Source organism: Anopheles gambiae, chromosome 2 (genome assembly GCF_943734735.2).
Source record: "Anopheles gambiae chromosome 2, idAnoGambNW_F1_1, whole genome shotgun sequence".
NCBI lineage: Eukaryota > Metazoa > Arthropoda > Insecta > Diptera > Culicidae > Anopheles > Anopheles gambiae.
The window spans coordinates 108,132,130-108,270,104 of NC_064601.1; the positions used below are offsets into that span (position 1 = coordinate 108,132,130).

Here is a 137,975-nt window from a genome sequence, read left to right on the forward strand (position 1 = left end):
GATCGTGCGGCTTTCCACGATGCATATGGCGTTGATGAGGTTGGCTCGCGCTGCTAACAAACATTTCGGCGTGCTGATGCTGATCATCGTGCTGTCCACGTTCATCCAAATCAATATGCTGCTGCTGGAGCTGTACCACAACATCAGCCATCCCGTGATGCCAGAGTACTGCTTGTGGGTGCTATTCCTGCACGCGATCGTACACTTTACGTTCTTCTTTGTCATTGCCACCTCAAACCATTCCATCCAGCAGGAGGTTGTTTGAAACTGGTGCATCAATTAATGGGTTGCGACTTCATTATCATTTGTTTGCTACTTGGCTTTTCGTTGCAGAATGAGCGTACCATGCTGCTGCTGCATGAATTCAAATGTTCCTGGAGCAGCGAACAAAACATGACGGTAAGTAATACTACACTCTCATCAATGCTGCATTCAATTCAAAACGCAAATACGACGAAGCTACCGGGACAGGAACTTCCTGCGTTTAAACTCCCTTAAGCTCGGCTTGTTTGAAAAATTGCGTGATGGTACTTCTATATGTCACACATGCACAAATCCCAGGGTTGTAACATGTTGTATTAATTTTTAATTTTAAACAAGCCCCACGTAACCAAATGCGTGGCTTCCGCTAGACGATTCTAGCCCACAAACCTTTAGTAGCTTTAGTATCGTTTAGAACAATGGCCTGGAACGACACGGAAATAGACCGATTGCGGCATCAGCTTCGGCAAAACATCAGCCCTACGATGCGCCTCTCGCAGTGTCTATCACTTGCCCCGTATCCGCTTTCGGCGTTCCAGCGCAACTGCTCCACGCGCAGTGTTCGCATTAGAGTAATCATATGTTTCCGTTACGCATTTGCCACGTGCGTAACGGTCGCAGTGGTTGCCTCTCAGTTTACAATGTTTTACTACTTTCCCCACATTATGTACCAACCGAAGGTGCCAATCTTTATCGTGATTCTCTACTACATCGTGAGCATACTGCAGACGCTGACTACGGGCAACATGATGATCGGTTGCGAGCAGCGTCGTGCCGAGTACGAGGGCTACTTCGAGGAAGTGCTGCACTTGATGAAGGAAACGGCTCACCAACGCGATTGCAAGACGACGATCTGGTACCGAAACGTGACCAAAGTTCTGCTGGCCCTATACTGCATTGCCTCCCTGACCGTGCCGATTGTAATGACCACGATCCTGTGGGACATTGCTACGATCCCGTACGTAATGGCGCAAACCGTTCCATTCGTCGTTAGCTCGCTCATACTGAACCAGTACTTCTGCGTCTTTGTTCATCTAACGTCGATTCTGAGAAAGATGAATGAACGATTGGCACGGTTCCTGAACATGCTGCCAGGATCGGCGATGGAACCACCGGTTCAGCTGCGCGGTAAACCACTCATATACAATGTACTGGGCGAATCCTTGAAGATGGAAAGCAGTCGCCTGGACCAGCTGGAACAGCTTCGCCTGCTGCACGTCCGTACGGTGCAGACGGCCGGTAGTTTGAGTGAAAAGTTTGGCATCGTTATCATCCTGATTGTGATTGCCGCCTTTGCTAGCGTTAATATTGAGCTGCTCGAGTTCTACCAGAGCATCAAGCTCGGCACGCTCACTCCCACAACGATATTTATGAAATTTCTGTACGCGGCATCCAAGTTTTCCTTCTACATCTTGATAGCCTATCCGAATCGATTAATACAACAGGAGGTGATGATTGATTTTAAGAAATAACGATCGTGTCGGAGTATGTGCACAAGTCTTAGCTTTCCCTTTTCCGATTGATTTTTTTTTTAGAATCAAAAGGCGCTTTTTATGTTGTACAGAATTAAAAGAATATCATGTAGCGTAGAACTGAACGAGGCGGTAAGGTTCAAACGCTTGCCCCTCCAAAATCAGCGAGCGATTTCATGGTTGTTTATTCCCTTTCATTACAGATTGAACATTTCATCTCGCAGATCTCCAACCTGCATGATGTCCATCAGGCGTGTGGAATGTTAAATTTGGACATGAAGCTCATCTCAAACGTAAGTGACGTTGTTGGCGACTAGTGGTGGGAAATCGGAATCGGACCTGCCCGATTCCGATTCCGTGTTTGCAATCAATTCCCATGCTGGAATTGATTCCGGAGCCGATTCCGCAGCTGATTCCTGAGCCGAATCTGGATCAAAATCGTGTCTGGAATCGGAATCGGCTTCAGAATCAGAATCAGCTCCGGAATCGGAATCGACTAGGGAATCGCAATTTACTCCAGAAACGGAATCAGAATTGACTCCAGAATTGGAATTAGCTCCGCAATTAGAATCAGTTATTGAATTTAAATAGGTAATAAGTCCGGGAATCGCCATGAGGATGGATCGTGTACAAGTAAATTTGGAGCAGCTATCAATACGTAACATCATAGGACCCAAACGCCTATTCTTATTGATATACCGAAATCGACTCCGATTTCGAAGCCGATTCGGATTTCGGCGCCAATTCCAATTCCGGACCCGATTCTGATTCCGGTCCTGATTCCGATTCCAGACCTGGTTATGGTTCCGGACCTGATTCCAATTCTGATTCTGGTTCCGTTAAAGATTCTAGAACCGATTTCGATTCCGGAACCGTTTCTGATTTCGAAGCCGATTCCGGACCTACTATCCGGAATCGATTCCAGAAAATTTCTGAGCTAGCCGGAATCGATTCCAACAAAATCTTCATTTTTCCTATCACTATTGGCGATAAGATTCCTTTGAAAATCAAATTGTACCTCCTTTTCCGCAGGCCGTTGCAGCGATCACGTCCATTATGGTGGTTCTAATACAATTTTCCGACACAGGATTGTAAAACTCAAAAGCTTCTCAGTAATTCTCAAAAAAAAAAAACACAATACGCAGATAGTTGTTATCAGCAGTTTGTTGCTTGCAAGGGCAATCTAAACATTAACATCAAAATTTTATTTTGAATATGTCTATTGCTTAAAATTTACGGGATGAGGTGATGAGGTGCCTAACAAGCAAACAAAACCAGGCCTTTTAACAATGTAAATCACTAATACCTTTCCGTTCAAGCGTCGCGCACTTTCGTCGGTCCCGCTGTCGCTTTCAATAAACTCAAATTAGCTTCAAATTTCTACCAACACTCGGTTAAGATAATGTTAAGATATGGAACCATAATTGCATCTACCATATTCTCCCGTGTGGAAGGATGTTAACGCTAAATTGAGAGGACAACAAAGAGGGAGAGCAATTTAGAAACAACCACTTGACCGTATCAGGCTCGAATTTAGGTAAGTAATCATCGTTGGGATTAAGAATTGCCGTCTACTGGGAAATGCCATGAGCTAAGAACCTCTTGATACCAGGTAACAATTTCGCTAACATACACACACGCAAACAAGGGGCACCGTCGCTTACACCGAAAAATGGTGCGCCGACCGATTGCCCGCTGCCCCGTGTCGGTCGTGGAAGACATACATTTTACGATTTTTTATCACTACACTTTTTGCTCCGAGGGGGAGGTAGCTCTGCGTCCGGATCGAACATTACATTGTCCATCTTTCTCGTGTCGGGCGTGATGCGAGCCTCTGTAAATGATGCAAACGCAATAAAACTCATCGTAAGTACAGCGGGCCGGATGTTTGGCCATCGGCCACCAACGGTCACACACGACTTACCGAACAGGGTCGGCTGCTTCCTCACCGCCTGCACTACCGATCGGCGCAGTTCGACATCGACATCCTTGGCGATTTGAATCTTCTATTGGATCGGGACACACAAACACACCCACTCGGACCTTCGTTAGTACACCTGTCCCGGTGGGATAATTATAGACAGCCGTTCTTACTTACCTCCTTAATTTGCTTCTCATCTTTAATATCTTTGTTCTTGACGAACTCTTCCCGGATGCGTTGCCGTGCGGCGGAAATGGTACGAAAGTCACCGGAGAACACCTCATTCTTGGTACGCTGCAATATTTTGTACCAACGAAGGGCCTACAATAGAGGAAAACGTGCTTGCGTTAGGTGGGCACAAACTACGGGAGGAGGAAAACTATTGCCATTTTCACTTACCTCACGCCTGAGAGAGCTCATAATTTGTGTTGCCGGCGGCGGGAAAACGATCGTGTGCAGAGTATGGGCCAGATATGTTTTAATTTTACGCAACAGCGGCAAAACCAATGTTTACGTTGCCGCTGTCAAGCAATCGATGGAAGCAATCAGCTGTCCTTCAATGAAAATCGATGAAAGCAAACAATCAAACGAAATTAATAAAATGTGTAGAAAAAAATAGCATTTTAGATAATTACTATTGCGCCTTTTATGAAATAAACAAAGCATTTTTATACGATTCCCAAGAAAATACCATAATTACGACCAACTATTTTTTCGTCGATAAATCCAAATCCATCCGTCCCACGAACCCTGCATCGATTTTTCAACATGCCTGTCAGCTGTCAAATTTTCACATTCTGCCATTTCGGACCGATTGCAATTGTACTGCGCCAGAAAATCGTCTATTTTTCTGTATCGCCGCAAACTCGTTTCCCGCAGAATCCGAAATGGCTGATCTTGGTGCTCCAGTCCGCGTATCCCCACTGATCCGGGTAAGGCATAAGTGCGTGGTCTGGCGTGGTTGGGCCACCGCAGGTCCGTTCGCCACCCGCCGTGTTACCAAAACATTATGTAATGTTTTGCCGGAGCTGCTCCCGGTTCCGGGAGGATTTCCGCCTACCCAGCTGGCCAGTGTTCCGGAGCAAGAGCAGCGGAGAAGATTGAGCTCCCTACAAGGAAGAGTGACGTAATTTGGATTTTGTGTATCTTTACAGTTTGGCCGTTGGTCGTTCCTGGTCGTCGGAGTTGCCTACGGTGCGTACCATCAGCAGCGCCTGGCTAAGCGTGAGGTTGGCATTCGCGAAATCGAAGCACAACAGAAGGTTATCCGTGACGCTAAGCTGGCCGAGGAGAAGAAGCGAAACCAGGAAGGTAAGTGACCGGCCGTTTGCCTCCCGTGAGCGAATCAAGCACGACATGCTAACGCGCTTTTCTTGTCGCATTTTTAGCCGAAGCTAAGGCCATCGCTGAGCTGTCCATGCCGACCAAGAAGTAAACAGCGAAAGGATGAATCTGCTTCCATTCTAAGGCACGTACCATCTTGTGTCCTGTGTTAATGCTGCAGTACTGGGATGATGAATAAATTCTTTCATAGGAAGTAAAACAAACAACCACCATCCCGCGTCGTAACTTTTCGTGACAGCCCACGCCGGGTCGGATACTGTTCGGGTGTACCGTGTGTGTTCAGCTCACCGGAATCGATTGAATTTCGTTTAATGAAAGAATCAACGGCAATGCAGTACAGAAGGGTCTGTGGGGGATAAAAGTATCATCCTGTTCATTTAGAGAAGTAGAATATAAATCGAATGTAATCTGATTTGTTGACTATTATTTTTATCATTGCCCTTCCTTCGTTAAGAATGTGTTTTTTGATATAAACTTTCGTTGAAATGTTCCGCCATTTTTGACGTTATTTTCGTCAAATCGCAAACGCCATCTTGGTGAGCTGACGTAGGAGAAAGCGTTTTATTTTCAAAACGATACAGACAGCGTAAAAGAATGAAAAGACTTATATGAACTCAAAACTATACAAATATGTGTAAAAAATCCAAGAAAGTTCTGCACTTAACTAGGACAAACATAATTAATTAAAACTCAATGTCTTTTGTAACGGTTTTTCAAAGCGTACCGAATGAGCTAACCTGCCATTTTGTACCGAGCCATTTGCTGGCTCGTTTCGAACGCGTCCGCTGCCTGACGTTTGACTCGTAAACACAACAAGCTTGCAATCAACAACGTTCGCATCGCGCAGTGGCCCGAGTGAAAAGAGCGAAAATTTCCATCCTAATTGCGACACAATTCGGGCCCGTACTCTCCAACACGGGGCAACGTTCTACCAGAATCCGAAAGCAGAAAAAGTGTAAAAAACGTGGTGAAAGGGGCTAGCTACCCTGCGGTTGTCGGTTCAGTGCAGCAGAGCAGGATTGGTTTCGGCGTCACCCCTCCCCTGCCTCAAAGTGAAAGTAGTTAAAACAAATTCCACCTTCCACCCAGCGAGGGCAGCGAGCTATCTGGGAGGATGATCCCTGCCCGGGAAGGTGTGTCCGGTCGCAAGGGAATCTGTACGAAAATATAAGTTTTTGTTTGTGTGTGTCGCGTTTGTGTGAGTGTGTGTTGCCACGGTGAGGCGCACTGGTTCGGAAGAAGCAAGAGCCCCCATGTTGATGCGTTGTGATATTTTGAGGCCTCCCGGATCTGCGGATCGTGGTGCCTGAAGGGTGCGCTCTGATAGAAAGTGAATTCCGTGTCCAAATTCCTGCGCGATTGTAACAAATTGTGGTCACCATCAAATCAAACTCATCGCCAGTCCGTTCGGCGGTGCTGAGTGGCCAGCACTTCTTCACCGGAAGGATTTGCTTCCGACAGCAGTAAATCCAGTGAAAAATAAGGAGAAAAAACACCCGTTACACTACTATCGTGTGAGGCCGTGGCAGGCCACCAACGGCACCAAAATTACGCTCAACGCAACGCAACTCTACGCCGTCCTGGACGCCATGGAGCAGGACGAGGAGCAAGTACCCGACATACGGGAGCAAATGTTTCACAACACGGTCCGCGAGCATATCGTAAGTACCACCGGGAGGGGGTAGGGGGACATAAAAGTGGCTTCTATTTGTTTTAGCGTGAACGGGGGTTGCATATTCACGACCACCCCATCGGGAGCATGCAGTTTGGGGTGGGTTTGAAGCTCAAAATTAGGTCACGGTGTCAACGGTGCGGCACAACCGGTGCGGCGAATGGGTGTTGCTGCTCCAGTACGCGGGCAAAGCACATGGTGGGCGCCAAGGAAAAGCCTTAATCCAAGAAGCCACAGCGATTCCATTGCGTAACAACAAAACATCATTGCTCTGGCATGGGAGAACCATTTAATCATAGTCGACTTTGACCTTCGAGCCCGAGGTTCGGTCATCCCGGGATGGAGCGTAATTATAGGCACAAAATACACATGCCAAATCGAAACATAATGTCCCTGTTGCTGTGAATAATCCTCTGCTCGGTGCGGAAAGGTGTAGTATAGCACGATAAGACAAAATCTACAAACAATTGGTGTGGCTAATGCTGATAACGATGGCCGTCGGTGGATGCAATTGTGAACACAGATGTTTGCTCGATTCGGATCGGGTTCAGTACTTTCCACCGAAGCAAAACAAGCAGCAAAGCGGGGCACGGAACGTGGACGAACAGACGGTTACATACTACTTGGCCTGGCACACGAATTAGAAATCAGTTCAGCATATATCGTGTGCTGTGTGCGTCGATCGTGTACCAGCTGCTGGAGAGCGATAGTCCAGTTTCTTCGCTATGCTCCACACCAAACGCAAACTTGTCGGTGTACTTAAGGAGTGGGAGCAGCAGGGGAGGAACTGGCCCCCATGTACCACGTATCCGCGTGTTATTCGTTATCGCGCCGGCGGTGTGGGTGTGTGTGTATGTGTGTATTACAGAAATTACATGACCAGCTGGATGAGGCACGGTAAGGGGTTTCCTTTTTCTGTTCTGCTCATTTATACCATCCTACCATCCATTTTTTCGCCCCATCATCTACTCGGCATTGTTTTTGGAGGGTGTAGTAGCATCACCAAGGAAACACGTTCCGACCGGCGCTGGGAAAGCTTTTCGATAAAGTGCAGAACAATTTTTTGTTTTGGCTCTTGCTTCTTTCTTGTGGCCGTCATTCCGTACCCCGTCCGAACCCTTGTGGTGGTGTGGCTTTCTCGGCAGACGGAAGCGCAACGCGTAATTGCAAATATGTGTACCTTTGAACGCACACAAAAGAAGGGTACCGGGTGCCGCCGTCTGGTGCTTTCAACGTCTCGACCTTCATTCGTGTGCTCTCTCCCTTGCACCTATTTCATATACACCGAGAGAGAGAAAGAGAGAGAGAGAGAGAAAAGCACAACAAAGCGAGTGTTGTTGTACCCCTCCCCTCCCCACGCTGTGAAAATTGGACTGCAAAGCAAATCGGTTAGCTGCTTGGTTTGAATTTTAAGGTCGCCTCTAAACACACATTAGGTGTTGTTTTGGGTATGTTTTTGCTAGGCAGGAGGTGGGTGGGAATTCCGATCACGAATGTGGGCAATGCTTTTCGAATGCATCGAAGCATTTTTATCAGTAGGTTAAATTTCCAAAACAAAAACAAAAAACGCCTTACATTTGGGTTATGGCGTGTAGCAATCAATCTCGAACGCGCCGCAGCAACGGTGTGTCTGGCTTACAGTCAAGAATGCCACTTGTAAAATTGATTTAAAGATCGATCGAGATCTCAAGTAGGCGATGACGGCATCGGAAGATCGTAAACATCTCTTTGGGAATTGGATATGATTTTAGCGGGGGAATAGTTTATTGTCTGCATTTATAATTACATTATTAGTTTTGTTTTAAATTGGGCTTCATTTAATTAGTCCAAATGGAGTTTATTTTTTCGTGAAAAGCTTACAAAGCTCCATTATATCAAATACAAATTAATTCTCTTGCTACAATTGCAGCTTGCCCATCTGCCAGGATTAACGCGAAGAAAAAAAAAGAAAAACGCATGCCTATTGTGCGTGGGCCAACGGAATTGCAACCGTTTGAAGTAGTAGCAGGTAGAGCGAGCGAGAGATATTGCACCGGCAACATCTGCTGCGCAGACCAGTTTTCTCTATTTATGCTTTGAAATACCAGCCAGCTGCAATTTTCTAACACGATCGTGTTAATTGTTAAAAGTATGATTGCTATCTTGCTATAGCTTCTGCCAATACTTTAAACGTGCAACATTTTTCATGTCAAAATATGAAAAAAAAAACCGTTTGCATTTGAACATTTAAAAAAATAATTAACCTTAATGATAAATGTTTGGTAGTGACGTCATTTTTCAATGATTAACGATGGCGTCGACAGGCACGCTTTTGATGATAGATTTCTTGATTGGGTGGAATTGCACGCTTCCTTTTCCCGTACAACTACATTCCCGAGATACAGCCTCGACCCTCGGAGCGAGAGCCCCGTCACCTATTGCCCCATGTTACATCATGGTTTATCAATCGACTCATCGTAATCTCGACGTCGCGGCGCCGCAGACTCATCTCACGAAGCGCGTTCCCAGTGTCTTTGAACGATAGACGCTAGGCGCAAACCCTTTTTTTACAAAGCCGTACACAGCACGTGGCCTATATTTAGCACCTTTGTGTACTTTCCTTTCCGCAAGTGCTTGTGTGTGTGTAGCGCGGGCATCGTAGACACAAAGCTGCACTGGCAAAAGATCACGAAGAAAAGAGCGAGAGTGAGTTGCGACCATGATCAACTGTCATTGATCTGTTCGCTTTCGGTCTGCAAGTAGTAATTGTTTTATTTTTGCCGTTTTCGCGTGTCGCACCCTAAGCCCTGCCGCCAGCGGACGATAATGGCGCCCTGCGGTGGGTGTTGTAAAAGCGTCGACAAAATTAGCAACCGCCACACGGCAGTGGCGTCTCGGCAAAACGGAAGAGGGGAAGCAGGGAATGGGGGATTTCTCCTTTCACCAACGCCGGTGTGCACTATCCGGTTGTTTTTGTGGCTGGTCTGGCGGATGAGGTTTTGCACGTTGCATATGATCATGACGGTCTCTAGCGGAGGGATCACATTTCTTCTTTTAGTACGATGCTTTGGCACGGGTGCCAGAGAAGGAAGTGGAAGGAAACAAATTTCCATCGGTTTTATTTTTAATTAATTTTATTGATCCTCTTAAAAAAACACACACCTCTCTCATATATCATCAATTTGAAAAGTCCACCGCTGTCGATTGGATTGTGTAAAGATCTCTCGATCAGGCGACTCACACCGTTCCACCGTCACGCGAAAATTATTATCCGCTGGCACTAGACACAGTCCGCTGGCAACATTCACTAGCTGGCCTGTCTGTCGACGATAGAGCCATCTATAGGCGCCGGAGCTACCCTCGGAGCTACAGAGTGCGATCGTCACCTCCGCTTCTTGCGGTTTATTACCACTGTCCACACCCAGACAGTGTCCCTCTCGGGTGATCTCTCCCGTTTTGCGGTGAAACCAAATCTGTTGCCCCCCTAACCCATGGCAGTGCAGCAAAGCCAACGAACGATCACGCATCGGCCAGGTGAGACAGAGTTGGCCGGCTTCGTTTTCATGCCGGATCCAACCCGCCGCCTGCGCCTCGGATGGATCGTCCTGCTCGGGAAACACGTGCTGCAGATACCAGCGAAAAGACTTACAGCCCAACTCACTGCGAAGCTGTCGACGAGCGTCGAGATTTACGCTTGATGGCTTGTGGGAAGTTCGCGATGCTAGAAGAGCTCGATAATCGGGATGCAGGCGATAGAGAAATTCGGCATACTCATCCATCCACACTTCAGCAACTCGTAGACTGTTCCTCATCGTTAGGTCCCGTTCCTTGGTGTAGCTCTGTTTTGGGAGAAGAAGCCGATACGATCACTTGCAAACACACAGATACGAAGATGATCATTCAGTAGCATTTACCCCAATGTAAGGATGATTACGCTTCTGGATGTGGGCGACATGGGAACAGGGCACCGTTCGGATCGCTCCACCACACATCCACACCTTGAAGGATAGTTCCATGTTTTCGCCACCGTAAACCTGCAGCCCGGGATCGTACCAGCCGAGTTGGGCGAAAAATGCCTTCTCAATGCAGAACAGTCCACCCGCCATTACTGGTGTGTCGAATGGTTCAAGCAAGTGCTGTAAACTAAGCACTGTTAATAATAATACCCCCTTGGCTCCAATGCGTCACCAAATTCACCTCTTGTGGGGCCTGAAGTCGATCGTACCGTGGTCGCCACTGGAAGCTAAGATTCCAATCGAACGCTCCGTACAGTCCACTGGAAGCGCCTACCTGAAGCGCCAATGTGGTCTCGTTCAGCCAATCGATGGTGGGTACTGCGACCACTTTCCGGCGGTCCTGATTGCTGGCCACTAGTTCCAGCAAAGGCTCTAGCCACCCCTCGAGACACTCACAGTGCGCATCGAGGAAGAGCACGTAGTCGGCCGATGCACGTTTTGCGCCGAAAATTCGTCCCGTAATCAGTCCAAGCCTTTTTGGAGTTCGTAGAATGCGTACCTTGTCACTGTACGGCAGAAAGTAGTCGTCCAGGAATGTTTTCAGTTGTACTAGAGATGAAGAAGCGGTCATTAGTTGGATATGGGCAATGTTTGTAGTACACGAATCTCACCCAAACTGGACCAATCGTCTATCAGCAAGATCTCCTGTACCAGTTCCGGTGGTGTACGGTTCAAAACGGAATGGACAGTGCGCAACAGCACCGACAGAGCTTCATCGTGAAACACAATCACAACAGAGACCGGTGGCAATGCTGATCGCTTTCGTTCGCGACACCAGGGATCGCGTACATCGGGCAGTTCCCGCCGCACGGAGATCAAATCTGAAACGAACTGATTGTAACCTTGCCGCTGCCAGCCGAGTGCAATCTGTTCCTGCACGCTGTCCGGTATGTTTCCCTGCTCTTGTGGTAGCGTTACCGGTTCTCCCATGTGTCCTGGTGGGGCATGATGAGCCGTGGCGACATGTTGGGGTGCTTGTTGACGGTTGTAGTGGGGCTGGGAAGATACCACCGAAACCTGCTGCAACACTGCCCGAGAATATTGATGTACGATAAGCACAAGCGCGATGGCAAGTAAGAAAAGTAGAATCAACTCAGACCGGCACAAGGTGAAGCGGTACGAAGGACCGAACTGGAAAAATGGAATGAAATGGTAGTTAGAGAGTTCTGACAGGAATCAATATAAGATCTCGCAACACTTACTCTCATATTGAAGCTAAACTTGGGACATGTTTGGAGAAGTGTAACGAAACAGAAGACAAGCTCCCACCAACGCACCGTACCAGACTGGGACTGTAGCATGTGGTCCATTTACTGGCAGGTCCAACACAACCCAAAATAGCACTGTGATGCGTTGATGCTACATCAATGTAATTTACTTCTTCCATGTCGTTGTCTTTTATCTTGAACATTTCGGAAAGGTTGAATCAGTGAAAACAGTACATTTGGTACTGTGCGATAAAACTGCTTCTTGATGTTGGTGGGTCTCTCAAACTGTAGTTGAATGTTGAAGTGTAACAGTTTATGTAGGGAAATTAACCTCGCATATCGCTAGCCAACAAAGCTGGTCATTCACTAGACACCTAAATCACCGTGTGCCGGTGCTATCGTTAGCTTATATCGCTTATCACTGCCATACGTGGCCGGTTGTGCGCTTTGTCCTCGTGCCATATTACAACCAGTGTGTCGCTTAGCTGTCCATTTGCTTTGCAGCAGTCCCTTCTTGCCACCTCTTCACGGCGTATCAATGCCGTCAGAGTTATAAAGTGCGATCTAAAGCTGCAAAATATAGTTCAATCGGTATGTGTTTTTGTAATGGTTTTGCGCCTAGAAAGAGGTAAACAATGTTCTGTGCATTTACCGATGAGAAGCAGCATCATATTCAAAACATACACACACATACACAGTCCGTGACGTTGCAGTACAGTTCGATACACGTGGCATCTCTGCTTGAAAAAGGGTTGGGCTGTAAACAAATTTAGAAAATGTAAACACATATCACTTCATTTACATGCTCCTCACAGCTGTGATGGAACGACGGGAGTTGTGAGCCCGAAACATAAAGGTTTTGTTTACTACAAATGTTTTGGACGGGCCTTTACTCGTTGATATGACGTGGTGTTCTCTTTGTTTGGTAAACAGAGCCGACACTTGGCCATTGCGCGGCTGGAAAACGGAGCGTCATGTGCTTTGTGCCGTGCTTCCTCGAGCACGTGTAGCAAGCTGATCGTAATCTTGATGCAAAAACTGTAACTGATATAAGAAAACTGATAAGTGTAACGATGTGCTTAGTGATTTTATTTTACAAATCTGCTTTGTTTTCTTTATGATTGATAAAAACAAATGGTTAGTTGGGTTATTGAGCTTACAATTAATCTTATAGATCTGTTGTAACAAACTTCCCCATTTATTCCCATTCCGTTCTTGGCCGTTTTTCTTTCATTTCAAGAATGGAATCTGAAGCGCACAAAATCACCCCTATACATCCGTGTAACAAACCTCTTTGTGTTACATTTCTTTTTTTCACTTACTTGTGGAATCTGATTCTCTTCCCTTCTTGCTGAGAGTTCTCTCCCTGCGTTTTGTGCGCCACAACCATTGTCCAGCGCATTAGAATGTCGCAGCAGCTTCCGGCGGCTTGACACGCACAGCCTTTTCTCGCTGTTGCGTACTGAACACACGTGTGCGTTACACGTACAATCACGGCGCAGTAGCTTCAAACAAAGTATGTCATGAATTTTCCCAGTTGTAACATTTCGTTCCTTGTTCTAATATTGCTTTTCATTCTGTGATAAGAAAACATTGCAGGGACATTTATCTTAGAATGATAATATTTTTATTATTATTTAAAACTATTTTCGAACTTATCCTAAAACTCCAAACCAGTAAAAAAAAGAGGAAAAGGGTTGTCAAGTGCAGCAGCAGCTAATGCCCGTCGCCACTTATTGCAGCAATGGCACAATGCAGCAATTGTGTCCTACGGTTAGAGTGCGGTTCCGCTTCTTGGTACGCTTGGTACACCTCACAATGAGCGGGTTTGTTTATTTTTAAACTCAGTCTCCCCGCTATTTGGCAACCCGAAGCATCTATGCTTTAGATAATCTTACCCCACCACTGGACCCGGGGTCAATGTTTCAGTACCGTTCGTGCACTACTTTTGGTCAATCAGCGTGACACATGCGACGGCCAAACGAAAGCGAAACGTGTTTAATGTTTGCTGCACTACTCCCTCCGCCCCGGCTGGTGCTTTTATCATCATCTAATACCCATGCGTGCGCTGATCGTAGCTCGCAGTGGCTAGTGCAAGTGTGCCTTGCACACACACGATACAGCTACTACCACACTCTTGTACGTATTTCATCAATCCGCTCTCCGCAATGGCTTTCCGAAACTACACCGACCGAAGCATCTGTAGATGTGAAGCGAACACAAAAATGGAAACAAATGCATTCCAGTGCATTCCGCGTTACACTGTATGTGTGTTTACAGCGACGCATGCAACCACTCGCAGCGTGATCCATTCCTTCCATGTCCATGTCCGCAAACGGATTCCGCGCAGATTGCGTATGACGACGTTGCGACGGATCGAAACCATTTTCGTATGTTTTATTTTGATGTTGGAGAAAAAAAGAAGAAGCAACAAATGGCAACAGCGCTATCGGCGGTTTGCGTGTGCAGCATTTTATGGTGGTTGCATCGTTTACGGTAGGACAAAGTTTTACATGCAAACACGAAAAGGTGCAAGATTTATGAATGGTGGTGGGTTCGTTCGGTTTGTGTGGCATGCAACTGCAAGAAACGCAGCCGATGTTTGATCGTGTTGTTTTTTATTCATCTATTTTTAGCGCACTGCTGGAATGAGCTTTGATTTGAATGCAATCGCGTTTTGGGACGACGTTTTGTAGCGTTTTGTAGAGTTCCCTATGTCACTCACTGCCGCAAAAAGGTGAATGCACTTTGGAAGAGTTTGGTGCAGTGAGAGTAGTACCTTAAAGATACTTTTGACCAGATGGTGGTAATGTTTTCGAGTTCAAGACTACCAAATTCTAAGTCTGACAAGGTTCAATAGACAGTATTTTTTAATGCAAAAACCCCGAGCATTTCACTGGCTACGTCGCAGTTTAGGGTCCTATTCCTTATCACTCTCTCGGGACAGAAGAACTGATAGTGCACGATTAATGGAAGTGAGACTGTGAATGAAAGGAAAAATACGCTTATTCAGCAGTGTCCTATTTTTAGATTGCAAATCAGAGTGAAATTTGAACCTTTTTCAACTCATTTCATCTTGTATATACACTCTGTTATCTGTAGTCATAAAAGACTGTAATTCAATATTACCATTCGATCGTCAAATATTAAAGAAATGAATGAAAATTACCCTCAAATAAGTGTGAGAAACATCCGCTTATCCAATGAAATCAATGTTCAATCGAACGGTACTACAATTCCTGCCCGCTGCTATGTGTGGCATCCCAAAACCACGATCCAAAACGGGATTTACTTTAAATTCATCATCACCCAACCGTTACGAGCTTTTTAATCTTCAACCGCTCCCAAAACCGCTATTACATACACTTGTAAAACATGCTCAAAAATGTAATTGGCAAAAAAACGTGTACTTCCTCCCCTACACTCAGCTCATTCCATCAGCAATTCCTGCACAACAAACAAATTCCCCAAAACTACGCAGAACGCCAAAAAACGGGGAAACACTCATCAAAAAAATCATAAACCTCCTTACATAAATAAAACCTTCCTTCAATACAAAAAAAAGCAACGCTTCTCCGCCCAGTTGATCGTTCTGTAAACAAATCATGCTTGGTGGCCCAATGGCACGTGACCACGAGGGGGCACGCATTCTTCATTTTTCGGGTTGGTGATGGTCCACAAACGGAGTGTCTCGCATCAACGAATCGAATGGAGTGTGTGCTGTACCTCCAAAACAACGTTGCGTGACGATTTGTGGGGTTCTTTTTTCGAGCGTTGTTAGTTACTGTGTTTGCTCAAATATTTGTTAAGCAATTTGGGTATTTGGGTGGGCTATCATTTTATAGGAGAATCGTCGGCGTCTGGCGACATTGATCAGACGGTGTTGATAAATCTAGACGCGTCGCAGACATGCTGGTTGATGTTATACTTATACTTGGGGCAAATTCTTCACTGAACTATCTGGATCTTATTATCTTTTTTCCATGCTTAATCGAAATCATGAACCAAATTCGAAGCAGAGCTTTCGCGGTTCTCCACAACAATTGCTCGCAAAAGTGCAATTCAAAACCGTTTAGCAAAATCCACTCCGATTGCTGCACCAGCTTCACCAGCCCCAAACGTTTCCAGCCTGTTGGGCAGCATAATAGCAATAGTTTGATTTGCGTGGTTTTTTTTTACTTCTCCCGTGGATTGTACGCTGCATAACGGTCGGGAATCGGGACAAGATCGTGCAAGATCGCGAGCTGAAAACGTTCGTTGTTGTTGCCCGGTAACCGTTCAAGCGGCACAACAACGGCAGTAACGAAATAAAAAGAAAAAAGAAAATAAGAGTCAGAAAATAAACGGCCACTTCCTCCGTTAGCATTGATTGTGCAGAGGCTGCAACGTCGTGCGACGTCCGCGAAGATGCGAGTGGACAAGCTGCAGTGGTTTTTCCAGTTACACCCGGTGCGGTTTGGTGCAGTAATGGAAAAAAAACCTGATTTACTTAAGCACCAAACGTCAGCATAATTACCACGCTTGATTGTATTTCCATATTCTAACCCACCAAATTATGAGGTTTCGTAAAATCCCGAAAAGAGAAATCTCGGCTCCCAACTGCTGCTGCGGTAGATGGAATGTAGGTAATCAATGCTACTGCTGCTCCAACCAACAAAACACTGGAAACGAGAGTCAGTCGTCAGCCAAAAATAGCAACTTGCCGGGCCGTTCTTCGCCCCCCCCAATGGAGCGGAACTATCGCGACAAGCCCCAGTTTCGCCTACTGCGATGTTGGGTGATGCAGGCAAGCCTGTTTTTAGTGCAGCTCTACATGGGTGAAAAATGCATGTGGTTTCATGTTGGAATGGGACGGGCTTGGAAGATCGTTAGCGAGAGGTGGCGGCGGATGGAAAGTTGATGCACGATCGATTGTGGATGAGGATCATTGCACTCGCAAACGATTGTGCAATTGTGATGTACGATCATGGAGCGGGGGAAGTGCTTTAAATGCGTTAAATGGGGCGTGACTCCATGGCGTTTGTATTGAATCGATTAAAAAATGGATTAAATTCATTGATAAATATATCTACCGAAGGCTCAAGTATAATGGCAATTTAACTTACTTTTTTTCTCTTTTCTTTGCAGATCTTTATGTTGCTGTTTCTGTTGCTTTACCTTGGAAGCTATGCACTGATCATTCGCTTCCGGAGGCGCGATCGTGACGATCTGTTTGCTCCCGATGAGGACGAAATCACTGTGTATCGCATTAGGTAACTTATATAATCGTTTAATTTTGCCTCTCAGAGCCGGTCTCGTGGTCTCGACGGTAACGCGTATGATTTAGCAACGATGGACGATCTGCGATCAAGTCTCGTTGGGACTAGATAATTGTATTTAATCACGATCTTGATTTATTTAATTATTAGGATGACTACAAAATGAAAAACTGATTAAATTACTGTAAAATCTCTAAACATATTTAGTACAAAATACTCAGTATATTTACTGAAAAGTATAGCTTAGTATCCTTCGTTCATAAAATTAGTAGTAGCTCGACTAAATACTTCGTACTTTTCGTTTGTTAACGCTATAGAACATTGATTTTAGCTTTTTCCTGTGTTGTCTAAATATTTACAAAAAAATAGCCTTAAGGCTCAGAACACTGTAGGTTGCGCGTCATTCGTGTTGCACATTTGCATTCCTTCCGGCCAGCCCACTGCCGTCTATTGTTGTTGTTCTGCTTCACTAACGTATTGTACGCTTATTCTTTTGTCTGTTCTATGCTGCAACCCCGCCAGCTTATGGTTGTGCACGTTCTCCCTGGCTGTGGCCGTGGGTGCCGCTCTGCTGCTGCCGATCTCCATCGCAAGCAACGAGGTGCTCATCCTCTACCCGAACAGCTACTACGTGAAATGGTTAAACAGCTCGCTAATACAAGGTATGTGCGCCCGCCCTACTCCACCAAAAAACTCCACAACATGACAACATAATGTGATTCTTTTTTGTTTTTGGTTTCCTCACAACAGGGCTCTGGAACTACGTATTTCTGTTCTCGAATCTGGCGCTGTTTGTGCTGCTCCCGTTCTCCTACCTGTTTACCGAGTCGTCCGGTTTTAGCGGCCACAAGAAGGGCATCATGGCGCGGGTGTACGAAACGTTTACCGTATTTTCGCTGCTCGCGTTCATCGTGTTTGCGACGACGTACGTCATATCGGCGCTGCGCGACCCGGACCGCAACACCTTTCAGGCACTGTTCAGTAAGTGTTCAGTGTGTAGTCAGCCTCACTGACTGACTTGTTTGCATTGCTTGATTTAATTCATTTGTTCTTTCTGTGTCTTATCCCCAACCGCTCCTTCAACAGATTTAGCCAAATGTCATCTGCCATTCTTGTACTCGTGTGTGTCCTTTTTAGGTGTACTGTTACTATTAGGTAAGTGAATGTGTCTTCCTCTTGCTTCTTGTTTATCTTTTTTCTCAATACGCTTTTTTTACGTACCTTCGTCATCAAAAGCTGTGATTATATGTAATGCGTTTCGTACGCAAACCATTGTTACGCCACGAAGCCATTGTTACAGCATGTAATCGACACAGCCGAGGGACAATGACAATGCCAGAACCACATCCGAATAATGTGGCGTACAACAGCGAAAAAAAGCAGCGAATTACTTGCGCAAGAGTGTAATAGAATATTTCAAGCCTGGTGTAAGGTGTCCGTTTTGTGGTTTGGTGCTTTGGAATTCTAAAAGCATCCAGATTTCATTCTTATGCAGGTCTTGCTGGGATAATAAGGCGTCAGAGATTATGAAACAGATTTTTTCATGCATCTTGTAATGAATTTCCTCTATTTTAAAGTAGTTTTGAAATTCCCTTTTATAAACAGCGTACTTGAAATATGCTGTCTAACCCCGCAGACAATTTTGTCACAAGTCAATCAACATTGCGGCGTCAAAATTGGCAAAATTGAACCTCCTTTTGCCAGTGGTTCAACCCCGCACTAGACCTTGTCTGGTGGTGGGTTCCTTCTCCTCCCTCTAAAACCCAATGATGGATGTCTACAGCAATAGGGCTGCGACGCCCGGTTAGGCTACGTCTCTTGCTAGCGCTCTGTCTGCGGCGCTATACGGCGCGGCACGGTAGCGCAACAAAAGTTTAATCAATAAACATGTAAACAAAACGCGCATCAACCGCAAAAACCACTCCCAGACATGGTCGGACAATTCATCACCAAGCTCCAAACGGTGCGGGGATCCTTTAGTTGCAATGTAATGGAAGTGGCGTGTGGAAAAATCAAATTATACGCTACCATTTCTTTTTAGTCAGCCAGTGGAGGCGTTCTGTGGTTTAAAACATTGCAGAGAGATATGTGGGGTGGGATACATTGTGAACATTGCATATTCAATACCAGGGAATTGCTTTATTTTACTGTACAAAGAGCGTGCTTGATAGAATTGTAAATGGACCCAACTGCTGCGGCCGTGCCTCTAGCCTTCCGACAGCTCTCCGGAAGACGTCGATTGTACATCGTCCATGGGCAAAGTCTTCGTAGCTAACCGATGATCTACCGCTGCCGCTGCTCCAGCAGTCAGATCCGCCTCTTCAGCCCTTTCTCCGGACTGCTCACCAGTTACCATCGGCTCGTCTCCCGCCGCCACAACAACCTCCCCGGTGGCCGCTTTACCCTCAATTTCGCGCACTATCCGATCGATGTACGGCAGCTCCCGTGGATTGTGCTTCCGCGCTTCGGCCACACTTTTCTCGTACGCTTTCATCTCCCCCAGCCGGTAGTATCCTTGGGCGCGGAAAATCCACGACCGCAAGTTTTTCTCGTCCAGCTTGCTGAGCACAAAGTCACAGTCGATGATCGCCCGCTTGTACAGCTCGATGCGTATGTACGCCAGCGCCCGGTTGTTGTACAGTATCGGGCTGTCGCGTATTTGATCGATCGCTTTCGAGTACATGTTGATCGCCTGCTCGTATTCGGCGCGCCGAAACGCCCGGTTGCCGGCCCGCCTTAACCCCTGGGCGACCTGCTCCCGTTCGCGCCGCTCGGTCGCACGTCTTGCCGCGTCGCGTTCGATTTCCGCCATAAAGGCGTACTTGTCCTGCATCGGCTGCTCGAGCGACGGATCGTCCGCGGCGTCTTTGCGGTTGATAACGGTGCGTTCTTGGTTTACGCGCACGATAAAGTTTTCCACATTTGTTTCGTCCTTTTTCTTCGTCGCACTGTCGGTGCCAAGAAATCTGTCGATATACATCGAAACACGAAGGAAGAGCGTTGAGCAGTAGACAGACAAATACTAATGACGTTTTGCACTTACTGGTCGGCGAATGCGACACCCATCTGCTCCTTGGCCTTGTCGCCGCTGGTCATTAGGTTGAGGATTCGCATCACCTCATCCACCTTGCTTAGTCCTGCCTCGAACGCTTCTTCGTCCTCTTTGGACATCATTTTGATGGACGCACGTTTTGCACACTACTGTGAGCCACGAACTGAAAATGATCCACCCAGGCGCCTCGTTGGCTCCTTGTCGACTGACTAGGGTGCAAGGGCAAGCAGGTTGCTCTTGCCTGCCTGCGCGTTGTTAACTACACAACGGTTCGCTTGTTGATTGGTGGAAGCCACCGCCCAAGGGCTGCTAAATGCGAAGTTCGTCACCGTAGCAACGTAGTGCGACTGTTGTTCCCCTGTGATGGAGTTGGTAACCACTGCTACTGTCTGGTTGGAAGACAGGGGATCCCCTACACAAGAACTTGTCCGTTGGATTCCTTTGTTAATGTATTTCATTATCAAAATTGATTGATTTTTTATAAAATCATAACCACAATTCTAACGCATGTTTCCCTTTCCCTTTCTTTCAGTTTGCACCCCGATGGGTTTCGTAAGACTGTTCGGTGTGGTTGGCAAAGTGCTGGTAAAGCCAAACCTGTTACGCGACGTGAACGAAGAATTCCACGCCTTTAACATAGAGGAGGCCACTGTCAAGCGCAAGCTGGCGAATGCCAATCTTAATATAGGTAAACTTGCTAGCACTTAAATCGTTGCATGTAAAGAAACTAACACAATTTACCCACTATTTTCCATCTTCCAGAGCTAAGGAGCGTAACAACGATAGACCTAACGCCTGCCAAACTTTGCTCCGGGTTGGATGATTTGTATCAAATCAAACCAGCCACCAATGGCAGCCCGACGAGCGAATCGGTCAAGCTGTTTGAAAGACTGAGAGAGCTAGAGTCTGAACGTAAAGTGCTCGGTAAGCGTTTCCGGACACTCCATTGCTGGCGATCCGTTTCTAATTAACCGTGCTCTCCATTCTTCTGTCCCATCAGATAAGCAACGCAGCTCTTCGGCGCTTCAGAGGAATCTGGTCTATCCGATAGCGATGCTGCTATTGCTGATACTAACCGGCATTACGGTGCTGCTGGTCGTGCAGAACACGCTCGAGCTGCTGATCGGCATCAAGGCAGTGCCGTTGAGCACCAGGGTAAGGTTACTATTACACAATTCCTCAAACTGTTTATGCTCATCCGAGGGTTTCTTTCGTCTTACGTTGTGCTTTTAGCAATTTACACTCGGCATCACTTCCCTATCGAAGCTGGGACCGCTGGGTGCCACGCTGGAGGTGTGCATCATCACCTACCTAGGCGTCACGTCCACCGTTGGGCTCTACACGATGCCGTTCATGCGTAACGTGCGGCCCCAGCGGCGCAACACATCACTGGCGCAGCTGATAGCAAACTGTGGCCTCGTGCTTATTCTTAGCTCTGCGCTACCACTGCTTGCGCGTATTCTAGGTAAGTATTACTAAAGAAAGCCGCCATGAGTTACACGTTTACTAATGGAATGCATTTTTTCCTTTTTTCCAGGTATTACAAATTTCGATCTGCTGGGCGATTTCGGCCAGATCGAGTGGCTCGGCAACTTTCTGATCGTGCTGCTGTACAACGTGGTGTTCGGCACGGCGGCCACGCTCTGCCTGTTCAACAAGTTCACCGCAACCGTGCGGCGAGAGCTGTGCGCTCGGTTAGTGGAGAATTATTTCATCTTTCTTAGCTACCTTACGTTCATCATCAACTGAATGGTGAAGCTCGCTGCCTTCCCCCCCACGTACGCTCGATGCAACGCGTATACGCAAATGCTTTCATTTCGGGGCGGGTGGATTTGGGTTCATTGGTTTTGACGCCCCATGGCGTACGAACAACCAGCACCGCCACAAAGACGAAAGACGAAACTACTACTGCCATTAAAAGAAGGGAGCTGATATATAAGCAAGCTTCTGCCCGCTATCCCATACATTCGTCCTAGCACACATTCGGTGTAGATTGTAGTGGAAAGAAGACGCACATCACTAACTATTAGTACGCAGCGGCCGTATAGGCGCTTTTGTGGGATCGCTTTCTGACTGTACTTATTTTAGTTCGTGAATCATTCACCTTCTCGCCCATCGCTTCGCTTGCGCCGGTGGGAGCGAATTATTTAATCTTTAACCTTATCCCTTTCCGGACAGGGGTTCGAATAATTATTTATTAACTTGTTCATTTGTCCATCGAATATTTATCGTATCTTCATCGTAAAACGTTGTCACTGTCATTGTTTGTTTCCTCTGTGTGAGTGTACTGTAGCTCACTGACAGCATTCATATTAATTCCATTAATTCCATGATATTATGCTTCATATTGCTCGGTGCGTGCTACCATGCAGTCGCATTTTAAGATTGAAAAAAAAAACGTATAATTCCTCCTGCTTCTGGTAGAAAGTAGTAGAAAAGGATAATCGCATAATAAAAAAACCATATCGTGTTTGTGTGTCGCGTGCGCACACACACACTTGAACCAAGCAAACTTGATACTCACGTGATAAATTACACGTATCAGAACACAATGCCAGAATGGATGAAAAGACCGACAAATCTAGTCTATAAAATGTGCGGAGAAAGAGTTTATAGTAGGAAGAACGAAAGCCCATGTGTGATCTGACACTGTTTGCCACTTGTCGACTGCTTTTTGTTTGCCAGAACTGAGATTATTAGGGCATAAGGCTGAGGGAAGCGGTTAGGAAATAGAAACAACGCACACAAACGTAAATCGACCAGTTAAAACATTTCCCAGAATATTATAGCTATTACAAAGAAGATACTGCCCTGCCCTCGCCGGTACACTTGGCAATGTTTTCAGTGTTTGCCCAAAAGCAAAAAGAAAGGACAATAAGTTTTGTTGTGTAGGTGAAATTAATTTAACAAAAACAAAAGAAACAAACAAGAATTAGTCAAATAAATAGTAATCGCAGAATTGTTGCACACTATAATTCTCGCTTAGATTGCTTGTGATTTGTAGCTTGTGATATGATTGTAGTACATATTTTCTTTAAAACTAACCCTTTATCCTAACATTTCACTTCATATCGCACAAACATGTAATTTTAACAAATCCCTTCCTCTAACTGTTTTTTTGTGTTCACTCATCTTTTCTTTCTCTCTCTCTCTTTCTCTTCTTTGCAAATATTTTACCTGTTTCATCTTTACGTTCGATCATGGCGGCATTCACTAAAACCTTTGTGTAATTGGAACCTCAAAACAATGATCGCAGATTAAAAGCATTGTTTGACTACAGCAGCCACATTGAGCTGAGCATTGCTCAAAATGCTGGCCAGCTAAATCATCTGCATCCAGCGGCGTTACCGCAGCATCATCAACACCACCACCACCATACCGTTCAGCATCCCGCATCATCATCCGTTCCGACTGAACCGAATAATGGTGCGGGCAGCACAACACCACCGGAACACTTTATTGCGGTGGAACATGCAAACAGCACTGTGCATCATCGTGGCCATGCACACGTGGCTACCGGCAGTAGCACGATTGACACCAAAGAGCAAGCAGCAGCAGCAGCAGCACGGTTGACGCTTACCAACGGGGGCGCAGATCATGCGGATGTAAAAAAGACACGTTGAAGACGGATGTGTGGTAGCAGCCAGTTCCAAAGCAAACAAATGACCCGCAAAAACCTGCTCTCGATAGTTGGATTCGCACCGCGTGGAACCCAGTGAAACCAACCCATTCAGTAAGATATTTGTAAGAAGTCGCTGTTGGTGCCGTTCCGTGCCGTACGAGCCATCCTGATCCGCCGACCTGATTGCACGAATGCAGCTAAATCTAATACATTATTACCATCTGCCATTTAAGTGATATTATGCCTCCCCTTTCAATCGGGATATTATTTCTCATGGCTGTATAATGATGAGTTTTTCCTTCACACTTTTCCTTCGCCCCCTTTTACGCATTAAGGCCGAGGTACATTGTCCGTACTTGATTATTAGTATAATTTCGATCACCACTAGCGCATCTGGCGGCGGCTGACCGAAGCTTTTTTTAGTCGAAGATCAAAGTCGTGCCGGATCTCAAATGAAAGTAGTTTTTTCATCGTTTTTTCGATGCGAAAATGGCTGAAATACTTGCACAACATATTTATCTATAAATTACAAAGATTTTCCAGTCTAGTTTAAGCGAAAAATAACATATTTTCTGAAGCGGCTCCAAATTGTTTGGCAAAAAGCTTCGGCCAGTCGGCGCCAGATGCGCTAGTGGCGAAATAGAAATTACACTAGCGAGTACGGACAATGTACCCCGGCCTTTATGTTTAGATTTTATCAAACGACAAAGCTACTCAACATACGCACACACACACAAACTAAAAAGTACGATCCCTGTATCTCTCATGCGTATAATGCAGTCCGTGTGTGTGCACGCGCAACATATTAAACATAAATATCTATATGAAGTAAGCAAAAAAAACAGTGAACAAATAAGGTCTATTTCCCGCTAGCTAATATCACACGTTCTTTTTCGAAGCAAGCAACCGGGTGAGTCCTTCGACATTTCTGCCATTCCCTTCCAGCTGTGTAAACACGGGTACGCGTAAGTGATCACTCAGTCAAAACGGTACCAAAACGGTTTAAAAATGTTTCGTTTCCGTCCCCTATTTTTGAGTCGGAATTTCGCAGTAGGTAGCAAAGCGTATGATGATGACCTTGCTCTTGAAATCCTTCAGTCTTTTACCTGCAGCATTGATGCAGCCGTCCCTTCGAACAGGTAGAAACCCCGGATCCGAAGGGATGGTATACGAACACGACGAAAAAGAAAGGGGTGCGAAAAACCAACCAAAAATAGATAACAACAAAAAAACACGTTAAAAGGGAATGATTTAAAGGGTACGAAAATTGAAGCCCAACAGAAGCGCTGAGAAGGTAATTTTGGTTTAAATTTCTTCCATATGTTTAAATGAGTAAAATCTTCATACATTCTCTTTTCGCTCCAGGCTCCCCTAAACGAACTCGCATACGATGATGACGATGAACATTGCCGCCGACGACATTTAAACATCGTTTCACCCCTTCAACTCCCGGGCGACCCAGGGGGGGACTTGGCACTGTGTATTGGTTAGCTGGTAGTGCGTCACGAGCGCTACGCACCTTCCCCCCTTCTCAGCGTCATCATCCCCTGCAGCGCGCTACCCACCCTCCCCCGGTGTCGGTCCATCGTATATTTCGCAACGATCTCTGGCGCATTCTCACTCTTTTCGTTTGACTCTCTGTCGCTCTCTCGCTCTCCTATTGAGTCGGCTGTAACGGCTGATGGTAGTGGATCACGTTTTCGTTATGTTTTAATGCGCAAAGTTATACGCAAAAGCAACCCCCCGCACAGCAGCGCACTCCGAACTAACCCCGTCACACGAACACACACACTCATCCGCTAGCTGTCTCGGTTCAAATTGCGTTGGCATATTGTACTCCCGCCGGCTATATGCTCCACAACGACTTAAGCCCTTTATGGGGGGATGATGATGATGACGATGATGACGATGTTGTGCCCCCACAAATACAACGACACAAAACGCTCCTATACCATTGTAAGTGGCTGGGTTTTGAGCGGCCAGCGTTCCGGGGACCAGAGCTAGTTCGGTTTACGTTTCGCTCCCTTCTTTGTCGTTTTAGGTTCTCGCAGGTGTTCGACGCTCTCAGGCTCTCGACGTTCCTATCGTGGTGGTAATGCAAGGCGCAAAGGGACTTACTTACCTTCGAGAAGTTCAGCATCAGCAGAGGTGAGAAAACATACAACGGCCACGGCAGGCAGGCAGACAGGCAGACAGGCGACCAGGTAGCAAAGCCTCGCTATAGAAGAGAGTACGAGAGAGAGAGTGAGAGCGCGCGCGCGGCCATACGCACACACGGGATTTAGGCTCACGCGGGTAAAGGGAGACAAACGCGCATTCGGCCAGAAGTTGTTGTGCTGGAGAGTTTAAACTGATTAGTCGCGTTAGTTGCTGTTCCTCCATCGCGGGTGACGGTAAGACTAAAGTGTGTATGTGTGTGCGTGTGTGTATAGAAACCACAATAATAGCTACGCGTAGAACAACCTGATCGGAAAGGTGTTTTTCCCCGTGCTGCTGCTACAAACAAAGCGGTTCCAAAGTGATTTGATACACAAACACCGTACGTGAGCACAAAGGTCGTGTGCTTAGTGCAGCATAAAATCGCATTTAAAATACCTCTAATAAGTGTGTGTGTGTGTGCGTGATCAAGCAATCGTTTTTGTGCGTGCGTATCTCCCATACTGCTGCGCTGCTGTTGTGTGTAGCGCTTGTTCGCGTATTTTTCGCACGTGTTGCCGGTACTTCCGGTGGTGGCAGCAACAGCAGCAACAGCAGCTGCGCGTATAAGAAAAGTGTTGATCGCACTCTCTGTCATCCACTCTCGGCGGAGCATGGAGCAAAAGGGAACCAACAATGAACGGCGGGTGGACGACAGTCATCATCAAACCGGCGGCGATCAACAGCAACAACAACAACAACAGGCAGCAGCCATGATGATGTTCGCCGAACTGCGGCAGGAAATTGGCAAGATCGATGTGTACGCGGAAACGATCGAGCTAACGTACCATCTGCGAAAGTTCGGTGAACTGTTCCGGCGACGCATTACCACCGAGCAGCAGCTGAAGTAAGTTTCGTACATGGGTGGAAGAATGGCGAGCTGCTCTGCTGGCCGTAGCTATATTTTCGATCGATGCTCTAATGCAGCTCTTCCAAAGCTGAGCGAGTGTGTGCAGCTCTCGAGTGGTGAATGTGATGTGGTGTTGCAGTTGTTGCACCGGGCTCCAAACCGGGCTCCCCGTCCAGAAACCAGTTTGCTGACAAACGTCAGATATTCTCCCTTCCCTTTTAAAAGGCTCTCTCTTTCCTTCGGAGGTCTTTGTGGCAGGAAGAAACGGCGCCTTTTGGAGAACTTTTTTGTTGTACCGCCAGTCGGCTGCTCCGTTGAGGAAATAGTTTCCAATCAATTTTTGAAAATTGCCAATTAAGTTGGCCATTTTGGTGGTTCCCTTTTGCGCCCTCTTTCCGTCGAAGCCAACATCGAAACAAAGATGGAGAGATGAAGTCTGTCTCGGAAGAGAGATCACCTGTCCTTCACAAAGGTTAATGCGATTGATACGGGGCACCAGACGCACAGCGTTACACATTTGTGCTGTGTATATGCTTCTCTTTACAACGCACCAACACACAAACACACACACACATACAACCAATGTGGCGTGTTTACCGGCTTTTCCCTCCGTTTGATTATGCTCTCACGATGCTCACAGACACCCAAGCGTTGTTTGTTGATCTAAGGGTGGAAGTGTTCTCACGGCACACACACACAAACACACAGAGAAATGTGTTGTTGTTGATTTGAATCGAAAAAAGATATTTTTTTCCACGTTTCTTGGTTTGTGTGACTGATATATAGAAAGAGAGAGCTGGTGTGTAGTGCTGATAACGTACACATACCACCCGCCAAGCGCACAAGTGGGATGGTAAATTACAATACCAACAAACGTAAAATAGCGCATCTATTTTAATACGGCGATAAAGCTGTGTAAGCGCGTTGTTGTGGTTGAAGTTGTTGCTTTTTTTGGGGCTTTTTTGAGCACGTGGCGAGACGATAGATTGGTAAATATTTTGAAAGCAAACGTAAAAACGACCACAGCATATTACCGTTTGTTTTACATTATCCTTTGCTTCAGAATTAACTGTTGGAGTTCTAATTCTTAGTAAACTGAAATTGTTTAACCTCGCCGCAAGCAAAAGCAGAGCAGCACAGTTTTTGAAGCTGAAAAGCTGCACACGGCTGTGTGTCACATTTACATAAACGCAACTCCCTCTCCCTTTGCGAAGCGTATTCAATTGTTATTTACATCTCACTGACGCAGAGCTCTGCATGAATCATTTGCGTAAACGCCACACGCGCAATAAGCACGTGGCCCTGAACGGTGCCGCACGTGTTGCGTATCGTTCCAAAAGTTTTTCACCTTAACGCGCTAAGCCACACGGTGCAGCACAGAGAAACGCTCATTTTGATAAGGCTTCCCGAAAGGTTAGCGGGCTAAATGTGACCGTTTTTTCGAAACATTTCCATCTAACATTATGGAGACGCCTGGTGGTAGGAGCGGTCTAACATGTGCTTGTGTACTTTCACCATCAATTAACACCTTCTTTCTCTCTCTCTCTCTCCATTTTACAGTGATCTTTTCCTGCATCTCAACGAGGCGGCGCTGGCCGACAGTGGGTTCGCGATACAGTTTGCGCTCGTGTTCGCTTCCCGGCAGCTGGGCGACGTTCCGATCGGTGGCACGAACGTGCGCAACGCCATGATCACCACGCTGCAGCACAACTTTCTCGCGATCGAGCGGCTGAAGCAGGAGGGCGGGGAACGGTTCCACAACTCGATCATACTGCTCGGCGAGTACTACAATCGCAAGATGGTGGGCCATGGTTGTCGTATTAAGATTCTCGGCCAATCGTTGCTGCTGCTGCTGACGTCCGAGCTGGAGCAGGAGATTAACCGGATCTGCCAGCAGCCGGCGTCCGCGCATCGGTTGGATCCAAAGTTTGCCAAGGTGCTGCTGCAGCAAATCACACTGAACGGGACGGTTTGGAAGGAGGTGCACCAGAAGGAGGCGAACGATCTGCTGTACACGATGCGGAAAGCGTTGATTGTGATACCGAACCTGTGTGCGCCGGCGAAAGCCTTCCTGCTGATGGCGCTCGATCTGTACAGTGGGAGCTTGGGCAACGAATTGCTCGACAAGCTGTACGGGAAGTATCTTACCGAGCCGAACAAGGAGGCTGAGCAAGCCGCTGTGAATGGTGGCACATCAAATGGTCCTACTGATCCGCCCAGTAGTGCGCACAATCAATCGGTTATCAATGGTGAAAAGAGTGTGGAAAAGCAGGCGAAAAAAGATTCCCAAAAGGACACAGCGGTGCAGCAGAAGCCAAAGGGAAGCAAATCCAACGCACCGTCGGGCCGTTCCACGGGCGGTGGAAAAGCCGCGAACCAGAACCTCACCACAAACGATAAGGAAAACAAACGCCGTACCACGCAAACCGCGAAGGCAGCTCCGGCAGCGCAGAAAACATCCCCGAAAGCATCCACCGGTCGTTCGATTCGGGTGCACGAGGACGGCAACATTGTGGCCACCATTGTGACGCGTGACACTCCGGCAACGCCGACCAAGAAACATCACCCCGCCGCACCAACGCAACCTACTCCAGTGCCAAATGCCGCCGGCCCACGCTCTCCAACGAAAAAGGGACTATCGCCGCGCATGGAAAAGCTGGCAGCACTGCCCAAGATCACGATCACCTGTGCGACACCGTCGCCGAAACGGACGCAGGACAAACCACCATCGGCCGTATCGCCCCGGGCCGTGCTGGGACCATCGATAGGCAAACAGAAGCCACACCAGCCGCCGAAAAGTCCTACCCACGGCCGCGAGCAGTACGGGATGAGGAACGTGTCGGAAGCTTCCGGTGGGCGACAGGATCGTGCTCGTGGTGCTGCGGCCACTGGCAAAGAAGCGACGGTGCGAGTTGTTGAAGCCATTTCCCCAGTGGGCGTTAATGAAACACGTTCACAACACGAAACAAGGGTCGAGGAACCGCAACCGATTGTGCTTCCCGAATCGCCAAAGCGTTACGATTGGTCCGATCCGACGCCAGTCGATCCTACAGAAAGTTGGAGCTACGTTCCACCACCACCATCACAACCGGAGCAGCCTAGCAAGACGGTCGAATGTGCGACAACAGAACCGGCGACAAGACACGATCTTACCCCCCGCGACGAACCCGGCACGAAAAAGACGGACGACTCAACCGGTGCGGCAGACGTATCGAAGCCGAAACACAAGGTGAAACCTTCCTACTTGCGGGAGGAAAATGTGGAAAATCTCTCCTGGGACGTGCTGATTCCGCTGGAGGACGAATCGCCCCAGAAGGTGAACCCGCACACCAAATCGTTCCTATCGTTTTTGGCCAGTGAATGAACGCGGCGAGGGTGCCTTAACTAGTATTCCCCTAGCAGCAAACCACGGATTGTATAATAATGGTACCTTAGACATGTTAAGCGCAGAAAGCAGCAAACCGAGCATTTAGTGATGAAATAGGATTAAGAAACGTGTGTAATTGTAGAACGTTGAGGTGCATGATTGCGTTTAAAAGTGTGCCGTCTTTCGGAATGCCGGATGAAGAGAAGAAAGCATCAACAACTAGACAAAAAAAACGGAAAAACGAAATACAAAAGTGTCTTTTGATAACAGAATGACTATTCCTTGCATGTTTTTGTGTTGCTGGCATATATCACGGCGCGCGCTCGCGCTCCTTTCACATTTGTCTAATGTTTTAGCTACAATACATTTCAGCCTTTCTCCTGCTCTTGGCGTTTTAGTCGTGTTAAAACGAACCCGCTTTTTCGTTTACTCTAAAGCATTCTTCCTATTCGGCTATTGGTTAAGCAGCCATTTAGCGGGGCGTTATCGATGGAGAACGACTCTGCAGAGAAACCGTTTGCAATGTTTTTGTCTTGATTCTATCCCTTTTTTGAATGTATGTATGTAGATGTGAGTTTATGTTTTACTTGTTACTGAATAATTATTCCTATATATGTTTCTTACCATACTAATTTACAACGGTAGTCAACAACCGATCGGGGCGTCTGAGAAGCTCATATTCGTATCGATTTACAGCTAAAGAATACTGGGTGTAGGTGAGTGTGTGTGGCGTTGAGTAGTCGAAGTAGTTTATGCTTCCCGATGCGATAATGACACTAAAAACCATCCAACTAAGGGGGGATGATGCGCGCTACAGCAGAACAGCGTTACCCTTTTTGGCGTTTACCCGAGCAAAGCAAAGGAAAGCTGACAAGCTGTGTACGGTCAATAGTCCTCTACTTGTCGCAATCACAAGGATATTGCTTCCGGCTGCAGGAAAACAAAGCTTGTCGTGTTTTGCTGGAGACGGATGCTGTAGCGCAATAACGCAACACTAACTCGTCAACCATTAGTGGTGAGCTTTTGCCTAAGGCCTAAAGCTGTATCCGCTGTCGTTTAAACACGGTCGATCCTTTTCGTTAGAGGAAGTTAGAAAGCAAACGATGGTGGCAAACAAAAGCCTTTCTTTCTTAAACTTGGGAGTTGTTTGGTTGTAATCTACTCATTCAACAACACTTGCTGCGGTGTCTAGAGTTGTCATTTATCATTTTCTTCGTATATCTCATTGTTTACTCTCCGTCCATTCCACTAAAGTATTAATCTATTATTGCAGTGACAAAACCAAAGGAATATCTATCTAAAATAAAACTAAACAAAACACAACCTATTGAACAAGTTTTCTGTAACCAAAAATTGCAACCAAAAATAAAATGCTTCTGCAACTGCCAAACAGTACGCGGGGGACGGACAACGAAGCACAACGAAAGAATGGAAAGAACGTTAGTTAGTGAGGTATTGTAGAAATCTAAAATGCACGGTAGCTAAACTTTTGAAGTTCGAATCAATAGTAATCGCATCCGCTAATCCTAATCTGTCCCATTTCCCATTTGCTACATCGTTAGCTTTTTTCCTAAAACCCTACTTTCCTTCACTCGTCCTGCAAAGCTAATCGAATCGGACGCATGGGGAAAGATTTAACTAGTTTCATAATTATGCTTGGTTTGATGAGGGTAAAGATCTATACACACGCCAGGCTAGGCAAAAGAACGTGCTTTGAATATGGTACTTGGTCATTAAAGGCTACAAGTTCTCCAAGATCAAGTATCAGAGTAATAGTAAATTGGCTGATGCGAGAATTCTCCTGTTTTTTTAAAGTGATCGATCGTTTGCTATACGACGAATGAACACATTTGCTTGCGCCTTGAACTGCAATTCCTTCGGCCAGACACATACATATGCTGCCCTTGTCCTTGCTCGCTATGGAACATTCGGTTTTTGTTGTTGTTGATATAATGGTTTTTGTTTGCTAATCTCCTCAGTAGACTGATAAAACAGTGCAAGTAGTAGTAGTTGGGCGTTTGGGAAGGTTAGGTAAAGTAAAACACCCCAAAACTAACATACAGGGTCTTCATGAGATTCTCATAGTTCTCACTTCCTTGACTCTTTCTTACGAGAAGTGAACTGATGAACTGTCCAATGATGGAAATTGGACTCTACGGCATCCTTATTGGACAGGATCTCATTGGAAATTCTGGGTAGATTTGCACAACAAGGGTGCTATAGAGCCCAATTCCCATTACATTCGGTTCATTTCACTTAAGAAGGAGTCAATCAAGTGTCCCACAGCTATGAGAACTTCTGGAAAACCCTGTAAACAACAGAAACAAGGATGAAAAATTAAAAGGAAAATGCCTTCACTAAAACCCTTCAACAACGGTTCAGCACGCTCAGAAAGGGATCAGTTATTTATACTTCCCCAACGGTATGAATAGTTGTTAATAATTATAATAATAATAATAATAATAATAATATAACATGTATATATAAATACAATCTCGCTTCCCCCGCTCGTCTCTATACAAGTCTAAACTCTGTCTGTCTATCTGATAAAAAAAAAAACAAACAAAAGAAGAACAACCAGGACGAAGTTGAAGCCGTGTATCGCAGCACATTAGAAAAACTGAAAACCATATCCTCCCTTGCGATACTGCTGCGTTTGCTGCATTGCTGCCATCGTCTTTTCCTGCTATAGTAGATTGTTTATCTGTCCCATCTGAAGGGAAAGAGGAGACAAACCATAAATAACCAACCAGTTTTGCGCTCTTCGATTACTTACCAATGATCTTCGATGCGCTTCCTTTTCGATTACAACTTGCGTCTGCTGGGGGGAAAACTTTAGGACGGCCGCTATCACCTTCACAAGGGTGCTGTTGTTGCCGGTAACGCTGCCGCTGAGATACTGTCAAAAAGGAAGAAAAGAAGCCGTTTAAAATTTCCTGTTCCAATTGGGATGTTTACAATAGAGCCATGCCTATTACCTGGAATAGAATGTTGCGTAAGTACTCGAACTCCGTGTTCGCGGCAATTCCTTCATTGTGATGCATGGAAACCTGCGGTGAAAGTAAACGCTCAGTTAATAGCTTTTGTAAGCACGTAAAACCGGGCTCCTTTCCCTTACCAATGTTTCGTCCAACTGCCGGGACAGTTTGTCGTTTGCCAGCTTTAACCGCTCGTTCGACTGCTCCAGGATGAGATAGTTCTCACACTTTTGCTCCAGGAACAGGTTCCGGTTCGACACGTCCTGCACCTCGTGCATGATCTTTTTCAGCTTGTTCTCCAGCTCCTCCTTCTTGTTGCGCAGCTCCTCGTACGACTGTTGCAGCTCAGCGGTCGCCCCGTCCGTACCATCGTGCGGAGCGCTCGCTACCGACGACGAGGCGGTCTTAAGTTGTTCGATTTCCGCCTCGAACCGCCGCACGTTTTGCTCCGTTTCGGCGGTAAATGCAGCCAGCCGCGTGCGCAACTGCTCGTTGTCCGTCTCCAGCCGATCCTTTTGCGCCCTTAGCTCCTGCTGCGCCTGTTCGTGCTCCTTCACCTGGCTTAGCTTTTCTACGATCGCCGCGTTTAGCTCGTTCTTTAGCTCGTCTAGATCGCGGGCAAAGTTTGCGTTCTCTAGTCGTAGCTCCTTTTCGGCGTCCTCTTTGCGGCTAAGCTCTTCCAGCTTCTGTTCTAGCGTTTGCTTTTCCTTGGACATCTCTTCAAGCCGTCCCTCTAAAGCCGTTTGCTCGTCCCGTAGCGTTTGCTTTTCCTTCCTCATCTCTTCTAGCCGTCCCTCTAAAGTCGTTTGCTCGTCCCGTAGCGTTTGCTTTTCCTTGGCAAGCGTTTCATCACACTCACTCCGCACATGCTCCGCGACACCATCCAGCTCCGCCCGAAGCCGTTGCTCCAGCTCTTCCAACCGTTGCTTGTGATCCGCTTCCTGTTTCTTCTCCTTCGCCACAAACTCGTTGATCAGCTTGGTGATTTCCTTGTCGCGCTCTTCCAGCATCGATTCGGTTTGCGACTGCTTGGTGCGCACCGTCGTCAGTTCCGTCTCCTTCGCGGCCACACGACCCTTCGCTTCCTGCAGCTCACCCTGCAGCTGCTTGTTGAACGTGTTCAGATACTCGTTCTCGATCTTCACCTCCTCGTAGCTGGCGAGCCGCTTCTCCAGATCGGTCGCGTTCCGGCCGAGCGATTGCTTCTCCTTCGCCAGCTCCTCCATCTGCCGCTGCAGCGCGTCGTTCTGGTCCATCAGTCGGCGTTTGTCGCTCTCGAGCAGTGCCTTCAGCTCGTGGTGCTTCCCCTTGAGGTAGTCGTTCTCGCTGCGCACCTTCGCGAGCTCCTCCTCGAGACACTTGTTCGTGTCGAGCACGCACAGCTTCTCCTTTTCGCGCGCCTCCATTGCGTCCTGTAGCGATCGGTGCTGATGGTCGAGAAGTTCCTTCTCGTTGAAGAGCCGCGCATGGTCGCCGGTACACTGGCTGAGCTGCTCCTCCAGCTTGCCACACTTTTCCTGGCCCTCGCGGGCGCCCTGTTCCGCTGCGCGCAGCGCCGCCGTCAGCCTTTTCAGCTCCTCCGCCGTTCGGCGACTGCTTTCCTCGAGCAGACAGTTCTTCTCCGCTAGCTGGGAGTTTTCGCACTCCACCTGCTGCAGCTTGGTCTCGTGATCCTTCACCTTCGCCGCCAGCTTGCCGACCGTGTCCTTCTCCAGCTTCACCCGGGCCTCACAGTGCTCCCGCTGCAGTCGCTCAATCTTCTCCTCGAGCGTCTGTTTCTCCTCCTGCAACTTGGAATGTGCCTCCTTGATGTCCTTCAGCTGCTCCTCCAGCCGGCCGATCTCTTGCAGGATGTTTTCCACCTGCGCCTTCAGTTCCGTCTTTTCGCGTATTTCACGCTCGAGCGTTTTCTCCAGATCACGCTTCTCGCCGCGCACCGTTTCGATCTTTGCCCGCAAGCTGGTTCCTTCCGTTTCCAGGTCCGCCTTCTCCTTGTGTGCACCTTCGAGCTTCTCCACCAGCTCGTCGCGCTCTTCGCCGAGCCGTCGGTTTTCGTCCGACTTTAGCTCGAGCACGTGGTTCAAATCGCGCGTCGTTTCGAGCAGCTTCGTTTCGGCCGCCGCCATCGAGGCGCGCATCGACTCCTGCAACGAGCGCAGCGCTTCAGATTCGGAGTTTTCATTGATTATCTTCAAATTGCGCACTTCCTCCGTGAGTGTTTGCTTTTGCGCGGTCAGCTGCTTCATCTCCTGGCGCACCTGTTTCAACTCCCTCGCGAGTTCGTCGTTTGCCGCTCGAAGACCATTCTTTTCCTCCTGAATCTTTTTCTGCTTGCCGCTCGTTTTGTCCAGCTTTTCCTGCAATTGTTCCAGCTGTTCGGTGAGCTGGCTGTTGCGTTCTAGCAGCTCCTTCAGGCTGGCCTCACTGCTCTTACGATCGCGATCGTGCAGTTCGTTGGCCGCATCCAGCGCTTTGGTCAGCTCGAGCAGCTTCTCCTGATCGAGCGACTGCGATTTGCGGAACGCCGCAAGCTCTTCTTCCGCCTGCTGAAGCTTTTTCACACTTTCCTCCCGATCCTTGCTGTGCTGCTCGGTCTGTTGGTTCTGCAGCCGTTCGATTTCCTTTTCCCTCTCAGCCAAACGTGCCTCCGTTTGTTTCACCTGCTTTTCAAGGCTTTCCCGGTTCGTGCGAGCTTCGGACAGTTGTTGTTCCTTCTCGTTTAGCTGCTGCTCAACTGCGGCCACCTTTTGGGCGGATTCTTCCACACTTTTCTTCGCCTCGTCCAGCTCCTGCTGTAGCGTTTCGATCTCCGCCTTCCGATCGAGCGATTGGGCCGTCTTCTGCAGCTCCTGCACCTGCACCTGCAGATCCGCCTTTTCCTTCTCCATGCCCACCAACCTTGCGTCCATCTCGCTGCCCTTCTTCTGCAGCTCGCTCTTCTCGTAGTCGAGCGTGAGGTTCGTTGCCTTCAGCTGCTGTTTGTCCTTCTCCAGCTCCATGATCGTGCGCTCGAAATCGATAAACTTCGACTCGAGCTTGTTCTTCTGCTCGTTGCACGTGCCGAGCGTACTCTCGAGCTCCCGCACCTTCCCCGCCACCTTGCGCACCTCGGACAGCTCCTTGCCCAGCCCGTCCTTCTCGAGCAGCGTTTGCTTCATGTTCTTCTCCAGGCTGGCCAGCTGCTCCTTCAGCTTGCGCACTTCCGCCTCCTTCGCTTCCAGCTCCGAGTGGATGGCCATCTTGTTCTCCGCGATCGTGATCGTGTGCTCCTCTTCCCGCTTCTTCAGCTCGCTCACCTCCAGGCTCAACACGGCCTTCTGGCGCAGCTCGTCGTTCAGCTTCGACTCGAGCGCCTTGATGCGGTCCTCCAGCGGGCCGGTATCACGCAACGGTACGTGCCCATCCGTGTTGCCGTTCGCGCCGTCCTCCCCGGCCAGCGAGATGAGATCCTTCTCACCCCCGCTTACATTCCCGTTCTCGCCCACCATCTCCAGCTTCGAGCGGAGCGTCTTCACCACACACTGCAGCTCGTCTATCTCCATCCGCAGGGCGGAATCGAGATGCGCTTTCGCCTGCTGCTCCAGCACGCACTGCTCGCGCAGCTCGCTCATCCGGCGCAGCGCTTTGTCCTGCGTTTCGACCAGCACCGCCCGCGCCTTGTTGTTATCCTTTTCGAGCTCGCGGTAGCGGCGGGCCAGCTCCGTGTACCGTTCGCGATACTTCTGGTACCGATCGAGTGCCTTCTTGTACGCCTGGAACAGCTTGTCCTTGCTTACCAGGTCCAGCTGGTTGGCGTTGGCGCTGCCGGACACGGATTCCGTCTCGCTCGCGGAGATGTCCACGTCCGTTTCGAGATGATAGATGGCGGGCGAGTCGTACACTGGAAGACGGAACGACACATCGCTTGCCATGGACGAGTTCGATAGCCGGCGGGTGCGGGGCTGCTGCTGCTGGCTGGCGGATCCAGCCGAACCTGGGCTGGTAAGCGGCGTTGACGGGGAGATGCCATTGTTAAGGCTAGTGCTCGACAGTATCGAGCTGCTGGCTGATGACGCGTTCGCCACGTTGCTGCTGTTTGGCTGTACGGGAGTGCTCGTGCTGGTGGCGGCCGTTCCTCGCTGCGGAGAGTTTTGAGGTGTATCTACAAAACGGAGTAGGAGGATTATTTTGCCTGTAAACGAATTATAGCGAATACTTTCATACCATCTTCCGTGATGCTGAAAAAGTTTTCACTGCCAGAAACTTCGGAGGTAGTAGAGGATGCCGAGCTTACTGCGGCCTGCAAAGTAAAGCAAACGGTAAAGTATAATTAAAAGAGCGCAGCAAAAGTATGTGCTTTGCACATTGATTCAGTTCCGAGTGGGCGAGTTACAACATACAGCAGCATTCTTCCACGTCAATCTTTGACATAAGTGCAAAATATGCTAATCATCTCCCTCATCAGTGCAGTGACCCTGCCCTCCGCTAGGGAGTGATGTAAAAAGAGCGAAGACGACACTTCACACCCTCGCCAGCGCCTGCTAAGAACATTAAGCAGACCGATGGCCCCAATGTAAACAATGTAAACACTACCACCGTGAGACACAGCAGGCGTTTGTAAATGTACGGGGCTTTCACCCTTTCCCCCCTTACGACGTGCTTATTGGGCGAGAGAAGATAAACAAAGTCGGTGAAGGGGTCAAGTGAATGATGAGCGACAATGCTCATTACAAATTGTTTCCTTCTGCATAAAATATGACCTAAAGGGTGGCAAATTGAAAAAACGCACCTACACAGTAACTAGCGCACTGGGAGGGGTTTGGGAATGTCTCAAACACAGCACAAAAAGAGAGAAGCAAATGGCGATGACGAGGATGGTGATCTTTCACTTGGAATGCCACTCGATTACGAAAATTTGCTGGATTGCGAAAGCTGCTGCCGCGCTCCTCATACCACCACCCACCGAACGCACCCCTCCGTACCTGCAATCCTTTCGATATCTGCTCGAACCGTTGCGGCGACTGTTTCACTTCTTCCGCGATTTTGTCCTTTAACTTTTTGAACATTTTGGGCCCGAGTTAGTGCTGTGGCGCCTTTGAGCAAAGCTATTCACACTTCTCACGGCGATCCCCGTGGAACTCGTTCTGCCGTGACCTGTGATTTGTTCGTCGCCCTACTACGGGAGATGTGCACTGGGCGATGCACCGATTACATTGCACTGCACACTACTTTTCGCCTCGCACGCCAACCCCGTGAGCACTTGACCCCGTTTTCTGGCGCAGCGCCGTTCGGAAATCGGGGACACACTGCCTACGAGACGGGACAAACACAACAACACAAAAAACGGATCGTATTTCGGTGCTCACGATCCGTTCGATACGGTACGGACTTGGGATGGAAGATTAGAAAACTACGTGTAAGAATTTTTTTTCACTTTCTTCTTCCCACCCTTCTTCTGACGTTTGCATTTGACAACAGACAACAGTTTGACAGTGATTAAGGGTGCTGTCTGATTTGTAGCTATTGGGTCGCAAATACACGACGCGAGGTTTGCTCGGTACCGCACGATCGAACTCGTATAACTCGGTTGTCAATCCAGCCATAGCAAGGTGTGTTTATTAAGGAGGTGAATTGTTAGCCCGTTTTCCGGGCGCCATCATTGAGTATTGTTATGTCAAATCGCATACAATTTTCTATACCCCCCCTCCAGCCCTCCCCGATTTTAATACCGGAGCCCACAGTATTGTTATGTCAAGTCGTGAAATGTCAATTTGCTCTGAAGCACTTCACCTCCTAATATCCATACACCTTGAGCCATAGCAATGAAATGTCATTCGAACCGAGGAGACTCACAAACGCTCAAGGCACCGACAAACCGACGTGACACTTCGAACAAAATGAGATTCAAAAGTTGTCTCCTTATTTCAAATGAAGATACGTTAAACACTAGCGCCATCTCTATAATGATTCGCTTACTACACTGACACAGAGAAGGAACTGCTAAATCCCCTTTTTGTTTTTCTTCGCAAATTCCAACGCGTATTGTTTTATGTACTTCTCACACCTTTTGCATTGATTTGGAAACTTATAAAATGATTTTCCTGGGTGTTTTGTCCAATAATTCTCACAAAATCTTGCCTCACACTTCCTTCGCAATTTGTATTTAGAAAAGTTGTTTACATCGAAGCAGCTGTGAACAGAGCTTACTTTGACAGAAGTGATCGCCTCACTGGTAAATGACAGTAATTTCGTGTGGGACACTTTTGTAACGCCAGTGTCACGTCGGTTTGTCGGTGCTCAAGGTGCATCTACGGAATTGCGAGCGAGAGTGCAGGGGATTAAGCGGATTATTTTTTTGTTTTAGCAAAAGTGCAATTTTTGCACTGATTTGAGCTGTCAAATCTAGAAAACTGAATTGCATATATTTGGTTTATATTAATTATAGCTAGCGACTATTAATTTAAATAGAAACAAACACTTGGAACAGATAACACAGCTATTTTCAAACAAGGTCGTGTTTGTTTGTCTTGTTCGATTTTTGCCAGAGCGCCGTCTTATTTCGACCGCGCTGGCAACGAGATCGTTGAATTCGAAGCCGTCGATCCACCTCTGTAACCCAAAGGGAATTTTGCAGAAGTGTCAACCTTGGACAAGGGAAAGCTCACGGACTGCGTAGTGTGGAACTTTATCTTAATTTTTTACCTTAATTACCTCTTAAAACTGGCAAATAAAACCGAATAAACATAGTTCTAGCAGTAAGAAGCAACGTAAGTATGAATTCTGCCCGCAAGCTGCTCGAAAAGTGGCGTAAAAATGGAGTGAAAATGTGGCTTGTTTGCGCCGGGCGTGCGGAGGAGCGCTAGCGTATCATGGCGGCCAATTTCACAACCTCACCAAACGGGGCTTGTCTCGTGAAAACAGTTTTCGTAAACCAATTGTTGTACATACTGTGTTGTTGTTTGCTGATTGTTTTTTTCCCTCCCCTCATCCGTGTGTGTGCCAATAGGTCCGGTCAAAATGGCGATCCCGCCATACATGATACCACCCAACCAGTGGGCCCAAATGATGGCCGCCCAGCAGCAAGTGTTTGCGGTGCAGCAGGCCCAAGCCCAGGCACAGGCTCAGGCGCAGCAGCAACATCAGCAGCATGCCCAGGCTCACATGCACGCCCAGCAGATGGCCGCGAACCAGATGCAGATGCCGCCGATGGGTCACATACCGCCCGTGCCACCGAAGCCGGATGTGGTGCTGACGGAGGAAAAGCTGCAAGAGAAAGGTTCATTTGCGAAATGATCGAACGTTAAGAGCATGTTTTTAATAGCGTCGTCTCTCTCTCTCTCTCTTCTACATTTGCAGCTCAAAAATGGCAACAGCTGCAGACAAAACGGTTCGCGGAAAAGCGCAAGTTTGGGTTTGTGGATGCGCAAAAGGAGGACATGCCGCCGGAGCACATCCGCAAGATTATACGCGACCACGGTGACATGACGAGTCGCAAGTACCGACACGACAAGCGTGTCTATCTCGGTGCGCTGAAGTACATGCCGCACGCCGTAATGAAGCTGCTGGAGAACATGCCCATGCCGTGGGAACAGATTCGCGACGTTCCCGTGCTGTACCACATTACCGGTGCGATCACGTTCGTGAACGAGATTCCGTGGGTGATCGAACCGCTGTACATTGCCCAGTGGGGCACGATGTGGATCATGATGCGTCGCGAAAAGCGCGATCGACGGCACTTCAAGCGAATGCGCTTCCCACCATTTGACGACGAGGAGCCGCCACTTGATTACGCTGACAACGTGCTGGACGTGGAGCCGCTGGAAGCGATTCAGATCGATCTGGACGGGGAGGAAGACGGCAGTGTGTACGATTGGTTTTACGAGCATCGGCCGCTGATTGGGACACCGCATGTGAATGGGTCGACGTACCGGAAGTGGAACCTTACGCTGCCACAGATGGCCACACTGTACCGGTTGGGCAATCAGCTGCTGACCGATCTGGTGGATGATAATTTCTTCTACCTGTTCGATCCGAAAAGCTTCTTCACGGCTAAAGCGCTCAACATGGCGATCCCCGGTGGGCCAAAGTTTGAGCCGCTCATTAAGGATCATAATGTGGGGTAAGTTGGAGATGAAAAAGGTTATCGTAAAGGCATTTAGTTGATTTTTGTTTGTTTCTACATTCATCTCCCCGCTAGCGATGAGGATTGGAATGAGTTCAACGATATCAACAAAATCATCATTCGCCAGCCGATTCGTACAGAGTATCGTATTGCATTCCCCTATCTGTACAACAATATGCCCCACTTTGTGCATCTTTCATGGTAAGTTTTGTGGTGTTTTTATATTCTTTTTTAAGCTATGACCTGATTTTCAACATCCATCTACTGTTACGTTCGTACGAAAGATTCTTACGAACGCGCCAATCAATGTTCGGTGGTAGAGCAATAAGTCCTTAGAATTTGTCTTACTACTATAAAGCGTTTTCTTTATCCCGTTCGTATTATGGTGCCAATGTTGATCGCTCGATCGAAGCTGTTAAAGCGATCGCTAATGCCCATGAACATATTTTATAGGTTGCCCATTTCATATCAATAAGCGCATTATTACCATTCGGCTAATGTAGCTCTTCTCTGCTCGTTCCATAAAGGTATCACACCCCGAACGTGGTGTTCATCAAGACGGAAGATCCCGATCTGCCCGCCTTCTACTTCGATCCACTGATCAATCCGATCGCCCATCGGCATGCGGTGAAATCGATCGAAATCCTGCCGGACGACGATGAAGAGTTCATCCTACCGGAAGAGGTGCAACCGTTCCTGCAGGACACGCCGCTCTACACCGACAACACGGCCAACGGCATTTCGCTGCTGTGGGCGCCGCGCCCATTCAACATGCGGTCGGGTCGGTGCCGGCGAGCAATCGACATTCCGCTGGTGAAAACGTGGTACAAAGAGCACTGCCCCCCGGGCCATCCGGTGAAGGTTCGCGTCAGCTACCAGAAGCTGCTGAAGTACTACGTACTGAACGCGCTGAAGCACCGGAAACCGAAACCGCAAAAGAAGCGCTACCTGTTCCGTTCCTTCAAGGCGACCAAGTTCTTTCAAACTACGACGCTGGATTGGGTCGAGGCGGGTTTGCAGGTGTGCCGCCAGGGCTACAACATGTTGAACTTGCTGATTCACCGCAAGAACCTGAACTATCTGCATTTGGATTACAACTTCAATCTGAAGCCGGTGAAAACGCTCACCACCAAGGAGCGCAAGAAGTCTCGGTTCGGCAATGCGTTCCATTTGTGTCGTGAAATTTTGCGCCTCACCAAGCTGATCATTGACTCGCACGTCCAGTATCGGCTGAACAACGTCGATGCTTTCCAGCTGGCCGATGGGCTGCAGTACATTTTCGCCCACGTTGGCCAGCTGACGGGCATGTACCGGTACAAGTACAAGCTGATGAGACAGATTCGAATGTGCAAGGATCTGAAGCATCTCATCTACTACCGCTTCAATACGGTAAGGGAGAATATTTGGGAAAATGTATACTCTTTGTGCAATGTGAACTGATTGTTGCTTTGCTTTTCTCTCTCCTCTCGTTGCAGGGTCCCGTCGGAAAGGGTCCGGGATGCGGTTTCTGGGCACCGGGGTGGCGCGTTTGGCTGTTCTTCATGCGTGGCATTACGCCGCTGCTGGAGCGCTGGCTGGGTAACTTGCTTTCGCGTCAGTTCGAGGGTCGCCACTCGAAGGGTGTCGCCAAGACCGTGACAAAGCAGCGCGTCGAGTCCCACTTCGATCTGGAGCTGCGTGCCTCGGTAATGCACGACATCGTCGACATGATGCCGGAAGGCATCAAGCAAAACAAAGCCCGCACGATCCTGCAGCATCTGTCCGAGGCGTGGCGCTGCTGGAAGGCGAACATTCCCTGGAAGGTGCCCGGTTTGCCGATACCGATCGAGAACATGATCCTGCGGTACGTGAAGATGAAGGCCGACTGGTGGACCAACACGGCCCACTACAACCGCGAGCGTATACGGCGCGGTGCGACGGTGGACAAGACGGTGTGCAAGAAGAACTTGGGCCGCCTGACGCGTCTCTACCTGAAGGCGGAACAGGAGCGGCAGCACAACTATCTGAAGGACGGTCCGTACATTTCGCCCGAGGAGGCGGTGGCCATCTACACGACCACGGTGCACTGGTTGGAATCGCGCCGATTTGCTCCGATTCCGTTCCCGCCGCTGTCGTACAAGCACGATACCAAGCTGCTCATTTTGGCACTGGAACGGTTGAAGGAGGCGTATAGTGTGAAGTCACGGTTGAATCAGAGCCAGCGCGAAGAGCTCGGGTTGATTGAACAGGCGTACGACAATCCGCACGAAGCGTTGTCTAGAATTAAGCGTCATCTGCTGACGCAACGTGCATTTAAAGAGGTAATTGTCGGATGGGACGGTTGTTGAAGAGCTGTTGTAGTAGTAATGCATCTGTCTAATGCCTTTCTTTACAGACCGGAATTGAATTTATGGACTTGTACAGTCATCTGATTCCGGTGTATGATGTAGAGCCACTGGAGAAGATAACCGATGCGTACCTCGACCAGTATCTGTGGTACGAGGCCGATAAGCGACGACTGTTCCCGCCATGGATTAAGCCGAGCGATACGGAACCACCGCCACTGCTCGTCTACAAATGGTGTCAAGGTGGGTAGAGCACCTTTTTCGGAAAAATACCACAAACAAAGGATAAAACAGGCTGTGGAGCATTGGACATTGCCGGTGTGTGTTTTGTGACAATGAGATTTAATAGTTTAAGTTCATCCCCTTGTTGCAAACCTCACGCTGGCGGTGTTTCCGACTGACATCGATCAACCTTGGGAAGAAAAACGTGTTAATAATCTTGAACTATTTGCAATTACTTGGTAACTTTTTCTATTACAATCGATTAACTTGATGTTCGCATTACTTCCCCGTCGCCAGGTATCAACAATCTGCAGGATGTGTGGGACGTTTCGGAGGGCGAATGCAACGTGCTGCTCGAATCGCGCTTCGAGAAGCTGTACGAAAAGATCGATCTGACGCTGCTGAATCGACTGCTGCGCCTGATCGTGGATCACAACATTGCCGACTACATGACCGCCAAGAACAATGTCGTGATCAACTACAAGGACATGAACCACACGAACAGCTACGGTATCATACGCGGCCTGCAGTTCGCTTCGTTTGTAGCGCAGTACTACGGGCTGGTGCTGGATCTGCTCGTGCTCGGTTTGCAGCGGGCGAGCGAAATGGCCGGTCCACCGCAGATGCCGAACGATTTCCTGACGTTCCAGGACGTGGCGACGGAGTCGTGCCACCCGATCCGGCTGTACTGCCGGTACGTCGATCGGATTCACATTTTCTTCCGCTTCACGGCGGAGGAGGCGCGCGATCTGATCCAGCGCTACCTCACCGAGCATCCGGATCCGAACAACGAGAACATTGTGGGCTACAACAACAAGAAGTGCTGGCCGCGGGATGCTCGCATGCGGCTGATGAAGCACGACGTCAATCTGGGGCGTGCCGTGTTCTGGGATATTAAGAACCGTTTGCCGCGCTCCGTTACGACGGTGCAGTGGGACAATACGTTCGTGTCGGTGTACTCGAAGGACAATCCGAACCTGCTGTTCAACATGTCCGGGTTTGAGTGTCGCATTCTGCCCAAGTGCCGTACGCAGAACGACGAGTTTACGCACCGCGATGGGGTGTGGAATTTGCAGAACGAGGTGACGAAGGAACGTACGGCCCAGTGCTTCCTGCGCGTGGATGACGAGTCGCTCAGTCGGTTCCACAATCGCGTGCGGCAGATTTTGATGGCATCGGGATCGACGACGTTCACGAAAATTGTCAACAAGTGGAACACGGCGCTGATCGGTCTGATGACGTACTTCCGCGAAGCGGTGGTCAACACGCAGGAGTTGCTGGATTTGCTGGTGAAGTGCGAGAACAAAATCCAGACGCGTATCAAGATTGGATTGAACTCGAAAATGCCCTCCCGTTTCCCGCCCGTCGTGTTCTACACGCCCAAGGAACTGGGTGGTTTGGGCATGTTGAGTATGGGCCATGTGCTTATCCCGCAGTCGGATCTGCGCTGGTCGAAGCAAACCGATGTGGGCATTACGCACTTCCGGTCCGGTATGTCGCACGACGAGGATCAGCTGATTCCGAATCTGTACCGCTACATTCAGCCGTGGGAGAGTGAGTTTATCGATTCGCAGCGTGTGTGGGCCGAGTACGCGCTGAAGCGCCAGGAGGCGAACGCACAGAACCGTCGCCTCACGCTGGAAGATCTGGAGGACAGCTGGGATCGGGGTATTCCGCGTATCAACACGCTGTTCCAGAAGGATCGCCACACGCTCGCGTACGACAAGGGCTGGCGCATCCGGACGGAGTTCAAGCAGTACCAGGTGCTGAAGCAGAATCCGTTCTGGTGGACGCATCAGCGCCACGACGGCAAGCTGTGGAATTTGAACAACTACCGCACGGACATGATACAGGCGCTGGGCGGTGTGGAGGGCATCCTGGAGCACACGCTGTTCAAGGGCACGTACTTCCCCACCTGGGAAGGTTTGTTCTGGGAGAAGGCGTCCGGCTTCGAAGAGTCAATGAAGTACAAGAAGCTCACCAACGCCCAGCGGTCCGGTTTGAACCAGATTCCGAACCGTCGCTTCACGCTCTGGTGGTCGCCGACGATCAATCGTGCCAACGTGTACGTCGGTTTCCAAGTGCAGCTCGATCTGACCGGCATTTTCATGCACGGCAAAATCCCGACGCTGAAGATTTCGCTGATCCAGATCTTCCGCGCTCACTTGTGGCAGAAGATTCACGAGTCGATCGTGATGGATCTGTGCCAGGTGTTCGACCAGGAGCTGGACGCGCTGGAGATTGAAACGGTGCAGAAGGAAACGATCCATCCGCGCAAGTCGTACAAGATGAACTCGTCGTGCGCGGACATTCTGCTCTTCCCGGCGTACAAGTGGAACGTGTCGCGCCCGTCCCTGCTCGCCGATACGAAGGACACGATGGACAACACGACAACGCAAAAGTTCTGGATTGATGTGCAGCTGCGCTGGGGCGATTACGATTCGCACGACATTGAGCGGTATGCGCGAGCCAAGTTCCTCGACTACACGACCGATAACATGTCGATCTATCCGTCACCAACGGGTGTGCTGATTGCGATCGATCTGGCCTACAATCTGCACAGCGCGTACGGTAACTGGTTCCCGGGCTGCAAGCCACTGATCCAGCAGGCGATGGCCAAGATCATGAAGGCTAACCCGGCGCTGTACGTGTTGCGCGAGCGCATCCGAAAGGCGTTGCAGCTGTACAGCTCGGAACCGACCGAACCTTACCTGAGCTCGCAAAACTACGGCGAGCTGTTCTCGAACCAGATCATTTGGTTCGTGGACGACACGAACGTGTACCGAGTGACAATTCACAAGACGTTCGAGGGCAACTTGACCACGAAACCGATCAACGGCGCGATCTTTATCTTCAATCCGCGCACGGGACAGCTGTTCCTGAAGATTATCCACACGTCGGTGTGGGCTGGGCAGAAGCGTCTCGGTCAGCTGGCCAAGTGGAAGACGGCGGAAGAAGTGGCGGCCCTCATCCGTTCGCTGCCGGTCGAGGAGCAGCCGAAGCAGATCATCGTGACGCGCAAGGGCATGTTGGATCCGCTCGAGGTGCATCTGCTCGACTTCCCGAACATTGTGATCAAGGGCTCGGAGCTGCAGCTACCGTTCCAGGCGTGCCTGAAGGTGGAGAAGTTCGGCGACCTGATCCTGAAGGCGACCGAGCCGCAGATGGTACTGTTCAACCTGTACGACGATTGGCTGAAGACGATTTCCTCCTACACGGCGTTCTCGCGTTTGATTTTGATCCTTCGCGCACTGCACGTCAACACGGAGCGCACGAAGGTGATCCAGAAGCCGGACAAAACCACCATCACCGAGGCGCATCACATCTGGCCGACGCTGACCGATGAGGAGTGGATCAAGGTGGAGGTTCAGCTGAAGGACCTTATTCTCGCCGATTACGGCAAGAAGAACAACGTCAACGTGGCATCACTCACGCAGTCGGAAATTCGTGACATCATTCTCGGTATGGAGATCTCGGCCCCGTCCGCCCAGCGTCAGCAGATTGCCGAAATCGAGAAGCAGACGAAGGAGCAGTCCCAGCTAACGGCAACGACGACGCGCACGACGAACAAGCACGGCGACGAGATCATTACCTCCACGACGAGCAACTACGAGACGACCACCTTCAGCTCGAAGACGGAGTGGCGAGTGCGAGCGATCTCGGCCACCAACCTGCACCTGCGCACGAACCACATCTACGTCAGCTCGGACGACATCAAGGAGACGGGCTACACCTACATTCTGCCGAAGAATGTGCTCAAGAAGTTCGTCACCATCTCGGATCTGCGGGCCCAGATTGCCGGCTATCTGTACGGCGTCAGCCCGCCGGACAATCCGCAGGTGAAGGAGATCCGGTGCATTGTGATGCCGCCGCAGTGGGGCACGCATCAGCAGATCAATCTGCCCAGCTCGCTGCCGGCCCACCAGTATCTGAAGGACATGGAGCCGCTGGGCTGGATACACACGCAGCCGAACGAGCTGCCGCAGCTGTCGCCCCAGGACATTACGACGCACGCGCGCATCATGTCGGAGAACCCGACCTGGGACGGGGAGAAGACGATCATCATTACGTGCTCGTTCACGCCCGGCTCCTGTTCGCTCACGGCGTACAAGCTGACACCGTCCGGCTACGAGTGGGGCCACAAGAACACGGACAAGGGCAACAATCCGAAGGGCTACCTGCCGTCGCACTACGAGCGCGTGCAGATGCTGCTGTCGAACAAGTTCCTCGGGTTCTTTATGGTGCCGGCGCAGGGCAGCTGGAACTACAACTTTATGGGCGTGCGGCACGATCCGAACATGAAGTACGAGCTGCAGCTGGCCAACCCGAAGGAGTTCTACCACGAGATCCACCGTCCGTCGCACTTTTTGCTGTTTTCGAGCCTGGAGGAGGGCGGCGATGGTAACGGGGCCGACCGGGAGGACATGTTTGGCTAAGGCGATGGGGCCTAGAACGTCGGGATTAGATTGTGTGTGCGTGTGTGTGTATGACATTGATACGATAAGGCAAATATGATTAAAGTACGTCAATAAATAATATGTTTTACTTACGCTCTTTACAAATACGCATTTAAAAACGGGCTTGTGTTTAAATCAGTACAGTCATACAGTATGAAGTAGAGAGATTTGTTTGTGTTTGCAAGGGAATTTTGCAAAAATATAAATCATTTGTATTAGAGAAAACTAAATCATGATCGATAACTAAATTCAATTGTAACTGAAATCAATTGGTTAAAACATACAGACTGTAATAAATGCCCGAGTACAACAATATATGAATGCGTTGCTTTACTGCTTTCTATTTTCCGAAACTATGCTTAGAACAACTTTCAAATTATAAAAATCTGCTGAATTATTAATAGTTAGAAGAATATTAACGTTCAGTGCCTTGTGTACATCAATCTGGGATCTGATCGCAACCTAACGCTAGGCAGGTACAAGTCCCATATTGTCTAGTGGTTAGGATATCCGGCTCTCACCCGGAAGGCCCTGGTTCGATTCCCGGTATGGGAAGGTGCTTTTTTGTGCTTTTACTTCAGTTCAATAAGTTTTTTTCACGATTATCTACGGATGCATTGAAATTCAATGATACAACTCGCAACAAAGGCTAGTTGTAACGACATTCAATAACAAATGCTTATTTGACTTAACCCTTCGATAGCTTCAAATACCCCACAATCACGATAGACTGATAGAAATCAAATACAATCTAGCAATCCCTCCCACATTGTTTCCAGCAACAAATATCCTAAGGGCACATCGGAACACCTCCTTCCCCGTTGACGAAATGGCCAAATTCTCCCCTCGCAATAAAAGAGCGTTCTAATGCTCTAGCACACGTGTTCAGAATAACGAACGCATTCAAGGCTACAACAACCAGCAGTAGGGAGAAAAGATGTTCAAGGATTCGGGATGCAGCTGCCTGCCGGACTGCGCATGAGTGGCACCTTTTGGTGTAAACATTCCCTACCGGCTACCATAACAACGTCGATTCCGGTCAGAATGCCGCCGTACGAATCCTTGCACGGGGATGAGTCACCATAGTAACGCCCGGTAAATAAGCCACACACTATTGGAGCAAAGTTTGCAGTGCAGCAGCATCTAGTACGTGAGGTTTTTTTGGAGTTGAAGGTTAGCAAAGTTTTTGAGAAGGTGAAAAAGGTCCAAAAGTAGTGGATTTGGTGGAAATGAAGCATAATTTTGTTTTGTATTCTCTTTTATCTCGTATAGCGCTGTAGGAAATACGCTTTTTATACAGGAATTGGTGAGGAAGTCAATCCTTCAATTACACACAGTGTGTGCTCAAGTGAGGTTTCCCATTCTCCAATAACAATCATCGTCAGACTTATGTGATGTGTTCCGATGTATCTAACAAAGCTGTTCAGCCATTTCTTCATCCAACAGATCTATCTGCAGCTAAGTAAAAGGGAGCAAATCTTCCAAATCTTACACCCACCATGGAGGACCAACCGAAGGCCGAAGGTGAGGCGGACAAAAAGATTGTCCACGTATACCCACTGGTCAAGGTACGTACGCGGTTTGAGTAGTGTGTTCTTCGGTTTGTATATGTCCGCTTTGCGAATTATTCACCAAGTTTCCTGTACCGTGTGTGCTCGGCTATATCCCTTCTTCTTTAACGTTTGTCCTGTTTCAATCCTGCACCAAAATGCACTCAAAACACACTTTCTCACCACCACCAATCTCACACCACGTTGACGGGGCCAGTATTCCGATATGAATGACGATGTCCGAGCCGAGGCGATAGAATTGAGCATTACAGCGTGTGAGAAATACGCACAAAACTACGAGGTAATGAACACTGGATTGCTCTCACCACCACCAAATTAATTGCTTCCTACCGGATTCTCCTCCTCCCTCCACCACCTAAATCCTGTTCCCACACCCTGACAATCTACATACCGGCCCGGTTGTTGTACACAATCCAAAAATTCGTTTCGATTCCCGGTTCCGCCGCAGGTTGCCGCCAAAACGATCAAAGAGCTGATGGACAAAAAGTTTGGCACCTTCTGGCATGTGGTCGTCGGCGAAGGCTTCGGTTACGAGGTGTCGTACGAGACGAAGAACATACTGTACCTGTTTTTCGGTGGCAACTTAGCGATCGTGCTGTGGAAGTGTTCCTAAGCAACCGCTTGGGATCAATGGTGGCATGGTTGTTTTTCTAATAGTAGTCCAATTGTTTCTAGTATCGTGCAGCAGTAAGCAGCAATGAAGGTTCCCATTTTGCAAATTCAAGATAAATACAGCCGCTGCTCTTTGATGGCGATTTGTTAAGTAAATGTGTGTGTGGCCATATTCCTGTGTAAGTTTCCCGATCCTTGTTTTTCCCCCCGTCCAATTATCCTCCTCAAAACCATGTAAAAATTTCAAAATTCAAACACAAAAGCGCACATGTGTGTAAAGTGTCCCTACCTTGTAAAAAAACATTTAAAAAACTATCCTTCTTATTTGCACTACTATGAAAATTGGAAACTGATGATCCTCTGTACATATGCTATTAAGTGTGTGTGTGTTCTTTTTGTATATGTGTAAAAAGAAAACTGTACAGAAAATGGTAAAACACAAAACTAATGTACCATAATTGGAGATCGGTTCAAAAATCTGTAAAAATTCCTTTTTTAACCCTCCAAAAACGAACCATGTACAGCAAAATAAGCTGGAGAGAAAGGCGTCACGTTTGTAAATGAAGCAGGAGAGCAAGTGTCCCGGGAGATGCAGGGTACAACAACTAGTGGCACCAGCGCTGGCACCCCGGCACCAGCATCCCTGGACAATCGGAAGTTTGGGTGTTTGGTCCCCTCGGGGGCCGTGTCGAGTGTCGCCATGCCATGTGCTCCCGCGATGCTTCTCTACCACCCACCACCACCACCACCCCCGTTTCTCACGTTCTGCAATGCTATTCTACTCTAATCTGCGCCTTACAGCGTCATTGTTGTTATGCGGATCAGTGAATAATGATGAAGATCACACCGAAACTGGAAGTGTGCGTGTGACTTCCCGAGCCTATCTGAACACTGTCTTCGTACCGTACCGTTTCTACTTTCCCTCCGTAGTAGTGCCGTAGATGTGCGTTTTTAAAGGACACACTCACTGTTGTACTAGCCGTAACACACTTACCTACATAGTACACTAATAGTAATTCTTTCTTAAGCACCTAACATTTAATTAATAGTAAAGCACTCAGCGTACACACATTTATGAAATCATTGCTGCGCCAGGTTTTTTCAACATGACCCGCACATTATTAAATCTTTTATTTTAGTAACATCATTATCATCATCTTTACCGTTATATCGATTAGAAGCCATTTTTCGGACTATAAATTGCAATAGCTGATAAATACTCTTCCAGTGTGTAATTGTTGCTCCGATTTGCCGAGTTTTCGAGTCTCGATTGAAACACATTCAAACGTTTTATCTCTTGTATAATTGCTTCCTATACTCTATGTTAGACAAACGAAGAAAGAAACACTTTTATAAAATCTGTAAACGTTTGAGTTGCTCAGTTTAGTATTTAATAAAACAGAGCTCTATAATCCCAATTGCCCAATGTTCTTCTCATTATTGTCAGATATCTCTGTGTTTTAGGTTTATAGCGTAAGGGAAAATAGAAACATAAAAGTTCATATAAAATGTATAAAAAATCTCATTCAATAGTTAGCTTCAACACACACACACACACGAAAACGATCGTGTTCAACTTTAGGCCATACCTTTTCTTGCCGTCTAAATGTGCGTATTCGTTGTAAAATAGATAGATACATTGTGAAATTAATTAATATTACTTTGCAAACGTCTGTCCCGTTTCATCTGCTTGCAACAAGAAAAATATAAGAAAATAATGGTTCACTAGTAACAACTGTATTCACTGGTCCTGTGTTCGTTTGGCACTTTCGGGATGGAGGCTAATCGGCATCTGCTCGGTGCTTACCGGCAATAAAACTAGAAATAACAAATATTGCAAAAAAAAGCAACGCTCAAAGCTGCGCAGCTTTGGCGAAAATACAAAAAGACTTGCGCACACGTCCTTGCTAGAGAAATGGCTACGAATACTGTACGGGTTTTGACTTCGGAACGGGCTGTTGGTTCGGTGGCTGCGCGCTGGGTTTGGCTGGGTTACGTTGAATTACGTTAGCTGCCGTCTGAGCAAGTTAGTGTAAGTTATTTAAACGGAAAATGGTGCTAGCTAGAAATTGTCCCCTTTTTCGACTATAAACTACCAAAAAGGGAATTGAAACCAGGTGCAAAAAATAGACATTTTTGAAAATAACCAAAGCTAATACAGTGCTAAACCACCTCTACGCTTGCTGCAGATGAGTAATGAGCATTTTGGTGGACATTGCCAGATCGTACGCGCAGCCACGCACCTGTTCCATGCTTTGCTGAATACTTTCCGCCAACGGTTTGGCTGCACCGGCCACCCCGGCACCACCACCACCGTTCGGTACAGTGTTGGCCGCCGTCGCCACCATACCTTCCGCTGCCAAACATTGCTGCAGCCGGGCACACTCCGCCTGGATCAGGTTGCCGTGAAAGTTGAGCTGCTGCAGGGCACCGCGGAGCGATTCGCTCGCAATGATCGAGGCGGGAAACAGGGCCATCAAATCAACGACTGCCAGCCGTATCCGTTCCGCCGACGGGACGAACGCTTCCCGCTGGGAAAGATCTTTCATCGCTGCGAACAGGTCCTTGATGCGGCGCGCCACTACATCGGTGCGGCGTTTCACCTCCTCGAAGGAGGGAAGCTGACCGGCACCGGTGCCACCGTTCACATTCGTGCCATTGCCCGGGTCCATGCTGGCGCTGGCACCAGCCGGAGCCATCGAGTAAAGGCTCTGCGTGATCGGTGGTCGGCTTTCGTCACGTGGCGTCTGGCGCGTTTCGTACATGCTGACGGGTCGTTTGGCGTAGGCGGCGGCTGCCGCGGCGGCCGCCTGCCGTGCTTCCTGGTCCCGTTCCGGGGAGCCTTCGCTGGCGCCGCCGGAACCGTTCAGATGCGAATCGATGCGTCTGCAAAGATAAAAAAGGCGTGAATGGACTTTGTTTTTTGGAGGGTCAACCGCACAATACTTACAGCTGCACATCGTGATCCTTTGTGTCGATGGACGACTTTAGCTGATTGTTTTCCGAGGCCAGCTTCTGTATCATGCTGCGCAGCTCGTGTATTGTCAGCTCTTGGTCCTGTATTCGCTGGCGCAACGTTTCCACCTCCACGTTGGAAACGGCTGCCGGGGATGATTTGTTCACAAGGGCCTGGCAGGACAGGATGGGTAGGACAGGAGGAGATGACGATGATACGGGAAAAACGGGGATGAATTGAAGCAATAAGGATAAAGTATTTCGCAGTCCATTTAACTCTCTTTACCACCGTTATGTTTTTAAGAGTGTTAGATAAGCGTTTAGTAATAGAATTAAACTTACGCATAGCCGGACGATACAGATAACTTCTTGCAACATCACAAAACAAAACATGCATAGATGAAACGAATATACACACTGAAGAACGACGGTAGGAGTGGGCAGAATGTTAGTGTTAGGCGCAAATTGCGACCGCAAAACCGTTTATTAGTTCAGTTAGTGTTTGCTGTTTCATGGGAATCGTTTTCCATGGCTTTTGCTACAGTACGGACGGATGATCTGTGTGTCGTTGTTTTTTTTCCTTGGTTAACTGCACAGAAACCACATACAACTTTCGATACATTGGCTTTTAACAACACGTATGTAAATCATAGCACTAAATGAGCTGAGATGGCACAATGAGAACAGTTCTATCATTTAGATGTTTTACAAAACATGAAACATGAGCATTGTTAGTGTGGTAGTGGCAAAGTGGTAGTGTAAATAGAAACAAACACCTATAGTAACGAATGAATGAATAAGTGTACCGATACAATGCAAACAGAGTACAGAGAGCACATGTAACACATCTAAGCACCGCGCGAAACCGATCATCCCACATATACATATGTATGCTACACGTTTCGGAACAACGTTCTCCTGCTCTACAAAAGCTATCCTTATTTCCCAAACCCACCCACTTCGTTGAGTTTGACTTCAGCGTTTGTTTTACGTTAATATCACAATGCGTTAGTAATGGTTAGTGTTAGTGGCGGATGCGTAAAATTTTGGCTAAACTACCGGCTACTGGTTGTAACGATATTTTCCTTGTTCGTTTCGTGGTACCACACACACCACCCCCCCCCCCCCCCCCCAACCCGGAGATCCCTCCCTCCACCCGGAAGCCATTCACCCGAAGCTGTTGTTATGATTGAGTACGGACTTTTTCTGGCGCATTAGGAGCTTTACCTGTTGCGCTACCGGCGCCAGCGCAGCGTAATCATCGTCGGACGCGACCGCATCGTACAGCGGCTCATCGTCGGAGAGATTGGAATCGCGGATGCCACCACCAACACCGGCCGCAACCCCGGGTGCTAGGGCGGCCGCTTTCAGCTGTGCCAAACCGGCCGGCAACGGCCCATCCATGGGACGCAGGTTGGCCATATTCTGACGCCGGTGCGCATCGAGCAGGACGTCCATCAGCAGGCCGGCAAACTCCTGCTGGCTAAAGCGAGCCAACTTTTGGCGACCCTGTGAGCAACAATAAAACGGGGAACGCTCCTCGTGTGTTAGCTGAATGTGAAGGGCGTTCCTCCGACACGTGGACGACATACCTGATTTCGTGTGGCACTGAGGTGAGGATTCGTGGGCAGAAACGGCACCGCGCCAGAGTCGGGATTGAGTGTACTCGTCGCCCAGATGGCTTCCGTTTCGCGACGGTCCACCTCGTCGTACAGATCCATTACCAGCTCCTCGAACATCCGGTTCGGCACGAGCTGCAGCTTGCCGCGTGCAATCTTGAGCTGTTCGCTCATTTCCTTCTTCGACTGGCCCGGAATTAGCAGATGCTGTCCAGACTGTACAGCGGCCAAACATAAAAATGAAATTGTTTACTAAATGCACAAAATACACAACGTTATTGAACCACATGTAACGAACACTCACCGCATGGTTGGGCTTTTTGCCAATCAGAAAGAACGTGAGCCGATCCGTCACCTCGTACATGACCTCCAGCAGCCGTTCCGCGATGACGCTCTGCTTCGCCTGTCGGGCCAGCTCGAGCGGCGTGTTGCCTTGCGCGTCCAGCGCATTCACGTCCGCACCGTACACCAGCAACAGCTCGATCTGCGACAGCTGGCCCGACTTGACGGCCACATGCAGCGGCGTCGAGCCCTTGTCCTCGTGGTAAAAGTTTGGATCCGCTCCCTGCACCAGCAGCCGGAGGGACGTTTCGAGATTGCCGGCCCGCACGCTGGCGTGCAGCTGTTTGCTCAGCTCCAGCTCCAGACTGCTTCCCTCCTCCGCTTGAAACGTCGGCTTCAGCACGTACGCCAGCTGGACGTGCTTGGCGCGGATAAAGTCCGCCTTGGTCGGGTGTACCGCATCCTTGGGCGCGGGTTTGCGCTTCAGGCTCTTCGGTGCGGCCGAATCGAGCAGCAGATGCTCCCACACACTGTTGGCACCGTGCGCATTGAGCTGGTTGACAAAGTTCAGCACGGACGGTTGCCAGCTGCCCTGGCGCAGGGATTTCACCTGCGAGATGTGTCGTCCGAGGCTGCGGTGAACCGAGCAGCAGTCGGCACAGAGAAGAATGCCACGGTTGATCGAGGCCCAGGATGGATCTGGAAAGGGGCAATGGGTATAAAACGAAGCGGTGAGTGTAAGCCTACAAACCGAGGGAATGGTGACCACCTACCGGCACTCCCGCAGTCCCCACAAACATCCGTTTGTATGCGCGATTTAGCACGTGACATGGTGTTTGTGCTTTGCCCGGCCAATTGGCTCCTTTTAGTCACAGATACTTCTAAATACTGTTTACTTATCAAATTGTCGCTTCGAAATGCGCCACACTCTGGCGAACACACTGGTCGTGGGGGCGAACCGTTATTTCACCGTCACTGCCGCGATCAGTAGGCCAGGCAGCAGAGGGTGCACCACACACAAACACGCACACACATAGACAAACTCACGTATGGGTTCCCCGGGGTGATGGTTGGCGCTTCCCTGTGGCACTACGACAAAACCCGTTTACAAGAAAAACTCCCGCACGCAGGGTCACCCTTGGCAGGAAAATGCAGCCTCGCCGTCAGCAGCAAAAACAGGTTGTCGAGGAAAACCAGACCCCACACACACGGTCATCAGATCAGGGCAACTGGGATGCTGGGAGTAGCACGGGAATCACTGTGGGTGTGTGTGTGCGTCGGTGTGGACGAGAGACGATGACCAATCGCTGCTGCTGCTGGGTATATTGCAATATTGCACGGCCAGCACCCACGCAGCGCCAAGCAAGTGCGTGTTCGGGCTGGGGTTTCCTATAAGGCCAGCGCGATCTTCTCCACCACCACCAATACGAAGGTCGCCATTTTTCGAGATGCTGCTGCTGGTGCTGTTGCTGCTTTGCGTTGCTTCCTTTTTCCTTCCACTGTTCTATGTTTAGAAGCAGCGACAAGGGGGAAAGAACATCAAACTACACACCTACTGAATGTTTTGACACAACTGCGGCCGCACCTCGCGCATCCCTGCCCGGTTGCGTCGGATGCACTGCAGGGTTGGATTGAATGGTGTTACGGTTGGCTTGATCGGTATGGAACGATTTTGGTGGCAGACATTAGTGATGGGTTCTTTGGAACGCACCCACGGCTCCGCTCCAGTTCTGGCAAGGTTGCTTCCGATTCCGACTCCAGACAAGTGGAATCGCTAGCTCCACCGGAATCGTCCGGAATCGACGGCTTCGTCGGAATCGTTCGGAATTATTCGGAATCGTCTGGAATCGTCTGGAATCATCCGTAAATGTAGTAGACCGATATTTGTGAACTACTATCGAGTGATCGGAGTTCACTGCCACCTTACCCGATTGCCCCGAAACACTTCAACACGCAAAACGGGCAATTCCTATTGATGCCAGTATACTAAGAGGTTCCATCAACGCTCCAAACATTTTAGGGAGAGCAGAAAAGTGTCTTCCCACATTCATTTATATAGGTCGACTACAATTCCACACGATTTCGACGACGATTCCGGACGGTGCTGTCAATTCCTGACGATTCCGATGATTCCACTCAACTCCGACGATTCTGTCGATTCTGTTGATTCTTGACGATTTCAACGATTCTGGCAGATTCCGGACGGTTCCAGCGTGAGTGATTGAACCTACCCTTCAGAACTGGTTCCGAAATTTGATGGAACCGTTCGGACCCAGTTCCACTTTTTTGTGAATTTAGCCCAACTCTACTTAAAATGCGCTAAATAAAGTGGAATGTTATTTTAATGACACATTACACAAGTTCTTCTTATTTTTACGTTTATATTGCTTTCATTTGAGAGAAAACTACGATAATTTTGAAGAAATAACCACCGTTTGAAGCAGCCCTATTCAAATCAGTTCCATCTGTCAAACTGACAGCTTAACCAAAACACGCCTCGTAAAGTTGTAAACATTGCCCGGTCTCGCCAGCGCACATGCGGATGATTTGCGTGCTTCCTTCGACGAAAGCTTAAAAATGTTCGTAGAAACAATCTACACCTCTGCTGCCTGCAATCGGACACCGGACTCGTTGGATTGGGGCCCGGATGGATTGATTTACTTCGCCGCCAACAACGCCATTGCAGTGTTCGATCCGAAGGTAAACTCTGGCCACCATCAACATGAGCACGAGGACTTGAACGTTTCTTCTTTCCACAGTACCATGGCTCAGTAAAAATCGTTCGTACTCTGATTGGCCACAAAGCGAGAGTAAACACGGTGCGCGTGGTTCGCGACGGGAGCGAGTGTCACGGTGGCATTAATCTCCTCTCCGGTTCGGACGATGGAACGTGCATACTGTGGAACACGAAACAGGACGGCGGTGCGGTACGATTCATTCTAAAGGGCCACACAAAGGGTGTGACTGCGGTGGATGCACTGGTCGATACTGCAACGAACAATCTGATCGTTGCCACTGGATCGGTTGATAGTTCCATTAAGCTGTGGCAAGCGACTGCCGAGTCCACCTTCGAATGCACTCAAACGATTGATCTACGCTCGGGATTGACGTTCGCGATGAAGTTGTTCTGCTTGCCGCGATCGAACGCAGTGATGCTTGCGTACACAACCGACACGGATGTGGTGAAGCTGTGCGTCCGACAGAAGCGAACCGACGCAGACGAGGCAACGTTTGAGCCGGTGGAACAGCTGAAGGGACACTGCGATTGGGTGCGTGGATTGGATTGCATCCAGCTGCCGGACAGTGAGGATTGGCTGTTGGCTAGCTCGTCCCAGGACACGTTCATACGCTTGTGGCGTATTTCGCCGAGAGCGTCCTTGCAGAAGCAAAAGGAGTTTAAGGAAATTCTGCTCGAAGAGGACATAACGCTGGAAGAGCGTACGTTTACGGTGCGAGCCGCGGACGGAGCCGCGTATCATTATGCACTTTCGCTGGAGTCCGTTCTGCAGGGCCATGAAGGGTGGGTGTACGGGGTGCACTTTTGTATGCGTGACGGCAAGCTGCACCTACTGTCCAGCTCCATCGACAAGAGCCTGACCGTGTGGACACCGTCCGAGAGTGGCGTTTGGGTGGAAAGCGTACGGGTGGGCGAGGTGGGAGGATCCTCGCTCGGATTTTATGGGGGAAAATTCTCACCCGACGGCAGCTCCATCATTGGGCACGGTTTTCAGGGCAGCTTTCATCTGTGGCGCGAGGATGCGGAACAGCCGGGCCTTTGGAAACCGGGCACCATCTTGGGTGGCCATTTTGGAGGTGTAAGAGATCTGGCCTGGGACCCGGCCGGTGGAATGTACGTGGTGACACTTTCTGCCGATCAAACGACGCGCATCCATGCGCCGTGGAGCCGACCGGAAGGGGAAGAAACGTGGCACGAGCTGGGACGTCCGCAGGTGCACGGCTATGATATGCAGTGTTTAACGTTGCTGTCGCGCTACCGGTTGGCCAGTGCGGCGGAAGAGAAGATAATACGCATCTTTCAAGCGCCGTCGAACTTTGTGCAAAACTTCCGAGCACTGTGCGGTGTGGTGACCGATCCGGAGGGGGATGCAGTCGTGGAAAGTATGTATTGCCAAGTGGTTGATGATTTAGAACGATAAATGTTTAATTATTCTGTTTTCTTTGTTCAGGTAACCCAATGGGTGCATCCGTTCCCTCGCTGGGACTGTCCAACAAGGCCGTGTTTGAGGTTGAAACACCGGAAACGGACTCCCGGCACATTAAGGACATGTACCCGGAGCATTACTTCAGCCCGATCGCCCTAGAATCCCCGCCGGCGGAAGAAACCCTTATGCAAAACACGCTGTGGCCCGAAATTCAAAAGCTTTACGGACACGGCAACGAGCTGTACGCGATTGTATCCTCACCCGACGGCGCACTCATCGCGTCCGGTTGCCGCGCCACCTCGACCGATCAGGCACAGATCCTTCTCTGGGACACGGCTTCCTGGCGCGTTGTGCAACAGCTTACCGCACACCAGCTAACGGTGACACAGCTGGCATTTGCTCCGGACGGCCAATATCTCCTATCGGTGTCACGTGATCGTACATTTTCCGTGTTCCGGCGCGTGTCGAGCGCGTTCGAACTGGTGATGCGCTCCGACAAGACGAAGGGTGTGCATACGCGCATCATCTGGTGCTGCGATTGGTCTCACGATTCGAAGCGGTTTGCTACGGGATCGCGCGATGGCAAGGTGGTAGCATGGAAGGCATCCAACGAGGAGTCGAATGGCGCGGCAGTTGCTCCCTTTGAACAGGCCGGTGTTTTGGAACTTAAAAACGAGTCAATCACTGCGGTCGCGTTTGGTAGGAGGAAGCTGTCGGATGGCCGGTATTTAGTGGCCGTCGGGCTTGAGAGTGGTGTGATTAAGCTGTACGCATTGGGCCAGTGGGATCTTTTGTTGAACATTTCGGAAGAGTAAGTATCAATTGGTTTTGCGTTTGAAGACACATTTTACATTATAATGTATTTATTTCAGTCACGCACATCATCTCACGGTCAAGCGTCTTTCATTCCGGCCGCACGTAGAACAACATCAGCTGGCCAGTTGCGGGGAGGATGGTTTGGTGCGAGTGTATAGTATAAAGCTATAGAAGAAGACGACTAAAACTTATGAAGCTATATGTTACGATTTAAACAATAAAAACAACTATTGCTACAATAGTATCTGAAATAAGCAAAAGCACGTGTGCAGTCGTTTCCAATTGAACAAAATGAATTCCCCAACCCTTTCACTGTGTTTAGTGTATGAGAATCAATTTTTAAATATTTGAACTTAAACTGTTCAATCGTGTCCAGCTGTGAGCGACTCAAAACAATGTACAATATAGCCTGACTGTCGTGAATAAAATATTTTCTTATTGCAACCGTTCAATTTAAATTTTATACTCCTTATGGTATGCAATCCGCAGCACGCGTCCACTGTCGTTCGGCCCTTTCCTTCGTTTTACACAGTGGGAGTACGTGCACATTTCAATGGACAAAATCCATTCTTTCGTTAAAATTTCACCACCGAATCGGCCAAAAATCACCATTCACCACCGACTGACAGCGCTTGGCTGACAGCGGGCCAGCAAAGTGGAACCCTCATTTGCAGCCAGTGAAGAAGATTCAATCGTCCCGTGAGCGTGCGTTCGTATGTTTTGGGGTTCAGCCAAGCAGAGAGTGAGTTTTTCGGTGCTGGGGGCAACATCAGTGTTCCTGTGAGTGTGTGTGTGTGTTTCTTTTTTCTCAGTGCATTCTCGAGTGCATTGCTTTTCTTCATCCTGGGGTGCATTCCTTGGGGACGGGAGGGCAATCAGTGCGCGCGTCATCATCAATTTCACGGAACGCGCTTGGGCTTTCTTCGTGGCTTTCGTGGGGAGAAGAACGACCAACGTGTGTGTGTGCATGGGTGTGTAAATGTATGTGTGTGTGTATATGCAATATCCAAAGGAAAGAATACGCGTGCGTGGTGCAGTAGTGTGCGGGCACCCTCTTGAATGATTATTCTACGGCAGTTCTTCGGCTGGCCAATGATTGTTGGGTCCGTTTTCCGCTCGGGAACAAACCAACGGTGGGGCAGTCACGGGGTGGCGATCATCATCATCACCAGCAGCAGCAGCGAACGGAACAAAGCGGAAGAGCCGCAGTACGCGGGTAGGGGCGGAACGGGATGCGATCAATTAGGCTGTGTGTTTGATGTGTTTCGGTTTGCTTGTTTTTCGAATCGGTCAAATCGCGGCAGCTGGGAGAGAGAAGCGGCCGCGTATGGGAATGTGCCCGCGCGCGTGTATGTATGTGCTGTGCACTAAAACTGCAATTTAAAACTCGTGACAAAATAATTCTTGCATACACGCATGTCTTCGACGAATTCTTCCCAGCCAAAAGAAACCGGAAAGTGTGTGTGCCCCTGCGATGTACGCCCCTGTCTAGGGCTTAGGTGTGTCTGGCTGTGGTTGTGTGCGGTTGTGGCGGCCCCTCCTAGTGTGCGTGTGGTGGTGGTGGATGTTCTCCCTTTCTTTCTCTCTCTCTCTTTCCCTCTTTGGCAACGTCTCGCATTTGGTTGCATTTGACGGTGCGCTGTGTGTTTTTCTTTGCCCACCGTACATGCACAGGCGGCAGGGCATATAGCCGAGCATAATTTATGCTGCACGGTAGAGAAAAAGAGCAAGCGAGAAAAGAAAAGAAATAATAAGAAGTATCTGTCTGCCGCATCCTGCTGTGACTGTGTGTGTGTTTTGGTTGTGTTAGTGTGTGGTTTGAACCAAGGGTTGTGTGTTATTTTGACATGTTTTTGCACATTTTTTTTGTCTCGGCTAACCTGATTATCGGTGTGGTGTATTGTTTTAAGCCAAGTTTTCCAACTCATTGGCGAACCAAATACGCACACACATACACGCAGCCCTTTAGTTTTAGCGTTATCATTGCATCGATTTCGTGTGCTTACATTTGCTTTCTTTTCTTCTTCACCCTTTTCAACGTTCGTGCCTTCCCTCTTTCTCTTTCTCTCTAATACAGCCGTTTGCCGCTGCGTGCGTGGAGATATGTTTGTTCGAGCGTAATTGTGCCGCAAAGCAAGTGTGTGAGGAGGCCCCCGAGCTGGTAGGCCCGTTCGTTCGCGCGCGCTTGTGTTAGTGTGTGTGTGTGTGCGCGCACTCCTCCCCCGGTGTGAGTGTGTGCAGTGTGGGTTTCCCCCTGATTTTGTTGTTGTTGTTGTTGGAGCAGCGCACTGTTCCGTTGGAAGGTGTGCTGTACTTTAGTGTGAGTGGTTGTGTATGTGTGTGTGTGCGCCTAGAAACGCGTATGTGTCCCACCCCAGTTGTGTTGACGTAGCGGTGATTTTCCCATCGCCAGAGCACACCGCCGCCTCCCACTTCCTGCAACGCGCTGCACTTTTCGGCAACCATTTTGCTGTGTGAAGTGGAGAAACAAGAAAAAAAAAACACGGAAAAACACCCCAAAAAAAGCACCGTTTCAGCACCTTGCGAGAAGGAGAGGGAGAGCGACGATCGGAACGACTACCATCATCGACAGGCGAAGGTAGAGGAGAAAAAAGGTAGGTTTTAAAGAATGAAAATGCTTGATTCACACAAGGGGAGTTTGTTGTTTTGCATACCAAATCACGACCAAACGGCAACAGCAGCAGCAGCATCCGTCCGGGGAAAGAATTTTCGGAATGTGCCACCACCTCCCCAGCACCCATTTAAATCCGGCCAAGTGGTTTGTTGTTGCAGCGGTGGTTGCAGTGGTTGCAGTTTGCAGGCAAACGATACACACAGCACGATGGTTGTGTCCCGGTCTACTTCGATGCCTCGACTGTGCAAATCTGAAGTGTGTGTTTTTCCAAACGACCCGACCGGGGGCTCTCTTCCCATTAATGACAGTTGATTGTTTTGATGTGCGAAAGAAGACGGGCTTTCTCCCCCCCCCCCCCCCTCAACCGTCCCGTTCCAATCTGGGTCGTTTGAAAACACACCCTTCGGCCCCCTTTGGTTCGTAGACTCAAGTTCAAGAGCTTTTAATTCTGCTCAATTGCCAGAATTTCAGATTCACCATTCGAAATTAGTGCCGATTGAATCAGGCCAGCAGCAGCAGCCTTTGCAGGAAATGACCTTTTTGCGCCCTGATTCTTGCTTCTTGCTTTCCTTTCGGGAACCCTTGGCAAACGGTGCAGTTGAACGGCGCGAGTTATCCGAGACCACACTCGTATCGTGTTTCTCTCCAGCCTCGTGGATTAAATGCTGGTTGAGACCTTCTCACTGTCTCTCTCTCTATGTCTCCTTCCGCATGTTTGAGAGTGTTTCCCGTGTTAATAGCTTCATTGGACAATTTGATACGCACCGGGGCAGTAAATCTGGTTTTTGGTTTAATTTTTTTCCTCTGTATTTTGGGTCGTATATCTCCTTCCTTAAGTTACCTGAAGTGGCTCAAACACGCAGGGCAGACAGACTTCTGGCACGAGTAAAAGGTGTGAGAAGAGAGCTTGTACACATGGATTTGATGGTGTTTTTTTTTATTCGTATGTGTCTAACAATCCTTTTGAAAGTCGCAAAAAAGCCCTAATATCAATGCAGAGGATTATGTTTTTGTAGTGAGAGAAGCAAAAAAAAAAAAACAATAGGAAAGGATAACATGAAACAAAATGGATGTGCGATCATAATTCATACGAGAGAGATACCCAAACATAAAAATTCATGAAAAAAGGGTTAGGCTGGGTGGTGTGCAGCTGGCGCAGCCGGAACGATTCCGATTCGTGCGCTACCGTCCGTCACCATTTCCCATGGGGAGGGAATGGAGGAAATCGCAACCGAACATTCGATCGATCGATCGATCGATCAATCTCTGATTGGTGGAATACGCTTCGCTTTTGGTTCTGGTGTGGCGGTGCCAGAAGAGAGGACAGAATATTCGAATCGATTTGAATTAGTGGACAAACCCAGCCATCGTCCGTCCATGCGATTGGTTAGTGCCATCTCGAACGCAGCGCGGGGTTGCAGATACAGAAGATTTTAAGGTTAATTGAGTTGATTCTGATGAAAATGATTCCCCTGGATCGTGTCATTCGCCCCCAACCTGAATCATGCAGTCTGGCGCCAGTAAAGGTAAAGCTGTGACCAAAAGCAACCGAAATTTGGAGAAAAAAGAGCGCTAGGAACAGTTCCTAGGAACGGAACAAATCAGGTCGAAATACGGTTTGGGACACAAATTTGAGGCTCTATTTGATTTAGCATGCATATTTAATGCCATAAGATGGGAAATTGAAAAGAAAGAAAAAAAAGTAATGCTAATAGTCCAACAATTGCGCTGAGAGTGGATGTTTGAACACTGAACATTCAAATAGTTCGGCAATTATGCGCCATCCAGTGGGGAAAAACAAGGGGATGAAGAAAAAGGGGGCAGTATCACGAGGGCTTTCGGTGCTCGATAAAAAGCATAGAAAATTCATTAAACAACTCTCAACTAGGCCCGCTAGCACAGCAGATGCACAGGCGAACAATGTTCTTTTTTGTGTCCTGCTGGCTGCTACACCCCAGAAGAGGGGAGGGTTTGATGTTTTGTGGCTGCTTTTTGCTTGTCGTTTCCTTATCTACCGGTTGCAAGAAAACGATCCCGTGACCTATTCGGTACCCTCCTGGATCGAAACAGTCGATTGTGTGATGCTTGTCGTTGCTGTGTTTGTGAGCCGACAATGTGCCTGAGCTAATGTTGTCAACGAGCGTTTCTAATAATACAACCAAATAATGATCTTTAAACCGTACAGCTCCGATTGAAATCGATCAGCTTAAAGTTCCACCAAGTGGTGTCTTTTAATAAATTTCTTCATATGAATGGCCTTTTTTTCATTAAACTAAAATTGTTACGAAATTTGTGTAAAAAACGCAAAATTCTCTCCCTTGGTGGCCAATGGGTTTTTGTTCACCCAGCGGAAAGAGATAATAGCCCATTTGCTTCCGGTAGCAGGGCGTCGGAAAGGGACCACCAAGCATACATCTCACATCCTGTACATTGCTTTGCCATGTGTGTGTGTGTGTGGTTGTGTGTTTGTCGAGAGGTCCATGTCTGAGCTGGCCCTTATGTTTCTTTTTCGCTGCGCTTTTGTTTCTTTGCCGTTTGTATCGCCGTTCCGGCTCCTTCCGGTGCTGCCGTTTGGCATAATGATAACGTACGCTATTTTGCGCAAGTTTAGTGGAACTCTGAAAGAGAGGAAAAGGGAGAGAAAGAGAGAAAGAATCAGCATACCGACCATAAATAAGCGATACATGATACTTGCGTTTAAGCGAGTGTTTGCGTCACTAAGAATGGTGCCTTTCACGATACTCGGCAGCTTTTCTTGTATGGAGTTTGACAGTTGACGGCTGAAAGCATGTCAACACTCCATACAAAACCACACACAAAACTAGCGTCCGATTTTTAGCCTCAAAGCTAGAATTAGATTCGAGTTCCTGCTCGAAAAACTGTGAAATCAAGGTAGTGTTTTCATGTATCCTAAGGTGCATCAAAGATGGTGGTGGAATCTAGAATCAAAGTGTATGCAGACCAGGTGGTCTCGTCCGATATAGTTTGACAACTATATCCATTTGACAGAACGGATGAAATGAGTTTCGATAGGAACGGATCGTTTTTCATAACAGCACACACGTAGCAGATGTTTGTCTCCTCATCGAAGATGTTGCATAGAAACAAAAATGGATGTCAAATCGTTCTTAATTGATTTAGCTTGCAATTAGCAGTATTTCACGTGTTTGAAGAACTTTGAGTGAATATAATGAAGATTTTAAGAATGTTTTGTGTTTCTCAACAGTTTTCTCCCGTCCTGTCAAAAGGTGACGTTCAAATTTGGTTATAAAAAAAACGGGCTATGAGAACACTGTGCATCAATCAGAAAGATCTCAACCACAACATATAAACATCAACGAAACAGTAATATAAACATCAAAGGAGAATGGATGATTTCCCCTCCCAAAAATGGTAGTCAAACCTCTGATTGTACCTTCAAAAAACGGATGGTATAGGAGGCCTCAACCTACCAACCCTATTAAGAAGAAGAAGAAGAGAACACTTTGGAAGTTTGTATGCAGAGATTGCCAGCTGTCTCCCACAATATGATGTCGCCCAGAAGAAGCGATAAAAATCAACCTTCTAAATACATACACCTTGGGATCAGCCCACCTGTATATTATACCCACTTTGATAGCTGCTCGAAAACTGCTATACAATGCAAACAGCTGACTGGTTGTAATTTCAGCTTACGATCTTAAAACGGAAAGGGGCCCAATATTTTACAAATTGAATCAGCTGGACAAAGATAATTTAAGTTTTGCTCTTCTCTATTTAATCAACGTTAGACAGTATGTTCACAGTCTGCCAGAATCACAAAAGGAAAAGAATGGTTGCAGCTAAACTCGTCAGCATTGCCAATAGCTCCACCGTAAACTGATCCATTTTATCCTCAGCCTTTGAAACGCTGCCGCTGTCAGCAGAAAGCAAGCGACCAAGAAAATGAAAGATTTCATGCTCCCCAATTAAATGCTGTGCTCTTTTATCCCGGAAAGCCCAAGGGGTGAGTTTCCGTTCTGAACGGTCCGGTTCCGCTTTTCCACTGAGAGAAGCGCAGTGCTGAGTTCCAGGGGGGCGAACACACATCGCCATGAAATCGTGTGCGGAAGTCGTAAACGAGGGGACTGAGAGAGACATGACACTTTGGCTTTAATTTTAAGATTTGGAGGGAGGGGTAGGAGGTTGGACCAGTGGCGCCAAAGAGTTTGCTGTGTGTGTGTGTGCTGTATGACGCTTGCGACGCCACTGCGACTGTTCCGCGTTGTCATTGCGTTTGGTTTTTTTGTTGTTGTTGCGAGCAGCAGCCCCAGCACACGCACACGTACATTGGTGTAGATCCGGTGTCGACCGGCGTTAGAATTATGTCATTATTTTTAGGGTTTATTTGATGTGCAAAAAATAACATACTTGAGAGACGTAAAATGAGACATAACTTTCGAGCACGATGTGTGTGTGTGTTATGTTGTAATTTAAAATGTCTCTAAAATTTAAAATTATTGAAAAATGTTTTAACATTAAAAGTAATACTAACAAACAAGTCTTGTGTGACCGTAGCTTCCGGTTACATAAACTTGACAATAAAACTACATCCGTTCAAAACGTTACATTACGTATGCCAAACCTGTGTTATGTTCTTACAACTTTTAACTATGCTTTTTTATTGCTGTTTCAGGTTGTAAAATTAGGTAACGTTTTATAACTTATCTTTCTCACGCCACAAAAAAACAGCCATCCGGTTAATAAAGTAAATGTGCGAAAAGGTGCACGCTTCTCCGCCGTTAATGGCCTGTGTGGGAATATTAAAATGTGCGGCGAAAGTAGTACATATTGTGCAAAAGTTGTTTGGAGAAATGGTGGTTGGCGCGGAGGCTTTTTGTTCTTTTATTCTGCAACCAAAAAGAAGAGAGCGAGAGAGAAAAAAGAAACCTCGTCTTTTGTGCAACAACGAAACAAGCGCGACACTTTTGGCGTCTTTTGGTAAACGGTGGAAAATGGGCACAGGAAAAGGAAAGCGAGCGTTGCCCAAACAAAACAACAGCCAGCCAGCCAGCGAGCGACAAACAACGTTTTATGAATAGAGTGCCGCACACCAACAGGCACAATCGGATTTATGTGGAGACCCCTTCCCGGTCCTTTGTGTGTGTGTGCAGCGTCTGTCCCCGTTTGCTCCCATCCCGATTGCTCGAGGCCGGAATTACGTGGATCTTACGCGAAGGTGCGAAGGTGGATGATTTGGCCGGCAAGAAAAGCATCTCGAGACACGACCGACAGCGCAGGTGGCCGTGAGCTTCTGCCCAAAAAAAGCAGCAGTGTGTTCCAAAACGAGACATACCAAAAAAAAAAGTATCCCCCAACACCTACGGCATTACAGAGAGGAAAACATGCAGCGCACAACAAAACCATCGACACCTTTTACCCTGGCTGGCAGGCAGCATTCCTGACCCTGCTGTTTGTGGGGCTGAGGCTTTATGCCAGTTTTATGACACACTATGAGCTTTCACCATTTTTTTCCGGTACACACTCTCCGGGCACACAACGTGCGCGCTCCGCCGACGATTGAAGGGCTGTTGTGTTGTGAGAAAGCTCGCGGAGGATGTTGCTAAACGTGTAATGAGTAGAAGACAAACAATGCTCATTAAATTACGGATGTCTTCCTCCCCTCCGAAACACGCTCTTTTGCAATATGTTAAAATGCAATGTCAATGGCAAATCAACGCCGTAAACAGCAAAAAGTGTCTGTGAAACGAAAATGTTTTTACAAGCGCACAATAATCTTTGCTTTATAAACTGTGGCGCCTAGTGCCTTTTTCCCATTACACACCGAAAAACGCGCAAACGACTGTAAGATTGATAATTTCAGCAGTGCAAAGTCTTGTTCCGTTGCGCGCAGAGACTCTGAGTAAAAAGGTCATCGGAATGATGGTGAATGGAATGTGTTTTCGCTCTCTACCCTTATCGAACTCCTGCTCCGCGTTGCTCAAGAGTCCGGCAAAAGGGAGAGCGTGATTATTGCAGAGCGGGGGAGGGTAGGATGTTTGTACTGATAATCGAAGTTTGTTTTTGTGGTGGTTGTGAAACAGAGCTATGGATGAAAAGTTTTCTGTACGAATTTCAATGTTTTGGAACATAATATAGAAAACAATGCTTCTACAAATAGCTGCAGAAACTGATTGGTGGTGGAAGAATGGTATAAAAACTCGCTATTAAAATGATAAAACACACTCAAGACACTTTTTTCTTAATTTCACAAGCGTAGCAACTTTAAACGCAACCGCAGCATTTAACAGCACAAGCGCATCAGTTGTTTTCGGAACGTCATCATGCTTAAGTCAACCTTTGCACTTGATATCGCAAGCGCGGTATCAAATTTCACAATTCTAATGTTGCGGATTGAAGAAAGTATCCAACTACAAGTGTATAAACGGATTCGGGGCCTTTAATTGACAGCTCGATTTTCAGGTGTGTGTCTTACTTTGAAAACGTTTACAGGCGTTGGTTGAAAGCTTGTTTGTGATATTGCGTACCGCGCTTGCGATATCAAGTGCTAAGGTTGTCTCAAGCATGATGACGTTCCGAAAACAACTGATGCCACTGTCCTGCCAAACGCTGTGATTGATGGTAAATCGCATAAAAGTTCGCTTAACTTTGCTTCTATGTGTGCTGCTAAGTAACACATTTTTTTTTCCACATTCAATACAGCATCATCATCATCCTTTTCCCTCACCGGTTTTGTCGTGTGCATATTTTGAATGAAATTAGTCGCTCCTTTCCTTTGCGCTTGGGCACGGAAGCTCGTCTGCTACTAATGTGGCCGCCACTTTCGTTTTAGCAAAATTAGCGAAAATGCATTAGGCTCGGTTGGCCAATGCATCTCTTCTTGTGCTTGTGAGACAGGAATTTGCACACACACACACAGACGTACGCAAAGGGTTAATCATGGTTCATTCGATGCTCCGGCACCTAAAGTGGCCAACCACCCGGTCGGTGGTGGTAGCCACTGTGCTAGATTCATAAATTATACCCTAATTAAATCTCGTTGTCATACAAGACACACGCATAAAGAGAGAGAGAGAGTCAGAAAGAGAGAAAGATTGAGAGTAGCATACGGTTTGTTGTGCGGAAATGATTTGCCTGCGTTGTGTTGGAAGCATAAATGAGATGAACAACCCCACGGGCCGCCAGGGCGTGATCCGCCCCGTGGCGGCTCCGTGATTTGCCTTTCTTTGCACACAATCTCTTTCTCTCTCTTTCACTCTCTATTGCTCTCTCTCGTCGTTGGGTCGATTTCGATTAATTGTTTCCGTCGATTCGCACTTTTCAACCATCAGTCTGTGTGTGTGTGTGTGTGTATGCACTCTTTTCTGCACTTGGTCCCGATAATAGGGGCCAAACCAACGGAGAAGCGAGAGTCGGAAGAGGTGATTAATAAGGAGCCAAGCACAAGGAAGGGAAAGCTAGCAGGCCTGGCGTGCTCTGCTGCTCTGTACCGTGTGGCGGCGAAGGAAAAGTTACTTTTAATGTCCGCTCTTTCCCTCTCTCTCTCTCTTCTCTCTGCTAGAAGATGAAAGTGTATTTTAATGGAAGAAAGGATGTGCAAAGGCAAAAAGAAGGGGCAATGGCAGACAGGCAAAGAGAGAAGGTGATCATGATGATGATCGTACAGCTGTGGCGTTGCTGGTGCCCCTCGGATCGTTTGACCTGCGGCAAAACGATCGTCTCTGCTCATCCGCCCCTTTCTTTGCCTGGGCTGGGAAAATGAAAGAGAATTGCCAATATATTTTGCCCCTCTTTCTTAGGGGTTCGATTGCCGCTTGCTGCTGCACTACCGCCGGGGTGGGTTATTTCGGTGTAAATTATTTCGTACCAGTTTCAGGAAAATAATTGCCCGATTCGATTTTCACTTTTCACCCCTCGGGGCGGACGACACAAAACATAGTAGAGGTAGGGTTGGGGAGGAGGAAACCGAGATGTCTTTGCCACACATGGCCCCTCTAGCCCGTGGGGTGAGTTTCAGAATGGTTGGCTGGCGCAGATTCGAACGAAGAGCGAAAGTCTGGAAAACAAAAGTGTCTCGGGCGGCGGCGAATTGATAATCGGGGTCGAGCGGAAAAGAAATTCACCCCAGAAAGAAAGAAGGGAGCTTAATTTCGGTGTGTTTGTGTTGGTCTGCTGCCGTTGATATTTGCTCTCCTTTCTCGTGCTCTGTGTGTGTTTGTGTGCCGAATTCCTCTTTCCGTTTTGGGTTGTTAGGAAGGGCAGAAAAAAAATAAAAATAAAATGAATATCATTATCGTGAGCCGCGCGGGAAATTGCCACGGTGTTGTTACTGTTTGTTTGAATGAAGCGTTTTCCATATCCACTTTACGTTGAGGGTCATGGTCGCTATCGGGGCGGGAAACGCACAAAGCCACAACGAGTCAGAGCGAACCTCCCTCCCCCCCAGTCACAGATGGTTCCGATTGCTTCGGGGCCTGTGGGCTTTTCGGAAGTTTTTTGTTTCTCTCTGGAAGTTGCTAGGCAGTACACCGTTTAGCGCAAAACGGCCGTGTTGGTTTTATTCTTTCTTTCCATTAGTTTCTTTCCCACATTCGCATGCAAGAGCTGGTTTTTGTGTTGCTATTTGTAGTGAAAATTCGTTAGCAAGCGGGATGAACTTTTGCGAATGGTAGATTCGTTTACTGATTGAAGTAACACGGAATGGGAATGTAAGTATAAATATGGAATTATATTACACTCTTGCACAGATGCCAAATGCCATACTTTCTCCCTTCCCAATCACGATCATAATGAAATCAAAAATGAATACCCTTATCCCACTGGAACATTTATTCCGGGACGACGGAATTCATTTGCTTTTGAAGTGTGTCCATAAATGGAGAAAAGGTCAATAAAAATCAGAGGAACATTTTATTAAATTTCAATTTCGGACGACATTGAGTTACATGAATGTTAAAATCATGCTCCACGCTTAGTAATGTTAGGTTACTACCGATGGAATATAATACCGTCGTCACGGTGCAGACACCTTTAGCACCTCATTGTATCATATCCGCTCTAATCTCATCACGTTCCGTTTCTTTCTTTCTAACCACGTCTCCCGTTTTATTGGTACGTGCCGACCGCAAGAACAATCGGCTTGTCTTCGTGCAGGACCAGGTCCGCCAGAGGTTCGGTGTCGTCTCGGCAAGAAGCGTCTTATCTGGGCGGTACGATTGCGCGTACGCTTATCTTTTTCGGGGCCATGCTTTGCGTGCTCTACTTATCTTCCTTCTGACGTCAGAGTTGGTAGGTCGCAGAGGAACAGTGTTGGGTAAAAGGTTGACACCAATTGGCCCAAATCATGAAAGACAGAAAGGTTGCCGAAAAAGTTGTTGAATTAAAGTATGTGAATTAATAAATGTGTCCTTAAAATATGCTTCAGTTTTCTTGTCTGCACATTCTAGCATTCACACCGTAATGTGTGTTGTTGGGTGTTGTTTGGGAATGTTACCATGATGCAACCCCGCGTCCGTGTCACGTTAGTATGCTAGTCTCGATAGTTCGTAACCATATTCCATTTTATGCTTTTTTGCTCTCTACTGAGCATTATACACCGCCCTATGTAGTGTCTCTGTGGGGAATTAAACCGAATGTCAGCCACCGTAACCAGCTGAACGGCGGGGAGCAGCAGCATGCTCGTTATCAGTCCAGTGCGATCGCAATACACTGAAAACGGGACTGAACTAGTCGAGATCTAGCCTTGCGTTGCGAGGCCACGGGTGGAGAACCGTTTTTGTGGGAGGTTTGGTTCTTGTTTGTTTGCCTTTTCTAACGCGGTCTGGTGCAGCGTTTCGCAGGGAGGCGGGCTGATAACGCCTCGCCTGTGTTGTGTTAGTGGTGTAGTTTCGAGGACAAAATAGTTATATGTTAGATGAAGAGCATGGTATATACGGGTCGTTTTTGCAGTGGAGAAGGGGAGAAAAAAAAGCTGGAATAATTAGCAAGCATTGTCCACGAAGCTTTTATTGTTTCAGCTTTTGTCGAACTGTCGTCAAAAAAGTGGGTTTTAACGAGGAACAGTCTGAGCGTTGAAATAGAGCCATTGTTAAGAGTACGGTCTTATGCATCAGATGTCGTGAGATCGATCCCGACCTAGAGCAACTCATTTGGGGCAGAGAGAACCTTATTTGGAGTTATGAAGGAACCTTTTTCAGAGTAGAAAACATTTAATTGAATACTTCGGTATAGGGGTTTTTACTCGATTTTGCAAGCGTAGAAACGTTGAGCGCATTGACTGCAGCAATTTGACAAGACAAGCGCATCAGTTGTTTTCAAAACGTCATCATATGCTTAGGACAACCTTCGCATTTGGAATCACAAGTGCGGTACAAAAGTCTGAATTAAGTTCTTTCCCCTATTTTTTACATCTGACTGAGTAAAAGACAGATTCTTTTGAAAATGGTGCACTTTATTGACAAGCACTCTCTCAAATGAATATTCATTGCTCCTTCACATTAATCCTCTATCGCTTTGCGATGTATTTTTTTCATCATAGCGTCTGTTTAAGTGCCTGAGTCGTGCATTAGAAATGATGATGCTTCGGTATGTCACTTCCTAAACACACCCAAAAGGGACGGTGCCATCCGAAAGTGACCCGAGCCCGAATGGTGGGGTGTGAAGCAAAAGCCGGCGGAAGCATTTATTGATTTCATGTACCATTGCACTGGCTGTTCGCAGTCGTTAAAGAAGAACGATGTGTGACACATTAATCACAACATGTGATGTTTATGTTTCGCTCTGTGTCAAACGGGCAAGATGCTGCTTATCGCAAACCGTGTGTGTGTGTGTGTGGGTTGCGAGCGCCTGCTTTGGCCCACATTCACTTGATCGATGGCGCCATAATAAAGCCAATTTCTGGCGCTGTTATAGTTTCATGCATTGAAAGCACCATTTCATTACGCATGCATGATGTGCGATCCCGGTTGGGGGAGGAAAGAAAGTGTTTTTCAATGGAGCGTTAGATTCTGAAGGCTCCTGAAGTAGAGCGTGTTTGTCTTGTCATCCATTATTAGCACTCGTTTGTGGTAGTTTATCGGAAATTTAATTAGAACCCCAAACCACCCTGTTTCAAGTCTCTCTCCCAATCCCACGTTTTCAACACGTTCAACAGCAGAGCCCGAGGGGGATCAGTTGAAAGCGTTTGTCTTACGGTCAACAGTCGCTGAATAAGTTATGGTTGTGTGATATGTTGAGCTAAATTTTAAATGACTTGTGAACAGGACAAACTCTTCAAGTCGGCCGTCCTTCAGGTTGACCTCGGGTGCGCTGCTCACTCCAGACCTTGTCTCGTTGTCTCTAATCCTGTTCGTGCTTGCTGTTGGTGCTGTGCTAATTCAATAGGGACATGCAAACATTGGAATTGGACTAACTGTGGCCGGTTGACATTGACTCTCGGTTGTGTTGCACCGTTGCGTTGTAGATGCACCTTGTAAAGGGCCAGCACAAAACGTGTGTCGGCTTTGGGTCGGAAAATCGATTTTCCCACCGTCGTCACCCATCATCTTCTCTTTCCGTTTCCGCCGCCACCTTCACGAACGGCGACGAGTGTTAGCCGAAGGGAACTGAACCGTGTGACATAAATAATCCTGTTCATTGATAGTGATCTTTTCGCCTCCCCCACACAACACGTGCTTTGTGTGTGAGTGTGTTGGCGTGTTTTACCCGTGTGGCTTTAGATTGATGATGTGTTCTGTTAGCTCTGGCGCATGGTTTTCCCGTTCCCGTTCCTGTTTCAGCCTGTCCCTTTAGGTGGATGCTAGCCGGCTGGGCAACATCAAACGGATTTTTTGTTCCCCATCACAGAAACTAGGTCAAGTCAACAGTGTTTCTGTACCGATGTAGTGCTGTGGCTTTCCGCCAATGTGCAAGTGCATTGTTTGGTTGTGCAAACGAGCCCTTCCGTTCTGTAAGCGGTGTGCATGAGCTCTCATTCCCATGCCCGCCGGCTGTATGGTTTGCCGTGTGAGAAGCGATCAAGCCGCCAGTGGAGAACCGGTGCTAAAAGGAGCTTGTTTAATCCACTAGCTGGTGTTGGTGTGCGCTTTACAAAAGACTCTTTTTAGTATAGTAGCAGTGATTTATCTTGCTTGCATACTAAATCATTATGCTCGATACGAATAAGCCGATTACGATCGATGTGTTTCAATGCTTCAAAATAGCTCTCTGGATAGAGTGTTACGATTTTTGGTTGGTTAGTGTGGTGTAATGGTCAAATCCCAGTCTACTACCAGCACCGAACACAACAGCCAAGGTCAGGGCCAATCAAAAAAATTATTTCCTTCTTCACACCCGATTGCAACGCTCCCACCAGAGAGCGCCTTGGGAGAGTGAAAATTCAGACCAAAGTAAACGGCAAAGTTATGCTACAAGCGCCAACTGTAGCAACACCTGGCCCGCCGCCACCCTTTTAATGCCGTATCGATTTTCAAATCACTCCCCATAAAAAAAAAAAAACAAAAAAAACAAAAAAAACTACCTCCCGGAATGTTTTCTTGCTGCCGGTGGTTGTGCTCTTACTTTCTCCAACCCGAATTTAGTAACACGTAAACATAGTTACACACCATGCTTGTGATGTCGTCGTTTAGCCGTATTGTTACAATCGGTGTTTATGCGTGCTTTTTTTTTTGTTCCTTTCGGGAATCGTTTGTTATTACGTTCGTCGAAGGTTTTGTTTGTGCTATGCTACAGTTTTCGTTTTCTTGGTCAATCGATTGGGGTCGGTTCAAGGCGAGAGATCTCCGGTAGAGAGAGGGGGTTTCGGTTACGATTTAATGTTTGGGGTGTAAAATGAAATTCATGGATAGTGTTTATTTCTTACATGGGGGGCGATTATATCAGGTTGAAAGATGGCTGGGAATGAAAAAAATAAAACAGGAGCTGGGTTAAAGTTTTTGTTTATGGTTCTATCGCGGTAAAGGGTAGTAGAATCTGCATTTGACATGAATTGGTGTGTAATTTGGTGTAAAAATGAGGAGTATTTTCTTTTATTTATTTGATTGAAATAGCGGATATTTTTATACAAAAATGAAAAAAAATGTGACATTTCTATACAAATGTTATAGGTGAATATTATAATAATGTCTACATTCTGATCTTTCTAAAATTTGAAGTAAAGGCTTAAAAGTAACTCATAATCTAAATGTAACGTTAAAAACGACCCAACGCGACGTTCTCCTGAGTCAACGTAACTTGCTCACTGACATTATTTTAGTTTCCTGCTGTAAATGTTATTACCACTGAGTCATATTATATCACTATTTAAACTATTTTGACTTTTGTTTCATATTAATACTCTTATTCAATGCATTTGTGTTCATTGTTGAATCACAATATCTCCAGCCTTGTTTCGCCTTCCACGTCTAACGGATTGATTCTTCGCCGCGCTCTCATATACCGTCCCCACAGGCACGTGAAATGTCAACGACCCTTTTCCACCCATGTGTCTCTCACCTTTTGCGCTGCCCACTACACTCACAGTTGACTATTCCTTCACGGTTAATGGTTTTTCTTTCCGACCGCCTTTTTGCTACTGTTGCCGTGCCTCCGGATATCGCGTGGTATTTTATGGTACGGTGGGTGGGTGGCGGAACCTCTCCGCCGGCCGGTCGAACTTGATCGTGAACTCGATCGCGCGACACACACAGCGCTTGATTTTGTGTGTGCGTGCGCTAAGCAAGCGAAGTTGGCTATGCTTTTCTTCAATTGGTGGGGGAAGCAAGAGAAACAAAGCAACCCTTGCCGGTAGCATGTTTATGGTGACATATTGTTGAGTCGTCACACACACACACACACACCCATCCCTGATGTGGTGTGTCTGCTAAGGTGATGAAAGATGAATAAAACATGCCCATAAAGAACAAAAAAACTCGTTCTTCTTTGCTGCACATGTGTGCGTCGTGCGGGATGATTTCATTTGAAACTCACCATTCGTCATTGAGGTTTAATGTTCTCGATGGTGACCGAGTGTGGTTAGACCGTGGCCGGTTTGCTGCCTACATTCAGAGTGCTGGGTGATCTTCATGGAGCTTAGGTGGGAAAAAAACCCTCCGAAGGTGATGATTCATCCAACGGAGAGAAGATTTCTTCTACCCTTCTACCCCTGATCGTTAAGACTTGCAGCGAAGGAAAAATGGAGGATTAAAATAAATGATTCTCAGCGGAACAGAAAACAGCAATAATACAAAGTGATCGTTGAATGTCGCGCGCGACGTGTAAAAAAGAGGGAAAATCGGTGTCAAGGGAATCCGGGAGTAGGAGTTAGTGCACGAGCACAAGAAATCCTCTCTCTCACTTAAACACACAACCACCCCAACCACAATACACAACATCAGCTTCACGCACACTCCGGCTGATCGTTGGGAAAACAGTATGCAAATCATGGGCAATTTGTGCAATCTGACGCATGCTTATCCCACTTCCTGTCGCCTGCCGGGTTCGTTTCTTTTGATCCTCCACTGCCACACTTCCTTCCCGTCCGTCCACGCGGCGCGACCCGTCGCCTCAAGTGATGACAGTTGGGGAATTTGCTACGATGATGATGCCAATCTCGGAACGCGGCCACACAATTGAAACATATTTTTGAATAGTTTATCGCCACGAGAAGAAGTAGCAGAGAGAGATAGAGAAAGGAAGAGAGCGCATACAGTAAGAACGCACTTGGTGACTGGTGGATGAGTTATTTTTAACTGCAATCTTTCTTTCGCCCTTGTTCGAGAGCTGATCGGGGGGAGTTACCGTGCCGGTACTTGTCGCAATTGGCTGCTTAAGCTGCTGACTGCCGACTGACCGGAGGTTGGGGTTGGGAAGAATCTCGATGATGTGGGAAGCACTTGCCTTCCCTTATAACCATGTGGAGAGAAGAGTCATTTATAGGAGATTGTGTTTAAATTTACCCGATGGTTTGTTGAATGATGAATAGGCGTAAATCTGTGTGAGTTTGGGCAGGTTCGTTGTGGGACTTTCTTGGTGGTTAAGTTTGACAATTTTAATTCTGAGTGTAATGATTACCAAACTAAATATGTGTCAAGATATTGGTTAAAAAAGGTCTTTTCTCTCCTTTTTCCCCACGAAAAGCTCCACCAAAAAGCCGGCACTCCGTGCTTCAAAAACCGGTTTCTTAACGTGTATAACGTGACCGAGCTCAAGCAAAGCTGTTCGCGCTTAGAAGCCTCACACGCCGCGGGAGGAACGGGTTAGATTTGACCGGCTTTTTTTCTCTGTAAGCCCAAGGTTCATCTCCGTTCACTTCCACGCGGAATGGCAAGAAAGGACGCAGCGAAAAAGAACGCCCAAATATGTCTTTCCAGTTTGTCCCATTTCCTGGCGCCCGAACGAACCCGTCCTCATCAGACGCGCACGACGCGGGCTGTTTCCAATGTCCCACTTTGGCTCCCAAAAACGAGTCTGAACGTTTCGTTTGATTATTTGGAGATCAGATTTGGTCGGGGAGGGGGGAGGCCGCAGACACAAACACAAAAAACGGGGTTTCTTGTGATGAATCTTCTCGTTTATGCGTTCCCCAGCGTGCCCGAGAGAATTGGCATTAGGAGGATGGGGTAACAATTTTAGGTCAAGTGACCGTGAAGCAAAGCAATCCCTTTCTGGAAGAAGCTTGGAAGGGTTATTGCCTATCTTCGTCCCTGGTTTTTGCTGTTTGTTTCGGAGAATTGGAATGATTCGTTGGAATTGAAGGATACACACACATTGGAGCTGTTCAAAGCTCTTACCACCGCCAGGGGATGGTTTCGCTGTACTCTCATCACCGGTTTCCGATGCTAATCGATGTCGCCTTTTTTTTTGGGGGGTTCTTCACGAATTGTCGATGGATTGGATTCTTCAGTTTCTCGCTCTCTCTCTCTCCCTTCCTCTTGGAATGCAAATAAAATTCCGTTATATTTTGGATTTCTTCCGTGCTGTTTTTTCTTGGCCCGGCTGGTTTGGGGTTGGAATTTTGAGGCAGAAGTTTTGATTTTTTCGCTCCCGCAGAAGAATAACTCCAAAACGATCATTAACTCCCAATTGAAGGGATGTAGTTGGGAGATGAAAGCTCCACGGGGAAGATATAAGCGCACAAGAGCATAAGAACCCGTTAACATGGAGAATCTATCATATCGTTGGAGAAGATATCCGTGTCTCCGTCTCGAGAAGACACGCCATGTTCCGGCGCTGCAAGACAAGCGTTTACATGCCTTTATGCTGCTGCTTGCCCGGATGCGCTTGTAGTTTGAAAAGTATGTTAGCATGTGACTGACATGATAAAGACAAAGCCATCCATAGGTACAGCAGTGTACCTAAACACTTTTCGTTTTCTCAATGAAGAACAACCCCCGGCCCATTGGAATGTGACTCTCTCGGGTGGGAGCGAAAAAGAAAGGCCAAGTGCACATGAGCGAACGCTGCTGCTTCTGCGAGGTGACCTATTTTCACACCGGGGGGAACTATGCCCGTTGGGGGTGAACATTCTGCTCCTCCTGCCACAGGAAGAGAGGAGGACATTGGGGGGGACGTTGAATGTCGCACAGCCTCCCAAAACCGGCTCTCTCTGCTCTACGAGTCGTACATGAATGATATGGACCTTCAGCAGCTTTCCTTCCAAACGGTAAACGGCTTTCCTTTCGGTGTGTGTGGCGGTGCACAACAACAGCAAGCTTGAATGAAAGTTACTCTCACCGGGTAGTACCCTAGTGGTGGAATGGGTCTGTCGGTGTAATACTTTCCCATTTGTGCGGTGTGTTATCTGTGCGAAACAAGTGTGCACTGAAACGCGTGTACTGGTAAACAATTGAGCTTTTGAACAAGGGTGGAGAGGAGAGAATTGAAGCATAATTTTGTATTGTCCATTTCATGCCTGTGTTCCCAGAAATTAATGTTGCTGATTTTATGCAATTTTGTTATTCAATTTGGATTACTTTTGTTCTATTTTTTCCAATTCAAAGTGACGTTAAATGTTTATCTTTTCTTCTTCTGAGGTTCTTGCAAGCCGTTTTGTCGTTGTGGAACCGTTGTTGAGATAATTCATTCGCCTTCAGTTCGTTGAACCTCCTATTCCAGTCTATTCTTAACGCTCTCCCATCCGCCGCACACGAGTGGAGTTTGGCACTGCTTGCGTGTGGCATTGAACTGGCGATGATTTTTTTGGTTATATTTCGCGCCTTGCTGCTTGTGGTAATTTTTGTTCGGAAATGGAATTCCTAATAATTCTTTTTGGGGTGGAATTGATCTTTTACCTGCTGGACGCAAACGCAAGCTCATAGCTTTAATCGCAAATGCTCTGCTCTCACTCTCTCCTCTCAAAGCTCATGCTTTTTAAAGCTCGTTCGAAGCTTTGATATTTCGCATGGGCCTCTTTGATGTGGCGGTGCACAACAACAGCAAGCTTGAATGAAAGTTACTCTCACCGGGTAGTACCCTAGTGGTGGAATGGGTCTGTCGGTGTAATACTTTCCCATTTGTGCGGTGTGTTATCTGTGCGAAACAAGTGTGCACTGAAACGCGTGTACTGGTAAACAATTGAGCTTTTGAACAAGGGTGGAGAGGAGAGAATTGAAGCATAATTTTGTATTGTCCATTTCATGCCTGTGTTCCCAGAAATTAATGTTGCTGATTTTATGCAATTTTGTTATTCAATTTGGATTACTTTTGTTCTATTTTTTCCAATTCAAAGTGACGTTAAATGTTTATCTTTTCTTCTTCTGAGGTTCTTGCAAGCCGTTTTGTCGTTGTGGAACCGTTGTTGAGATAATTCATTCGCCTTCAGTTCGTTGAACCTCCTATTCCAGTCTATTCTTAACGCTCTCCCATCCGCCGCACACGAGTGGAGTTTGGCACTGCTTGCGTGTGGCATTGAACTGGCGATGATTTTTTTGGTTATATTTCGCGCCTTGCTGCTTGTGGTAATTTTTGTTCGGAAATGGAATTCCTAATAATTCTTTTTGGGGTGGAATTGATCTTTTACCTGCTGGACGCAAACGCAAGCTCATAGCTTTAATCGCAAATGCTCTGCTCTCACTCTCTCCTCTCAAAGCTCATGCTTTTTAAAGCTCGTTCGAAGCTTTGATATTTCGCATGGGCCTCTTTGATCATTCATTTTTAATTCGTCGTATTCATTTCACAGATTAATCAGTAATTGAATCATTATGTCGATTATATTATTAATACTTATCGCATGAGCGGAATATTGGAAAATTTTATCGATCAAACACCACGAATTGTTTTGGTCCTTCGAACCGGATGCTTGCGTCATATTGTTTGATTTTCAAAAGGGCTTTTTTGAATATTTTAATTTGATATTTTATATTCTCATGCTCAAACAATAAATGGATGAAACTTACGTTTTACACACACACATACCCACACACATACACACACAACTCTCTCTCTCTCAACGATTCGTTCCACTCGTTTAACGGTTGATCAAATATTGAAACTGAACCTTCATTCTAATGTAACCAGAGATCCGTTGCAACGTCCATCGCGGTGGTTCTACTTCCCTTTCCTCCCTCTGCGTAACGTTCAATCTGTCTCTGTGCGACCGGAAACGATCGCACCGTAAAAACACACACACACACAGACGAAAACACGCGGGGCGTGTATCTTGTACGCTTTAGTACGTTTGCATATGCTTTTCATCCTCCTCCCCCGTGTCCCGTTGCCTATACCATAATTTTACGCACGCACGTACGCAGGCCAGATCACTCACCCCCCCCCCCCCCCCCCCCTACCGCAGACGGGTCCAACACTCTCACCCTTCCTTCTTCCCCGTTTGTGGCGTCCCTTTTTTGTTACGACGCTGTCTCACTTTTCAACTTTTGCCGAGCATTTTTCCGCACCGCCGGCGAATTAAGTGAATATGAAATGGGTGCAAAAGGAATGTTTTATCGGGTGCGCACTTACGCCTGGGTACTGCTGCTGCTGCTGCTGCTGGTGGTGCCGTTTCTTATCGCCTACTTCATTCGTTGGCTACTATGATGTATGCTGCCTTCGTCTCGCAGCTCAATATACCATTAGGCAGCCCCCCCCCCCCCCCTCTCGTGCCGTTTTTTATATGCGCTGCTGTGTGTGTGTGTTTGTTTACTGCTTTCCTCTCTGTGCATTATCGTTGTTTTTTCCTTTTCTCTCTTTTTTTGTTCCTCCCTCGCAAGTTATATTCACGATCATCCACCAGCACATGCTGCGTGTGTGTGTGCTCCCTCTGGTTAGCGTGTAATGTTTTACGTTTGCATGCTGCGTTTTTTTTGCTGCCAACTACTGTACCAAATGTCGTTGCGTTTGTTTTGTTGCTGATTAATCATGCGTGCCGTTGGTGTGCTGCATGATGTTGTTAAAGCGCGTCTGCTTAGAGGAACTTGGTGGGCATGAACACTTGCGGGGAAAGTTCCTTGCGCTGAAGGATGTATTGTGTGTGGGTTGATAAGTTTCTTTGAGGAAGGTTGAGTGAATTTATTTTTCCTATATTTAGGATAGACTTTTGTCTTGCTTTTGTACTTCTTTCGAGTAATAAATACAAGTAAAAGTCAATTTTAGTGTTTTTTTTTTATTTTATCATTTTTCTATACACTTTTCAACCTGCAACCACTCAACCGACACTGAGGTGTGCTAGTGAAGCGTTACAACTTTATCACTATGCTTCCAGGTATATCCATCTGCAACTAAATTTTGCCCCTACTCTTCCTTCCTTTACCTTTTCCCTGTGACTTGTCGTGGGCGATGGCCCCTCACGTGTGTGAGTGTGTGTCATGTTTCATTTATTTACGCTCACACGGACTGTCGAGCTATGGGAACCGTGTTACACCACCCTGCCCAGCATGCTACTCTCCCTCCCTCTCTTCCAGTGGGCATGTGTAGCGACTGACAGGACCTTCAAACTGATGAGATGATGTCGTTAATTAGGCGCGATACGCTGGAGGGGATGGAGGCGCAACACGAGCCGCGACGTGTTAAGTCCGTTGCGTGTGAGGGGATGGATGGGTGGAGAAATTCGTACCGTTTTTTTTGCAGGAGACGCTTCCAATGTGCCAACGCATCCATCATCACCCGAACGTGGGATGATGCAGCGATCTCCCCACCAAGGCACACGGCGTCTAATTATCACTTTTACCCGGTCGGTACCGGTACCGGGCGAGAGATTGACCAGCGTGAAACGATGGCCTTTGGCTGTGCAAGTTTTCCAATGATGCATGTGCGTTGGGGGGAGGCGTGCAATTGCCGATTGCATTGCGTTTTTGACGCTTTATGTCACTGTTCATAAATTATCTTTCAATTAGCTACGGCACTGGAGGTGGATTGATTAACGGAAAAACGGTGGAAAATTAACGATATGAGTGCCGATTATTTACAAGCGCTAATCAAACGATCACACAAAAAAAACACGATGGATTATTGAAATGATTTTATACATAAATAATTTTATATATTTTTTTATATAAATCCCATACAACCTACATATTAATATTCGCGCTATCTTCAAAGATGTATAAACATGCTTGTTGCGCAAAACGCTTCCGCGCCTCACACCTTCGCTCCGGTTGTGCTAAACCATTTCAATTATGAATAAATTAGCACCCATCAACAAACAGAGCTTTGACGTATTCCCTCTTGAGCTGCTCCTTTTCCACGATAACAAGGTGGCCCGGCGTACATGGGGGGATGTTGAGTGATGTGTGTGTTTGGGCAAAGGCATTGTCGCAAGCTAATAAAACCTTTGCCTCTTATCATTTAGTGCAGTTGTTTTGATGCTATTAGCATGAACATTCAAAACGTTTGAGTGAGAATTTGTGAGCACTTTTTCAACGTTCTTGAACTCATAATTTGAAAATAATCGTCTCAAGCCTTTATAAGCACTCCTGACCTGTGTAAAACAAGCTTTATTTTGAGTGTAAATTTATATATGAAAATGTTGATTTTCCAGCGATGTGTGCTTGCTTCCGTCGTCACGTCTGCCAAAGCAACACGACACAATTGGACACGAACCGAAGCGTGTGTAACATTATTTGTCTTTGTGTATTGGTTTCACTTGTATCCCTCGAAGAGGAGGGGGGGGGGGGAACGATGCGATCGGAAAACTCAAACAAGCTTCATTTCACGGGCCCACTTCCCGATTGAGCATGCTTCCGCCGCCACCGTGTCGTGTCAGTCGCCTGATGCGCGATGCTGTGCTTTTTTTCCTATTTTTGGGTGGGATTTGTGGTCGCGCCCCATTTTCTGGGTGGATTTTTGCGCGCGCGACAACAAGCGACGGGCAACGGAAAAAATTGATTTATTTCTGATTCCCATTCCTAAACACTACAGAACGAAACACTCCGACCAAGCATCGATTGACAGCGAATGTTCCTCAGGGGAGGGGAGTGTTTTTTTTGTATAAAAAGTCCCCTTTTTGTAGAACGGGTGTGTATGTTTCTGTTTGAATGATTCCGTGCCGTGTTTGCTCGATCATTTTCAGTGTTGTTCGGCGTTATTTGGTTCTTAAATTTCTGTTGCTTTAATTCGTGACCTTTGTGGGACAAAATAAGAATCAAGGGAACGTTGTGGTTTGTGACACACACACACAGACGCACGCTACACGAGGTGGAACTGGGTTGTTGGTGGGTGTGGTGAGCTTTTTACCGGTGGCTTTATAGCGGGAGTGTGCACTTCCCGCTTTCCACAAAGTCCTCCCATCAATTTCGGTTCGAAGGAAAAGGCAGCCAAATTCGTTTTATGGTTTCGGTTGCTCTCTGACGTATTTCTACCTCCCCCTTACCCCTTCTGCAATGTACACACACACACACACACGTGTGCACACAGTCACAGGAACCGGAAAGGCTTTTGTGAACCGGAACCATCGGGTATTATTGATATGGGGGGGACTACAGGGAAAGCGGGTGTAGCACGTCCCTCGGTTCTTTCCCCGTTTTTATTTGGTACGCCCGTCTCTCGATGGTAGTCGTCGTTGTTATTATAATACACCATTTTTATTGTGTGGACAGAAACACAACAACACGGCGGCACACCGAGAGGAGCACAACATCGTTCTGGGTTCGGGGGTAAGTTTGTGTGTGTGTGTGTTTTGGATGAAAAATCAAACAAAACCGCACAAACCGCAACCACACACCAACATCGCTTCACTCATAAAATATCGATGGAAAACCGCCCAGAACCCCGGATGCATTGGAGAAGTAAAGGGAAGAGAAAAGGTAGAGAAGGCATCACCCTATAGACGGATCGGAAACGTTTGGTTTTCCATGAAGAGGAGAGGAGGGCATGATTAATTTTCGTTCGCCCGTTGATGGCGATGATGATGATGATGATGTCCTTGATTTACCACAGCAAAAAACAGATTCGGGTTTAAAGGAGCAAAGTTTTATTGAAAGTCCTTAACAGGTGGAAGGTGGCAGGTACCTGCACCAAAGGGTACACAGGCACACTTGTTAGCAGAATAAATGATTCTGCGAACTACAAACGAGCCCCAAAAAACGTCATCAAATACCCTGGTGCGGGTTTTTTTGTTGTTGAGAATTTCGTAAATGTTGATGATGTGCTAGAATCAAAAGTGAACTTTCTCCCACTCTCCTTTCTAACTTACCGCCATATAGTGCACACAAAAAAAGCTTACTAGGAAGGATCTGTTAACGATGTGAAATACGTTGATGTGTTGTACCTTGACTCTATTTTAAGGGCCGTGTTTTTCCCCTGTGGGTTTTTTGGGGTCGTCAGTTACATCTCATCATCCCCTCGGTGTATCACAAAACCGAGACGACCGAATTAGAAGTAAGCCTCTAGCGCTGGGCTTCCTTTCTCCCGTCCGGGGAATAGGTAACTAAAGAGAAGCCAGTGCTTTTTTTTCGGGGTGCTTGCTGCTGATTGCTTTGAGCAGGCAATTGCAAAAGCTTCGTGCGCAATTTCCACGTGCGCTGTGTATGTGCACGAGCGTACACTAAGGTTTCTATGCCAACCCGCGTAAGGCACAGCCCGGTTTCAACGCTGGCTTGATGCTTCTTTCTGCTTTCCTTGGATCGGATTGCAGACAGATGGTGTGTGGGGCTCGAGATGTTGGTATAAACCCGTTGAAAATAGTCGAGTGAAAGCTAATATTTATATATCGTGTACTTTTCATCGTTTTGAAACCATTTCGGCGTGGGAAGATGAGCAGAAAATCATCTACCAAAAAATGAAAAAGGTACACGATAAAACCTGTCCGTCTTGTTCTGTTCAGGAGTTTTCATAACAGTTTGGTCTAACATTTTGGGTCTATTTTTTGCTTTGCTCTCTTTGCTAGCTTCGTTACAAGCTCAAACAGGTGCTTTTGCCCACTCTCCAAAAAGATGAAGAGCAGCAGAAGCACTACACGAGCGCACTAGAACCACATCAGCGTGGGAAATGTAAAACATTCGCGTGAAGAGGCACTAACGGATGATTAAAATCGCTTCAAAACATGAACAAACTTTTAGCACGAGCTTGGTTGTTTTTTTTCTAGGCGGTGTGGCAGAGCTTTTTCGGGGGCGTGGGTTGCCGGTCCACTTTTTACTTCTTCTGCAGTGGATCGATCGATTGGTGGTTGTGCTGCAATCAAACCTCGCCCGGAGCAGGGAAGGAATATCCGTGTATCTGGAAAATTTTCGCTCCATGATTAACATTAGGAACTGTTGTGAACTGGCAAAAGCTAGGAAAACACGCCTAAAGGGGTATGTTCGCGGCTTTGTTGGGAGTCAATGAATGGGAAATGTCAATAATGCCGTGCAGGGGTAGATAATGAGAACGCTGGAAAGCTAACAAAAGCTGTTTCTGGTGGAACCAATCGATCATCATCTTGCGCGGAACAGGAAAGGCACATAAGCGTGTGTGTGTGTGTGTATATGGGAGAAAGAGAGAGTATTTTGTAGTCAATTGAAGTGAAGAATCAAGACCACCAAACAAGAGAAGTTGGAGCAATCATTCAATTCAACCATAAATTAGATTAGCATCGTGTGGGAACGTTGCGTTCCTTTGTTACTAGAATGCCACACACATCTGGTCTAATGCTTATTGGTTGGAGATGAGTTGAAAGTGAGATAACTTATTGGATTAAGATATCTATTCTTAGAACTGTGTTTTCGGGAGATATTTTATGCTTTATATGTATATAATATAATTTATTCTTAAGATATTTAAACCCCTTTTGCTATATATATGCTTAGCAATGCATGTCATACACTCAACATGGCGCTACACGCTTTCGGTCACGTCGCTGTGCAATCTCAGTCGTTATCCACGGGAGACCCCAACCAGAAGCAGTAAGCTCACAGGGAGCCATCATCATCATCATCATAAAGCTGCCCGTGTGCGTCAGCTCTCCAGAGAAGCATATATCATAATGTTGCACACCCGTGAGACGTGACGACGCAGCTCGGCATTTTGAGACGGTCCTAGAATAATGTGGTGGCCGTACTCCATGGTACCCCGGAAATTAGATTATTCCGATTTGATTGACACTACAAAAGACGAACGATAGATCGGTGTGGAATGCAAAAGGACTTTGACGTGACGTCGAAGCGAGCGAGAGAAAGAGACAGTTCTCTGCATATCTATTTATAATGTAATGTAGAGCAAATGTATTTTAATAGACAGTGAAGGTAGCAAAATGCAGCCAAACAGGGCCAAGTGGGCAGCTAGCAGTACTAGTCTAGGTAGTAATTTCAGATTTATTCCAAACCTCGTGGGCGCGCTTGGCGTTTGGAGGTAAATTAAGCGAAATAAAATTATCTGGTCACGGGACGCAGCAGAGATGTCCTTGCCAGAAATGGAGTGCAAAATATTTATGCAAAGGTTGGTGCTAAGTATCCTGTAATGCAATGCCATCTGGCTTACCACACCAGCAAGCGGCGGGACGTCGTCGGTGTGTCCTGTGTGTAAATGTAGAGCATGGAAATGAGATTTGACACAGAGCAACGTGGGCGAGGAATTGCAAATGATGATGATGATGATGATGATGTAATAAAGCTTTAATTTTATTACAGTTGTGTTTATGCGTTTTTTTGGTGCCACCAGCATCGTTGGACTTGGTTGGCGCGTAATGCGATTCCAACTGGATGTGCCGAGGGTGTAGATGATCTTGACCAATTTATTACATTTTGAAATTATCACAACTCGTAGCTGATGAATTGTTATGAAGTTTTGCTATGGGTTTTTGATGACATTTCTCCTTACGATTTGTATGATCTGTGTTGTCTACCCTTTCTGTCTAATTTCGGAACTGGTGGTCCCAATGATATATAATCTCTTTGATACATATACTCCACAAATAAGCACTAAACCAATACGCGTTGGCTATCGTCCATTTATGTTAGCTGTAGCTCCCTTTTTATAGCCTCAATTTTGTTTCGATTCTTAACACGGGGCCCCACACGTTCACCGCAAAAGAAATGAAACCCAATAAAGTACAGTTTAGCTCGGAACGTGCCCATCCATCCAACTAGCGGCGGGGTCACGAAGACGCGACTTGAACCGTGATGCACCACCCGCCGCAATGTCTGCAACGACGACACTCGGTGTGGATTTTCCTCGCTCTATGTCTGTCTATCTCTCTCACTCTAGCAGCAATGCGATAAAACCTTCATCTTCTCACCACACGTGTTAATAGCCGGTGGGGGTGGATGGGATGGCGCAGCATCATCATGACACCCATTGCAAGTGTGTGTGTCGTCTAGCCAGCATTTTAGGGTGAGAAGGAGCAAAAAAAAAACTACGCGATAGAAACTGCAACAACTCGCATAGACCACGTAGCCTAAGAGAGAGAGGATGCAATGACCTGAAAAAAGGCACTACAGTGCCTAGTGTTGGTGCTCCTGTTGTATCTGTCTGTAGAGCGAGACTCAATTTGAAGCAGCAGCACGAAACCACCAGCACCAGCAGACTCGCCCACTCGCGCTTGTGGATGATAAATCAATAATTGTTTATTTGAGTTCAGCAGAACAAAGGGGGTGACAATTATGAAATGGGGATCATCTCAGTATGGTTAGTGTTAGTGGGGGCGCAGAATTAAGGGTTATTACAGGGTGGTTCTATTTCTATTAGCTCAATCCTATTTGAGCATTGTTGCAATTGTGTACCGACTATAGGTCCAAGCAACCTATGATGGAGCATTCAAGTTAACATTGCTGTTGCATTTGCAGGGTTGGAGCAGATTACGATCCCAAATAGGTGTTTTTTAAAGAGAGTTTGACAGATGACGTTAAAAATGTTGTCATCACTCCAGCGCCATACCCTCGTCACACGAAACGTAAACGCAAAAAAGTTTACGCTTGATTTGTATGGGAGAGCGTATACTTTACGTCAAAAAGATTGTTGGATTGAAAGGCTGAAATCCAGTTTACGCTCGAGTGACGTGGGTATCAAACTTGGATGTAAGCCATAGTTTTTTTTTTAACCAAGCAATGTAAACAAATGCTCAATTGATGACAAAATGTTTTTGTTGATGCTTAAGTATTTTTAGAAAATTGGAAAATTGGTGGAATGTAACTATTAATTTGATCTGGAAAATACAATTCGGTTGATGAAAATGCCCAATGACATTAGGACTTTCGAACGTCAATCATTAAAGCCGCCAATATTTGCTTTCAGAATGTTGGAGCTGGTATGACAAGCTCTGTTCGGAGCTTAAAGCATACAATTTCAAGCTTTTGTGATCCTGTTCTGTAATGTTTCTACTATTTTATTACTTTTTGATTATTTATTTTATATTTTTTACACTTTTCAATAAAGCACAGCAACTTCAAACACGTTCCACATTGTGACGCTCGTGTACACCAACAACCCGTATTTACCTTGCTCTGTTCCTTGTCATCACGTGCTTGGTCCGTTATTGTTCCTTCTGCATAATGATGCTTCATGGAATTGAGGTGGCAATTCTTGGTATTTCTACCGACGCGACTCCCATCTCTCGGTGTCGTGATCAGCAACTTAAAGTGTTACCCCAGCATGTGTGTGTAGTGAGCAGTAGTGTCATGTGCGTGCCACACTAGCATCTAGCAGTAGCCCCCGGGTGCTGCTTCTAATGGTCGATCTCTCTTTCTATCTCCATCCCCGATTCGTGCTCATGTCATTGAGATGGTTGACGTGTGTTAGGTTAATAATTCTTCTGCCTTACCTACCACCCGCCCTAATCGCTCCCTTGTCAATTGGCTTGCAGCGAGAGATGGGAGACAGCTAGAGAGGGTTAATTAAACAAGCAGGAAGCGCACCGCAAACTCTGCTCTCTACACTATTGTGAGACATTCCAGATCGAGGTTATTCAGCTTACAATGATTATCTATCTTGCGCACAGTATTTGAAAAAGAATGTGGCCTCTAAACTATTCCTAAGCTCCGCTGACAAGCAACGGGGGGGGTTTGAAGCAAAGCAATTGCTATTGCTTCCATTCATTCTCGTTACATCATTCGACACCGGACAAGACACGATATTGTCATTCCGTGCCCCATCTCCGGCTGCATCATCTTTCCCCTTTCGATCATTACATCATGATCAGGCCACTAACAAATGGATAGTTCCTGGGTCGCTTTAAAGTTGACTGGAATTGGCAGCAGCAGCGGCAGTTAGTGCACGCGAGAAGCATAAATTATCGACATACTATTGATGGATGTTTTGCACTTTTTGTTACTGCTTCCCGGCCAGAGGCTCTTCCGGGGTGTGATCGGTGGCAAGCGGAAAGGAATCTGAAGCTCTGCTATCTATCTTCCCCTGCTTGCTTGCAACAGTAATTTGTGAATGAATTTACGCTCACCTGGAAACGGGTGGGTTAATTCCATTCAAGCTCTCGGCTTTCCCGCTCATTCACGGGTGGGAATTATTTCAAAAATGTATACCACAAAACTACCCATTGCAACACGAACTACGAGCAACAACAAGAAGGAAGAAAGAGAAATGCGGGTGTTTTTGTGAAGTTTTTTGTTCACATCCGTGATCAGTGGCGATGATGTGCAAGCGACAGTGCCTTACCGTGCGTCAGCCGTGTAAAGTCGTGTGTTTTATGCGGTTGTTTTTTTGGGGGAGTTTATAACCGTCGTCACGCTATTATCAAGCATGATTTTTTGTTTTTCGTAGTGAAGGACCGAGACTGCTGGTGGAGTGTGGATGGTTCATTATGCTGATAAACTATTTGTATGGTGGTGCCCCTCTTGTGCGCTTGTCGGAAAGCTCTCTCGAAACTCCCACGGTTAGGTAAAGCACGGGATTATTGCCACGCTTTTCCTTTTTTGTCGTCTTGCCGAGCCCTCCCCCACCCCACCTCAAAGTTTATGTAACGAGAGGCTCTAGGAGTGGGCAAAATATTTTGCATTTTATTACAAACAAAAAAGAAAGCATAGATACAACTTTTCCAATTTTTCTTCACCATCAGGCAATGTTGTTTAAAACCCCAGACGAAAAAAAAAACGGAATCTTGCAAGATAAAATATTTATTTTCACGGACACAAAATATGAGCGCAATTATGTCGAGGGGTAATAATGTGTGTGTGTGAGTGTGCCTCCTTCGCCCTGCGTTCGATCGGTCGAGGGCGTTCGTTTGTGCATTGCTCCCCCCCCCTCCCTCTCCCATCCCCAGCGCGGATGTTCCGATAACGGAAGTAAATACCATAAATCGACTTTAACCTTTGTGCCGCCACAGTTCCGAGCCCGGCATGAAGCAGCGAAGGAAAACGATAGACACTTGGCCCCGTGCTAGCCGCGTTGCGATTATTTGTGCGATTATGATGCGAAATGTACACTTAATAATCGAAATATTTCCCTAACGCGGTGAGCGAAGCAGGCGGCGGCTATAAGTGGGCAGACGTTTATGAATGAAGAGCGAATACTCGGTTACGGGAGGAGCTGTTTAAACTCTCGTGTTCTTTGTTAAATATTTGATTTGAAATTTTGTCTAAAATATGCAATAATATGTAGTGATGGATAACTATGAATCAGTTTCATGTATCTGAATAAATTATCAAACTGATTCTTTGAATTTGAACCTCGAATTTTGAGGTTTATTAATCATTCTAAAGAATCATGCATACTCAAGGATACACAAATCTCTTATATGAAGTAAGTAAGTAAGTACATGAGTATCTTAAGATTCTGGACGTTGATATTAAAGTTGTTTTTGTGTTCGCTGTGGTTCTGGGCTCGTTTTATTATAATTTTGTGCATTTATAGCAAATTCTGCCTCTTCCGTGTATCATATTTGTTCGTGTAATATGAATCTTTATAATTTATGAATTAAATACGAATGAACCATTGTAGATACATAATTATTTGTAGATTCATGATTCTTTGTAGACTCATTGATTCTTTGACGATACATGATTCTTTGTAGACTCACGTTTCTTCGGAGATTAATGATTCTTTGGAGATTCATGATTCGTCGGAGATTCATGATTCGTCGGAGATTCATGATTCTTTATAGATTCATGATTCTTAGTAAATTCATGATTCTTTATAGATTCACGATTCTTTATAGATTCATGTTTCTTTGTAGATACATGATTCTTTGTAGACTCACGATTCTTCGGAGATTTACCATTCTTTGATGATTAATGATACGAAATTCCAATCACCCATCACTGAAGATTCATATAAATGAATGTTTACGAAAGATGTATCGAGCCCAACACTAATATAAACTCAATAATTCTATTTCGAAGGAGTAAGGAACATTCTCAATTAATTTCTCTAATTAGGAATTTATTAGGTGTTGGTTGTTTGGTAATTTGCATTCCAGGCCATTTATCTTCGTTGTTCTACCACTACTGCTGTCTCAAACACATGACGTTTTTTCTACTCATTCTCTAATTAAGTTGCACGAGCAATAGCTAACCTTAGTATTCATTAGAATCCGGCTGTGGTTTGTGACCGTCTGGTATTGGAATGTTTTCTTGTGCTCATGTGGCTGTTTGAAAGCCCCCCCCCCCTTCAGTGGTTGTGGTTTCACATCGGATGCTGTTTAAAAATCGATTTCCACTCAAAAGCATGTCTCTATGACCAATCCCCCATCAATAATACAGCATTCTTCTACGCTTCTTGTGTCTTTGCAGCTGGAATTGAACATCGGCAAACAAACTACTAAGCATCATCGCACAACAAACAGAGCAGCTCCTCCGCCGTTATCTCGCTGGAATATGGTGCACTGAGAGGAAAGGGAGACGACGTGGGCCCGAGGAAGAGACAGAGGAAGCGTACGGTGTGTGGCAGCGCCACAGGCCATCAAACACACAACACACAGACAGAGAGCGGCACCAGCAGAGCCGTGTGTGTGTCTGGAGGTAGTTTCTACAACACCTCCTCCCACACACACACACAAAGACCACCCGTTTTGTACCATCCCTCTGCTTCTGGGCAACCTTATCGGATAAGAAACAAAGTTCAAAGCCCGCCTCAACATGGGGAAGCTGCTGTCGAAAATTTTCGGCAACAAGGAAATGCGAATCCTGATGCTGGGACTGGATGCTGCCGGCAAAACAAGTGAGTAGCAGTGGAAGAAACGATTCTTTATAGTTCTACCGTTTAGTAGACTCGGTTCCTAACCGCCAAAACCCCTTTCCTCATTTGTTTCATTGCAGCTATACTGTATAAGCTAAAGTTAGGTCAATCGGTAACCACAATTCCAACGGTCGGCTTCAACGTCGAAACCGTAACGTACAAGAACGTCAAATTCAACGTGTGGGACGTTGGTGGGCAGGACAAAATCCGACCCTTATGGAGGCACTACTATACGGGTAAGTGTGTTGTTCGGGTGTTGTTTTCTTGTATCGATCATCGTTTTGTATTAATCTTGTTTTCAACATTCGCTTGTCGTTTTTGTAGGTACTCAAGGATTAATTTTCGTGGTGGACTGTGCGGACCGCGACCGGATAGATGAAGCGCGGCAGGAGCTGCACCGGATAATAAATGATCGCGAGATGCGGGATGCGATCATACTGATATTTGCAAACAAGCAAGACCTGCCAGAAGGTGAGCCAAAGGGGTTGTTGTTTTTTGCATTGTAACGTTCCTTTTAAGGGGTTTATAGCCCGACACGTTGAGTAATACTCCCGAGCGGTTAAGACAAAGCTCGACAAGGTCGGCCAGCTGAGCAGGAAATCACTATCAGGTGTCTTCAGGCGCTGTTTGGCAATCGGGCCTTTGTATTGTATTGGGGAGGAATGAAAATTCCAGTGCAATATATGAAGTGCAAATTGCGATTAGATTACACTATCGGTCACTTTTGGTTTGGTGGTGTTTGGCCCTATCTTTTCGTGTATTACGTGACGAGATACGCTTTTTTGGCTTCGCTTAGCACCAACCCAACCGCTTAATCTGGCAATTCATGATGAAGTGTCCAAAGTGTTTTACAACACGAATTACTAAACCGATTCATGTGCGATATAGTTGAAGATCACAATCGTTTCGGACACATTGAAAGCACTAATTCTGATATCAATCTCAAGAAAATTGGCGTTACATTGTCGGACGAACCAACCAATCAATCCCTCCCCCCCAATTAGCTTGATTGCCTGTGCTTTGCTGTGAATGTATTCTAACCATCCTTCCTCCCTCTTGCCTTTTCAGCAATGAAACCTCACGAAATTCAGGAAAAGCTTGGCCTGACGCGAATACGCGACCGGAACTGGTACGTGCAGCCCTCCTGTGCCACCACCGGCGACGGTCTGTACGAGGGACTAACGTGGCTAACGTCCAACCACAAATTATGAGAATAATTGTAAGCATCGCAACGGGACTGGCACACTACAACCCATTCGGACCTGCTGCTGCTGCTGAGCGCCCTGTGGTGGTTGTTGCGAAGCCGTCTTAGCAGCAAGAACATCCCACAAAACACACACACACACCCGCGCAAGCTCACATCTATACATATATATTTAAACATATGCAGAAAAGCACATGAAATCCTCCTCCAGCGCCTGTTTCAGCTTCTCCCTCGTCTCGACAACCCGCCATCCTCCTTCTCCTCCTTACACCATCGACGATCGGTCTTGTGTTTCTGCGCTACTATTCATACGAAGTAGGACAAATAGCGGAGCATAAATGGTATCAGGAAGCAAATATAAAAACGTAAGAGCGTTAGAGATCAAGAGGAAGGGAGAGGGAGGTTGGTAGGTCCATCCATCTATCCATGTGCCGGCAAAACATGGCATTGTTGCAAAAGTAGATACACTACTAGGACAAACGGACGGCAAGATAAAAGCAAAAACTCGTTTTTTCAACATCTCCCACACGTTCTTTGTCCAAACATGAAGCTGAAAGGAAGGATCGTTGAAGACCGTTGCATCCAGCCAGGCCTCCTTGCTGTGTGCGTGTGTGTGTTTGTGCAGTCCGTAATAGTAAGCAGAAGCAACAAACACAAATGTGGTTATATAAATTATCTAATTCTAATGCGACGATCGAATTGATACGATCGGGAGATCAACGTGTGCTCATCTTCCGTTCGAACGCCCCAATGCATGCGGTGGCGGTGAGTGACGGTGCGGACTGTGTGCTTCGCATCGTTCGTAGGAAAAAAGAAGCAAAAAAGAAGAAAAACATTCAAAAATTCACTCTGTCTATATATACATACACACATACACTGCTATGTATGGGCGCATATGTATGTATACAAGTCTAAAACAGCAAAAAGGTAAGCGGCTATAGTTCAATATAATGCTTGTTAGAGGAGCTCTAAATCGTGTGAGTCCGTGTTGTGTGTGTGTGTGCTGTGTCGTTGAACGATCGACGGGCAGATTGGGTGCATCAGTATGTTAGTAAAAGAATGAATTTTTCCTCTTTCTCCTTCTCCTTATAAGAAAAAATTGGAACCACAATTGCTGCGCGCACTCGTGCTGTAGTTGTTGTAGATTTGCGCTTTTCATTCGCGCTCCCGACCCGTGTTGATTTCGCCTGATGCGCGGGAATGTTTGCTGCTTGCCTCTATCGAACGTGCTTTTGGTGAGCATTCATCATCATCATCATCATCATCGAATGAACATTTACGATAAGAAGGGCAAGTTAAGATCGTATAGTCATGGTTCTTAAAATTTCCTCCATGTTTTGTTTGTATGATCTTTTCTGTGAAAGTGGTAGGAAACATAATAAAGGAAATAGAATGAACAAACAAAAAGTAGATAAAATTAAAACACAATAATAACCAGATCTTCATAATACATTAAAAAAAAGGAAATATAGCTTACACACAACACCGAAACCGATCGCAGATCGATGCACACCCTTCTACACTACATCCGTTCTTCCCATCGGTTCCACATTAAGCTTTAAGCGGCTGTGTGTAGGAACGTATTGAACACAGCCTGCGCGCCAACACACACAGTGCAGAGGAAGTAGCTGCAGTCGATTATTTATTGTATCGCATTTTGGAACAGAAAAAGGTAGTTTGCTCTGGAGAGATTGAGAACTAGCTGAAGGGAGAAGCTTAATGAAAACACCACACAACCTAGGAATCACGTTTACACAACTGTTTCACAACCATATGCCGATAAAGTACATTTAAGATGAAGCAAATCAGCGGGAAAGGCAACGATATAAAGTGCTCGAACACAGTAGAAAACAAACATGGATTGATAGAACTGAGTGGATACTGTGGTAATTGTATGAGACACCGACCCATAGGCTTTGCGTGTTTGTGTTGCTTGTGTTTGCCAAAAGAAAAACAAAAAGGAGTTAGGAAACGAATTGCTGGGCGAAGAATCGATAGCATAAATAGGTTCTGTCCCGTAAAAAGTGTTGTAATCATAAGAACAGACAATTAAACCCTATTGTAAGGCGAAAAACATAAGGCACGAACTAATGGGAAACGATCAACATCATACAAAGAGCAGGAAAGCATCAAGGGAGTGGAAGTGACCGAACCAACGGGCAGAAAGAACCGTTGACTGGCTGTTAAATGTTCATTTAAATCTGTATATACACAGTTACAACAAAATGCGTCGTGCGAGAGTGTTTGCAATTAAAGAGATATGCAGCAGCAGCAGCAGCAGCAGCAGTAACAGCAGCAGCCGCGGCAACAGTCCTGCGTTGGAGTTAAGAATGAGCGATAGAGAGAGAGAGAGAGAAAGAGAGAGAGAGAGAGAGAGAGAGAGAGAGAGAGAGAAAGAGAGAGAAAGAGAGAGAGAGAAAGAAAAGTAACAATGAACAACAATAATCACCGCTGCGTAGGGATTTAGTAAAGCTATCAAATATAACAAATTTGACAAAATTGTGGTTATGCTAAGAAAGGGGGAAAACAGAAGGACACAATTTACGCTATAAAGACACACCAGAACACACGAATTCCCCCACACCGGCAAACAATTCTAAACAAAAATCCTAGCCTTCATTTTCCGGTCTTCTTGGCGTGACAACAGTGTGTAGGTTAAAAAAAAAGTTCAATAGGAAATTCCGTTTATGTAGGGGAAAGTGCATAAGAGTGTGCATAGTGAAAAGCGCTTTAATACAAAGAAGCAAAACACGAACGATAGCAAGTAAAAGCGAATGCAAGAAACTATCAAAATACACTCACGCAAACACACACAGAAACACGCAAAAAGAGAAGGTGAAAGGAGAAGGAGAGGTTAGATTTAGAAGCGCAGAATTAGAATTGGGTAAAAATCGGTCAGAAATTATGATTTTTTATTATTTCTGCCTGTGTGAGACAGAGAGAGAGAAGAAATAACGTTTTGTAAATATTATTGTACGGTAAAAGAAAGAAAACAAGAGAAAAAAACAAACAACAGAGTAATAAAAACAAAGCAACTAATTGATACTATGTAAGAATAACAGAGAATAAACGAATGGGAAATAATAAAAAAATGGAAGCGTTATGTATTTTTATTGTTTTACAATCATTTGAAAGCAAGGGAATGGTTAAGTGCAACGTTCAAATTTAGGAAACACGAGTAGAAATGTTCAATATGTAACGTCTGATTTGAAATTTCAAACGGCGTTGTAATATTTCAATGTAAGTGAACCCGCCGCTAGATGGCAGCACAAACGCTAGAGAGAAAGAGGAAGTGAGAGCGATACTTGTAGAGCAACGCGTGGCTCAACGTTTTACAACATTTGAACACGATTTGTACGCAAGGTTAGTGTATTTGCTTCTGAACTAAAACAAATTGGTGTGTTTTTATTGATTGTATAAAAAATTGTTTCTGACAAAGCTTTAAAGAAACTGTTTCACACTATATGATTATCATGGTATGTGCGACATTACATTAACGGAATGTATCTCGTGGCCCTTTATGGGTTTGTCCAATCAGCAACGAGCAGGTTTACAATTTCTGCCCTCCGATTTTGAATTATATCAGTGACAGACGGCTCCCCATAACTGTCGACTGATTTTAGCGTTTTATTTTACAAAAACACTTCCCCCTCCCCCTTTCCAAAACCCAAAATTGTTTACCGTCGTGTCACCGCAAAACCGGCACAACAACTGTTTGGATTTTACATCATTTTCGTGTGATTGAAATTTCCGCTTCCGGTGGTGGTGGAGATGTGGTGCTTCTCATTTGGAAAATGGTAATTATGGTACCACTAGGGAAAGGCCATAGGTAGTTGATGTATTGATAAATTCTATCTCTATTGGTCCCGAAATCCACCCCTCCATCCTCACCACCAAAGGAAATTGGGATATTCTATCCGCCGCAGGAAAGAAGCTAAATTGTACAGCAAATGTTCTGTCACGGCTGCCTGTTACGGCTTAACAACAATTCACGGGATGAACGAACGAAAATGATGTCAGAATGTTGGCCGGAAGTGTCTTATTCGTGCCTGTAAGAGGGGGAGTTTTCCCTGCCTACGCTCGGCATGACTTATGGCTGGTATCGGTCCGCACTGACAGTACACGGTTGGTACGTGTGGAGTAACTGGAGTAAAACTTTCATAACGAGCATTTCCTTTAGCCGAGCGTGTTGAGCATCCGTTCGCGCTTGCCGCTACAAGGAGGTGGGAGAAGGTGCTTTCTTTGGTGAATTTGGCATGGTTTTTGTTGAAAATGGAAAACTTTTGTGTGGAAAGATAGGTCAAAACTGGGGTCGTTTGTGTGCCATTTTATATGAATTTCAAGCCAAAAATGGTAAAATAATAAAAAATTATTCAAAGCTCATATGGCTTAGCAATTCTCAAGTGTTTTAATATGATTTCTAATTCCTCCTATGCTACTTTTTACCTTCTATGCAACACGTCAAAGCACAACAGAATCCTTCATTACGATAATGCATCAAGCTTGAAGTTAATGGGATTTGCAGTGGAGACGATACACACACTCACACATGTAACGCTGAACATAATTAAAGTGGGAGAAAACAGTATATCATACCGTATCACTAACCTTGTTTTTCTTCAGCCGGCAGCAAATCGAAGTACCAAATGCGCCAACCATTGCGCCAATTCACCATGCGCCACCATGCGTCTCCATCCAGGGTAGGCCGCGACTTTGCTTTGCTACCGACTACAAGCACAACTTCAGCACTCATCAGCACTTCCCCCGTGGGGCCACAGTGTGCCACGATTCAATGCAGCTAGCGTAAAGCTGACTTTGTCGCTTTCCTGTACCGAATGGCACAGCCTGCTCTGTCCTGCCGTTGCTAACCGGCGGGAAGCAACGCGGGAAGAGGAAACCCACTGTCGTCGGTTCGGTTTCCGTTTTCCGCTCTCCGTGTCTCGGTCGACGGTGGTGGTGGTGGTGCTGTTTTTTCTAGCTTTCGGTGCTCTATCGTGAACGTAAACTGAGAGGATGCAAAACTATTTCTGTTTCACTTGAACCAGACAGAAATCGGCAACATCGTTTCCGGTCGCGGCTTGCTGTGGTGGGGGTTTCCTTCATTGTATAGGATGTGCCCCAGTAGCAGCAGCAATGTTGTTTTTTCTCTGCTATGCTGTTTTAAGCATCGTTCATATTGCAATATTTTCGCTAGTGGCTGCAGACTGGCTACTGTTACTACTATTTGCGTCTATCCATCTGTCTGCACACGATGCTGTACAAATTATTTTTCTGATGGTGCAACGTTTGAGGAATGGTGTGCGGTTCGCGTTTGAAAGGAAGCAATCGAAAGCAGGCGGGTAAAATGTGGCTTTAAGAGAAATGTTATTTAAGCGTCATAGTTATATTGTCTAAAGTAGTAAATAAAGTTCACCAAATAATTGCACTTTTCTGTAGCTATTCTAAGGCTGAATATGTCTATTTTCACAATTTACCTGCTTTTTGAGAACAATTGATGAGAACTAATTGCCTTGCTACTGGCAATCAATAAGTCACTGATAGCCACGGATGTTGCGCCAAATAAGAATAAAAAAATAAGTATGATACAGTATTTGATTCGATTCGGCACACTGCTCCTTGCTTCCTGGCTGAAGAACTGGCCATCACGAAGTTTGCTTGTTTGTAGTTTGCTAATTTCCTTCCCTTACTACTACTGCTTAAAACCTTCTTCCATGTCTGCACCAGACTGATTGTTATACACAGCACACTAGATTTTGTTATGGAGCAAATCAAGATCTATAAAAGAGAACAGGCAAAGCTCGTTGCTAGCATGTCATTTTGAGCTTACTTTTGAAAATTTTATGGAAAAAGTGGTCACTAATAAACGCGTAACGCACAGTCTATTGAGTAGATGACTCGAATTTCTAACGATAACAATTGTATTAAAAAAAAAAGACAAACTATTGCTGTAACGCACGCGAAAGTAAATTTCTTCCTTCACCAATTTTCTTGTCCTAATCCAAGTAATCATTGTTTTATCCTTCCAAATCCTCCCACGTCACAACAAGAATTTTCTGGAGGTAAAATTTAGTGTAAAAGTAGGCCATGTTTTCCATAAAGGAAGATTCAAACGCAGAAGTTCTTGGTGTTACTTACTTACTTATCCGGCGCTACAACCGCTTTGCGGTCTTGGCCTGCCTCAGGAGTGTCCGAAACCGCTCACGGTCTCGCGCCTTCGTCTGCCAGTCCGTTATCCCGGCCTTAATGGCGGACGCCTCCACGCCATCTTGCCACCTCAATTTGGGCCTACCACGCCTCCTCTGTCCTTGTGGACGGCCTAAAAAGACTTTACGGGCTGGGTCATCCGTTTCCATGCGTACAACATGGCCAGCCCACCGGAGCCTGGCGAGCTTAATACGCTGTACGACAGTGAGGTCGCCGTACATCTCGTATAGCTCGTCATTATAGCGGCTCCTCCATTGTCCTTCCACACATACGGGGCCAAGTATCCTTCTGAGCATCTTCCTCTCGAACGCGGCTAAGAGGGCTTCGTCAGATTTGGACAGTGTCCATGTCTCAGAGGCGTATGTGAGTACTGGTACTATATAGGTACTATATAGTCCCAGCTTCGTCCGTCGCGACAGGTTCTTTGAGGTGAACTGCTTTTTCAGGCTGTAGAATGACCGGTTGGCAGCCAGCATCCTTGCGCGCAACTCAACTTCCATACTGTTGTCGTTGCTGACCTTTGACCCAAGATAGGTGAATTCTGGGACGACTTCAAAAGTGCGTTCACCTATCTGTACATCACGCCTACGTAGATTTGGATTATTTATTGGTAGGTCCGCTGATGTTGCCACCATCAGTTTGGTCTTTGCCTCGTTTATCTGCAATCCGAGGTTCTCTGCCGCCTGCTCAATCCCTTGGTAGGCTTCTGCTACATAGGAGAGCCGCAGACCAATGATGTCTATATCATCAGCGTATGCCAGGATCTGGGTTGACTTATAGAAGATGGTTCCCGTAGTCTCCACCCTCGAGTCGCGGATGGCCCTCTCTAGCGCCAAGTTGAATAGGAGACAGGCAAGCCCGTCCCCCTGGCGCAGACCCTTGGTGGTAGCAAAAGGTCCTGAGAGTTTTCCATCCACCCTCACCTGGCATGTGACGTTGGTCATAGTCATTCTAACTAGCCTTATCAGTTTGGCCGGGATTCCAAATGAGCTCATAGCGTCGTACAGTTTTACCCTGGCTATGCTATCGTATGCGGCTTTGAAGTCTATGAAGAGATGGTATGTGTCGTTTTTGTATTCAGCCATCTTCTCCAAGATCTGCCGCATGGTGAAGATCTGATCAGTGGTTGATTTTCCGTTTCGGAATCCTCTTTGATAGTTTCCTACTATCTCTTCGACGTGCGGGACAAGGCGATCCTGAAGGATCAGGGAGAATATTTTATAGGCGGTATTCAACACCGTAATACCCCTGTAGTTGTTGCAGTCCAACCTATCTCCCTTCTTGTATATGGGGTAGATGATGCCGAGATTCCAATCACAAGGCATCGATTCGCTATCCCACACCTCAGTAACAATTTGATGAATCTCGTTTTCTAGTCGTGCACCTCCATTCTTGACCAGTTCGGCTGCAATTCCGTCGGTTCCGGGTGCCTTGTTATTTTTCAGCCGACGGATAGCCTTTCGTGTTTCATCTATGCTAGGTGGCAGTAGCATGACATTATCTGCTAGTGGCGCTTCTAGCTGTTCGCTAAACTGGTCATTGAGTAATTCATCAAAGTACTGAGCCCACCGCGAGAGGACCTCTGGCTGGTTACTGACCAGATCTCCATCCTTGTTGCGACAGCAGGTTACCTTAGGTACAACTTTGTTTCGGTGACCTGCTATCGCCTGGTAAAACTTTCGTGTCGGTCCGTACGCCTCTCTGGTTTGCTCGAGTTCCCGCATGTTTTGCTCTTCCAAAGCATGCTTCTTGGAGCGGTGAACTCGTTTCTCTTCGCGTCTAAGCCGTGAATATTCCTCTGCGCATGCCCGCGTTCTATGCCGTTGCTGCATTGCTCGGTATGCAGTATTCTTACGTTCGGTCACTTGTCTGCATTCATCGTCGAACCAGCCAGATTTGGTGTTGCCACGACGTGGTGGGAGTATATTTCTTGCACAGTTTATTATTTTTGTTTTTAGAGCGTTCCACCTCTCGCTCGTAGTTTCGTATCTGTCTTCTGGTAGTAGAGACTCTTCTAAAGCGGTTTTGAATTCCTGTTGGACAGCAATGTCCCTTAGACTGGGTCCCTTAGTTCTTGGTGTTAAAACTTTTTATTTCAACATCCGAAATAGGAAAGAGCCCCTGGATTTCCAAGCTAAACACCCCCTTCGTCTGCATAGGCTTCCCAACCATTGGATCAGAAGCAACTAGCAAGAAGGACTGGTTAGTAGGCAAAGTGTTAAAGATTCTGTCCAAAAGTCTGCCGTTTGTTTCTCTTCCGCTACGACCTGGCGACTCTTGCTGAGGGTCAATTCTTCGCGTTTCTCATTCGCATCACAACAACATACAGTACCAGAATTTCACTAAACAAAACATATGTTCTATTTAACTGACAAACATATTACATACACCGCGTTCTGTCATTTTGCTCTAAACGCGTCGACCTGTTCCTCTTTTATAGGCTTTGAACAACCTCCGTTGGTTCAAGCAACCAACGACAGGTTATTCGAGTAGCCATTGGGATAGTGGAAATGTATTTAAAGGGTTTGAAATATTTACTCACGGTGTTGAGCTGTCTGTAGCAGCCCTGTAATAGCGTCGTCGCATGCCTCGTCGTTAGTTCCTTTGCATCTCATAGTGCTCACACGACATTGCTGCCTCTATATGCATGCATGTTGACGTTTATCTATGCATCCCCGGCATATTTTAACATAAACAGACTTTTTTTCATGCATTCCAATTTCCCTTTTCCTTCCAATCTAATGATAAGCTTCCATTAACAAAAAAGAATGAAAGAAAAAGGCACACCGAAAAGGCAACGACGCCCTGGACCGTGTCTGTACAAACATTTGGCCACCGAATTCCCGGTGATTACTATTTGCACAACGTTTCATTCTGTCTGTCATCGTAAAGTTCGCTTTTTTTTTTTTGTTCGCTTGCTTGATGCATGTGTATGGCTTTAGTTTTGCATGTATCCTTTCCCGCAAGAAATGAAGTACACGGCGAGAGAGAGAGAAGAAATTGTATGATGCACCTGGTCCACCACCAAACGTTGGCGTTGGATGGTAAAGTTTTAAATGGCTGATTTTCGACACGCTCGTTCGCCGTGGTTTTGGTCGTGGTGAAATAATTGAAATGTGTCGCCGTCGTCGTCGTCGTCGTCATTGTGGAAAACAGTGACAGTGCCGCCGGCTAAAAGGATTTCCCATTTCGTAAAGGGAGGATCACAGTTTTTGGCGTTCGTTCGAGGGAGGGAGTGCCGCTTCAATGAAGATATAATACATTCGTCCCCGTGAATCCCCGTGAAAGCGAGGATGGTATGCGCGTGCGTGTGTGTGTGTAAGATTTACACGCAATGCACGGTAACAACCAACGCGGAACTGAACATCGCCTCAAATCCTCCCTGTGGAAAAGCTTCCTCGGAGCAGCAGTACGACCGAAAAGCTCCGTTGATGGTAAACGTAGTCGCAGCAGCAGCAGCAGCAGCAGCAGCAGCAACAGCAAGCAAAACTTTCAACTATTTCCGTAACGAGCAATGTCGGAAATTTGCGGCATCCCCCTGTGGCACACGGTGAATTTCCCATTTCTCCTTTCCCCCCTCCCCCTCCTTTTTTACACTGCCTCACACCGCTAGGGTATGGGTGACCGTGGTTACCATGGCGTTAAGTTCCATTATCATCCCACGCGCGTCAGGCATCCGGCTTCTAGCTACAGGGCTTAAAGCTTCCCTTTCTCACTCTCTCTTTCTCTTTTCCGCCCTCTGTTTTGCGTATTAGAAATAATCCGTAGTTTTCGGCTATGGGTGAAACTCTTCGCGATTGTGGTTTAGCTGGGCGCCTGGGTTTTACCACACCGGTTTGCTGTAATGATGAGATGCACCCAGGCAGGTGCAGGGTCGCAACGTTTTGCCCGTGCCCGCTTTCTTTTGATGCGTGTTGGTGCACGCTGGCGCTGGCTTGTCTTGGGCCGTTGCCCAAGCCTGCTTTGGACGTTGGTTGGTTGCAAACTTGCTAATAGATTTTGGCTTATCCTTCGCCGCGTGTTAACGCAAAGTTTTGGGCGAGGTAACGAAGCGTGAAAAGTGAGTTTGGAGTTATTATTCTGGAACCTTGTACGTCGTCACTCGACAACAGAGTCTTCTCGGTGCATAGCTGCGGTGGTGTAAGATGCGCTAATTTGTAAGTATGCAAACACGAAGAAAAGACTTGATTGGGGGAAAAACAAACACATATACACACTCAAAAGGTGTCAAAAGTGTTACAGTATGAGATAGAAGAGGAGAAGGGATCTGACAAAAAACAAATAAACTTTTAAAACATTGCTACCTCAATTTTGCAAAAAAAACTGAGAAATACAAAAAAAACAATTAAAGAGTCTTATTATAAATAAATTTAACAAAATAATAACTATAGAAGCAAAACACTGAAAAACTTCTAAAAAGAAAACGAATAAATAAATAAAGAAAAACATTATGAAAAAATACACAATAAATCCAAAATATCCAAACAAAACAAGAAAAAAAAACAAACAAAAATAGCGATAATACCACTCATATAAAGCATTTAGTTACACAGCTTCCCAATAGATGGCGTTATTTAAAACAGTTTCATTCAAAAGAGGATCGCAGTTACCCGCGCAAAGCTTAATGTACTGTCATGCGACATGTTTTGCGAGATGATAATGGTCTTAGTTTTAGATTTATTCGCTCCAGCAATACCAATACTCGAAGCATAGACGATCCAACGGAACGACCAAATCCCGAACCTTCCATGCTCCATGCTCACACGATTTACGACCAGAGTGGCAGATTAAAATACGTTTTTAATCAGCGGTACCCCGTTTTCACGCAAGAGCGCCCAGAAATAAAGCATATTGGTCCCTCTCCACCCGTTTCGGGAGTGGGCTGGCTCGTATACAGGCAGACCGAGGGCAATGAATGCATGGTCGCAGTCGTACCAGTCCCGAACAAATCCCGCGCAAACGGGCCGGGTGTACATTTATCATTATCTCTTGCCAAACAGCAAACAAACGCTGGCTGGTTTCGTGTTGCATCGAGCGCTACTATACACCCTTTCGGGAAAGACAAACGGGGGAGAAAAACGAGAAGAATTCAAAACAACCGTCGACCCCCCGCCGCAGGATGGATTGAAGCGCGACGTGGGTGTTTTTTTTTGCTGTTGCTTTTGTTTTTGGAGGAACGAGAGAAAGCAAATAAGCATATTCCATTCCTCCTCAAAATCCCCAAGTCACACAGAACAAGGGAGAAGGAGCGGTCCGGGGGTGTGTGTTAGCGAGGGAAAATGTTTGTTATCATTTCCCTGTCAGCCATGTGTCGGCGCCCGTCGTACCCCGTACGGGAGAGTTTGCCGAGATCAAGGTACGGGTCTTTGGGGGTTTTAATCGGGGAAAACCCCCGCCGCCGTCACCAGATTGCCCCTGAGGAATGGAGGACGGGCATTCAGGGAGCGTCCTTTCCGCTTCAGCTTTGGTTTACCCCATAGCCGTGCTTTAGTTTTTATCATGGCAACATGAACCGTCCAGCCAAATGTGTCACTGAAAAGGAAAAATCCCGTCAACCGTTTTAAAGACCGAACCACGTCCAACCCGGTACAAATGCTTACTCGGTACGGTGTGCTCCACCTCAACTGCTGACAGTCTCCGGCATTCCACTGTGTGCTAGCTGTTCCGAGTGGTGGGAAAACAGAGAGAGAAAAATAAAAAAAAACCAAAAACGTACGTACGTAGAATGGTGAAGATGAATGCAATTTTGAATGGAAATATTTTACCTTTTGCCCATCGAGTGAAATGTGTGCGCACACGCTAGAGAGCGCTGTCAGCCAGTGTGTCAGTCACTTTCACCTTCCCGCCTCACTTCAACGCGCCAACCGGGCTACTACGTTTTGTGGAGCAAAAAAAAACTAAATAGGAATAGGTCCCCTTTCGCTCGGTTGACATGGTAACGAACCATGACAGGTGAGAAAGATTCCAGAGCAAAAGGGAGGGGCGCAAAAATGCATCCTTACTCACACATGCCTTACCGTCTTGCGTCGGGATGGAGGAGAAGGAGAGCCGGGGGGAGCCGTTACCGGTCAAACGGAAGTGTCAAGCAGCGTGCGCGCGTTTTGTGCAAGTCAAGCGAAGGGAGGGGAGAAGCTCGGGTGGGAACTATTTCCGATTGTCCTATGGGAATCGGTTTCCAGCGCTTGCTGCGGATGCGAACTGACCCAGCCGTGATGGCTTACGCAATGAGGCTGGAGGTATTTTTTAATTGGAATCCTTTGTAGTTGCAAAACCCGGCTTCTGGCTTCACCCCAAGGGGCCGGCACACCGGTGCGGCGTACGTTTGTGAGTTTATGAAAGGGGCTGAGTAGATTATGGCACACGTTGGCATTGCCGATTGCAGTGCAGGTTGGGCGTGATTTTTTCCCTCCCGGCATCATATCTTAGCTGGCTTGGCTCTCTTTTTTGCCGAGTTGCCTGGAATGTCTTCGCTTCAGTGGCGCTTGGACGCTTTATAAATGCTTCGCATTCCATATTGATGGGGAGATTTTTTTTTTTTCAGCGTGAGAGTTCAAAACGATCTCGGAAACGATCGTCGCAAGTACAATGTAGTTTGCTACAAGGTCTTTTTATGGTTTTATCGGTGGATTGTTTAAACTGTTACACTTGGGAGTTTCCTATTATCATCAATCTACAGCCACAACTTCTGACAGTGCCTGGTAAACTCATCCACTTTTCCCTGATTTGTGCAACAATCTTTACCGCCCGTTTGCCTCCTCCCACCTGTCGTACCGAGTTTAGAAATCAAGGTAAACAGCATTAGCAAAAACCTCAAACCACTAGAAAGGGAGGTATGTCTCAACGCATATTCCCTGTGCCAGCATCACGCCAGCATGGCTGGGAGCCGGCGGAAGTAACTCGTTTATGTAATTAGTTTAAAAATTACTAAAGATCAGCCGAGCGCACAACGGTAGTAGTAAACGAGACAATCAACCTACGTACACTCCCCGCCAGACACACGTGTGCGTTGCGTTGTGTAGGGGCAGCAACTGTCTCTCACTCTCTTTTCCGCTTTCTCCTTCACTCCAACCAGTCCCGTTGGGTGAAGATGGCGACAAAGTATACCGTCACAAGGCTTGCTGCGATGCTTACACTGATGATTACGTCGTGAAACTTCCATCGGTTGTGGGTTTTCTCCTTTCAGTCCGCGGGGCTAGGAGGTAATCTATCGGTTCGGAGAAGCGGGAGCACGTTGATCACTACGGGTTGATTGTGGGTTTTGTTTGGTGGTAGTGGTAGGTAAGTACAGGCTCTGCTTTAGCCCTGCTGGCTGGTTGCGTCATGCACGTGGTGCCATCTCTCAGCTGTGTTGTGCTGGGAGGCAAAAGTTTGTTGCAGGTTGTGTGCGTCCTTTGTCGTCCTCGTCATCAGTGGCGGCGATGTTGCTGATGATCAAACCACCAATTGAGACGGGGTGATGTCAGGATGAGATGGATGAGGGAATGTTTGAGTGTTAAGCGTACAAAAGATTTAAAATTGTATTATCTGCGGTCAGACGATACGGTTAAGCTCAATTAGATCTTATTTTTAGAAGTAACTTAGAGACAGACAGAGAAGTAATATTATATGCTGTATGAAGGTTTGAAGTTTGCGACATGTGTGGGCGTGTTGTGAGTCATGTTTTTAGAAAAAAAAAGGTTTGAATTTTGAGAATTTTGTAACAGATGGCGCTACACAAGGCTACTGACGGTTGGTATTAGTAATTCCACTAGGTAGGTTTTATGGATGATATTTACGACGCATTTTGGACATTTTTTAAACTAATATATAATAATAAATAAAAATAGAATAAAACTAATGACATGAAATGATAGTACTTTTATTTTGCAATAGATGGCGCTACACAACGCTACTGACGCTTAGTATTAGTAATTCCACTAATAAGGTTTAAGGATGAGCGTTTTGGACCAGGAAATGAAGAATCAAGTAACGAACATGAAGAACCCAGGTCTGCAGTGAGTTCTTAAAGTATTTTCAATGATCTTTTGGTCGTTTTGGATGATTTCCGAATTTCTCATAACTTCGTACCAACATCTTTAAAACTAATGATTCATACAATTTTTGCAACACAGTTTTGCTATCATTGCTTATTCTATGGATATGGATTCTAATATGGATATTAATTATATAAATTTTCTGGTTCCGAAACTATGGAATATAACAATAATTTTACGCTGTAAATCTCGTTGTTCGCCCAGTCATTCAACTAAACAATTAAATACGTTTAATAGCAATTAAAAAGTAACAAAAATAAACACAAGTACTTTAATTATTTTTATCCTCGTGTCCTGTCCCTGTCGTATCTTATTCAAATTTAAATTCTTATATTTTCGCTACTTTACACTGTCATGCAACTGAGCATTTACGAGAAAAAAAAATTCTCATATCAACCGACCTCCAAATCGTGTCGAGGTCGATCCCATAAATTTCATCACCCAAAAATCACGATCCTCCCAGCTCGGGACATTTTTATACGTGTTCACCCCGTCTCCCGAACGTTTGGAAGCCGTTGAAGAACCGACCGGCAGGACAACAACAACAGGTACGAAACTGTTGCGGTGAAAGCTATGTACTCTACCCAGTCCTATATACTGCTGCTTCTGCTGCCTCTTCTCATGTGCCTGCCGTAATGGCGGCATTCAGACGGCACCGGCCGGCAAAATAAACCAACGCGCAACACACAACACATACCGGGGATGATGGGAGAGAGTTCCCCATCTGAATAGGATGCTCTTGGGGGAAATTTACCATTACTCACTCGTTCTCTCTGATTATCTTGCCAAGGAAAGCAATGCTCTCCCATCGGCGTTTGGAGCATTTTTCCGATGAAAAGGGTTTTTCCTTTCTCACTGGAACAGCTGCGATGTGTTCGGTTGCTCACTGTTTTTCTTTCTCTCGGGGATTTTCCATCGGGGGTTTCCCGATTTTCGTGAGTGTTGTGGCTGTAACGGATGAATGAGAATGGCGAATGAATTATTGTAATATAAATATTTGCTTGTAACCAGGTTTTACGCTAAATCTTTTGTATTTGCTATGATTTATTACAATTAACAGATATAATACTGAAATTTATTTATTCATTCATTTTTGGTCATTTACAACGACCCATCTTAGCGATCAATCTCACCAAACACGACATCCAGCGTGCCGATAATGGCCACCACATCCGCCAGCATGTGATGTCGTCCAATCTTGTCCAGCGCCGCCAGATGGGCAAAGCCGGGCGCCTTAATCTTGCACCGATACGGCTGACTGGACCCGTCCGACACCAGATACACACCGAACTCACCCTTTGGCGCTTCCACCGCTGTGTACGTGGACCCGGGCGGTACCTGATACCCCTGCGTAAACAGCTTAAAGTGATGGATAAGCGCCTCCATCGATTGTTTCATCTCGGTGCGGGACGGTGGCGATATCTTCCCATCGTCCGTCTTAATCTCACCGGCCGGCATCCGATTGAGGCACTGGTCGATAATGCGCAGCGACTGGCGCATCTCCTCAATACGGCACAGATACCGATCGTAGCAGTCGCCCTTCGTACCGATCGGTACATCGAACTCCATCTGATCGTACGCATCGTACGGTTGCACCTTCCGCAGGTCCCACTTAATACCGGAGCCCCGCAGCATGACACCACTGAAGCCATAGTTCAGCGCATCCTCGGCCGTAACGACCCCAATGTTCACCGTCCGCTGCACCCAGATCCGGTTGGTCGTCAGCACATCTTCCACCTCGTCCAACCGTTCGCCGAACCGTACCGCAAAGTCGTAGATATCGTCCAGCAAACCGAGCGGAATGTCTTGCGCGACACCACCCGGCCGAACGTAGGCGGCGTGCATGCGCGCCCCCGACACGCGCTCGTAAAACTCCATCATTTTTTCCCGCTCCTCAAACAGCCAGAAGAAGGGGGTCAGCGCTCCCACGTCCAGTGCGTGCGTACCGATCGCCATGATGTGGTTGAGGATGCGTGTGATTTCCGCAAACAGCACACGGATGTACTTCGCCCTCGGCGGGATCTCAATGTTGAGCAGCTTTTCCACCGCGAGCGAGTAGCACTGCTCGTTGCACATCATCGAGACGTAGTCGAGCCGGTCGAAGTAGGGCAGAGCCTGCACGTACGTCTTGTACTCGATCAGCTTCTCGGTGCCGCGGTGCAGCAGCCCAATGTGCGGATCCGCACGCATCACCGTTTCACCGTCCAGCTCCAGCACCAGGCGCAGCACACCGTGGGCAGCCGGATGCTGCGGTCCGAAGTTGATCTTCAGATTGCGCACCTGCTTCTCGACCGGTGCAATCTTGCTGTTCCAGGGCGGAAGCTTCCAGCGTGCAGTTACGTGGTCCGGGTACATTACCGGGCCTTTGAATTGTTCGATGAACTGTTCGTCCGGAAACCATTTGCCCGCCGCACGGGCTGGCTGCTGATGCAATCGGTACGGAGCGGTGACATTTTGCAGCAGCCCACGACCGACTACGTAAACAGTCGTTGGTGTTCGCTTTGCTGCGGCGTTTAACACACAGAATGCCATCTTGGTGGTTTGTTTCGTTGCTTTATCATCCACTTTTCTGTTCTGAATGCTGGTTTTTAGTACGGTTCTTGGGATAGAATCTGCACAATGCACAAGCTGTGGGAATAGGATGCTTCGCAACCCATCCTCGACTACTATTTGACAGCTGTCACTGTGGCGAATGACAGATGTGAACGCACTAGATTTTGAAATATACGTTGACATGGATATCCTTTCAAGATTCTTCATATCATAATTTAATTTTCGGTTAGCCAAACATTTTCAATTCTTCACAGATTTTTAATTAATAATTTTATTCAAAATGAATAAAAAACACGACTTTTTCTTTATTCTTCACATCTTTACCCGTGGCATCGATCGTTCCACAGATGGTTTTGGGTAGGGAAAATGAACTCTGGCAACGGTATCTCGCAGGATTCTTGTACTCTCGCTCTCGATTTCTCACTCTCTCACTCTCCGTAGAACGAGTCACTCACATTCCTTTACATCGCGGTACATCCTGAGACGAAGGGACAGGATTCGCTTTCGCGTTCGTGTGCAGTTCCGTCGTGACCGTTCAGTCGTGCAGAAGTGTTTGGAAGAGCATCGTCATTGTTGGTTGGTATCGTACAAAGTGTATTAAGTGAAAGTGATCAAACAAAGTGTGAAATTAAGGGAGCAGATTCTTTACAGTGTAATGACCCAAGATATGAACAACTGGTGTGATGTGATTCATACAGTGAATGGGATCCTTCTCAACTGAAAATGAAGAAATGTATTTCAAACAATTCGTGTAGAATTCCGATGCACTCAGACCCGGTAGTGTAAGAATCGTCTAGATTCCACAAGTGCAAGCCTCGGTAAAAGTGCAACGTAGCTTGACAAAGTGCACATGACTGCCGCACACCAGGGGGAGGAGGGTTGTGTTGGTGTGCTGCATTTCCATATTTAAGACACTGTGTGCATTGGTTTTGTGCTTGATTCCATTTACATATTCAACTTATCCTCTTTTTTGCTCGACTCAAAGTCGGTGGATTTGCAGGGATAATATACTGACCCGATTGTCATTCCCCTATCCTATTTCCTCTTTTTTTTTAATCTGCCTTAGTTCCCCCTCCTTCACTCGACACACTTCAACAGTGAACCATCCCTTTCCGGAGATAGGGAGTACTTAGCCGTCCTCGCTGTTTCGCTGCCCTCCCCGGTGTTGCCTATGTTCAACCCTCGCTCGTAGCTACTAACACCGTGGAACCACGGTTTTTGTGTGCATCTTGGGCATTGCCTTTCTTGTTTCAAGTTGACAGCTTCAACCTTTACCATCCTAGCTTCTTGTTGTGACTGTTTCCAGCAGCCTCCAGTCCATCTTGTATTCCCCCTCAAAAAAGAGGGGCAAAAAGTAAAGCAAAACGGACCGCCTGACAGAATCAGAGCAGGCATCGTGTCGGTGTGTGTCGACGTGTGGCATATGACAGCTTCACACAGTCAGTCCGTGTGTGTGATTGTGTTTGCATGAGTGTGTGTGTGTGGTCGTGATCAGTGTGTCAAGTAAAATCGTGCCCAAGAGTTAACTAAGTGAAGGACGAAGCAGGAAGCGGCTGGGCAGCCGCTGGCAGCCGTAGAACAGCATCTCGCCAAGAACGGGCCAGCGAGGGTTGGCAGGTTTTGACATTCAGCTTGACGCAGTGCAAGACGGAAAGAAACGGTGAGTAAATTTACATTCCATCTCCTCCCCGCTATTCAACGGGGAAAAGAACTGATTCAGGATGGACAGATGACTAGGGTATATAGGATACTACTCCATCTAGCCCGGGCAGTGCGTTGTAAGCGGGGCAACGGAATACGCTTTTGTGCAGCGCGCGAGAGCATGTGTAGTAGTAGTACCGTTGCAGGGCTGTTCGTTTCTTTTCTCGGTATCGCCACTTCAAGCCCACTCCAGGCAGTACTGCTGAGGCGAGCAAAAGTTTTCCCCTATTCCATTGCATGGCCTACTGCGGCGTGGAAGGTGGAAGAAAAAGTCAAGCAACTCAAAGACAAGATGCACATATGCACATAAAAGGAATGGGTTTCGCTTTTCGTTCGCTCTGGCAACCGTAGGCATCGTTGTTTTTTGCTGCAATTTCAAACGAAGAGCCTTGCAGTGACAATGAAAGAGGGCTCACAGCCATCCGGTGTTGGGTGCTTTTCATGTAAAGGGTGTGCCGGTGTGTGTGTGTCTGGTTGTAATCATGCTCGCGAATGTAGACAGTTTTATCTGGCTGGCTGGTGTCCCGTGAGGTCGAGAAGAAAGAAATGCCTCTCCATATTCGTTGCGTCGTGTAGGAATAAAAAAGGTTTGCGAGCCACACTGATAGATACACTGGTAGATAGAAAGAAAACAAGCGTGGCCCCCTTGAAGCTCAACCCCACGATCAAGCAGCATCCGGCTGATGAACGCCGGCATCTTCGTGGTGCTTTCGATCATAACGGTGGGATGCACCGACGACTGTCGGCACAGAACCCGTTGTTTGTAATCATAATAATGGATATTATAGTGTGGGCATACGGGCCTTTGCGGCAGGGTAGGTGGAAGGAGGAGGTGCTGCTGATAGGACAGGGAAAACCTCCAGTTATCTGGCTTCATTTTGCCCTGCCTTTTGGACACAAAGCGCCGGCTCAGACGGGCTCAGACGGGATGGGCGCGCTTTCGAGAGGATTTTTCGTCAAGTTTGCTTCCCCTCCCCCTGTGTGTGTGTTTGTGCAGGGCGGCCACGAGCAAAGGAAGGGGAAAAAATACACCCAACTCTTAGCCGAAGTGGACGATAAGGACAAATCCTTTCACCAGACAGGCACCGATAGCGGCCGCTCGAGCACGTGCACATCCTTGGCGCGTGGAAAAATGACGGTGAATTAAAAGCAGCAGCAAACCCACCCAGGGGTGAACACTTGGGGTAGGTAAAATCACGCTCAGGCGAGAGGCTACGTGCATGGGTTACGTGCATTGCGGTGAAGCATCGCCGCTGCTTGCTTACGGAAGCGATTTTGTCTTGCAGGAGAATACTCCATTCTTTTCCCCATGAGGGAGCGATGCTATAATATGCTCTGGTGTATGTGAGTGCCTGTGATTTGGTGTGCATAGGTGTTGAGTCGAATGGCAAATGCAAACAAAACAGAGGCTAAGGAGGTGCATTCAGGCTGCAGTGGATGTGTTGCGCAATGTGTTCAATGTGTTAGAACGTTGCAGCAGGAAAGATGCATTTTGTTGAGAGTAGCCGGGAATTTGAATATTTAAGTTATTTTTATCGTATTCTATTGTTTGTTTATTCAAACTTTTTGGAGTTTTTTTTTGTAAATTAAACAATTAGTCTTCTTAGACTTTGGTAATATAAAAATAACCTTTCAGATTCCCATTATTACTAGTTCTGTGTCCCTTATAGGGAAACATACAAGACGAGATATTAAGATTTTACGCTTAAATGTTTCATAATGCGGATTTTATGTAACAGATTCGTTTTTAATTCAAACTGTACAGCGGAATAAATCAATCATCTCAGCATTATAGATTGAACGTCCAACTACAAAGGCCTAACGTCGTAAACCGATTTGAGGCCGATCGAAAACTTTTGACCATGATCCTTATTTTAGCCACAAAGCCGCTTCGTATTCTGTGCGAAGCAGATAAGAAGTAAAAGTGTGTGAGGGAAAGAGAGAGAGAGAGAGAACGAAAAATAAAAGTCCCGAACTAATATCTTGTACCGGTCACCAGTATCCTTTCCCCTTTTGACCATTGTTGGCCTTCAGTTGTACGAATCAAATGTAGTGGAAAGAGGAGCTGAAATAAAATAATAATAAAAAAAAAATCCACAAGAATAGTCGAAGCCAAATATACACCCGACATTGGAATTGAAAGAAAAGGTCACTGCCAGCGCGAGCCCGGTATCGACCGACCGGAAAAGATTAACCCTTCGCTTTCCGACGGCGCGTTGTAAGGGAAGACAGAAAGACGAGATTGAACTTCGAACTCTTTCTCACTCTATTTCTCCCTTTCTCTCTCCTTTTCTCTCTCTCTCTCCTTCTCTGTCTCGGAGGGAATGCAGATTTGGGAGGGTTAGTGTTTGAATCTTTTAGCCTTGGCTGAGCGTGCTATTGGCAACGAAAAAAAGGCTCGAAGATCGGAAAGGATTCAGATTTTGGTGTGTATAAGGTCTTGCCCGTTCAAAGCGAACATAGTGTAGGCTCGGTTGTGAAGGGATAGAGAAAAGATGCTCATAGCTTTTGGCATCGTTTGTTTTTTTTTTTACCGTGGCCACAGGGGGAAAGACACTGTCGTCCCTTGTAAATGTAAATAAAACCTGCAAGGTAGACCTAGCGGACCTAACAGACAGACAGGCCCACCCGGTACCGTATCTCAACGAACGTCAGACGTACGAATCGCTAATGGCGAAAAAAAAGACAAAAGCAAGCATCCCAGCTTACGCAATTGTTTACACACTCAAGTTCATTGTTGTCTGCATTTTCACTCTCTCTCTCTCGTTGTGTGCCAGTGTCTAAAGATTTCATCTTTTTATTCACAAACTCTACCTGGCCCCCCTCCTCTTGATCTGAAGAGGTTGTGGCAAATGATTATCCTCGTTTGACGGAGAGCCACCGCGCCCACGTCCCATAAGGGTTTACACCCGAAGTGAAAAGGATTGGCTTTTTTTTGTGTCGCCGTTGTTGGTAATGCTGGATGCTGGAAGAAAAGGTAGTACTAATACGGCCATGTTTTGTACCCACCGTGTGGTTTCTGCTTCGCTCAAAAGAACGTACCGATGACAATGTACTGGCATGTGTTTGTGTGTGTGTGTGTGTGTGTGTGTTTGCTCTCAGTTTCCACTTTCCTAATGGAACGCATACACCATGAAGCATCCGGCTTTATTAGCGACATTATGTTACAGCATGTGTTTCTTCCTCCCTGTTTTTTTTGTGTGTGTGATGTTGAATGGTTGTTGCTCGGTACAGCACCTTTCCACCCATCCACAATTCTTCTGTGCCGCTGTAATCCCTTTCCAAACATGTGTTGGAGACCTGTGCGATGTAACGATGCTTTTTTTTGTTGTTTTGGATGTTTCGCTCCCTCTCTTTCGTAAGTCAGTGTTATCGTGAAAATCAATGGAGACGCCTGGTAGCTTGTGAGCTGGTGGGACAGAAAGCAGCATGAATGGGTCGGGATGGCTCGCAGCGAATTGTTAGCACCTTAACCGAGGATTATGTACTCACGTATCGTTCCAAAAACTCGCTATCCGTCCGGATGGTAAGCTTCTTTCGACTAGCGTAAAATGTCAATACCACGGGCTAATATGGCCCATCTTGGTGACTGTCCTTTTTTCGTGGAAAGGCAAAACACTACTGTGCAAGCGAACGGGCCACCTGCTGGTAGAAATTAGCTCCAAGCGCTTAGGATCGGAGAATGTTGCTGTACGCTGAACACAAAGGTACAATCGTCGTTTCGTCGATGCTAACAATTATGGCAGTGCCCGGTAGCAGTGCATAGCGGGCCTGGTTGTACTTCGGGGTTCAGGGTGCTGTTTAATTACGAAAGCCATTTCAAAGGGGGCAGAATGTTGGGAACCAATCAGGAAGCCAGCCAGCCAACCAGAGTGTCTCCGTGTTCCCGGTGAAGATGCCCATCAAATATAGACACAAACGAGGTTTGTGTTTGCGTACTTGTCTCGATGTGGAGCACTTAACGATTACGGGCAAGACGTTTGCGTCCGTCCTTAACAGGTCGGGATACTACAGTCACTTTGCTTTGGGGTTTGCCAAAGTCTGTTGTTTGACGAGGAGTTTTTTTGTAATTTTTTATTTGGAATGAAGTGTTGTCCAAGCGGGACAGGACGACAGGCTTAACTGTTTCATCACCGCTCTGCAAATGGAGTGATAGTAATCTACCGTGATGAGCTCGAACGGAATGGCGATAAAACTCACCGATAGGTTCTAGTGCTTAGCTCTTCGTTTGTCCATGCAAGTACAAATGACTTTGCTTGTGTAGAAAACTTTAATGTTTCGCAGGTTCCCGGGATAGGGGTTTTGGCTTCGCTCCATCCAAACACTTTAAACGGCTGTAAATCAATTCGTTTAGTGACGGATTAATTGATCTCAATTTTGAGCATGATTTTGATTGATTGGAATGAGTCGTCTGATGAATATAAACACAGCAAATGGTGCGAAGATTGAAAGAGCTCGGCTACAAAACGGGAATTAAAATTAGTTAGATCGTTAAATATTTAATGATTTACTTGATTGTGAAGCAATTCAATGTTTGGATTTAAATTCCGAGATTTTCCTAGCTTACCCTGCCATCGAGTCATCGTGTCACTTTGTTACGGTTGTTAAATTTTGAATTTTAAACAGCCAATAAAAAAACATCATTATCAACGAACCAATTGGCTGGACCACTCAGGCCAATCCCCTGCGCCCACGAGTGCTGTGCTGCAATCCGAGCGGTTTCAATTCTAACCATTTGATCTTAAAGTACGCTTAAGTATCGCTTAAGGCCGGATAATAAACGTACAAAGCAGAATCAAAGCGGAATGATACCTTCGCCCCCCAAGAGCCATGCTTCATTAATTAGACAAAACGCGAGCAACCTCTGCCTATCGGTACGGGCGCGGTGCTATGGTGTGGAGAACTTTCCACCACCATGTACGTCTGGACCGGCGTGTTTTCTGTGCTGCTGCTCGTTTGATGGCAGCAACAAACAACGGCAACCGCCCAGCAACTACCATCATGAAAGGTGCTTTTCTTGCGTTGCCTCTTATCTCGCGAGCTCGCGATGGGAAAAAACAACGTGCCTGGTGGCCATCCTGATGGCCATCTGCAGCGCGAAAGCTTGGACGGAGGCGCGCGTTTTGAAGCATGAAGCATTCCGGGCATAATGAATGGGTTGTTCTTTGATCGCATGGATGGATGGGTCGGGCATAGAGCGGCCCTAAACACGAAAACAGGAAGCGCCAGTGGCGGAAGCAAAAATAAAAAAAAAAATGTTGCCAAGGTTCGCTGATTTGCAACTGATACGCAGATGCTGCGCGCAGGGTCATGAATAGTATCAGATTGATAATGGTAGGGATAAAAAATCGGCAAAATAATAAACAATTTGTGAAGGTTCTCGCGCAACGCAACTACGGGGTACATGATCAAAAAACATGAACAGAAAATAACAAGGGTAGCATTTTTGTGTTGTGCTATGATGATCTTTCAATGCCTGAAGACTGATTATGCGCATCTACCAGCTCAATGAAGGCCATCTCCCATCAAACCTTTCTGTGTCCGTTCGTGGTTTGTTTCTTGAGCCGGTCAGCTATTGCCTCATTCTCGGGCACTAACCGTCTATCTAGCATGCGGGTTCGAGTGTTGGCATGGCTGCAGAAGCATGCATTATCTGGCAGGCTTAAACTTAAACGAGCAGTGCAAATCATTCACAATGCTGCTTCGGCATGGATTCGAACGAAAACGAGAGAGAAAGAGAAGCAATTTGTAGTCCTGCAATCTGACGCGTCTGGGTCTACTTGCCGGTCAAATGCGGGGAGTACCAGACACAATCGACTCCGGTTGATCCAGCAATCAGACAGACCTCGGATCAGACGGTAGGTCTCGATAGGTGAAAAGTGTGTGCTGTGCGAGGGAAAATTGTGGGATGATTGGAAAATTTACATTTAAATGAAAACAACATCCGGATTATTTCCCATCCGTTGGGTTGGGTGGAAGCGTTTTTGTGTTCGAACAGTCGTTTCGCTGATCGTCTTCTGGAATCAATCCAGCTGAGAAGGATTGATTGCGGCACGTCGTGTGCGAGTGTTTTTTTTATGTTCCTGTTCCTGTTTCGTACTCTCCATGCTTGCAGTGGTTGTTGATTTCCGGTCCACTTGCTCGGGCTGCTGCTGCTGCGCTAGTTTTTGCTCGGACACTCGAACACTCGGACGGTGCATAATGTCATCGAGACAGGACGCAGATGTACGATGATTTTTACCTGCTCTACGATGCACTTCGCTGTCAATTTATGGTCCCCTCCCACCTGGTTATCTGGCTGGCAAGCAGCTAACGGATGCTGTTTTAATTGTCGTCCTGTGGGGATTAACCCCGGTCGGTCAGATGCTGCACGGTGACTTTTGCTCGATGGCTATGAATTATTCATTCGTTTTGCAGCTGCCATCTGGGGGTGCAGAAGGGTGGCAAAGCGGCTGTGTGGGAGTGTAGACAGTCTTTTCCGGAGTACAAAAAGGGAACATGAGGAGTGGGGAAATTAATGAACAACCAAAATAGTACGAAAAACTGTGTAGCTTCACTGGTGCATGAATTAAGCTGAATTGTGTGAGGGAATTTGGTTAATAAATTAACTTGTTTGAGTATACCTTAAAGCTTGCGGAACAATGTCGTTGTCTGAATGAACTCTTTGACCCTTTGCTGTTTGTACAATGTTAGTTTTATTTTTTATAATTCCACAATTGGAAGAAACATATTGACTGTGAATTTCAAAATCCTTAAAACAAAACTCCTAATACTTCAAATCGGAGTAGTAAACCTTACACGTTGAGCTAAATGACTAATTTCAAGCAAGAGACTCCCGCTCAGTACGTGGCAAGTTACTTAAATCACCTGTTATAAACATGATTTATTGGCCAATTTGCACCGGCGTTTTTTCAGGGCAAAGGACAATACTTTGGCAAAACTTTGAAATCCCTTACGACACGGTGGACATCTCCGTGCAGCTGATGCTCGGCATTACTTGAATTTTTCCCCCAATTTTCCCCCCTGTATCACGCCAGCCAGTGCGCAGAAATGGGTCGAAAATTATTACCAGCGGATTGTACGATTTGGGTAAGGATTTCTAGTTGAAAATTGAATTTATCATGCCATCGAATGTGACACAAATTGCACATACACACAGCCTTAAGAGGTAGGCAGCAAATGGGTTTTTCAATAATGTCGCGCGCACGTCCTGCTCAACCTCGAGCAAAGCAATTACCGTTTTGGGGCGCAATGATTTACAATCACATTTTCTGTGTCTTCCTATCTTTGGTGGGGCGTGTGCAGAAATCTTACTCGGTCGCAATTTGTTCTTCAGATTCCTGCAGGGACGTAAAGCCATGTTGCAATCTATGGCGTTGTACGGATTGTGTAAGAAGTACGCACCAAGCAAATACCCGATGAGCCTTTGCGTGAGTTTCATAATCGCGTACTTCAGAAGCTTCAGAAGCTTAATATCACGGCTTCAAAATCCCGTTTACTTTTGTAGGTGTGTGAGTGTGTGTTGAAAATGAGCAAATAATGATTCCATCCTTGAAGCACAAGTGCACCAACGTTTATTGCCAGTGTGTGTGTGAGTGTATGTGCCATCGCTATTGGGTGAAAATTATGCCACTGGAGTGTGCGTGTGTGTGTGTGTGTGGGGTGCTGCAAGCCGAGCTGTAACATGTGTGCATACGCCCGGAAGGATGCGCCACCGTGCTATGGTAATGAGGTTTTCCCGCGTGTAAAGCAGGCGCTCGCCGGCGTCTAATAATCTACGCGTTTGTTCGAGCATTACCCGTGAGGAGCAATCGTGTTGCGCGTGAATATGATTGATTGCGACGCCTAATTGATGGGTTTGTCTGATGGGGGACAAACACATTTAGCTGGATAAAATGGCACCGTTTGCGGCAAAGTGGAGATGGGATTTGCAGTTTGGCTTTAAAATTAGAGCAATTTTTGCTACAAAAACCCAACAGTTTCCACTTACACTTTGCTTGCTGTGTCAAATCGAATATGATCAAGTGTTGCCTACATCCGTGCACAGATTACACAGTAAAATGTATTTCTAACTTTCCACTCCAGCTTTGTCAAAAAAGTTCCATTTCGTAAGCGAAAGCTTCTGTTTCAGCTGGTTGCATTTCACTCGTTTTTAAAAATCCACAATCACCATTCATGAAATTTCATTTGAATAAGCTCGCTTCGTCAAGTATATTTCCTGCAAATTACTTACATTATTAAAATGCAAAACATTTCCACCCCATTCCTGCACCGGCAGCAGCAGCTCCAGCAGCAACAAACTTTCCACCACATTCATGATTAGTGCTGGAGTTAAACCGGAAAGTGAATTAAATTCTTTGTCTCGATTTTTCCCCATTCGCCAGCTTTTAAATCCCATTACGAAGACCGATTCCACGTGGCAGGTCGTTCCTGTGGCTCTCGCCCATGCGCCCCTCCAGTTGGGCAGTTGGTGTGCCCCATCGTGTTCGTATGCTGGCGGAGCAAAAGTTTATGTAACACTTTTCTATTACAGCTGGCAGCAGGGCTTTGGGGTTTTGGGCAAATTTTTTTTGTGTGTGTGTGTCTGTTATGCTGTTTTGCTGGTTGTACCGATTATACCATACGACGGTACACATGGGCACAGGAGAAGATAGAACAGATAGAGTGAACATTGGATGTTGTATTAAAATTACAAAAAAGCAGGAAATGTACACAGCACACAATAACCGACGAGAAAGAAAAAAACGAAAACAGCACAACAGCGTGGTGTGGGCGATTGGGAAATGGGCGCAAATATGCCTGCAAAAATTAAAGCAAAACCAAAGCGGTGCAAAATAAGAAATGGGGTTTGCAAAAAATACTGTGGTTTACTCTTGCCGTGGCATACGCGGACGCTGGGTCACGGCGTGCAACAATGCGGAATAAAAGTTAAAGCAATAAGCTCTTCACCCTTTAAGGTCGGGCTTTTCCCAAACCTCCCTGCTTGGTTTGGAACGGCTGGCTGCGGCCGCAGGGCTAATGCTCCAGATGCTGAGCACTCTCTCTCTCCCGTTCCTGGTTGGTTGGCTCGTACGGGGGAAAGGTGTTGTTTTTTGTTTTGTTTTTGGTGGTGCACCACCTCCGTTTATTCGTTTGCACTGTTTGCATGGGTGTGGGTGCGGTCCGCAAAGTTAGTTTAGGCACAAGTTTGCTCGCTGTCTGGTGTAGTACGGTGGGCCATTTCGTGTTTTATTCATTATCACTTTGCCTGCACAAAGTATCGTACCAGGGTGTGCAAATACTGCTCGCGGGTGCTGGATTGATCAATTCCAGGAGAAAGAGAACGAGGAGACGATTGGTTGGAGCACATATTGACGTATCGTCTCGTATTTTATTAAGGGAAAAATTGTTACTAAAGTGATTATACAGAGAACAAAGGATGTATTAAAAAGAAGGAATATAAAATTGAAACAAAGCTTGCCCTGTAACAAATCGAACTTTTTTCATTTTTTATCAAATTTTACTGAGTTTAATTCATGTAATTCACTGAAAAATAGTTGAACATAATTCTTTAAACATCAACAGTTTCAATTCGTTCATCTTTCCTTGCTTGTAATATTCATTTATGAATGAAATCAACTGTAATCCACGTTTTTACAGGTTTAATCCATTTTTTCTGCGTCTGGAATTGGAACGAATTTTCACCAACCTCGATGCCCACGTGTACTGTACAACCAACCAACATTCTGCGGAAATGAATGAAATTACATAATGATTCCGCCTCGTTCGCATTGTGTTGGGTCCAAACGCGGTTGGGCTTTTCGCATTCATTAGCATTATTTTTCGGGCCAAACAAGAGGCAATAATTCATTTGTAAACGATTCTTCATTCGATTCATTAACAATATAATGTGTGAGCGTTTGTGTGTGTCTGTCAAGTTAATTGTGTACCATTTATCCTATGCGGTACAGAGAAACAAATCCATACCGTGGAAAACAAACGCAGGGAAACAGGGAAGAATTACCAGTGTCAGCATTTTGTCGTCGCTCTGGGATGCGTTTTTCCTGTGGGCACTGATTCCTGTGGTTCAAATATATCCGGTGGGAAAGAAATTTGCATCAACATTTCCTTTTTGCTGTAGCCTTTTCTTCACAGCTGGATTGAAACGGTTTTGGTGGGCACGAAAGGGCAGGAAAAGCGTGTCACATTGTGTAATAATTTCATTTTCAGCTACCGTATCGACGGACATTTCGATGGTGGGAAGGTCCCATTGGTCAGCCGTTTCAGCGCGTAGCCGTTCCTGTCACCTGTGCCTGTGCGGCTCGTTACACATGGGTGAACGAGAAGTTGCGTGATTTTTGTTTGATTGATTGCCACTGGGGGAAAATGAAGTTATGCTTCGGTCCTGCGTCCGTTCGCTATTGTTTTACCATGGGTTTATGGGGTTTAATTCTCCTTGCCGGTTGGAGTGTTTTTTTTGTCCGCGGTTTCCGACGCTATAGTTTGCTCTTTTATACGGCTGACATTATTACGCAGCAGGGAACCGTGACCGTGGGTGGGTAAAGTTATTATGCGAGCCAAGGCTATTAAAAATGTAAATGATACACCCCATACGACCAATGACTGCTTTGGCGGCGGTCAGCAGTCGAAGGCGAGCGGTTTGGTAACGTTTTTATTAAATAAAACAATCGCTTGCAGCTTTAAGGGCTTAGAGCATGCTTGGAGTTGGTGGTTTATGCGTGAAGTTGGTGGCTTTCGATCAAACCCCAGGAGATCAGCGACGAAGAGGTAAGCTTACTCTCCTTGCCCGCTTTAATTTAATGAAACAAGAGCAAATTACAGCACGAAACATTGACATAAGGGAAAAGATCGATTCGGTTACCAAGGATACGCAGCAGTGAGGGACAACGGCAAACAAGCAAAGCAAAAAATAACAAAAATCAACTACTAATGTGGACCGAAATCCTGTCCTTCTCCCTCGCTTTAAGTGCTGTTACTTAGTTCCATAAAACAATTTTTCTCTTCCGATTGCTGCTATCTCTCTTTGTAGATACAGCAAATCGTTGAACGATTAATTATTAATTGATACAATCTGCGCTTGAATCGACTGACCAAAACCGGCCGGACTAGCGTCGGAGTTCATTTCACTTGAGCGCTGGTACAGCTAAACTGGTCGTAAAAAGTTATCACGAACAAAAGAAGCAAAAGGTAACGAACCAGGGAAAGAAAGCAGAGCTCATTATTAAATCAATAACAATACACTCGGGTGTTGGAAGGAAAGGCTGTCGGCAATTCTTTTATTTTTCGCTTTTCGCTCGTTGCAACTAGACCGAAAGTGTTCATTCGAATTAGAGGAAACACCTTGCTTAAAAGGGGTGAATGTGGTTGAGTTTGCAGTTGTGGATTTGAGCAAAAATCCATGTTTTATGAAGGATAGAGTATGTATTGTTTGTATTGGAAGCACAGTTGTAGCGCATCTGGTAGCGGCTGGTGGAAGATTTTTTTGATCATCGAGGAAATGGTCGTGCTGGATCTCAAAAAAAAAGGACTTAGGGATGAAGATCAGGGTTTTGGCATTAGCGTTTATACAAATGGTAGATATTTAGTTGATAGGACTAAACGACAACAAAAAGGTAATGATTTACAAGCAATTTTATTTTAATAATCCAAAACTGTTGGATTCATTCCTGGAGTACATTCCTGTAAAATAATTGATAAAATCATCGTTTCATAAAATCATTCGATTGCTCTTTTTTACGTTTATTTTATATGCGAATTACAGACAATAATCTATTGTACCACTTCAAGTCAAAAATCCCTTTACGATGGCTGCATGAACACATAAAACACCCCTGGTAGAGTGGATGCATACATGTAACGTCCTGCTCTTTTTATGTGCGCCGTACCGTACCCGATGCTGACCTCTCAGGAAAAAAAACGTCCTCCCCAAACGTGCTCATTGCTTCCATTGCTTTTCAGTGGCGGCAGTTATGCCCCCGGCCCGAACCATCCAATGTGGGCTAATCGGATGCACCATAAATTGGGTTTAAAAACTGACCAGCGCAGCATGATATTTTGCAACACTGCGGTTTTGAGGGAGTTCCGGCACGAAACCGACTACCGGGGCTGGAACGAACGACGAGCTGGCGGTACCACATCCGGGTACGGCTTACAAATGTTTAGCTCTTGCTTGAGATGGTTCTGTGTTTTGTTTTGCCGTTGCAGCATTACATGTGTGCCTCCCGTCAGCAAGAATGTTGATGTTTCCGGGAGGGGGCAGGTTACGCCGCAGCACATCAATATTGATCACCTTACTGTGTGTGTTAGGTAGAGGATGATCGGTCGTAAGGTTGAGTGGAGAGTATATTTTTTTGTGTGTGAGTGTTATTGCTGCCTTTGCCAGCCCGTCCCATTATCATCCATTATGCTACGGAGCAGAGGGATCATCGTAAGCTGAATTTAATGTAAAAAACTACCCCTTTTTTGTGCGCAACACACTGCACGGGTAGATCCCCCTGGCGCCCCGGAGTGTAATAAAAGAGTGATGATGTATTATTTTTTGCACACTCTCGCACGAGGCTTTATTGGATGGGGTTTTTGGGAGCCTATGGTTTTTTTCTTCTAATTTTTCTACCCCGAGGGAATGTTTCATTTCAGCGTGAGCAGAAGAATGGCTGCCGTTTTGGGATTCGATACAACACGTACACGTATGTAAGAAGAATGTTACTCAGCAGCTTCAGTCTCCGTTGGGTACGGAGAAAAGTGTTTTAGTGTGATTGGAGTCGGTCGTCGCTTGTGCAACGTAAATAATACAAATTGGTCGTACAAAAAAGTGTCTAAAAAAAGGCGTAAAGCGGTAGACAAGTTTTAATGACTTTTAGAAAGAAACTTATGAAACATAAGGGCAAGAATTATGAAATTCGATCCTTGATGGATGGGAAAACAATGTCGAACAAATAATTTACCAGCATTAACGTTTGAAAGTCGAGCGCCGCTCCATCATTATCGAGCTTGCGTTTGGGTGGGGGGATACGAAATGCCTGAAGAATTTTCCTTCTCCAACTCACCTCCCTCCCTACTCCGCACCGGCCGTATACTGTCGGCACTCGGAAAACAATCCTTTTTCCTCTTGAGTACCCCTTTTTCACATCTAATGAACCGTAAAATTCCTGGGATCATCGAACGCCGATGATTAAGTGAGTGGCTTGGGGGCGTTATTTTCTTTTCTTTTTTGCCGTTCGGCGGGCGAGAAAAACGTAACACGTAAAGTGCATTTGTGAAGAAACCCGTCTGTCGATGTATATACCGCATCCTTTGGGACGCACACATACATCTTTCTTCCCGCAAGCATACACACACGTAGAGAACGATGGTTTCGTAAAGCATCCCATTTAGTAGAATGATTGGTCAACCACGGATAGCTCGATTATCCTTTTTCGTAGAACGATGGTATTCGTTTTTTGCTTTTTTTCCTTTTTTTGTGGTAACTTTCTTTTTTTTTGGGGAGGGTCTACCATTCTCCTCTTGGTTTAGTATCCTTTTTCCCCTCGGCACACTGTGTCTAGTCGTCGCGTTGTTAGCGTCACACCGAAAGGGTCGAATTTCCGGCAAAAAGGACTTTTTCCGAGACACGAGCCCTGACAGCCAGGCTGGAATGAAAATGGAAGAAGTTCAAATATGGCCGTTATAAAGTTGCTGCACGGTGGTGGATGGTCCCACCCACCACTAGACTATCGGTGGAGGGTGTCTGTGTTGCTCTTCAACCCATCGTCCCAGTTGTGTAACCCGCTAAGTGAAACAGTGTTAACACTGATGATGGTCGTACCTATTTGTCGTTTTAGACCCAAGTCCTTTGCCTTGCTTCATCGACCAAAAAGGTTAGAGTCGGCAAGGCGAAATGAATGAGAACTCCGGCTGAAAGAATGTCAAACCCCATTTCGGTGGGTTATCTTCAAACAATTTGTTGTGTCAGTGTAGGGCGTTCGACGACGTGTTGTTGCTGTGCTGAAATCAGGAAGAGGAGCAGTAAGAAGAACAAGTAGAAAGGGAAACCTTTATCGGATCTCGGATTGGGAATTCATAACGGATTGTCGGAGTCTATCGAAGGGTGCAAGGTTAGGAAATATGGACAAGCGATGTCTAGTTTCCTTTTTCGATTCTTCCTTTAGTGCGCACGATGATTGCTCAGGGTAGGCTTTGGGGGGCATAGGAACTGTAACGGACAATTGATGACAGGGTAAATGGGGTGATAAAATGTAGCCAGCATAGAGGTCCCATTTTATTCAATCAATGACGGTTCGGTGGTAGTTTACTGCCAGTTGGGGAACAAATGTCTGGTTTAAGAAAAGGATTTGGTGGATGTACGTTGTACGTTGACGGTAAGTACGAACGCGTAAGGAGAATTTATTTCTGTCTCATACTTTTTTTATATTTAGGCATTTGGTTTTATTGCCATGATGTGATATTGGAAGTTAATTTAAATTATTTGAAGTATGTAAATGTTGAATCCCATACCAATCTGGTATGATGGTGATCCAATTAGACAAATGCATTCTTGAACGTTTTAATAACTGAAAATACTGAATAACTATTGCCCTTTAGAAAGTACGCAAATCGCAACATAAAAGAACTGCTTTGTTTGATGAATAGTTTGATATCTTTTTTATCAGAATGATAACGAATCAGAATGATTTCTTTCCATTTCAATGCATTGCGGCACGTGTGATACGATCATTTTGCTTGCTCGTGATGCAACACGCGATATAAGCTTTTGCGTCATATTCTTCGAAGGATATGAGCTGATAGAATATCACTAGTAATGTCCTTCCACGAATGCCGAGACCAACATGATGATGAAAATTCAGATTATTTCATTTATATGCGACTTTATGTCCTGCTTCCTACAATCTTTAATTCTCGTCAGTGGCCGTAGGCTTCGCAGGGTTTCCTCCCAATAATCCTTACCGATGCTTCGTAAGTTTTACAGAGAAACCTTGCAACAACAAGGGTTGCCGTTGACACTGTCTCCTTTTGCGCAAACGTTTGATGTGGTTTTATGATTGTGCTTGTTTGTTTTCCTAAAAAAAGCCCACAAAACTTTGGGATGATCGGTGTAGATCCGAGAAGACCCTACCAGCTAAAGACTGTGGAAATGAGTTTCAGATAGTATTTGGTAACCCACTCAAAACCACCAAACCGGATACGTGGAGTAGCCGAAGCTTGTCAAGGTTCTTCTTTTCTGATGCTCTCATCCACCCAGATTGACTCTGTGTGGTTTGTGTTTAGGCGAGGGCAAAAGTTATTGACATCATTATGTGCTGAAGTTCCATCCCGACGACTTCTGTTCGATGGTGTATGGTTCAAATTTAATATCGCTCGTTTCACCTGACCGAGAGTGCCCTTTCCGGGTGATACGTGCACCACAAAACATGAGCCTGTCACGTAACATACCTTCCTAGCACGAAGGTATGGATTGTTGATTTTTTAAACTTCTCACCATGCGCCAGAAGGTGTTTGTGTCTGCAAAAAACTCTCGAAACACCGACGAAGGAGGGACAGATATATTGTGTGAATGTTGTCATAAAATTTCCATCAATCATCAAGCCAACGGCCAACTTTATCGAAAAGCGAGGTGTGAACGCATGGAGAAGTATAAGCTATTGGGAAGAAAAGTTGAATGCTTGCAGAAAGTTGTCCCAAGAAATTCTTGTCGAATCCAACCAGGCTACCCCAAAGAAAAAGAACCTTCCGCTGCAACTTTGAAAACATTCCCGTGAGGAAAGGCCAGCACTCAATTCGGGTTTATGTGTACGGGAACCCCGGTTTAGCTAAGCTGTGTACGACGGAATGGGATGGATGCAGCAAATCTCTCCTACAGGCGTCATCAAACTTCACCGCGCTGTGCACCTTGTCGACCCTTTTTCTTCCTCCCTATTCCGTTGGACTCTACATTGACAGCACAGCAAGAGCATTAAATCCTTTCAAATTTTCATATCACTTCAGACTTTCGTTGAAAAACGGTCCCTGCGGGATGAAAATGTGCAGTTGCCGGTACTGGGAGTGGGCGTTTGCGAAGGGGTCTGAGAAGCGATGGGGCACGGTGGAAAGTTTTGTAATAAAAAAGTAATTTCACCTCTCCTCGAGATCATCTTGAAGTCGTCCCACGGTTTTACCCTTCCCGAATGGCGAACCTTTTGCTACCGTCGTACTTTTTCGGCCGTGATTGCATCCATACGCAGACGGAACGGTTCAGCGATGGGTTGCCATAAAGTATGAAGTGGTAACTATGGGCAGGTTTTATGAGAAAGCTTTTTCTGTGTGTGTCACTTTTTGTGCTGTTAGTGGGGAGCCTTTTTTCTCGTTCACTTTCATTGAAATACTAAAATTAGATGATGCTCCTTATGGTAGCAGTTCATTTTGCCGGCAGATGATCTATTCGATTAAGACCAAATGATGTTTCCACCCCACTACCAGCAGCAAAACGGTTTATAAAGAAGTATAATTCAGTTATTTATTCATTGTCAGTTTCGTTTTTTGATGTAAGTTCATCTTCATTGATTGTTTTGTACGCTGTTTGTTCCCGTTTTTCGTTCAAATCAATTTATAAGAATCATAAGTTATACATGAAACGGAATCGTTTTGTTGCTTCTATTTTTGTCTTTGTGCCATGGCACCGTGAAAACTGCTCGTTTCTGTAATAATCTCTCCCTGGTGGCAGCTAGTAGCTCTCCAGCAGGATAAAGATACACGTGTAAACAAACGATACTGAATAATAAATTGACCATAATCCATCGATAGCGCATCGATAGAAGGAGAGAACGGCATACAAAAGATGGGGAAAAAAAATGAAGAGCAACATAATCAAAGAACATAAACAAACCACCGCACCGGAGACAGGATGGAGCACAGCTAGTCTTGATACGTCAGAGCCACCGTAATCCTTAGCTCAGATAAGACCGCCCTGCTGTGTAACTTTGCCTGTTTTTTTTTTTGTGTGTATAGCGACTAGTTTTGATTGCAAGGATGAAGACTGCGCTCACACCCATCTGTAGCTAATCGAGAGTATTACTATCAGTCCAATCGATAGCTTAGCCTGTGCGTTATGTGTTTGTGTATTTTTCTTTTCTTCCTCGAGCTGTTTTCCCCATGAAAAAAGTCGAGCGTAAAATGTACGCTGTCCATCATGTACCCATAGGTGGATGAAAAATTAAATGTTGCCGGGTGAAAGATAAAAGAGCAAGTTTGCTGACCACCGTTCTGCGAAGGGTTTAGCTTATGGTCAATTTTCCGTCCGGGTGGTTTTGTGTTAATCTCACCAAGCGCTGTGCTGTGTGTAACAGTGGCAAGTCGACCGGCCACTGTTTTGTGCACCTTTCGAGGAACACATCCTACCAGGAACCTAACCTCAAGTGAACTGTACGTATTATGCACACGCTTTTAGCGATTTAATTAAGCAACGAGTTTAATATTATTATGAAACGATCTGCTATGTTTAACAGTACTCATTTACAGGGTTCTTCCGATGATTAATTTATCATTTTCCCTTGGTATTTTTCAATCCGTTACATTTTTTCTAAAATGATATCATGATTTTTTGCCTGTTTATCAAGTATGTTTAAATCTATCCTAGGGTGTAATGACTACCTTACAGTTTAATTCGATATTTTTTTTTTAATATAAGGACAATATCAATGGTGGAACACGTTGAAACACAACAAAATAAATTTAAAATAAAAAGTGAACAAAAAATAAACATATTTTAAACAATTGTACATAAAGCTACCGTGAAAAGCATTGATTTAAGTATTTTGCATATTTCTATGTTGACCCTAAACAATGTTCTTCAATTATGAATGTCAAATGTCAAATGACCCACATGGAATTGTCGTTACGTGATATGTTACAAATCAACTAATGGTAACACATTATGGTAACAGCTTTCATTGGTTCGTCGGTAACAGCTTACACAAAAACAATAACACATATTGCGTTCTTGATATTATCATATGCATGATAATTAGTAGCGCTACATGATGTTCTTTGTTTTGCATGGAGTATGCGCGATCCATTAGCTTATTAACATCCGGCAGATGCACCATATCAAGCATTTCTCTGGCTTGTCTCGGTCTAGCACCTCGAAGTGTACAGGTAACGCACAGAGCTTTCTTTTGTTGCAGATAGAATGAAAAATTCAACTACTAGAAAAGCAGAAAGCTTTGCCTACGCGGAAGCACAACACATTTTTTACAAGATTGCACGGACAAAAAAGACGATCATCATCATTACCGATTCTCCCATGCCTTCTCAAATCCTCAACATTCCCTCCCATTCATGGTAATGGAATGTTTAAAATTGTTTCCCTGCATCCAACAGGAACATTTTCATCCTCATCCACCAAAATCACTCCAAAAACCGGGGTGTGTGTATCAGGGAACGGGGTTCATAAATTTAAGTGACTATTATCTGCACTCGCAGCCTTCCGAACAGCCTTGTATGTGCGAACCCACGTAGGTACAACAATGCTGATCGTTGACCGGATTATCGCTTCACTGTTGGTTGCGATGTTTCTGGCCCTTTTCCACGCCCCGAAAGCGAAGGGATGAAAAGGTTAAAATCATATTAACGGGAGCAATTCAAAGTGCGAAGTGTGGGAAGGATATGGGCAGCGGGAGGTCCTGTCGAACGATTGGCTATAATCGTTCGCGGTGAATGGGTGACTTCCGAGAGGGTCGTGGCCATAATTACCGATTGAATGCTTTCCGGTCGAGCGGAAGCGGGCCGGGGCATGTGCATTAACGGTTGCGGTCCTGCGCTTAATGCAAGTGCAGCCATGGTCGTTGTTAAAGGCGGTACACGGATTGATCGAAAAGCGTGATTTACAGTGTAACGAGCAAACAAACGCTTTTCAATACTTTTGGCTTCGGGAATTATCTGTAATTAACAAAAAGCTCTCAGTTGAGTAGAGTTGAAGTAAATCATTAGTTTGTTTTATGTGAAGTTTATACTCTTACACAAAGTGTTCCAGTATGAAATGAATATTCATATATTTGCTTTTGTTTAATATACTTACATAAATTAACAAACCATTCCAAACACGCACGCTGCACTGTAACAGTTGCGGCGCAACTGTTCATTCGCTGGAAGTAATAGAGTCGATTGATTTTATTGCATTGCAAGATATTCGCATCACACCCAGCATCCTCCATTAATGCAGCCCGGCACAATGGTGCCACCATTGCAAACGTAATATCCGGTACCGGTTGACGGGTTCGCGCTTTTATTGTTTGCTGAATCCGTGCAATCCCGGACCCTGGCTCGTAACGCGTAGTTGCTCATTACGTGAGCACTACTAGAAACTGGAATGTAGCAGCTAGTGTGTGTGTGTGTGTGTGTGTTTGTTGCTACACTAATGTTTCCTGTTTTTATAAACAGAGCCAGAAGAAGGTGGAATTTAATTTTAAAAAGCAGCCTGCACGACGCTGCCTGCTTTGAAGAACTGCGGCTGCGATAAGAGAAGCTACACGTGGAGCTCTGTTGTTTAGCTGTTGCAGTTGGTGCAGCATTACAAAAGGCAGCAGCTGGTTGGGATTGAGTTTGCGTATAACGGAAGCATAAATATTAATTAAAGAATGCGATAAGCGTGAACCGGGGCGTGAAAATTGATTCTTTGCATTTGCAAGGCAATGCTTTCGCGCGGCAAATGCTGAGTGTGTGTATAATCGTGGAGAAAATGCACTTCAACACTGCCGTTGTTATTTATGGGGTAAATGTGCAATGCTTGGTGCGTGCGTTTGATATGCTATAGTTCTTTTAAAACATGCACAGAATAGTAAAACGGTAATGTGCATTTTAACGGCGAATGTAACATATACAATGCTGATGAAGGGAGTTGGTTTTTTCTATTCAATGTCCCAGTGATGGAAGCAATTTATAACTGCTCTGATATTCTGTTTGAAGCTATGAATTTGTGTTGAATCTTTACGAACGGATACGTACAATCGAATCCGGTAAAAATATGGTTCGTAATTCGATAAAGTGTAGGTTGATTGAGTTTAGATTTGTTTTATTATTTTACACTAAACAATCCTCAACTCTGGAAACTAATAGCAATAACTAAAAGCTATGAACATGTTTCGCCCATTTCTAAAACTATCCAACAATAACCTAATCCCCATTTAAAGCAATCCTGGTTGTACAGTTCAACGAAACTCGTTCGATTCCAGGGTTATTGTTGCCGTTGCGAACCCCTCCCCCCCCATTTGCAATTCCATCGATATTTGATGCCATGGGCTTTGCTAAGCTGACAAAGAACGCATAGATTATGGAGATGAAGCCGAAACAATCGCCCATCGGAGCCACCGGAGGTGCAACCGTTTGTGATGCGAATTTCGCACACGCTGCGCATCGTCCGAATTGAGTTTGAATTTTGGATTTTGCATTCGATTGGCACCCGGGTTGCAGGCCTGCTGCCGCTTTCTTTTTTCATCGATACAATAATTCCTTCATGTTTCTCGTTTTGTCGATTGGCGAATGTTAAAGAATGTCCGATTCTGGCCGTTGGTTTGGCACAGTGCGTTTGTGCTGCACGATGGAGGGGGGGGGGGGGGGGGGGTGGAATATCCTGTCAGACAGATGCTTTTTGAAAACCTTTCTCCATCGGGACCGGATGCAGCATGCACAATCGGTGTTTTGTGTGTGTGTGCGCGTGTTTGTGTGGATTGACAATTTCCCTTTCGAAAGCAATTGCATTTGCCCGTTGCATGCTTTGTGTGATTTTCCACACCGGCAGGCATTTCCTCTGTCTGATTTGGTAGCTATTCCCAGTTATGGTATGAGGTTTGATGAAAAAAGCACTTCCTGCTACATCTCACGCCGGCTGTCGGCTGCCAACCGACGCCAAAATCTCGCACGGATACATTCCAATTCAGGAAATGTAATGCAACGCCTGCTGTGGCGATAACGTAGCCGTAAAAAAAAACCTCTTACCCCGGCTGACGACCTCGGTCATGCTCCCCTTTCTGAGACTGCCGGAAAATGATGATGTGTGCGATAATTGTTTTGAAGTGGTGCGGCTGCATGGACGGGTGGGAAAAGCGTTTTGTCGAGTCGAATTTTTCCCGAATCCACCAACTCAATCACCGACACAACACAGACCAAAAACTGCGGCCAACACCGGTCCACATCTGCAGCTGACATGAGCTCGTACCGTGCACAGTTTGATGTTTCGATTTGAGCGGCCATATTGTTGCGGTGATTACATCGGCTGCCGCGCGAGCCCACCGCTACTCCAGTTAATCACCGGAACCTTTGAGCGCTTTATGGTTGGAGATGGAGCCGACCATCATCACACTGGAGCTGCGCCGGGTAACGTCCGGCGGAAGATTGATGAGATTGATTACGTTGAATGAGCGCGTATGTAGGTGGGCGCACCTGCTCCTTTTGACAGCGCGTGTGCATTTGTGATTGAAAATTGACATGTGCTTGAAGCCGAAGATTCCATGCGAGCTATGGGTTAGCGTTTAGCGAACTGGATTGCGCTTTTGAACGACCGGGGACGGATCGGAACGGACAATGGGATTTAGCTCTTTGATGGATGCATCTTCTTTTCTGTGAAGCTACCATCATAGTCCATCATAATAAAGGAGACTGCATTTAAGATGCATTCGGTATGTGCTCAAGCAAGCCAGCAACACTATTGTTAGAAGTTACACATCGCAACATTATTCTGAGAAGGATACGTACGAACGCTTATTTTTTTCTTTCATGCCATCAGATTCCGCAACAGAGATCCATTTGAATGGCGTACTTTGCACAGTCGATTGATGTATCGTGTTCTTTACGCCGAGTACGTGTGTGTGTGCGTGTAAATATACGCTCTTTGATGTGGCTGTGAATGGAGTTTGGTGCACAAGGAATTGTCATCTCCAGGAATAGGGCAGTCGGCGGAAGCTTTCTGTGGTAAGAGGAAATTGATTCTATTATTAGGAAGCCTGTGTGTACATTCAATTTCATTTGATTTGATGTAGTGGCTCGGTACTACATGTGTGGATATATATATTTTGATGTTGGGATGAAAGAGAGCAAAGGGGGTGCTGGATTTACGGAGAATGACCTGAATAAATATTGCTTTGTGAAGATCTGTCAAATATTTGTTAAGAGGTAAGAAGTAAGGCTGAGATTGTTAAGAACGCAAAGAGAGTGAATACATTATGAATTTTGCAAGAGCTTGCTTGAAGTGATTTGGGATGTTGATCCATAATAGAATAGTTTTGCTTACGAGAAGAAAGGTATAGCAAAATCCAGCATGATGTAATGTAGTTTCACGCTTTGCAATATTAAACTATGTACAACAAATTCAATTACATCTTACATCTTTCAACAATTGCTTTACTTAGTTTGCAGAATTTTGTTCACAACGTTTCGAATGGCATAGTCTACGATACACTTAGAGGACCCTCGAACAACCTGTATATTGTGAAGCATCATCTCCATTTAAGCATCAGCAATTAAACAGAGCCACGTGTCTCTCACGTTTATGACACCGTCCACTGGTTTCTCTGGGGCGTCCGGAAGGTATCAACCTCGCCTCACCAGCACAGCACCACCCCAGATGGCGTATGTTGAACTCCTTGCTTCTGTCGGGTGGAAAGCGCTCCCACCTCCCCTCAATTAGTGTCCAATATCTCGCGAATGCTGCACCCCAAGCAAGGAAGCGGGGAGGAAAAAGTTTTTAATTAAATTAAGCCCGATCTGAACACATTTTTCACGGGCTCGACCTCGCTCGCGTCTGAACATTATCTAGGTTCGGAGTGTTGGCTGTGTGTGCACTGTCGGAGCTTGGGATGGAAACAACACAACACCGCTTCTTCTCTCTGTCTACTTCTACTAGCAACGGTGATGGATAATTAAAAATGCATCTCATTCCAAAAGTCTTACGTATTTTTTTGTCGATCGTTGTTGTTATTGCTTGAAGTTTGACCCCTCAGAGCCTATGATTTGCTGTCACTTTCGCTTCTGCTGATTGGGTATTCTGGAATGGTTGAAGAATGTTTGCGCTACATTGATTGATGTAGCACGCCGCGCTCGATGGTGTGCGATTGATTTGATTGTGCTTCTTCCTTGGTGGGAAATTTAATTTAATATCTACTGCTCTGACGTTTATGAACAACACCTTCTCACACGCCGCGGACAGATTGGGCTCGGTGGACGAGTTTGCGAGCGCTCTTGTGTTACAAATTGTTTCAACTCGATTTTTACGCAAGATCGTGAAAATTTGGTTGTTCTCGTGTCGTGATTAAATCCTCTAACGGCGTAATAAATCCATCGAACTTTACGGTCGAGTGACGTGCCCGGGCATGGGAGCATGGGAGAGATTGAGGCTGAGGGCATCTCAAACTTTCGCCAAAGGAATCGGTTGGCAGAATGGCAAGCAATAAGTTATTTTGTTTTGGACCACCACCCCCCGTGCTGGCGAGAAATCGTTTTTCAAAGTTGATTTTACGTACTCCCTGCTTTTCCTCTTGCTGTCAAAGCGCTCTGAATGGGAAGGAGGAACGGGTGAAATGGAGTGAACACGAGTTTTTGCATACTTGCAACGCGCCAAGGCGTGCAGGGAAAAGTTTTCTAATCACTTCGGGTGACTCTCCCGCCTCTGCGGATGAAGTTCGGGACGATTTCCGTCACCATACCGGTCATTAAATGCTCGAGTGCGGATACGATGGGTGAAAAAGAAACAAAAAGCAAAGTAGAGAAAAGAATACATCAACCGAACCGAAGCTTCTGCTTTACTGGTAGCTCGCTCTGCGAAAGGGTTCGCTGGGTGGTTTAGATTATAATTGCGTAACTTGTGCCGTGTGCTTCGAAATATGACTCGATTCATGTTCACGTCTCCTATCTCGCTCGGGCTTTCGGAATGTGCGTGTTGGTTGCTAGTTGAAGGCAGGCAGCCGTGTGTACCAAATGTAAAAAAGAAGCTTCCACGGGCCCAACGGATGTAAAATGTGTTGATTTTAAGCACGACGTTGATGATGGTGAAAAGTATTAATTTAATCTTAAATGCACTCAAGCACACCGACCCTTTGCTATGGAGTCAGTGTTCTATTTGAGTGAGTTTAACCTTGTTAGTTACCATTTTGATGGCAAGGATTGATTCGATTAAATTTAATCAATTTTACATTAAATCTTGTGTTGATTGATTTATTGTACTAAAACCCGATCGTTTATTTCTTAATGATTGTTAAATGCTTTACTGTAACTATCTTCTGTTGATAATCATTTCTAATCCAAAATATGCCAGATGGCCTGTTTTTAATGTGCGCAGCTAGAATCAGCAAGTCGTGATAAAAAACGGTCCATAAAAAATGCACGCAGCAGTAGTCGTTTCGTTTCCCATAAACTGAACCGTTAGCCCACGAGCAAGTGTGTTTGAAGCGGGTTTTTTCCTTCTCTCCAGCTTTGTTTCGGTCACAAATATGCCTTTAAGCTAACTATCAAAGCACATAAGAAGCACGTGCCCCGTGCGGTCGATGCTCGTAAAGCGAAGTTCCTCCGTAGGCCGACCGCTTGGCATCTTGAAGAAACGCAGGAGCAAAAATGCTTGAAATGCAGAGGAATGGTAGAACGCGGACGCGGAGAAGAGGATGAGGAGAAGCAAAACAAAAATATAAGCACTTAGGCCACCAAATGCTTAAACAAAAATATCGCCATCCATCGACAAAGCACAAGGGTAGCAGGCTGCTAGGCTGCTAACCACTATCGCTGCTGCTGCTGCTGCTGTTTCTGGCGGTTATGGTCGGCTGTTTGGCACTAGCGGTACTGAAAGTTATTGCTGCTTCGTGTGCTTGGCATGCTGGCTGTTTTTTTTCCT

At 46.3% G+C, this 137,975-nt stretch overlaps 14 protein-coding genes and 1 non-coding gene across 29 annotated transcripts; 9 read left to right on the forward strand and 6 right to left on the reverse strand.

The window, feature by feature from the left end:
- The first annotated feature begins 1,007 nt into the window (after positions 1-1,007).
- Positions 1,008-2,856, forward strand: LOC1270201 (putative gustatory receptor 59f). The gene is made up of 4 exons (XM_061647113.1): positions 1,008-1,709; positions 1,797-1,870; positions 1,903-2,026; positions 2,766-2,856. The coding sequence occupies exons 1-4, from the start codon at positions 1,008-1,010 to the stop codon at positions 2,826-2,828; spliced, it is 963 nt and encodes a 320-aa protein (XP_061503097.1). The 3' UTR covers positions 2,829-2,856.
- A 26-nt stretch (positions 2,857-2,882) lies between these two features.
- Positions 2,883-4,210, reverse strand: LOC1270200 (complex III assembly factor LYRM7). 2 transcript variants are annotated; one of them, XM_308878.5, is made up of 4 exons: positions 4,054-4,210; positions 3,832-3,975; positions 3,658-3,739; positions 2,883-3,567 (listed from the first exon to the last, which is right to left on the reverse strand). In XM_308878.5, the coding sequence occupies exons 1-4, from the start codon at positions 4,072-4,074 to the stop codon at positions 3,461-3,463; spliced, it is 354 nt and encodes a 117-aa protein (XP_308878.1). In that variant the 5' UTR covers positions 4,075-4,210; the 3' UTR covers positions 2,883-3,460. The 2 variants fall into 2 exon arrangements, with proteins under 2 accessions (XP_308878.1, XP_061503092.1); XM_061647108.1 differs by having other exon boundaries at positions 2,883-3,739.
- Positions 4,211-4,424: 214 nt separating this feature from the next.
- Positions 4,425-5,204, forward strand: LOC1270199 (ATP synthase subunit e, mitochondrial). The gene is made up of 3 exons (XM_308877.5): positions 4,425-4,586; positions 4,809-4,965; positions 5,043-5,204. The coding sequence occupies exons 1-3, from the start codon at positions 4,542-4,544 to the stop codon at positions 5,087-5,089; spliced, it is 249 nt and encodes an 82-aa protein (XP_308877.3). The 5' UTR covers positions 4,425-4,541; the 3' UTR covers positions 5,090-5,204.
- Positions 5,205-5,767: 563 nt separating this feature from the next.
- On the forward strand, positions 5,768-24,090 carry LOC1270197 (protein Lilipod). 2 transcript variants are annotated; one of them, XM_061647107.1, is made up of 11 exons: positions 5,768-6,659; positions 17,001-17,125; positions 17,654-17,793; positions 17,882-18,112; positions 18,218-18,286; positions 20,716-20,871; positions 20,946-21,107; positions 21,184-21,338; positions 21,417-21,648; positions 21,721-21,877; positions 23,440-24,090. In XM_061647107.1, the coding sequence occupies exons 1-11, from the start codon at positions 6,588-6,590 to the stop codon at positions 23,804-23,806; spliced, it is 1,866 nt and encodes a 621-aa protein (XP_061503091.1). In that variant the 5' UTR covers positions 5,768-6,587; the 3' UTR covers positions 23,807-24,090. The 2 variants fall into 2 exon arrangements, with proteins under 2 accessions (XP_061503091.1, XP_308875.3); XM_308875.5 differs by lacking the exon at positions 23,440-24,090 and having other exon boundaries at positions 21,721-22,628.
- Positions 9,486-14,695, reverse strand: LOC3290259 (putative polypeptide N-acetylgalactosaminyltransferase 9). Of its 2 annotated transcripts, XM_061647106.1 has the most exons (6): positions 12,526-14,695; positions 11,868-12,443; positions 11,277-11,796; positions 10,847-11,214; positions 10,564-10,785; positions 9,486-10,488 (listed from the first exon to the last, which is right to left on the reverse strand). In XM_061647106.1, exons 2-6 carry the CDS (start codon positions 11,973-11,975, stop codon positions 9,817-9,819), a joined length of 1,890 nt encoding a protein of 629 aa, XP_061503090.1. In that variant the 5' UTR covers positions 11,976-12,443; positions 12,526-14,695; the 3' UTR covers positions 9,486-9,816. The 2 variants fall into 2 exon arrangements, with proteins under 2 accessions (XP_061503090.1, XP_061503089.1); XM_061647105.1 differs by having other exon boundaries at positions 11,868-14,695.
- On the reverse strand, positions 19,251-20,600 carry LOC5667195 (RNA polymerase II-associated protein 3). The gene is made up of 2 exons (XM_001688065.2): positions 20,175-20,600; positions 19,251-20,097 (listed from the first exon to the last, which is right to left on the reverse strand). Exons 1-2 carry the CDS (start codon positions 20,303-20,305, stop codon positions 19,338-19,340), a joined length of 891 nt encoding a protein of 296 aa, XP_001688117.2. The 5' UTR covers positions 20,306-20,600; the 3' UTR covers positions 19,251-19,337.
- An 813-nt stretch (positions 24,091-24,903) lies between the features above and the next one.
- Positions 24,904-30,490, forward strand: LOC5667196 (muscle M-line assembly protein unc-89). Of its 2 annotated transcripts, XM_061647104.1 has the most exons (4): positions 24,904-25,099; positions 25,171-25,761; positions 25,847-26,848; positions 28,412-30,490. In XM_061647104.1, the coding sequence occupies exons 3-4, from the start codon at positions 26,616-26,618 to the stop codon at positions 30,213-30,215; spliced, it is 2,037 nt and encodes a 678-aa protein (XP_061503088.1). In that variant the 5' UTR covers positions 24,904-25,099; positions 25,171-25,761; positions 25,847-26,615; the 3' UTR covers positions 30,216-30,490. The 2 variants fall into 2 exon arrangements, with proteins under 2 accessions (XP_061503088.1, XP_001688116.2); XM_001688064.2 differs by lacking the exons at positions 24,904-25,099; positions 25,171-25,761 and having other exon boundaries at positions 25,818-26,848.
- LOC1270196 (myosin-2 heavy chain) lies at positions 30,473-38,740 on the reverse strand. Its single transcript, XM_308874.5, has 6 exons — positions 38,158-38,740; positions 37,400-37,475; positions 33,337-37,337; positions 33,197-33,268; positions 32,995-33,117; positions 30,473-32,931 (listed from the first exon to the last, which is right to left on the reverse strand). Exons 1-6 carry the CDS (start codon positions 38,239-38,241, stop codon positions 32,905-32,907), a joined length of 4,383 nt encoding a protein of 1,460 aa, XP_308874.5. The 5' UTR covers positions 38,242-38,740; the 3' UTR covers positions 30,473-32,904.
- A 1,041-nt stretch (positions 38,741-39,781) lies between these two features.
- Positions 39,782-48,615, forward strand: LOC1270195 (pre-mRNA-processing-splicing factor 8). The gene is made up of 8 exons (XM_061647102.1): positions 39,782-39,942; positions 40,182-40,451; positions 40,532-41,294; positions 41,373-41,498; positions 41,825-42,686; positions 42,773-43,597; positions 43,672-43,864; positions 44,141-48,615. Exons 2-8 carry the CDS (start codon positions 40,193-40,195, stop codon positions 48,277-48,279), a joined length of 7,167 nt encoding a protein of 2,388 aa, XP_061503086.1. The 5' UTR covers positions 39,782-39,942; positions 40,182-40,192; the 3' UTR covers positions 48,280-48,615.
- Positions 48,616-48,783: 168 nt separating this feature from the next.
- Positions 48,784-48,855, forward strand: Trnae-cuc (transfer RNA glutamic acid (anticodon CUC)). Its single transcript has one exon. It is a non-coding gene; the product is annotated as a tRNA-Glu (tRNA).
- A 656-nt stretch (positions 48,856-49,511) lies between these two features.
- Positions 49,512-51,901, forward strand: LOC1270194 (dynein axonemal light chain 4). 4 transcript variants are annotated; one of them, XM_061647110.1, is made up of 4 exons: positions 49,512-49,648; positions 49,728-49,868; positions 50,068-50,151; positions 50,320-51,901. In XM_061647110.1, the coding sequence occupies exons 2-4, from the start codon at positions 49,800-49,802 to the stop codon at positions 50,482-50,484; spliced, it is 318 nt and encodes a 105-aa protein (XP_061503094.1). In that variant the 5' UTR covers positions 49,512-49,648; positions 49,728-49,799; the 3' UTR covers positions 50,485-51,901. The 4 variants fall into 4 exon arrangements, with proteins under 4 accessions (XP_061503094.1, XP_061503096.1, XP_061503095.1 ...); XM_061647112.1 differs by having other exon boundaries at positions 49,519-49,606; XM_061647111.1 differs by having other exon boundaries at positions 49,558-49,648; positions 49,747-49,868.
- LOC1270193 (ARF GTPase-activating protein Git) lies at positions 51,555-56,954 on the reverse strand. The gene is made up of 6 exons (XM_308871.5): positions 56,113-56,954; positions 55,362-56,038; positions 55,031-55,273; positions 54,666-54,947; positions 53,434-53,612; positions 51,555-53,369 (listed from the first exon to the last, which is right to left on the reverse strand). The coding sequence occupies exons 1-6, from the start codon at positions 56,168-56,170 to the stop codon at positions 52,658-52,660; spliced, it is 2,151 nt and encodes a 716-aa protein (XP_308871.5). The 5' UTR covers positions 56,171-56,954; the 3' UTR covers positions 51,555-52,657.
- Positions 56,955-57,819: 865 nt separating this feature from the next.
- On the forward strand, positions 57,820-60,578 carry LOC1270192 (elongator complex protein 2). The gene is made up of 4 exons (XM_308870.5): positions 57,820-58,039; positions 58,099-59,458; positions 59,527-60,313; positions 60,375-60,578. Exons 1-4 carry the CDS (start codon positions 57,917-57,919, stop codon positions 60,487-60,489), a joined length of 2,385 nt encoding a protein of 794 aa, XP_308870.5. The 5' UTR covers positions 57,820-57,916; the 3' UTR covers positions 60,490-60,578.
- Positions 60,579-60,912: 334 nt separating this feature from the next.
- LOC1270190 (ADP-ribosylation factor 6) lies at positions 60,913-97,000 on the forward strand. Of its 8 annotated transcripts, none has more exons than XM_308867.5 (6): positions 60,913-61,060; positions 62,396-62,933; positions 92,992-93,418; positions 93,517-93,672; positions 93,761-93,907; positions 94,505-97,000. In XM_308867.5, the coding sequence occupies exons 3-6, from the start codon at positions 93,337-93,339 to the stop codon at positions 94,645-94,647; spliced, it is 528 nt and encodes a 175-aa protein (XP_308867.4). In that variant the 5' UTR covers positions 60,913-61,060; positions 62,396-62,933; positions 92,992-93,336; the 3' UTR covers positions 94,648-97,000. The 8 variants fall into 8 exon arrangements, with proteins under 8 accessions (XP_308867.4, XP_061497236.1, XP_061497237.1 ...); XM_061641252.1 differs by having other exon boundaries at positions 60,934-61,104; XM_061641253.1 differs by having other exon boundaries at positions 60,934-61,098.
- Positions 97,001-109,500: 12,500 nt separating this feature from the next.
- On the reverse strand, positions 109,501-111,550 carry LOC1270187 (NADH-ubiquinone oxidoreductase 49 kDa subunit). The gene has a single exon (XM_308864.4). The coding sequence runs from the start codon at positions 111,407-111,409 to the stop codon at positions 109,994-109,996; it is 1,416 nt and encodes a 471-aa protein (XP_308864.4). The 5' UTR covers positions 111,410-111,550; the 3' UTR covers positions 109,501-109,993.
- Between the last annotated feature and the right edge of the window lie 26,425 nt (positions 111,551-137,975).

Bases quoted from the DNA above. Each gene is read 5' to 3' on its own strand.
- LOC1270192 (XM_308870.5), top strand. From the start codon at position 57,917: ATGTTCGTAGAAACAATCTACACCTCTGCTGCCTGCAATCGGACACCG. The intron at 58,040-58,098 runs GTAAACTCTGGC...TTCTTTCCACAG, and splicing joins TTGCAGTGTTCGATCCGAAG to TACCATGGCTCAGTAAAAAT. The intron at 60,314-60,374 runs GTAAGTATCAAT...TATTTATTTCAG, and splicing joins TTGTTGAACATTTCGGAAGA to TCACGCACATCATCTCACGG.
- LOC1270199 (XM_308877.5), top strand. From the start codon at position 4,542: ATGGCTGATCTTGGTGCTCCAGTCCGCGTATCCCCACTGATCCGG. The intron at 4,587-4,808 runs GTAAGGCATAAG...GTATCTTTACAG, and splicing joins GCGTATCCCCACTGATCCGG to TTTGGCCGTTGGTCGTTCCT. The intron at 4,966-5,042 runs GTAAGTGACCGG...TCGCATTTTTAG, and splicing joins GAAGAAGCGAAACCAGGAAG to CCGAAGCTAAGGCCATCGCT.
- LOC1270190 (XM_308867.5), top strand. From the start codon at position 93,337: ATGGGGAAGCTGCTGTCGAAAATTTTCGGCAACAAGGAAATGCGAATC. The intron at 93,673-93,760 runs GTAAGTGTGTTG...TCGTTTTTGTAG, and splicing joins ATGGAGGCACTACTATACGG to GTACTCAAGGATTAATTTTC. The intron at 93,908-94,504 runs GTGAGCCAAAGG...TTGCCTTTTCAG, and splicing joins CAAGCAAGACCTGCCAGAAG to CAATGAAACCTCACGAAATT.
- LOC5667196 (XM_061647104.1), top strand. From the start codon at position 26,616: ATGGAGCAAAAGGGAACCAACAATGAACGGCGGGTGGACGACAGTCAT. The intron at 26,849-28,411 runs GTAAGTTTCGTA...TCCATTTTACAG, and splicing joins ACCACCGAGCAGCAGCTGAA to TGATCTTTTCCTGCATCTCA.
- LOC1270195 (XM_061647102.1), top strand. From the start codon at position 40,193: ATGGCGATCCCGCCATACATGATACCACCCAACCAGTGGGCCCAAATG. The intron at 40,452-40,531 runs GTTCATTTGCGA...CTACATTTGCAG, and splicing joins GGAAAAGCTGCAAGAGAAAG to CTCAAAAATGGCAACAGCTG. The intron at 41,499-41,824 runs GTAAGTTTTGTG...CGTTCCATAAAG, and splicing joins CACTTTGTGCATCTTTCATG to GTATCACACCCCGAACGTGG.
- LOC1270194 (XM_061647110.1), top strand. From the start codon at position 49,800: ATGGAGGACCAACCGAAGGCCGAAGGTGAGGCGGACAAAAAGATTGTC. The intron at 49,869-50,067 runs GTACGTACGCGG...TGACGGGGCCAG, and splicing joins ACGTATACCCACTGGTCAAG to TATTCCGATATGAATGACGA. The intron at 50,152-50,319 runs GTAATGAACACT...GTTCCGCCGCAG, and splicing joins AATACGCACAAAACTACGAG to GTTGCCGCCAAAACGATCAA.
- LOC1270197 (XM_061647107.1), top strand. From the start codon at position 6,588: ATGGAGCAGGACGAGGAGCAAGTACCCGACATACGGGAGCAAATGTTT. The intron at 6,660-17,000 runs GTAAGTACCACC...TTTTCTTTGCAG, and splicing joins ACACGGTCCGCGAGCATATC to ATCTTTATGTTGCTGTTTCT. The intron at 21,649-21,720 runs GTAAGTATTACT...CCTTTTTTCCAG, and splicing joins ACTGCTTGCGCGTATTCTAG to GTATTACAAATTTCGATCTG.
- LOC1270201 (XM_061647113.1), top strand. From the start codon at position 1,008: ATGATGATCGGTTGCGAGCAGCGTCGTGCCGAGTACGAGGGCTACTTC. The intron at 1,710-1,796 runs GTGATGATTGAT...TTTTTTTTTTAG, and splicing joins ATCGATTAATACAACAGGAG to AATCAAAAGGCGCTTTTTAT. The intron at 1,871-1,902 runs GTTCAAACGCTT...AAAATCAGCGAG, and splicing joins GAACTGAACGAGGCGGTAAG to CGATTTCATGGTTGTTTATT.
- LOC1270193 (XM_308871.5), bottom strand. From the start codon at position 56,170: ATGTCACGTGCTAAATCGCGCATACAAACGGATGTTTGTGGGGACTGC. The intron at 55,274-55,361 runs GTGAGTGTTCGT...GCCGCTGTACAG, and splicing joins GCAAAAAGCCCAACCATGCG to TCTGGACAGCATCTGCTAAT. The intron at 53,370-53,433 runs GTAAGTATTGTG...TTATCTTTGCAG, and splicing joins AAGGATCACGATGTGCAGCT to ACGCATCGATTCGCATCTGA.
- LOC1270187 (XM_308864.4), bottom strand. From the start codon at position 111,409: ATGGCATTCTGTGTGTTAAACGCCGCAGCAAAGCGAACACCAACGACT.
- LOC1270200 (XM_061647108.1), bottom strand. From the start codon at position 4,074: ATGAGCTCTCTCAGGCGTGAG. The intron at 3,976-4,053 runs GTAAGTGAAAAT...CCTCTATTGTAG, and splicing joins TGAGCTCTCTCAGGCGTGAG to GCCCTTCGTTGGTACAAAAT. The intron at 3,740-3,831 runs GTAAGTAAGAAC...CCGATCCAATAG, and splicing joins ATGAGAAGCAAATTAAGGAG to AAGATTCAAATCGCCAAGGA.
- LOC5667195 (XM_001688065.2), bottom strand. From the start codon at position 20,305: ATGATGTCCAAAGAGGACGAAGAAGCGTTCGAGGCAGGACTAAGCAAG. The intron at 20,098-20,174 runs GTAAGTGCAAAA...GTATATCGACAG, and splicing joins GGTGTCGCATTCGCCGACCA to ATTTCTTGGCACCGACAGTG.
- LOC1270196 (XM_308874.5), bottom strand. From the start codon at position 38,241: ATGTTCAAAAAGTTAAAGGACAAAATCGCGGAAGAAGTGAAACAGTCG. The intron at 37,476-38,157 runs GTACGGAGGGGT...TTTACTTTGCAG, and splicing joins AGATATCGAAAGGATTGCAG to GCCGCAGTAAGCTCGGCATC. The intron at 33,118-33,196 runs GTAATAGGCATG...CCTTTTTGACAG, and splicing joins TACGCAACATTCTATTCCAG to TATCTCAGCGGCAGCGTTAC.
- LOC3290259 (XM_061647106.1), bottom strand. From the start codon at position 11,975: ATGGACCACATGCTACAGTCCCAGTCTGGTACGGTGCGTTGGTGGGAG. The intron at 11,215-11,276 runs GTGAGATTCGTG...CTTCATCTCTAG, and splicing joins AGACGATTGGTCCAGTTTGG to TACAACTGAAAACATTCCTG. The intron at 10,489-10,563 runs GTAAATGCTACT...CTCCCAAAACAG, and splicing joins GTAATCATCCTTACATTGGG to AGCTACACCAAGGAACGGGA.